Source organism: Ruditapes philippinarum, unplaced genomic scaffold (assembly GCF_026571515.1).
Source record: "Ruditapes philippinarum isolate M1 unplaced genomic scaffold, ASM2657151v2 ctg1767_1_1_1_1, whole genome shotgun sequence".
Lineage (NCBI taxonomy): Eukaryota > Metazoa > Mollusca > Bivalvia > Venerida > Veneridae > Ruditapes > Ruditapes philippinarum.
Window position 1 is genome coordinate 26,706 of NW_026855146.1, and position 144,179 is coordinate 170,884.

The window sequence follows — 144,179 nt, forward strand, 5'->3', positions numbered from 1 at the left end:
CTATGGCAACAAATAGACTGAATTTCAAGATTTCTTATTCTAGTTTTTAAGTTGTTTCACTATAAGTTCTTTATTTCTTAAGATAATTTCTTCAAACTTTAAATATAAGTTGCTCGTCATCAACCACATCATATGTGACAAGGTTTACAACTCTAGGACAAAATTTATCAGAATAACCTCCCTTGAACTTAAAATTTTCATGAAAAAAAATATTGTTTTTTTTTTTAATTACTTCTTTTTTTCTGAATGTATCTACTTCAAACTTCATATAAATGTTTCTTATTATCACTCAACATTTGTGAGAAAGTTCAATACTCTAGCAAGACTATTTCCAGAATTATTCCTCTTGAACTTAGACTTTTTTTCGAGAAATTGGTAATTTTTACTCCAACTTCTTCAATCATGATAGGATTTTCTTCAAACTCCCACATCATAATAATAATTATGACAAGGTTTATAAATCTAGCATCCATATTTCCAGAATAATCTCCTCCTTAAACTTTTTATTTTTCCTATTCGTTCTTTTAACTTTCCTTTACTTCAAATTCAAAATAAACATTCATTATCCATACCTTCATTACTAATTGTTCTGTGTTACACTCACATCATGTATGACATCTTGCATCTTTATTTCAAGAGTTATCTCCTTTTTAAAAATTTTGCTTTTAAAAATGTTATATTTTGATAACAGGGATGTTTAAAAAATAACTTTAGAGTGTCCTTCAGTCCGTCTGTCTGTCTGTACATAAAAACTGTTTCCTGTGATCACTTTAAAAAAAAAACTTTTTCAACAAATTTACTTAAAATAGAAACATAAGTGAATGGCCAATGGCCCTTCAGAATGTTGCTGGGGTTCTAACCGGTAGGGGACTTATGGATTGCTTGCAATACTATGATAATTGCTTCATGTTTGTATTTGAATTGTAGTTGGACATAAAATCTAGCCAATTCAAATGTCAAGATATATCCACAAAAAGGCAACACCCTATAAGTTATAACTCAATACTGCCTTCATGGATTACAACTAGAATTGTTTACCTCGGTAAATTATTAAGTCAAAGTCAAAATATCTTTATTTTTCATCAGTTCACAAAAAGTGACAACATGATACATTTCAAAAATTATGAAACAATTAAATTCGGGTAAAAAATAGGACAAAGTAGGCTAGCAAAGATCGCATTTTAGAAAAGTGAGGATCCTTTCATAAAGAAAAGGAAAAGTTGATTTAAAGTTTCTTCTTTTGTACACAACTTCTGGCTACGAGAAATTGTGAGAAAATTATTATATTCAAATATAACAAATTGATTCAAAAATGATAAAATAAAAAAAACTTATAGGCGGAGAAAAGTTGATTGAAACGAAATTAATGTACACCGAACGATTTTTATTATCATCTCAATTTGTCTTGTTATGTCGATGAAGCGTTACGTAAGGCAACGCTCCTATTTTTATATTTACAGACTAATGCGCGTGTAGTCTGTGACCTATATCCGCGTGACATACCCGGTCTGAACACAAATGAGCCGCGTCACGACAAAACCAACACAATGGGCCCGCGACCAGCATGGACCCAGACCAGCCCCCGCACCCGCGCAGTCCGATCAGGATCCACGCTGCTCGCTAACAGTTTCTCTACTTGTAATAGGGTTTGTAAGCGAACAGCATGGATCCCAACCAGACCGAGCGGACGCGCAGGCCGGTCCGGATCCATGCCGGCCGCAAATAAGGATAACTTTCATAAACGAGCAACCAAACAATAAGGTTCATAGAGATAAATCACAATATATTAAGTCCAAATCTTAACAGCCATTAATCAGACCCCAGCTTCAGTATTAATTCGAAGTACTAGCTGGCATTTAAACACAAACATGTCCAAAGAAAAGCGGCCTGTTGGATAAAGCTTTATCTAGCGTTACGGATATGCTCCATTCGTTTAATCTCCGCAGATAAGAACTCAAACATATAATTGCTAGGTGATCCCTTTTCTTCAAGATTCACCATAATCTTGTTGCTATCCCAACCCCCTCCTAAAACACACTCTCTTTCTTCCCCCAAACATCACGCCATGGCTATCCTCCGAGCTTTAGAATATTCACGGCAATTTTTTATCTGTATTTGTATTTTCATCAGAGTGTTTATTATTATAATTTTGTAACTTGATGAGAATGGTTGAGGCAATATTTTTTTTTTTTGTAATTAATGTGATTAGGTTAAAGTAATAATAATCAATGTCTGTCCAATCATCATAGATTTCTTATTAAAGACTATTTCAATGATTTTTATTGGTATAAAGCGCAACAAGAATATTCCTGAAAATCCTTTTTAAAATGTTTAAATGTTTATCTGTCGAGGAAAATTTCCATACCCCTTAACACTTTTTTTTTCAAGGATAATATTTGGCCTTTTTTATAAATGCAAGTAAAATACATTCAGTACATTTATCTGAAATATGATTTTCATTATAGCATACAGGGAGAGATATCCCAAATATGTGTAGAACATACCATCGCATCTAAAAGGATTTTTAAAAGCCACAACATCCTCTATGAGTTACGGCATAGATAAATTATGAAAGGCGGCCATGTGAGACACAATTCATTGAGCTTGTAGATGGACTAGCCTAAAAATAGCCAACAGTAGATACATCTATCTTATCATGCTAGAGTTCACTAAAACCTTTGACAAGGTCAACCATTTGAAATATTAAAAGAAAGATCAGCAAGGGAGACCTACAATGCTACATGCACTAAACGCAGTCCCCAAACAGGACTATCGATATGGCACCTATAGCACGTCAACGAACAAAGAGACAGGTCCGAGAGCGAAGCCAGGACGGGCGAATCTTTTAATTATCTATTCGAAGAACATGGCGTTCCTGAACAATCTGTGTCTTGAATCATATCATTGCTTATTGGCAGAAGCCAGTGTGTTCTCCTCAGACCATGGAGAGAACAAACGGAAGCCTTCAAGAAGTCCAAAACGGTAAAATTGACTATCATGTTGCTTGCCGCTTTTCATGAAATGGGAACATTGTCATTTTGTGTTTTTTTAGGGATTCTGTTTTTTCTCTATTTTAAAAATGGAATCCGGATCAAAAATTAAGCCCAAAACGATGTCATTGAAAATGTTGCAGGCTTAGTTTGAGCCTGTTTATGGACTGTACTGAAAAGTGCAAGCTGCTGTCCACGCCGTCTCATCGTTTGATGTTATCACTGAGCTTCAGTCTATTTGAACCGGGAAGTTAAAATCTCCATTAATTGTTGTTTTATGTAATTTGTGTACCCACTCCTGTTTTTGTTTTGGTCTCCTGCTGGGCAGTTCGTCGGTTGTTGTTGTTTTTTTTTTTGGCTGGGTTTTGTTGGAGGATGCGTTCATTGAATGCCACACTTCCTGTTGATCTTTTTTTAAAAAAATATTTATACTCATGAGTTAAAGTGACATTATGCCCATCCAAGGGTGTAAATGAGTAAATAGGTGACAGTCAAAATAAGTTTTTATTTTGCCATAGTTCCTTTTAAAATAAAAATTATTTCACAATAACAATAAACAACGCATGGATCAAAACGAATGTTTCGTAAATGACCATTAGAATTTATCTGTAACGTTCAGTTCATAAAAAAGTTGGGCAGTCTTTTTTATATTTTAGGCAGATTTAAATTATATTCAAAACATTTTCCAATATGAACTGTTGGTCTATCACTATTTTAACAGTCAATATTTTGAAATATATAGTCAGTTCAACTCGACTATAAAAATATGAGCATAATGTCACATTGTTTTACATTATCGCATTCAACTTATCTAGAAATGGACATGTCTCAGCCTAATTTTAACATTTTAATATTTTCTTTTATATTCTCTTTTAATTAAACAACTTTATGTATGTAGTACGGACCTAGGGAAAATAACCAATTATGCAGTGCGGTTGCGTTTCCTTATATATGTGAAATGAATGGTTCTAAAGTATGCTTTGTTCTTATTGTGTGTTTAAATGTAAATTTATAATGCCAGAGAGGTCAATGAGGCCATAATATGCATTAATTATGATATAAACTGATGTGTTGTTGCGGCAAACTCCTCACAGCGGTTACGTCACGCTTTGCTACTTTTACTGTAACTGTACTAATCAGGGGAAGTAACCGCTGCAGGGAGTTTGTTGCTGGACTCGGCCCGGTGAATTTTCGTACTATTAGTTCTATAGTAAATCAGTCAAATTTGAGGTTTAATTCTGGATTCCAATGTTCTTGATGAATTATATACTGTCTTCAACTTTAAACATTAACACTATCTAAGTCAAATGATGCCCAAAATATAATAGGTTAGCCATCTACTTTTTTCAGAAATCTTCATTCTGTTGTAACACTGTTTAAATTCACCACTTTAAAAACTCCTGACAGCTGGTGGGTAGTACATCTTTAATCCTTCCACCAACAAATGAGTTCCTGGAGAATACACAAAAAACAACTTTTAAAGTCATCATATAACACACAAAAACTACACACATGCAATAAATACACTTTAATTATGAACAATCTAACTAGAGATGACTTAAATTGGGCCATTTCATAATTTTAAAGAACTACTTTCTAGACTACAATGGGCTGGGTCTAATTCCGTACCGGGTTGAGACCTAAATGAATCCAAAATTTAATTTAAGCCAAACTTTATACTCATTTCCTAGTAATTTAGTGTTATACAAATACAGTCATATAGGTTTGACATGTCTCTAACAAATTACATTAATGCGGTACAATTTCTTAAATATGAACCTTCATGCGAAAAGTCAGGCTCGGCCAATAGAATTTTACGCAAAAATTTATATTACAAATTCTGTCATATCTTTTGATTCTGTAAATGGATTTTCTTTGAATAAAGTTTAATGTTACCGGCTAATGTCATACAGTTACTTCTATGAAAGAATAAGACCTTATTGCTTAAAAATTGTAATAGAAACTCAATTTCTTTAAATGAGAGCATGAAATTTTGGGTTAAAATACAAGTAATCACAATTAAATGTGCTTTTTTCAAATTTTTTTCCTTCAATATTGTAATAAAACTTACTGATTATGATTTTTACCTATATTCCATGGTAAATAAAGTAAAGAACCAACATACACACCCTACATTGTTTGCTTAAGATATCAATAAAGACAAACAGAGGTAATCTTAAGGTTAGCAAAGAGGTTACCATATCACCATGGGCTGTGTCTTCTGACAAAGTAAGATTAGCCAACTCTCACACAAATAAGGCTTTAAAAAGATGACACATACTGTCCCCCACTTTAAATCATTGAGAAGTCTTAATATAGTCAGAATTAGAGAAATTTTCTCCTGAAATACATCAAAATAACTACCAAATATTGCCCGAGCATTGGGAGGCGCTACCGCCAATAGCTGAGGTTTCAAACTAGACATAAGTTATTACCTTCTCAATGTGTCCTGACAAAGCTGTTGCCAAACAGAGCTGAAGGAGTCCTTCCATAGATCTTTACCAGGATAAGGTAAGGTCATATACTCAAACCCAGGCTTTGGCAACTGCATGGTCTGAAAAAATATGCAACACTAGTACATGCTTAAGAAAATTATAAGGGGCATTTATGCTGTAATTCTAATATCTGAAAAAGAAAGAAAATAATGTCTTAATTAATAAATGGCTAGATTTGCTAATTCACACAGGAGAGCTTATATAAATATTGTGTTCTGAAAAATGCATGCCTGCATGAAAATAGCAGTTTAGACATTATAAACCTAACCTAATTTAACTGCTGTAGCAGCTACAACAACAACAACAACAATTATATCAACTGTGTTATTCTAAATGAGCCAATTATCCATAAAATACACTGTTTAATGACTAGAAAATCTTTTATGTGTATATATTACTAGCAAATACATTCTGCAACACAGCAAAACATCAAGTTTCACTACACTGAAAATGCCTATATTTCCAAAATATAAATCACATTTGTCCTGTTCAATTGTTAGTTCTTCTTCATTTAAATACAGGACAATAGTGAATATTTACATACTGATTACTACAGCATCAATCCTTTGCTGAAACATCAAAACATATAATGTGTGGTCCATATGAGCAATAGGCTACTATGGTGCTTGTTCGAATCCCATGGCCGGTGAATCTTGGGCCCCTTAGAGAGCTCTGGAATGAGCTTGCCAATCACTTTTTTTACCAATGTAACCAATCTGAAACCACACACTCCCCAATTCCTTCAATGCATAATTTATCCATAATTTAAGATGCATTTCTCTAAAAATTATCATTTTCTATATAAATCTTATAAAAATAAGCTAGATTTATAGCATATTGCTTAACACAGGGTGCAAAAATAAAATTTATCAATTTATAAACTGCTTTTTACAAAATTTAAATTTCATTTTTTAATTCTAAATTTATTTTTACAGTTTTAATTCAATAAAATGTGGTTAATCTTTCATGCAAAAGCTCTGTACCCTTCTCCCTGCTTACTGACACAGTAGCAGACATCTACATTTGAAGGGGAGATAACAACAACAACATATGTCCCAATTTAAAATGTCAAATTTTAAAATTTGAAATAAAATTTAAAATTTTCAAACCTGTCAGTAATCCTTTATTTTCCTGACTTCTATTCATAAACACAACACTGATGCAAAGTTTCATCCATATCCATCAACCAGTTCCCATTTTTGACATTTCTTATCTTGGACTCGGCCCGGTGAATTTTCGTACTATTAGTTCTATAGTAAATCAGTCAAATTTGAGGTTTAATTCTGGATTCCAATGTTCTTGATGAATTATATACTGTCTTCAACTTTAAACATTAACACTATCTAAGTCAAATGATGCCCAAAATATAATAGGTTAGCCATCTACTTTTTTCAGAAATCTTCATTCTGTTGTAACACTGTTTAAATTCACCACTTTAAAAACTCCTGACAGCTGGTGGGTAGTACATCTTTAATCCTTCCACCAACAAATGAGTTCCTGGAGAATACACAAAAAACAACTTTTAAAGTCATCATATAACACACAAAAACTACACACATGCAATAAATACACTTTAATTATGAACAATCTAACTAGAGATGACTTAAATTGGGCCATTTCATAATTTTAAAGAACTACTTTCTAGACTACAATGGGCTGGGTCTAATTCCGTACCGGGTTGAGACCTAAATGAATCCAAAATTTAAGTTAAGCCAAACTTTATACTCATTTCCTAGTAATTTAGTGTTATACAAATACAGTCATATAGGTTTGACATGTCTCTAACAAATTACATTAATGCGGTACAATTTCTTAAATATGAACCTTCATGCGAAAAGTCAGGCTCGGCCAATAGAATTTTACGCAAAAATTTATATTACAAATTCTGTCATATCTTTTGATTCTGTAAATGGATTTTCTTTGAATAAAGTTTAATGTTACCGGCTAATGTCATACAGTTACTTCTATGAAAGAATAAGACCTTATTGCTTAAAAATTGTAATAGAAACTCAATTTCTTTAAATGAGAGCATGAAATTTTGGGTTAAAATACAAGTAATCACAATTAAATGTGCTTTTTTCAATTTTTTTCCTTCAATATTGTAATAAAACTTACTGATTATGATTTTTACCTATATACCATGGTAAATAAAGTAAAGAACCAACATACACACCCTACATTGTTTGCTTAAGATATCAATAAAGACAAACAGAGGTAATCTTAAGGTTAGCAAAGAGGTTACCATATCACCATGGGCTATGTCTTCTGACAAAGTAAGATTAGCCAACTCTCACACAAATAAGGCTTTAAAAAGATTACACATACTGTCCCCCACTTTAAATCATTGAGAAGTCTTAATATAGTCAGAATTAGAGAAATTTTCTCCTGAAATACATCAAAATAACTACCAAATATTACCCGAGCATTGGGAGGCGCTACCGCCAATAGCTGAAGTTTCAAACTAGACATAAGTTATTACCTTCTCAATGTGTCCTGACAAAGCTGCTGCCAAACAGAGCTGAAGGAGTCCTTCTATAGATCTTGACCAGGATAAGGTAAGGTCATATACTCAAACCCAGGCTTTGGCAACTGCATGGTCTGAAAAAATATGCAACACTAGTACATGCTTAAGAAAATAATATAAGGGGCATTTATGCTGTAATTCTAATATCTGAAAAAGAAAGAAAATAATGTCTTAATTAATAAATGGCTAGTTTTGCTAATTCACACAGGAGAGCTTATATAAATATTGTGTTCTGAAAAATGCATGCCTGCATGAAAATAGCAGTTTAGACATTATAAACCTAACCTAATTTAACTGCTGTAGCAGCTACAACAACAACAACAACAATTATATCAACTGTGTTATTCTAAATGAGCCAATTATCCATAAAATACACTGTTTAATGACTAGAAAATCTTTTATGTGTATATATTACTAGCAAATACATTCTGCAACACAGCAAAACATCAAGTTTCACTACACTGAAAATGCCCATATTTCCAAAATATAAATCACATTTGTCCTGTTCAATTGTTAGTTCTTCTTCATTTAAATACAGGACAATAGTGAATATTTACATACTGATTACTACAGCATCAATCCTTTGCTGAAACATCAAAACATATAATGTGTGGTCCATATGAGCAATAGGCTACTATGGTGCTTGTTCGAATCCCATGGCCGGTGAATCTTGGGCCCCTTAGAGATCTCTGGAATGAGCTTGCTGATCACTTTTTTTACCAATGTAACCAATCTGAAACCACACACTCCCCAATTCCTTCAATGCATAATTTATCCATAATTTAAGATGCATTTCTCTAAAAATTATCATTTTCTATATAAATCTTGTAAAAAATAAGCTAGATTTATAGCATATTGCTAAACACAGGGTGCAAAAATAAAATTTATCAATTTATTAACTGCTTTTTACAAAATTTACATTTCATTTTTTAATTCTAAATTTATTTTTACAGTTTTAATTCAATAAAATGTGGTTAATCTTTCATGCAAAAGCTCTGTAGCCTTCTCCCTGCTTACTGACACAGTAGCAGACATCTACATTTGAAGGGGAGATAACAACAACAACATATGTCCCAATTTAAAATGTCAAATTTTAAAATTTTAAATAAAATCTAAATTTTTCAAACCTGTCAGTAATCCTTTATTTTCCTGACTTCTATTCATAAACACAACACTGATGCAAAGTTTCATCCATATCCATCAACCAGTTCCCATTTTTGACATTTCTTATCTTAAATGAATCCAAAATTTAATTTAAGCCAAACTTTATACTCATTTCCTAGTAATTAAGTGTTATACAAATACAGTCATATAGGTTTGACATGTCTCTAACAAATTACATTAATGAGGTACAATTTCTTAAATATGAACCTTCATGCGAAAAGTCAGGCTCGGCCAATAGAATTTTACGCAAAAATTTATATTACAAATTCTGTCATATCTTTTGATTCTGTAAATGGATTTTCTTTGAATAAAGTTTAATGTTACCGGCTAATGTCATACAGTTACTTCTATGAAAGAATAAGACCTTATTGCTTAAAAATTGTAATAGAAACTCAATTTCTTTAAATGAGAGCATGAAATTTTGGGTTAAAATACAAGTAATCACAATTAAATGTGCTTTTTTCAAATTTTTTTCCTTCAATATTGTAATAAAACTTACTGATTATGATTTTTACCTATATACCATGGTAAATAAAGTAAAGAACCAACATACACACCCTACATTGTTTGCTTAAGATATCAATAAAGACAAACAGAGGTAATCTTAAGGTTAGCAAAGAGGTTACCATATCACCATGGGCTGTGTCTTCTGACAAAGTAAGATTAGCCAACTCTCACACAAATAAGGCTTTAAAAAGATGACACATACTGTCCCCCACTTTAAATCATTGACAAGTCTTAATATAGTCAGAATTAGAGAAATTTTCTCCTGAAATACATCAAAATAACTACCAAATATTGCCCGAGCATTGGGAGGCGCTACCGCCAATAGCTGAGGTTTCAAACTAGACATAAGTTATTACCTTCTCAATGTGTCCTGACAAAGCTGCTGCCAAACAGAGCTGAAGGAGTCCTTCCATAGATCTTTACCAGGATAAGGTAAGGTCATATACTCAAACCCAGGCTTTGGCAACTGCATGGTCTGAAAAAATATGCAACACTAGTACATGCTTAAGAAAATTATAAGGGGCATTTATGCTGTAATTCTAATATCTGAAAAAGAAAGAAAATAATGTCTTAATTAATAAATGGCTAGATTTGCTAATTCACACAGGAGAGTTTATATAAATATTGTGTTCTGAAAAATGCATGCCTGCATGAAAATAGCAGTTTAGACATTATAAACCTAACCTAATTTAACTGCTGTAGCAGCTACAACAACAACAACAACAATTATATCAACTGTGATATTCTAAATGAGCCAATTATCCATAAAATACACTGTTTAATGACTAGAAAATCTTTTATGTGTATATATTACTAGCAAATACATTCTGCAACACAGCAAAACATCAAGTTTCACTACACTGAAAATGCCTATATTTCCAAAATATAAATCACATTTGTCCTGTTCAATTGTTAGTTCTTCTTCATTTAAATACAGGACAATAGTGAATATTTACATACTGATTACTACAGCATCAATCCTTTGCTGAAACATCAAAACATATAATGTGTGGTCCATATGAGCAATAGGCTACTATGGTGCTTGTTCGAATCCCATGGCCGGTGAATCTTGGGCCCCTTAGAGATCTCTGGAATGAGCTTGCCAATCACTTTTTTTACCAATGTAACCAATCTGAAACCACACACTCCCCAATTCCTTCAATGCATAATTTATCCATAATTTAAGATGCATTTCTCTAAAAATTATCATTTTCTATATAAATCTTATAAAAATAAGCTAGATTTATAGCATATTGCTTAACACAGGGTGCAAAAATAAAATTTATCAATTTATAAACTGCTTTTTACAAAATTTAAATTTCATTTTTTAATTCTAAATTTATTTTTACAGTTTTAATTCAATAAAATGTGGTTAATCTTTCATGCAAAAGCTCTGTACCTTTCTCCCTGCTTACTGACACAGTAGCAGACATCTACATTTGAAGGGGAGATAACAACAACAACATATGTCCCAATTTAAAATGTCAAATTTTAAAATTTGAAATAAAATTTAAAATTTTCAAACCTGTCAGTAATCCTTTATTTTCCTGACTTCTATTCATAAACACAACACTGATGCAAAGTTTCATCCATATCCATCAACCAGTTCCCATTTTTGACATTTCTTATCTTAAATGAATCCAAAATTTAAGTTAAGCCAAACTTTATACTCATTTCCTAGTAATTTAGTGTTATACAAATACAGTCATATAGGTTTGACATGTCTCTAACAAATTACATTAATGCGGTACAATTTCTTAAATATGAACCTTCATGCGAAAAGTCAGGCTCGGCCAATAGAATTTTACGCAAAAATTTATATTACAAATTCTGTCATATCTTTTGATTCTGTAAATGGATTTTCTTTGAATAAAGTTTAATGTTACCGGCTAATGTCATATAGTTACTTCTATGAAAGAATAAGACCTTATTGCTTAAAAATTGTAATAGAAACTCAATTTCTTTAAATGAGAGCATGAAATTTTGGGTTAAAATACAAGTAATCACAATTAAATGTGCTTTTTTCAAATTTTTTTCCTTCAATATTGTAATAAAACTTACTGATTATGATTTTTACCTATATTCCATGGTAAATAAAGTAAAGAACCAACATACACACCCTGCATTGTTTGCTTAAGATATCAATAAAGACAAACAGAGGTAATCTTAAGGTTAGCAAAGAGGTTACCATATCACCATGGGCTGTGTCTTCTGACAAAGTAAGATTAGCCAACTCTCACACAAATAAGGCTTTAAAAAGATGACACATACTGTCCCCCACTTTAAATCATTGAGAAGTCTTAATATAGTCAGAATTAGAGAAATTTTCTCCTGAAATACATCAAAATAACTACCAAATATTACCCGAGCATTGGGAGGCGCTACCGCCAATAGCTGAAGTTTCAAACTAGACATAAGTTATTACCTTCTCAATGTGTCCTGACAAAGCTGCTGCCAAACAGAGCTGAAGGAGTCCTTCTATAGATCTTTACCAGGATAAGGTAAGGTCATATACTCAAACCCAGGCTTTGGCAACTGCATGGTCTGAAAAAATATGCAACACTAGTACATGCTTAAGAAAATTATAAGGGGCATTTATTGCTGTAATTCTAATATCTGAAAAAGAAAGAAAATAATGTCTTAATTAATAAATGGCTAGATTTGCTAATTCACACAGGAGAGCTTATATAAATATTGTGTTCTGAAAAATGCATGCCTGCATGAAAATAGCAGTTTAGACATTATAAACCTAACCTAATTTAACTGCTGTAGCAGCTACAACAACAACAACAACAACAATTATATCAACTGTGTTATTCTAAATGAGCCAATTATCCATAAAATACACTGTTTAATGACTAGAAAATCTTTTATGTGTATATATTACTAGCAAATACATTCTGCAACACAGCAAAACATCAAGTTTCACTACACTGAAAATGCCTATATTTCCAAAATATAAATCACATTTGTCCTGTTCAATTGTTAGTTCTTCTTCATTTAAATACAGGACAATAGTGAATATTTACATACTGATTACTACAGCATCAATCCTTTGCTGAAACATCAAAACATATAATGTGTGGTCCATATGAGCAATAGGCTACTATGGTGCTTGTTCGAATCCCATGGCCGGTGAATCTTGGGCCCCTTAGAGATCTCTGGAATGAGCTTGCTGATCACTTTTTTTACCAATGTAACCAATCTGAAACCACACACTCCCCAATTCCTTCAATGCATAATTTATCCATAATTTAAGACTTTGCATTTCTCTAAAAATTATCATTTTCTATATAAATCTTATAAAAATAAGCTAGATTTATAGCATATTGCTTAACACAGGGTGCAAAAATTTAAATTTAAATTTGTGACAAGCTCCATCACCAGAGATCTCCAAAGAGCACCGTCACAATAGATTACGAGCTTTCGACACCTATGTTCTTAACAAGAGATTCAGCGAACAAGCACCTAAGTGCGTCACACTATTGACTTTCATCTATAGAGATGAAAACCACACTATTATACATTGGCGATAGAGATTGCAGTTGCCATGCGCAGGAATGACTGAAAGTAGAGATAATATTCAGTATGCTAAATGAAAACTATTGTCTCTATATATTATTATAAATGAAACATAGAACTCATACAATTGTATACTAGGTGATTCTGTAAATGGAATTTCTTGATATTATGGCATGATTGTATAATTATTACCAGTATCGGCATATGGGTTCATACAAGTATTCTATGAAAGAAATAAGGAACATTATGTTGCTTAATAAATTTGTTAGACGAGAATACTCCAAATGGAATTATTTAATTATAGATTGATGACATTAGATATTCGGTATCAGCGTTAAATAATACTTCAAGTATTAAATTTTATAGCACACATTAACTTGTGTTCTTTGCTTCTTCATAACTTACTGTTTTCCTCTTCTTTCTACAAATTATTGATATGATATCATCTTACTAGATTATTGATTTGTTACCTATTAAGGTTCTATGTTTTCCTAAGTTGTGATAAATCTATACGTAAAGAGATCGGTCTGGGCAAATTATGCGGCCCGGCTATTCTATTAGTGAGCTATACCGGTTGCCTTATCAGATCGATCAAAATAAAGACAAACAAGAGGTTTGAGATCATTTTAAAGTTGTTAACTATAATGATCGAGGTATACATTTCTCTTCGGACATTATTAGTATATATACCTTATAGTGGGGGGCGGTAATCCCATCTTTATGGTTATTGTGTGAGAGTTTTTCCTACTTGTCGGAACACAGCCCAAGGTCGGATAGCATATCATTTTGCTATCCATTAATAATACCAGCTCTGTTTGCATCATCTATGTATCGCTTTAACACACACAAATGTACGAATGATGTAAAAGGTCTTGGTTCTTTTAACCTATAAAAGCCTCCTGATATTAGTGAACTAATATCCATAAAGTCTCGTTACTTAACTCCACTTGAAAGAATAAGTTAATTATAATCAATAAAAGCCAATCGAGATATAGTTACTTTTGAGTGGAATAATACTTTGTTTTAAACCATGAATTACGCGCAATTTTCAATGCTCCCACTTAAATTTAAATCGCGAGTTCTCTGAATAAACTAAACATCATTAAAAAATGAGCACATACTAATATACTAATCCTTATTCTGTAACCCAGTAAGTATACAGCTATTAGCGGGTACGGATTAATTCAGAACTCCTAATTACAAGCAAACCAAAGAGATATACATATAGCAGATGAAGAGTTCAACTAAAGATCATAAGATTTTTACTTTCTCGAATGTGTCTCTGACAAATCTGATGCTGCCCAGACAGAGCTGAGACATTCCTTACTAATATGCATCCTTAATCAAAGAGTTATACGGAATAAGGTCATATACTATCAATACCACAGGCATATTTTAAGCTGCTAAGGTCTGAGAAACAAATGAACACTATGAGCCATTATGAAATTATAGAATATGGTGTTAATGTAAATACATGTATGCCCCCCTATTCAAGCAGAACATGTCTCCAAATAGTCATTGTATAGAAAGCCGTTGAGTTTATTGTGTCTAATTAGATCTTCTTGAAATCCAAGTAGATATCAAACAAATTAACCATAGGGAAATTATAGAAGTAATAGTAATCAATATATTTGGCCCTTGTATAACTTCATAAACACTTTTGACGGACTTTTGATCCCACCTTTGTACACGGCTCAACTCAATAATAGCGTATCTCTCTCGAGCGTAGCCCGAAACAAGATCAATCCACAGAACACACCAGATTTTTGAAGTTCCGTAGGCCTAAGAAGACGATTGTTTAGTAAATTGATTAAGTCATTCATATATCCGAGATAATTACTCTTAACAAGGGCAAAAATGTGGTCCTTGACCTTCCCCCAAAGTTTTGACCCTAAAATCAATTAAGGGGTCATCTTATGCTGAGTACTATAGAGTATGCGCTAATCCATACATAAAAGAAATTGTGAAGTTTACTTAGGCCTAATGGGATTCTCTTAGTGTAGTCAGTGCGTAAAGCCGTTTTATAGTACATACATAGTGGAATTGTGACTCTTGACCCTTGATGACCACCTAAAATACATAGGGTCATCTTGCTGGTTCATTTTACGAGAGCATCGTCATTAGTCCCATTTAGAAGTATCTAGCTCTGAAGCCGTTACTTTGTTATTGATCAGAAACCGTTTTTACTTGAGCTAAGTGTCGATTGTGGTGAAAGCTTGAGACCTTATAGCTGTGGTAACCCAAATCTCCAACTAAGGCAGTCATGATCAGTTGCTTGGTTAACACAAGAGGTGGACCGTATGAAATTTACAACCATGTTTGGTATAGTACTACCTAGGCCTAACAGAACTGAATTGCAAAATTGATTACTTATTGAAATAAAAGTAGAAGATTAGAGCGCGCGCGATAACCTATACTCAAAAGTTCAATGTGACGCTTGTAGCCTGTCTGACCCCTTCACTAAAACTCAAAGGGTCATTCTGCCTGCGGTCATGAGATCCTAGAGAACCTATTCTATCACAAAGATTTGAATTATTCATATGGCCTAAGCGTTTTAGTTAATGATCACAAAAACGTGTTTTGTAACACTAGCGAAAAGGGTTACAATGAGTGACCCTTGAACCATTTGTACGCGCCTCCATATGGAACATGCGGAACCAAAATCAATTATGAGATATCAACCCTGCTCCAGATCTAATTGAGCCCTGAGCATTAATTCCTAATACCATAAACTACACAAGTAATTTTACGGAAAAAGTTCTCATAAGGCGCGAGTGACCGAGGAAGTATCAAAGCTATATAAAGATTGATATAAGAATCGAGGAAAATGGGCAATCTTTGGTTTGTATGGAATATGGATGAAACTTGCATCACGATAGGGTGCAATTTGTTATTGGAAAAAGCCTCATTGCAAAACATAAAGCTTGAATATACTGAAGGCTTTCACTAAAAATCCCCAAATTAAAATCAATTTAGGGTGTCATATCTCTCGAATAATTTACCATAAAATAAAACACCATATTCATAATCTTAAATTTTCTCATAAGGCCTATAGGGGAATCATTACTGTTTTAGTTAGTTGATCGGAAACTGTTTTTTACCCTAAGAGGTCAATGTGACCTTTGACCCTCTTACACCCCAAATATCACATAAGGAGGTCATCTACTAAGATTCATGTAACGCATATCCGATCTCATCCATGTGTCTACCAGATCCTCTGCCTAAGGTGCTTTTTCAATTATTGATCCAAGAAACCGCGTATTTATACGCGTTACAAGGATCCAAATGTGACCTGACCTTCTTTGTACTTCCCTCACAGCTCTAAAAAGATCAATATAGGAGAGGTCATGCCACACTGATGATTGTGCATAAAAACCATAGTCACCATACCAAGTAAATAGAAGTTCCTAGGCCTAAGGGTTTCTTTTGTATTGATATCAGCAAAACTGTTATAAATAATATAAGGTATAACAATGTTACCTTGACCTTTCACAACAACTTGAACCCCAAAATCTAAAAAGCAAGGTTCTACACTACACAAGATCATGACCAATCACTCATATTCGCATAGAATTTAGAAGAGTAATTCCTAGGGCCTCTAAGAGGTTCTGTTAGTTATTAGATCGATACCGTTTTTACTACAAAGTCAATGTGACCTTATTTGACCGCTCTATACCCCAAATCAATAGGTGTCATCTATCTTGATTCATGGGACCCCACATCAGCCATACCCTCATGTTTAAGAGTTCCAGGGCTAAGCGTTCAAATATGGTTGATCTCTTAGATTAAGAAACAGTTTTTTAATTAAAAAGTCAATGTGACCTTGAGAGACCTTTGACCCCTGACGCCCAAAATCTATATATCGGGTAATCACTATCTAGATCATGAACCATTCACCCATACCAAAGTTTGAAGTTCCTTAGCCTTAAAGGATATCCTATTTAAGATATTTAGATATTCTGAACCGTTTTACATACAAAGAGAATTATTCACCTGACCTTTGAGACACACCTTGACCTCCGAATATTAAATATGGGTCATACTATGATCCATAGACCAATTGCACCAAGTGAAAACATGGTGGGATGTCCTATAGCCTTGAATGTTCGTTTAGTGTATTGATTCGCGAAACGCGGTTAATTTATCTCTGTGCAAGGATTCCAAATTTGTGACGCTTGTACACTATGACCACAATGACACCCCAAAATCGAATAGGGGAATTTGCGATCCTCACACTGATCATCCTCTTACCACATAGCCCAATTACCATACCGTTATAATGGACAGTTGCCTAGGCCTTAAGGTTCTTTAAGTTTTGGTATAGAAACCGTTTTTTTGCTTACAAGGTCAATGGTGAACTGCAACCTTTATAAGACCCCCTTGACGCCCAATTACCTCATAAGGAGCGACTACTGATCCCCATGACCAAGTGGCCATACCAAGTTTGGGAAGTTCCTAGGCCTTAAGGTTCCTTATTATTGAATCGGAAACCGTTTTTGCTTTAAGGCTCAATGTGAACCTTGAGCTTTGACCCCTTGACCCAAAATCAATAGGGTCATCAACTGTCATGACTAATCACCATACCGAGAGGTTTGAAGTTCCTAGGCCCGTAAGGTCTTAGTTATGTGACAAGAAACTGTTTTTGCTTTCAGGTCAATGTGACCTTGACCTTGACCCCTTGACTCCAAAATCAATAGGGGTCATCCAATGAGTTCTGACCAATTCACCATCTCAATTTGAAGTTTCCTAGCCTAAAGGGTTGCAATCCGATTTAGGTATATTTGACTCTAACGAAAAACGCAGTCTTCAAATTTGCATTGTCAATGAGGGTCCATGTTAGAACTTGCCTCTCCCACTCTATTGAACCCCAGACACACAATATCATAATATTAGAGGGTTCATCTACTGTGTCATTGATGTTAGCGCAACCAATCGACCAATATACCGATATGTAGTATCATATGTTATAGTATAGATTTCCTAGAGCGATGCCTTGTCATAGGTTAATAATGACAGGACTATACTTATATTATGGTATAATTATTTGTTAGGAAAAATCGAGAGGTATTTTCGAGGAACCGTTTGTTAATTGTCGTGTAAAACACTGATGTTTAATGCTGTGTTGGCATAAAAGTATTTTTGGACTACGTAATAATATTGACCTTTGAACTACTACCCACTTGTAACACACACCAAAGATTCTAATCTATAAGGGTGCTACATCAAATTAGATTCATATTATGGATAATTGGGCTCTTAAAGACACACAAACTTGATAATAACCAATTGTTTTGGAGAATCCTAAGGTTGTATGAAGGCTGCTACATGCGTCCTAAAAATTTAAGAAAGCAGCGTTAATAAATTACTGAAGACTGACTATTTCTTCAATTGCCAGGCAATTGACGATTATATTCTCAGAAAACACAATATTTATATAACTCTCCTGATGCTGAACTCTGGCGAAATTAACACCTATGTTGCAGCTTTCCTAACGTAATTATCGAGACAGGACGGACGACCACGACTAAGATCCAGACAGACTCTTTCTTGACGTATTTCCAGCGAGTATCATTAAGAAAATTAATACGCCCCCTTTTTTTTATTCATTATAATGAAGTAGTCGATTTTGATCAGCTGTAATTTATTTCTACACAATAAAGAAAAAAGAAAGCACAAATTTCACCTAAAAATATCAAGTAAGTATAATACTAATTCTACACCTTACCACAGGTAGAGCTTACTCCATGTTAAAAGAGATATTCATAATAGTGTACTCCTTTCAGGAAAACAATAGTGCATGCCTGCAGTCAAAGAAATAGCCATCTTTGGTAGTACCATTAGGTACACACAATTGCTAGAAGAGTTATAAAATTCTTATATGTCTAACTAGATGACAACACAACAACAACAAGGTTATCGCCCTCCCCAATGCTCGGGCAATATAATGGTAGTTATATAGCTTATTCAGGAAGACTGAGTGTTAATAATACTATATCAGATACTCAAATCCTTGTGACTACTCATTTAAAGATAACTCACTGTTTTATATTCGAATGATTTAACAGTGGGAAGACGTATAGATCGTTCTATCATGTTGTAAAAGCTTATATTTGTATAGTGAGAGTATTTATGCCAAATAATTCATCTCTTCACGAAAAACACTATAGCACCCATGGTGATATGGTACCTCTTTAGCGCACGCAAAACCCTTAATCAAACCGTTCTCACGTTTGTATTTACTGAGATATCCGTGAAGCAAACAATGATAGGTGCCTGTGTAATGATTTGTGTTGCTTTTGACCTCTAATATATACACATGGTATTAAATATGCGTAACGAAAATTTAGTCATTAACCTGTTCAACAATAATTAGTTTAGTTTTATTAAAATATCTTCGTAAGTGAAAAATAGTTAAATTGAAGGAAACAATAGTAGAACACTAATTTTTAATACTATGAGCGTGATATACTTACAGCATTCCAATTGCTCATATTTTGCTGAAACATTAACTCAACGAACCAAAATATTTACATATGGCTCTTCATTTAGAATTACCACACATATTTGGAAGTCAATTTCTAGGGTACTCACTATGGTTTCTAAGTATGTTAACGATATATCTACATTTGAAGGGGAGATAACAACAACAACATATGTCCCAATTTAAAATGTCAAATTTAAAATTTGAAATAAAATTAAAATTTTCAAACCTGTCAGTAATCCTTTATTTTCCTGAATTCTATTCATAAACACAACACTGATGCAAAGTTTCATCCATATCCATCAACCAGTTCCCATTTTTGACATTTCTTATCTTGAATCCAAAATTTAAGTTAAGCCAAACTTTATACTCATTTCCTAGTAATTTAGTGTTATACAAATACAGTCATATAGGTTTGACATGTCTCTAACAAATTACATTAATGCGGTACAATTTCTTAAATATGAACCTTCATGCGAAAAGTCAGGCTCGGCCAATAGAATTTTACGCAAAAATTTATATTACAAATTCTGTCATATCTTTTGATTCTGTAAATGGATTTTCTTTGAATAAAGTTTAATGTTACCGGCTAATGTCATACAGTTACTTCTATGAAAGAATAAGACATTATTGCTTAAAAATTGTAACAGAAACTCAATTTAATTAAATGAGAGCATGAAATTTCGGGTTAAAATACAAGTAATCACAATTAAATGTGCTTTTTTCATAACTTTTTCCTTCAATATTGTAATAAAACTTACTGATTATGATTTTTACCTATATACCATGGTAAATAAAGTAAAGAACCAACATACACACCCTACATTGTTTGCTTAAGATATCACCGGAAAACGGCGTTTAGCTAGGTTTTCGAATCAATCGCAACTACTCGGCCCTTTCCGTCAGTCTTCGGATATGGACCTCGAACACAATAGTATGAATACACAGAACGGATGCGGTATTTCGGTCTAACCTACGCTAAGAAACTAAACATGTAAACAAATAGTAATGTAATGCTGGGAGTTGTTGACAAGTTTATTTCCAATATATGTAGTAAAAGTACACCTTAAAATAAATGAATTCATAGGTACAAAAGCAAACAATACATTATTTATATATTTATTATTATGGTTGTAGAAACCGAAAGTACAAAAAACCAACCTGTTGACATTTAGTCGGATTTGTTTAAAATTGAACATCAGTGTTACAATTTGTTGTGCGACATATTTTCAAGCATTAAGAGTACCGAAACAGACATTACTTTTTTTGGGATGTCAAATATATACATTCATTTTACATTACCTCTGTTTCTGTTTACATCTGAAACCACGTGTCCGAGGTTACTATAGATAATAGCCGAGGCAGTTCCGAATGGTTTTCGAATTCGTGAATTAAGGGGAGATCACTGCGTGGAGATTGATATAATAGTGGTGTTCAACTTACAGCATGCGCATTATAAAATTTGTAATTTCAAGTGCATTTCCTAAATCAAATATATATCATCATTCACTGCGAGGAATGTCTTCAGCAAGTAAAAGACGTAAACGTTTACAAAGGAAAAGTGAAAGGATTGTTTGGGTTGACTTGGAGGTATAAACCGAATGTACATGTATCGCATAAGTACCTAATCTCACACCCAACCTATTCTCAAACCTTTCATTCATGTGCTGTTATTTTTTTACTAGAAGTAACTTTGATGTCCTGAACTTGTGTGCTTAAAAGCTTTGTTTCTGACAGACATGTCTGCTGATGTCAAATGAAAACAGTGCATAGGAACAAATATTAACAAAAAATATTTTATTACTTTGTGTAATTTCATACAAATTGCTATTACCTTTGTAAGTCCTGTAAACACACCATAAGCTATTTGTGAAAATGAATATTATAGACTAAAATATCTTAAAGCAGGTACTTTCATCCTGTAGGGTACTTCATTCGCATGTGATGTCATATAACAATCACTTCATTGGCTAAACTAAACAGTAGAATTTTAGAGATACTTGAAGGGGTTTGAGATTAGGTACTTTATTTTAAGAGGCCATGTTAGTTTTAAAACAGAGGGTTGTGCTTTTCCAAGATGGAAATAGAGCTTTTTTAATAGTTAAATTTCTGTCAAATTTTACAGAAATGTTACACAAAAATTAAATTTTACAGATGTAAAGAATTTTTAGAAAGATATATTTTTATTTACATTAAAAGACTTCTTGAATGCTTAGAGGTTTGAGAACTGGTTAGTCCACGATAACAATCACTGACAATTGGAAGTCAGACTTTTCTCTCCCTTAGCCTATACCAGTTCCTGCCCTGACGTTTCCTCCCTATTTTGGGGGAGAACCGTCTGCATATTTGCAAATAAGCAGACAGTTCCTCCCCATTCTTATTTTTATTATTACATTAGTCATTATTATTAAAGTATTTAGATGATAAATAAATGGGTACTGTACTGGTTTCCTAGCAGTTTCCGTCCCCTAGCAGTTTTCCGGCCATTTTATGATTTTCGTCCAGTACAGTCTATTTTAGTGTACTGTATCCACATTACTTCATCATACAGAGAGACATTTGTTTTCTATGCTAAACAGCATTTAAAATAGTACAACAATTTATTTGTTATGAAGTTTTGCCTGTTATTTAAAGTTACATAAGAGAACTTGTGACTTTCAAAAATAAAACAACACCTGGGGAATTCTAGTTTGAATATCCATGCGCAATAACAAAGACCCCATTTTCACAGTATATAAACGATTTGAACCCCAACTGGATCTTGTGAGAAGATTTCAGTGTCAGCCATTTTCTGCCGCTTAACTTGTTTAATATATTGGTATTTATATTGATACTTATGGACGTTAGGTTAGTAAATCTATATTTATATCGTAGAGGAGAAACTTTATTAAGTGTTTAAGTTATGCAAAATATAAATGTTAGCATTAAAGCTATAAAATAATCAAAACTCACGAACTGCTTTCAGGTGATCGACACTGAACACTAGCAAAAATCTGTCTTATTTCGATGTTTATTTAGTTAAATATTGAATTGTGATATCGAACTACTAAAATAATCAATAATAAACGATAATTTAGTCATCTGCCAAAAATATTACTGTATTTTGAACATTAAATTAAGAGTTTAACCAAGGAGGTCAATTCCGTAAACTGAACGTTACTTGCTGGTGATTGTGAACCCTACTTGTGAGTTTAAAAATTTTATCTGTACCCTGACTTGTGAGTATTTTTAAAGATTAAATGGAGAGAATATTAATTATTTAACGTATTTAATTGTTTATTGACAGGCAAAATGGAATAATTCAGTTGTCTTCATTGCCCCCTTTCTCTTAAAAAAAATATTCGGAAACACTATTGTTCATAATTTGGACATCAGAACAAAAGCTTAAAATAGCAATTTCTCAGCTTGACAACAATAACAGAAACATTAAAATCATACTCAAAAAAACTTTAGAATTATTCCAAAAGAACCGAAAAAATTAAAAAGGACTTTAAAAGCAAATGATATTACAAAAACTGTAAAGATTTCAAGACAAGAAGGACTTGAAAAATAATCTCCAATCAAGAAATGTCAAAAATCAAAACGTCTGTTCAAGATGTTCACACATCGACAAAAGATACTTATTCCACATTCAGGGGAGTGTTTGTTAGTTACACGAAAGCTTCTGTCAAGACCCTTAACTACAAATGATTCATCCAAATCCATCTGAAATACATGTACATATGTATATAGCAATTTATAGAAAGAAACTGTATTTATATATATCTTTTGACTTAAGATACTTAATTATGATAGCCAGTGATAAACTTTTTAAGTTGTGTGAAAAGAAAACTAACAAGTTATCTTAGCCACTGGCAAGACTGTAAACTATTTAAAAATAAGTGTGGAAATAAACTTGCAAGAGAACAATATGCAGGAAACTCCTTAAAATGATTTATTAAGAGAGTATTCATGCATATCAGAAAAAGAAAGTCAAGGCATTTATGAGAATATAAAACTGTGTTTCAAAAAACATATTGAAATCAACGGTAGGTGTAATTTAAAGCTTTCAACATGTGTAATCTGCCAAAAAAATCCTGTGATGATCTTTCGAGGAGGATGGATTGATATGTGACGTTATATACAATGATCACGTCAAAACCAACAACAATGCCGTTGAACTTAATAGTAGAAACGTTTATAGTACTTATGTTATATCTTAGCTTTATATCTTTTCAAAGAAAAATGAATGGTAAATGAAGATAAAATTTGTTGGTTGATCATTCCTGTCAAGAAATAATTTTCTTTCTAATTCGTATTACCAGCTACTTCATGCTGGAAAGTGAAAACATGATGAAGGTCCATTCATGTGCAGTATTGGTTACTTATATAGAGCTAAAAGATGTGTCATGCTCTTGTGACACAATAACTTCATATTCTGCAAACATAGGACAAAAACAATAAAAATCATCAAAAGTGACTCGCAAGTTATGGTTCAGTGAAAACACAAGTAGGGTACAGATCATTAAAATTGTTTTAGCAAGACGGGTGCAGTTATCAGAATGTTTGCCTCTATTATTTACTACGTTTTTATCAATATTCAAAGATATATACACATGTTTCTGTGCGGTAACACGAGGTTAGACAATAAACTTAAGATTCAGATATGAGTTATAGTGAAATAAAACAATTTTAGGCATAAATTTGCTTGTGTAATCGGCGTGTGTTGACATAAACAAAACACGAAGCGAAGAGCACAGCGTTTTATGCGCATAAATTTAAAGAGGCAGCTTATAGATGTATCTATAAGCTAAGAAAAAATATTTCTTAATATGATTCAAATGTTTACATACCGTCACAGATTAAATGCAAGCCGTTTAAAAAAGTTTTATGGGTCACCCCGCCTGTTTGTACGGAACTGATGTTGAGATCTTCTCACAAGATCCGGTTGGGGTTCAAATCGTTTATATACTGTGATTTTAGGTAAATCAATACTTCGGAACATATTTTTGCAGATGACACTGAAAAGGTTGGGAAGTTCTGTTTGTCTGATAAAACCATTTTAACATTGCTTTATGGTACTGAATTATACTCAAAATAAAAAGGTCCGGAAAACTGCTATGAATTTTTGTATAAATGTGAAAAAAGGTGTTACATTTCAGGCCTTTATTCAAATTAAAAAGTAAAATGAAAGTGCAACATTAAACACATGGCAATGCTTGAAGGGTACATTGTACCTAACTTTGTCCTGTCAAAGTTTTGTACCCCTCCGTAGACTGATTAGTCGCCGGTAGAAACCGGCGACTATATTTGTAACAGTTTAATATTATACCTATGGTAGGAGCAGGCATTAAAATCTGGAAATAAAAACACAACAATTACTGAACAATTAAAGACTACAATTGTTTTCAGTAATCTCAAAAATTCAAACATACAATAATCTTGCTCAATGTAATCACGGTAGGGAATCACGTGACTTTTACGGTTACGCGTACAGACAATATGGCGGCCTAAAAACCTCGCTTCACATGTGTTTTTGAGGTAATTCTTTATTATATTCCTTTTACTTACATACGAGACCTGTTGCAGCCTACGCAGAATAAAGAATTGTTGCCGCCTATACCTTAGTTTCCACTCCTGTGCTCATAGATTTTACAAACACTCAAAAATTCAACAGAAATTTTCAATGTGAACAATTATATTTCGGGTAACATTCACGCAAAATTTGTATTTTTTATGAATTTGATTAAACTACGTCGAGTTAGCAATGAGAAAATGTTCATAGAATTTCTTTATTTGAAAATGTAAATATTAGGCATGCTAAATGTTGACTGGTCATTTTCTATTCCAAAACATGAGAGAAAAATGATTTGGGTAACTCCCACGCATACTTTTATTGTTGATAACTCCCACGCAATATTTTATGTGCAGGCAATATCTATGCAGGTTATAGCCTAGATATTGATTGAACAAAATCATGATTGATGCATTTAGCCTTAAACGTTCAAAGAATTTTGAATAATATTAAAAATACCGCCAAAAGGTCCTGGATAGAATAAAGCCCCTATGGATAGCAGAATACATACTCACGTGAATATATTAAATGAAGTTTCGATATAGATGAATTAATCGCAGAAATTAAAATAAAAGTCTCAAATATAAGAAGGAGGTCGATTTCAGTATAAGCACAATTACAGTTGTCATTTTTCATAGTTTGCAGATATGGGCGGTTCCAGTTCGGGTATTGTTTGTGGATAATGTTGGGCAACATTTGTCTTAATGACCACATAAACTGGCTACTCGGCACAGGACTTTGTAAATGTTGTGACAAATCGAAACGTGACAGGTATGGCATTTTATGTTATTCGTTATATTAAGATTTTAAAGACATTCAAGTCATTTTATCACTTAGTCTTTTATGAAACCAACTTTTTTCAAATTAGTGTCTGTATTTAACATTATTATGTTGTGTGTGGTTTTTTTTTAATCTAAAGCATAAAAGAAAACAACCTAAAGTATATTAGAATGGGTCTTTTATTTTACAAACTAGGTAATAAAATCTAAAGGTCTTATGTTTGAATGTCATCTTAATATCAGCAGTAAAACCAGTAACGTTTCCGATTTGCTGGGCTATAAAATGTTTTACCACAACATTTATAAGGTCCTGTGCCGTGTAGACTGTTCATGTGGTCAATATTTGAGACCTATCCGCAAATGAAATGTTTCCCACATTTATCACAAACAATATCCGAGATGGAACCTTCCATATCTGCAAAATATGAAAAATGACAACTGTAATTTTACTAATAAAAACAGAAATACAAAACCTCCTTCTAATATTTTGGACTTTTGTATCAAAACGCGACCTAATTGAATGTTTTGGGTTTGGAAGGCCTTACGCGAAGTTATTGATGTCCTTGGCAATTTATGATTTTACAAGCCATGCCTTTTTGAAATTTATTTATCATATTATTGTAACCTATAAGCAGATGAAGTGTTGTTCGCCCCATATAATTTACGCCCCAAGACGATTCGTCAATTTAGCTGTATTAATTTTATATCTTAGTGATAGTAAAATTAAATGTGAATTAGTTTGAAAAATACATTAAATCCATTGCATTTTCAAAATAAATATTGATTAAACTGTTTGTGGTTAAATAATAAAGTTGAGTGTTAAATTTTAAGTTTAATTGCCGTGAATATATAGGGAATAATAAGTTTATTTTATATTCTAGATCCTGGTCCTGGCTGAAATTTAAAGTATTACAGCTGTAGCTTCTATACCATAAATTTAACATGGAAAGGACTGTTCTTGGGAAAATGCTGACGTAACTGATGGGAGCAGTTTTTCTTACCAATCATAGGTCAGACTTAACCCTTTCCCCCATGAGCATATTGTGAAAAATGGCCATTTTCACTGAAAAGCCTCCTCTTACAAGTTCAAACTGCTATGAAACTATGAAAAATGATTCAATACTAATCAAACTTGGCACAAATGTTGACTGGACCATTGCTTTTGTAACGACATGCTCAGTCTTAAATTTCCTGTTACCATGGCAACGAGGGGTAAAGGGCTAACAAAAAATGATGAAAAACTTTTGAATCACCCAAAATCTAGTTTTTACATGTTAACATGTGGTCTTTTACCTAAATTTGGTGAATAATTGTTGTTTTGTAACATTTATAATTTTTTAAGTTAACCCTTTCACCCATGAGCATATTGTGAAAAATGGCCATTTTCACTGAAAAGCCTCCTCTTTCAAGTTAAATTTCCTGTAACCATGGCAACGAGGGGACATCTCAAAATTGCCAAAAATCACTATTTTGCCTCGATTTTTTCCATCAAAATTTGCTTCAAAGTGCTGCAACTTCTCAAGGGATTGAGATAGAGTCAAAGGCTTTTCAGCGTTGGTTACACCTTACCTTATGATCGACCTGGGGTCATTTAAAGCCTCTCACAAGTCCAAAATTTTCTTTGTGATGAGGGGGACTCCGCCCCCCATCAAACCCCCGAAAAAGAAGGGGGCACATCCCCCTTCTGACAACCCCCTGAAGTATCTTTTGGACAGGGGGCGGCGCCGAAAAAGTGCTCACTTTTTTTAACAACATTTCTCAAACGAAAACATGTGTTTGGGGAAAAATAGGACATTTTCTCACTATTTCAGGCCTAAAAAAAGGGCGGGGGGTCGAAAGTGCGTTGTTTCGCGTATATATGAGGTTAAGGGTTAAATAGCTTCTTTTTAAAAAGTTTTTGTTGTTTTTGTACATAATTTACTGTCAATATGAAACTTCAGCTGTATCTTAATTTCTATATGCTGTTTTATTATGTAAATCTTAGAAGATAAGCATTTTAAGATAAAACAAATCACTAAGTTGATTAATTATATATAATTTGAGATTGACCAAGTCAATTTTTACATGTAACTTCTTATTTTATTTGCAGAAGCAGTAGAAGTATTCAAACACCATCATGACACACTTTAGACATACCAAGAGAGCTCTAGAAGAAGAACTAGTGGTAGATTGGAACAGATTGTAGCTTAATTGTTAAACTAAAAGGACTTCTTAAATCGTTTGAATTTTAGCTACACTTGAACTGTAGTTTTGAAATAAAATAGCTGAAGTATTTAATAGTGTCTTGATTTTTTTGTTAAACTCTGTTACGTACAGTACTTTGCTTTATATTTATATTAAAGTATGTTGAAATGACATTGAAACTTCAACGTTGTGCCAACGTTGAACTTCAACGTTTTTTAAACTTTCAAATTCGAACATAAATCTAACGTTATTTCAACGTTGAAATCTGATCATACTTCAACGTTGTTCACCGTTGATGTGCCTGCTGGGTTACTTCTATCAAGGACCTATTTGCGGTATTTTTAATATTATTCAAAATTCTATGAAAGTTTGATGCTAAATGCATCAATCATGATTTTTTTCAATCAATATCTAGGCTATAACCTGCATAGATATTGCCTGCACATAAAATATTGTGTGGGAGTTATCAACAATAAAAGTATGCGTGGGAGTTACCAAAATTATTTTTCTCTCGTGTAATGGAATAGAAAATGACCTGTCAACATTTAACATGCCTAATATTAACATTTTCAAATAAAGAAAGTCTATGAACATTTTCTCTTTGCTAACTCGACGTAGTTTAATCAAATTCATAAAAAATACAAATTTTGCGTGAATGTTACCCGAAATATAATTGTTTACATTGAAAATTTCTGTTGAATTTTTGAGTGTTTGTAAAATCTATGAGCACAGGGGTGGAAAATAAGGTATAGGCGGCAACAATTCTTTATTCTGCGTAGGCTGCAACAGGTCTCGTATGTAAGTAAAAGGGATATAATAAAGAATTACCTGAAAAACACATGTGAAGCGAGGTTTTTAGGCCGCCATATTGTCTGTACGCGTAACCGTAAAAGTCACGTGATTCCCTACCGTGGTAATGAAATATTCAAATATTGACATCGTAAAAAGCAACATTACAATTTTTATAAATTGAATTAATGACGTATCCCCATGGATAAGTCATTGAATTAAGGGATGTTTTTCCTTTTATTCAAAGTGTTAAGTGTTGCTATTTTATGATAAATAAATCATACATGATATTTGAAATGACACTTTTTTAAATTATCTGGTTGTTTGTACGTTATGAGACCTATTCTATTCTTTTTTATCTTATTTATCATAAACAGCTTCTCCCAGAATCACGTGACTACACGTTGTATGTTATCGTTATAAAATCTATTAATAGTAACAAATGGCTGATAAGAAAATCATACAGGTAACCTGTGAATGGTTTGCAGCTGATAAAAGTGCAAATCAAAGTTATTCCCTGCGGTCTGGAGACCGCAGGGTACTGGTACGCGTTTAACTTTTGAGGCATGGAGGAGCACGTGATCTGTTTTCGGTACATGGAGGAGCATGTGATCTGTAAACTGTACATGATTGGTTAATCGACCTTTTCGAAAACCCAGCTAAATACCGTTTGCCGGTACGTTACGGATTTACCTGTAGAGAATTAGTCCGAATTATACCTAATTGAGAACAAAAAACTATAACGTGATATTTCTAATTTTCTATAATTATTTTACCGTTTAAGGTGGAAAAACTTGAATGATGTGTTTGAAAATTATGAATGTTTCATTAATATCTATCTCAAATTTTACAAACAATAAATTATTTATACTGAAAATCTACAAAATTAAAATATTCGTAGTGTATAGAGATAGAGATATTTTCTGCGTAAACTTGTGTGTTTACTTTATTTATTTTTTGCTCGGAATTATTCATAAAATGGTAGGCCTATTTAATCATTTTCTTAAAAAGAAATAATTGTTTTATGTTCGACCTTCTCCGGTCTTCAACGGTCACCAGTTTCCAAAGACCTTCTTTTATAATGATCGATTATTGTCAAGTATATTCCTGATACAAACGTTTATTTATTCCCCCTCCCCCCAAATAATGTTGAAAATAGTTAAATGAAATATCTTAATATCATTAAAATGTTCACCGCAGGAAACCATTTTACTTGTTTTGTGTATGACAGTAGGGGCCGGAATCGTATTGGATACACAGAGAAAACTAATAAACTATCTTTGTGTTGATAGTTTATCGCACTGGAAGGCAATTAAACGTTAACTATATAGTAACGACAGGAATATTGATTTCAGCTAAATAATTTTTTTTTCGAAAGTGCATAAGAATTTTTTTTTTATGCAGACACCACTTTTATAGTAGAATTGCATTGTTTTATGCAATAATTAAGCATATATATTTTCATAGTCTCTTTGCAAATATTCGATGATCGGTAATAATTTGTCGGTAATGATCGGATTCAGTATGGTACAACGGTATATGTATAAAGTAGAATTACAAGTAGAATTATAATCATATCACTTGCTCTACAGGTGTTAGATTTTAAGTTAGTTTCAAATTGAAGACTGTAGGTTCGATAAAGTGATTTTTTATGTTTTCTTTTATAATACTTTTTGTATTTTGTAAAACTTGACCATTTATCAAAATTATGAAATAAAAAAGTGCTAGAAATAAAACACACGATTTATCAACTTATGTTTCATAAAGTTAAAAGATATAATAAAAATCAATTTATGAAAACTACACACAGGATTTGTCCAAGATTCGAACTTGCTCCAACGAATGTAGGTTACAACTTACCACTAGGCCATTGAGCAATATTTATTGATATAATTATACATGTAATTATACTTACAATGAAATCGTTAACATTAATCATAATAAGTTATGTAAGCTAACGAAACAGCTCCCGAAAATTATTGAGTCTCGGGTAAATATTGCCAAACAGTACTTCCTTATTTAATAATGATAACAGTTTCTTGACAAAATTGCTAAGCAAGTTTGCTTCAAATATGATGTTTTATTATAACATAATATGAATTTATTGCATAAAACTCTTTAACAAAGTTTATAGCAAGAAAGATATAATTGTGGCAAGTACGTGAAAACGTATTTCTGAATAAACATTACTCAACGTATTGTTCTTCTTTTCTTTATACTCGAACCATTAAACTGATATTTTCTTTTATTATGCTCCCCGAAAAATTTCGGGGGAGCATATAGTCGTCGGTTGTCCGTCCGTCCGTCAGTCCGTACGTACGTCCCGAATTCGTGTCCGGACCATAACTTTGTTGTTATTTGAAGTCGGATTTTAAAATTGTTTCACAGAAATGATCACCATATTGAGACGACGTGTCGCGCGCAACATTTGGGTCGCTACCTTGAAGGTCAAGGTCACAGCATGACCTTGCAGCAAAATCGTGTCCGGTCCATAACTTCATTATTTGAAGTTGGATTTTAAAAATATTTCACAGAAATGATCACCATATTGAGACGACGTGTCGCGCGCAACATTTGGGTCGCTACCTTGAAGGTCAAGGTCACAACATGACCTTGCAGCAAAATCGTGTCCGGTCCATAACTTCATTATTTGAAGTCGGATTTTAAAAAAATATTTCACAGAAATGATCACCATATTGAGACGACGTGTCGCGCGCAACATTTGGGTCGCTACCTTGAAGGTCAAGGTCACAGCATGACCTTGCAGCAAAATCGTGTTCAGTCTATAACTTTGTTATTTGAAGTTGGATTTTAAAAAATTTCACAGAAATGATCACCATATTGAGACGACATGTCGCGCGCAACATTTGGGTCGCTACCTTGAAGGTCAAGGTCACAGCATGACCTTGCAGCAAAATCGTGTCCGGTCCATAACTTTGTTATTTGAAGTCGGATTTAAAAAATATTCCACAGAAATGATCACCATATTGAGACGATGTGTCGCGTGCAACATGTTGGTCGCTTCCTTGAAGGTCAAGGTCACAGCAAGACCTTGCAGCAAAATCGTGTCCGGCCCATAACTTCCCTATTTGAAGTTAGATTTAAAAAGTATTTCACAGAAATGATCATCATATTAAGATAACGTGTCATGCACAACATTTAAATCGCTGCCTTGAAGGTCAAGGTCACAGCATGACCTTGCAGCAAAATCGTGTCCGGCCCATAACTTCCTTATTTGAAGTCAGATTTTTAAACTATTTCACAGAAATGATGACCATATTAAAATGGCGTGTCATGCGCAACATTTGGCTCGCTAACTTGAAGGTCAAGGTCACAGCATGACCTTGAAGCAAAATTGTGTCCGGCACATAACTTCATTATTTGAAGTCGGATTTTACAACTATTTCACAGAAATGATCACCACAATGAGACATTGTATCGCGCGCAACATTTGGGTCGCTACCTTGAAGGTCAAGGTCACGGTATGACCTTGCAGCAAAATTGTGTCCGGCCCATAACTTTGTTACTGGAAGTCGGATTTAACAACTATTTCACAGAGATGATCACCATATTGAATCGACGTGTCGCATGCAACATTTAGGTCACTACGTTGAAGGTCAAGGTCACAGCATGACCTTGCAGCAAAATAATGTCAGGCGCATAACTTTGTTATTTGAAATCGGATTTTACAACTATTTCACAAAAATGATCACCATATTTAGACAATGTGTCGTGCACAATATTTGGGTTGTTTTTACACTTTGAACTTTGTCTGTGACATAACTCTGACACAACAAGAGGTATACCTTCCTGTGTCCAAAACCTATTCGGGGAGCATCACCCGGTTCAACCGGCTCTTGTTTATTATGATGATGCAATCATATTTCTATCCGGCGACTTGATGCTTTAGCATCAAAATCTCTACTTGTTTTTATTTTATTTGTTAAAAAGTATGATTTGTGACCGGAAACTGCTAGGAAACCAGTAAGTTTATTATTAATTGATATAAATTGGAGAGAAAAATACTTAAATGAAGTATTTAGATGTTAAATTCAAGTTTCAATTTTGTTAGCATCATCAGCAACAATAAATGAGTACTGTAGCCTAAGTTTATTATAAATTGATATAAATTAGAGAAAAAAATATTTTATTGAAGTATTTAGATGTTTAATAAATTGGTAACTTTTATATAATCAATTGATATAAATTTCATCCTTAGTAACATATAAACTCACTAATGGGCCTCACAGAGAGAAGACGCAGCTATCAGCAGCCAGTGGTCATAACGAGGCATTAGCAGCTACGGTCAAGACGTATAATTGTTCATAATTAAAGTAAAGCCTGTGTATTTTTCACAAGTTTAAATTATTATAGTGTAATTATTTAGGACTAACAAGTGTTTCATTTGTGGATATTAATTAAGCAGTTAAAAAAAAAAAAAAAAGTGTGATAAGAGGTATGTTTCATTTATTTGTATATATTTATTTTAAGTTTATACTTAAAATCGTTTAATTTTTTGTCAAAAAAAAAAACAAAACAAAAAAACCTCGTATATGTTTGATGTCTGAACACCACAGACAATATATACATTTGTAGTTATATATTTTATAACAACAATATTTATTAGCCAATTTTGTCTGAACACTGCTGCCAAATACGAAAAAAAAATATAAAAAAAATGTCTGAACACCACAGGCAAAACAAGATACAGTGTTCGTAATCATGCTTATCCAAACACCATGGAAAAGCAAAAATTGTCTGAACACCACAGACAAAAGACTCATTTGTTCGTAATGAAATCATGCTTATCCAAACACCATGGAAAAGCTAAAACTGTCTGAACACCAAAGACAAAAGACTCATTTGTTCGTAATGAAATCATGCTTATCCAAACACCATGGAAAAGCTAAAACTGTCTGAACACCACAGACAAAAGATACATTTGTTCGTAATTATGCTTATCCAAACACCATGGAAAAGCTAAAACTGTCTGAACACCACAGACAAAAGATACATTTGTTCATAATGAAATCATGCTTATCCAAACACCATGGAAAAGCTAAAACTGTCTGAACACCACAGACAAAAGACTCATTTGTTCGTAATTATGCTTATCCAAACACCATGGAAAAGCTAAAACTGTCTGAACACCACAGACAAAAGATACATTTGTTCGTAATTATGCTTATCCAAACACCATGGAAAAGCTAAAACTGTCTGAACACCACAGACAAAAGATACATTTGTTCGTAATGAAATCATGCTTATCCAAACACCATGGAAAAGCTAAAACTGTCTGAACACCACAGACAAAAGACTCATTTGTTCGTAATGAAATCATGCTTATCCAAACACCATGGAAAAGCTAAAACTGTCTGAACACCACAGACAAAAGACTCATTTGTTCGTAATTATGCTTATCCAAACACCATGGAAAAGCTAAAACTGTCTGAACACCACAGACAAAAGATACATTTGTTCGTAATTATGCTTATCCAAACACCATGGAAAAGCTAAAATGGTCTGAACATTACAGACAAATTATATATTGGTTTGCAATAGGGCGTGTTCATGCAACATGACATACATAATAATAATAATAATAATAATAATAATAAAAAAAAATCAGGCGTCTTGCATATCACAGAGGGACGAATTAATGATTTATGTAGATATCTATTTGACGGCGTTATTTACGCCTGACTGCGATTAAATTCTAATCGTTTATATATGTTTCTTCTTCATTTTATTGCTTAAATGGACTGCTGCTAGAAATGTTTAAAAAACATTTTTCAGGATCATGGCCGACGATCAAGAGGTCGGAAACAACCAGTCCAATATTCCCAATATATTTGAAAAATTCGGGACACTTGCAGGATCTTCTAGTCAGTTAGAAGACATCCAAAATGCAATAAAAGGTTTAACGGATTCTCTGACTGAAATGAGGTCTGACGTAAATTCTTTGAAAAGAACTGCAGTTACCTGCGAAGAAACATCAACTTCGAAACGTTTTTGCACGAGGGATGATTCAGGCTCAGATCACGAAAGCGTGGGAGATTTTTTCACCGAATCTGGGGTCACCCAGGGCATGGCGACCCTGGTACCTCAGCACAAACGGAAACATGCGCTCAATTTACAGGGCAACATGAATTTCAATCTACAGCGACGACGTCAAAATCACAATTACAGAACAAAACAGCAGAAAAAGAATACTTTCCAATCAAGAGCACAGAAAAATTAATATCCGAAGTAAGTAATCATAATATGAAATATTCCTCTACCATTATAAATACTTCACAGAATTTTCGGGCGGGGAAGACCAGAATGGCGTTGAATGAGTGGAGAAAAATAACCAAAGATAAATGGATACTAGAAACTGTAGACGGTTCTCGGGTACAGCTGTCAGCAACTCCTTTTCAGTATAAAATTCCAAAACCATTTAATTTTAAAGAAAACGAAAAACAAGCAATACAGTTTGAAATTACACGGTTTTTAAATCAAGGAATAATAGAACTTGCAGACGAAAACTTGGACGGAGAATACATTTCGAATATATTCACAAGACCAAAATCAGACGGACGGATTAGAATTATTTTGAATTTAAAATCTTTCAATAGCAACTACGTCAGCAAAATACATTTTAAAATGGAAACTTTGGGGTCAGTGACCACAGCAATGAGGAAAAATTGTTATTTCGGCAAGGTCGACATTTCTGATGCTTTTTACACTAACCTATATACGAACGGACAGACGGTATTTTCGTTTCTTTTTCGAAGGTGTAAAATATCAATTTACAGCGCTTGTGATGGGATTTGCAAAAAGCCCTATGATATTCACTAAACTGATGAAGCCAGTTTTTCTCATTTAAGAGCGCGGGGTCATTTAAGTTCAATTTACATCGACGACGCATGTTTGCAAGGTCAGTCATACTCCGCCTGTGCTCGAAATATCAGCGAAACAATTGATTTATTAGACAAGTTAGGATTTACAATTTCAATGGGTAAATCTGTTCCTGGTTCCGTCGAAAAAGATTGTATTTTGGGATTTGTGCTGTTCTCTAAAAACAATGACAATAATATTAACAAAGGAAAAATGTGATGATATCACAGAGCTTTGCAATAACATAATAACATGCCGGCGAATAACAATTCAAAAATTTTCAACTGGTTGCAGCATCACCGGGGGTTATGCATGCTCCGTTATACATAAAACCTTTAGAACTACATAAGGAAAGGGAACTGAAAACAATAAGGGTAATTTTAATAGTTTTTTTTACAATCACACCAGATATTTTGGGAAATTTGCGATGGTGGATCACTCATATACATTCATGTTTCAAAAGTATTACATCGCCTGACCCGAATAACATTATGTTTACTGATTCTTCGGGACATATGTGGGGCGCGTATGATAAAACAGAAAATAGACGAACAAATGGTTTTTGGTCGGCGGAAGAACAAAATCAACATATCAATGTGTTAGAATTAAAAGCGTGTCAAGTTGGGCTATTGTCGCTTTTTAAACACAACATAAATATCTATATAAAAATTTATATGGATAACACTACGAGTGTATCATACATAAATAATTACGGGGGAAGAATAGATTCATTGAATAAAATTGCGCGCGATATCTGGCATTGGTGTATTCAAAGAAACATTTTGTTGTCAGCACATCATGTATCGGGGTCATTGAACCGCACGGCAGACAAACTGAGTCGTACTGGAATTGAAGATTTAGAATGGAGTATATCACCTGAGATGTTCACAGCAATTTGTCGGTCTTTCCCGTCCTTAAATATAGATTTATTTGCATCTCGCTTAAATGCTTAAATAACAAAGTTCCGACGTATGTTTCAAGACAACCTGACCCAAATGCTTTTGCTATAGACGCTTTTTCATTCTCATGGCATGATAATTGTTATTATTGTTTTCCACCTTTCAGTGTAATAGGCAGGGTCCTGCAAAAAGTAGAAATAGATCAAACAGATCTACTGTGTTTAGTAGCACCAATATGGCCTGCACAGACATGGTGGCCGACATTAATACAACTTATTGTTGCACCATGCCTTCTACTTCAGCACCCTCAGGACATCCTTACGTTGTGCCATCGACCGGGAAAGAAACACCCATTAAAAAAGATGAGGCTGGCGCTTTTTCCCTTATCAGGAAAGCGCTTGAAGATAGAGGGATTTCAAATGAAGCTCAGCAGATTATCATTAATTCGTGGCGGAGAACAACCAGGAAACAGTATCAAACATATCTTAAACAATGGTTTCATTTCTGTGAAGGGAAACACGATCCCTTTAAACCCCTTGTAGCAACAGTGATAGCATTTTTGTCTCACCTATATTCAAAAGGGATAACCTACAGTGCGATTGGTATTGCCAGATCAGCAATTTGTGAGTTTGATAAGATAACTTCAAACGTAGATCTCAGCAATAATAACCTGATATCACGGTTCATGAAAGGTGTATTTAACACAAGGCCGGCACTTCCGAGATATAAAGAGATATGGGATGTGCGAACAGTTTTAGATTTTTTATCAAAAACAGAAAATGATACACTATTATTTTTGGCTGGAAAATTAAGCATGTTGTTTTTATTGTTGTCAGCTCAGCGGTGTCAAACACTCCATCTCATTTGTTTGGAAGACATTAATATTTCAGACGAAAGATTGATAATAAACACTTCACATTTATTAAAAACATCGAAACCTGGTCGGCATCAGACACCCTTTTTGTTTGACAGTTTTAAATCAGATAAACGCTTGTGTATTGTCAGCGTCATTAGTGAGTATTTACAGAGAACGAAAGACCTCAGAAATACCAATAAATTACTGATATCAACGGTCAAGCCTCATGGGGCCGTTTCAAAACAAACAATTTGGATTAAGCTAATTATGCACAGAGCTGGGGTGCATAAATCATTCAAACCACATAGTACGCGCGCTGCTGCGTCTTCAATCACACACATGCGTGGAGTCCCGTTACAGACGATAATTGAATCAGCGGGATGGAGCAATGCTAAGACATTCGCTAAATATTATGATAAACCAGTATCAAATACCAATGGAAAATCTATGCAGGCTATCATAGATATTGCTAATTAGAGTGTATAATAATGGGACAAAAAAGAGAGAAAAAAAAAAAAAAAAAAAAAAAAACTGTAGTGATAATAATAATTATAGCTATATTTAATTACTTTCTATATAGTTGTGCATGGCATTTATATTCTGGAAAAATATGAAAACATGTGTTTTTACCGAATTGCAGAATCATAAAGACCTTTATGTCTTGAAATTAAATCGTTGTTCTTCATAATAACATGAAAGATAAATATTTACTATGGCGTTGGATGGCACGTAATGTCCTTTCCAAAATATCGCAAAAAGGACTCTAAAATCTCTGTGGGGCCCATTAGTGAGTTTATATGTAGGATGAAATTAAATGATTAAGCTAGACTTACCTGTAAGGTGAAGGTTAATCATGATTTCATCCACATAAAACTCACTAAGGGCTCACACACCCAACCCGCTACCTCCCCGTTTAAACTGATATTTTTGCGATATTAATCGGCATTACTTACTCTAAAATATGACCACTGGCTGCTGATAGCTGCGTCTTCTCTCTGTGTGAGCCCTTAGTGAGTTTTATGTGGATGAAATCATGATTAACCTTCACCTTACAGGTAAGTCTAGCTTAATCATTTAATTAAATAAGAAAAACTTTTTAACATTGTTTTTAATTATTCAGATTTTTTTAATTAGATGTAATGTATACTTTTTAATGTGTTTAGTCATTGAAAATAATTAATGAAAAATTTACTTGATTAGGATAATCATAAGATATTATTATTATTTTCTTTTTTTAATAAATTAATTTGAAATTTATTAGCAAAAAATGATAATGAATTTTAATTGCTAAATTTCATACTTTTGTATAATGAAAAAAGGAGTTCTATACACACATGTGCTAATTATTAGTTTGCTGTCAGTGATAATTGAGATGTTTATTAATTCATTACTCAAGAATCAAGGTGTTGATTAGATTAAAATAGCTGTGAAAAGGTGTTGATGAATAAGTATTAAGAAGCTAGACCTTACAATAATTACAGGTGTCCAATCACTGGTAGTCAGACTATTCTCTCCCTTACCAGTTCCTCCCCTGACGTTTCCTCCTTGACGGTTCTCTCCCTATTTTGGGGCAGAACCGTCTGCATATTTGCAAATAAGCAGACAGTTCCTCCCCATTCTTATTTTTATTATTACATTATTATTAAAGTATTTAGATGATAAATAAATGGGTAAGTTTATTATTAATTGATATAAATTAGGGAAAAAAAAGAAGATTTTATTGAAGTGTTTAGATGTTAAATAAAATTGGTAACCTTATTATCAATTGATATAAATTAAATTAGAAAAACTTTTTTTAGCATATAAGTTAATTATTCTGATTTTTGTATTTTCTGATTGCAAGATCAGTAAATACATAGCTAACATCCACGGTCTAACACAAATTTTCCTAACAGACCTAACAACGCAAAGTAGTTCTCACTCAGAACTGCTAAAAAAACCAGCAATTTAAAATAAAGAATAATTTTTAATGTATGCATTTAACGAATTACAGTGCATTAAAAAGTTAAGAGTAGTCAATAGAAATATGAGGTTACAATCACAAATTTTGCGGATGAATATCTTTTTTACCCAATAGAAAATGTTCGGCTATTTCCGTAAAGCTTAATCAATGAAATTGCTATTTTTAGCTATGTCGCTTACCGAATACTCCAGAGCGTTACTTTTAGTAACACATAAATGCTGACTGTCCGAGTAGTGGTACATACTCGTATACATGTCAATACTGTTTTTGGCGAGAAAGCATTTATTTCGCTACAAATTTTTTCATCAGTGTTAAACAACAGGTTTATAGTGAAGAAAAATACCTCGAACATTTAGTAAGGGATTACAAACACGGGAAAACGGAAATTCTCAATTTTAGATATTACAAATGTATTTGTTATTATTCAAGCTACATATGTATTACTTCACCGTGGTGCAGAAGAGGTAGCGTGCTCGTTTAGGGTGTGAGAGGCCCAAGGTTCAAATCCTAGTCGAGGCAACTTTTTTTTTTGAAAAGTGTCTTTTTTAAGGAAGTAGCCACGATATGCAAAGGATAAAGTTATGGCTGTCATAAAAATGAAAATGATTTTTTTTGATGCAACTCTAAGTCATGCAAAAAAATTCCCATAATGTATCAAATCTCAAACTGTTATAGACGCAGTCGCTGCGTAAGATTAATTATATCAGTATATAAAAATAAACTTATATAGGAAAATACATACCAGATAGTCAGTATGATTTAGATTGCAAAAAGATCAGAAAATACCACAGAGGATGCAGCCCTTTTTGATTTAAATAAGATGTAATGTATACTTTTTAGTGTGTTTTTCCATTGAAAATAATTAATGAATAATTTACTTGATAAGGATAATCATAAGATATTATTATTATTATTTTAATAAAGAAATATGAAAATTTATAAGCAAAAAATGATTAATGAATTTTAATTGCTAAATTCATACTTTTTTGTATAATGAAAAAAAGGGAAAAAAGGAGTTCAATACACACATGCGTTAAGTTTGCTGTCAGAAGATAATTGATGGTGTTTATTAATTCATTACTCAAAGAATCAAGTTTTTGATTAGATTAAAATAGCTGTGAAAAAGGTATTGATGAATAAGTATTTACAAGCTAGACCTTTAAAAATAATAACAGGTGTCCAATTATTGTCCAATAATCTATATCTCTCACAATGAAGGTGTTTGATAGATTAAAATACCGAAAAAAGGTGTTAAATTTACAAACACTTTTCAGCTGATAAACATAAAACATAAAATGCAGTTTAATATCAAACACATTCTTTTTATTACATGCTTTTCGATGGATTATAGAAATATATCAGTGATTTATAAACTGGTAATTTCACTGTTTGAAACAGTGAAATTATCAAGTTGATAATTTCACTGTTTTGAATTTAAGCCCGTTACGTTGTCTCAGAGAAATACCAGCGTGCACAGTACTGGAAACCAGCTTAATGACGTGACGTCTTAAATGACGTCACATTGTATTAGAATATGGCGCGCTTTTCATTTAGTACTTAGATAAAATGTCTTTTTAAACGTTTCTTAGCATGTAATAAAAAGAAAATTTGTTTAGTTTAGTGTAAGATTGAAATATATTTCACCTCGTGAACACCAAAAGTTCATATTTCACTCGTGGCTGCGCCACTCGTGAAATATACCTTTTGGTGCTCACTCGGTGAAATATATTCCGATCTTACACTGAACTTAACAAATATCCTCTATTTAATAATCTTCATTAAGAAGTATTATTAGATTACAGTAAGTCAAAACTAAATTGATCAGTTATAAAAAAAATGGGGGAGAACTGTCTGCATATTTCAAATTTGGGAGAGAACCGTCAGGGGAGGAAATGGTTAGGGAGAGAACCGTTAGGGGGAGGAACTGGTAAGGGAGAGAATAGTCTGTCATTCCCAATCACTGTCCCTCACAATGAAGGCGTTGATAGGATTAAAATACCGAAAAAAAAGGTGTTAAATTTACAAAACTTTTTTTCAGCTGATAAACATAAAAACATAAAATGCAGTTAATATGAAACACATTCTTTTAATAATCTTCATTAAGAATATTATTAGATTAAGTCAAAAACTAAAATGATAACTTATAGAAAAAATGGGGGAGAACTGTCTGCAGATTTCAAATTTGGGAGAGAACCGTCAGGGGAGGAAATGGTTAGGGAGAGAACCGTCAGTGGGAGGAACTGGTAAGGGAGAGAACAATCTGTCATTCTAACAATTCACGAATTCGAAAACCTAGCTTAACGCCGTTTTCCGGTACTTTCTGTACATAGCTCTGGGGGAATTCACCTAATGGAGTGTTATAGCGAACTCGATGTTTTCGGCCTTTTTTAAATTAAATTGAAATAAAACAGTTATTTCTTTATAAGAAGATAATTAAATATCAATGTATGAATAATTCCATACAGAAAATAAAGTAGATACACAAGTTTACGCAGAAAATAACCTTATTTATTATGAAGATTCCACTCAGTCTGTTTAAATTTTATTGATTTTCATCATAAACAATTTATTTTTTTGAAAAAATTGTAATAGATATTCAAGGAAAATTGATAATTTTCAGACATTAATTTTGTTCACCTTAAACAGTAAAATAATGATAGAAAAATAGAAATATCATGTAACTGTGTTATGTACTTCATTTGGTGTAATTCCCCAGAGCTAAATCCGTAACGTACCGGAAAACGGTGTTTAGCTAGGTTTTTCGAAAAGGTCAATACGCTGTAATGACGATTCGCCTCAATGAACAATTCGCCCCATTTTTATTCTCTGTTTCCTATCGGTAATTCCCGGTCTCTCCCGGTCTATTTTGACGGGGATTTTACTAGAGACCGGCGAATTATATCACACGTTTATTGTCCTGTCTCTCCGGTTTTGGAGTAGATATTTAAGCAGCTCCTATATACTCCATAGAAATATCACTCATGCCTATCAAAAAGTGAAAAATTAGGCATTATGTAGCAATAAAACTTAATGGATGTACATTTGATCCTTTAATATTATATACCATTTGAAAAGTTAAATCTTTTATCTATTGCTGCATGTTAAAATATTGGTAACTTTCCATGCCTTCACTTAGAAAAACATGGCAGAACATACCTACTGAGCCAGTTTTTTTGTCATTATGAATAGTTTTGTAACAAAAATTATTAAGTTGCTCTCTTTTAAAAAATGATGTAACATTAAAATTTATTTAAATGGGAACTGTAAATATTTTTACCGACAGCCATAGACAAATGCATAAGCTTTCAGAAAATGTATTATTTTACTGATTTTGATATCTGGTTATTAAGTTTTTACTTGCTACAAGTTTTAAGTTTAGTAGGCATGCATGATATTTTAACTGGCTAGGAAGTTGCCTATCTTCTGATCGTAACAAATAAATAAGTTGGTTTTTTTCAAAATTGAAAATAGATTTTTAGGGGAAAAATAAATAATTATCTTCCGTCCGTAGCAGTATAGTCTGTGACGTCAGAGCATGGAGTGCCAGACAAAATTATTTTTTGACATTTGAGTAAATATTGCCAATTTATTATTATACAATGCTAAAAATTGATTTAAAATATCAGCAGTTGTAAAAGGAATAATTTTGTATTGTGTATCGAAATTGCTAAACTTGAGTTTGTTGACATTGATTTTCCATGTGTGTAATTAGATTAAATGCAAAAGGCGTTGCATTCCTTGTGTTTATTTATAGTATAGAGGGGTATATTTGCCGTTATTTTTTAATTATTTGCTTATTAATCCCCTACCGGTTTAACCGGAGGGGACTTCAGGTTAACCCTCCGTCCGTCTGTGTCCGTCCGCACTCACAGGAGAGTAATTATGTGGCTAGAGGGACAATAGGTAACTGTTCTTTCTCTTTGATGTCATTCATTCCTTAATGCTTTTATGTGGCTATTTTCTTTTGTGTGGCTAAAAAGAACAATAGAGAGAACAATAGAGTAGCCACATAATTACTGTCCTGTTAGAACTTCCGTCCGTCTGTCCGTCCGTCCACAAAACTGGATCCCGCGATAACGCAAAAAGTACTAAAAATATTTTTATGAAACTTGATATATGGATAGATGGCAGTATGGAGATTATGCACATCTTTTTCTTTTGTCCTATGTTGAAAATTCTGGTTGCTATGGCAACAAATAGTCTGAAAATAAGGCAAATTTAACACATAAACTGGATCCAGTAATAACTCAAAAAGTACTGAAAATATTTTTATGAAACTTGAAATATGGGTAGATGGCAGTCTGGAGATTATGCACATCTGTTTCTTTTCTTCCTATGTTGAAAATTCTGGTTGCTATGGCAACAAATAGTCTGAAAATATGGCAAATTCAACACATAAACTGGATCCAGTGATAACTCAAAAAGTACTGAAAATATTTTTATGAAACTTGAAATATGGGTAGATGGCAGTCTGGAGATTATGGACATCTTTTTCTTTTCTTCCTATGTTGAAAATTCTGGTTGCTATGATGGCAACAAATAGCCTGAATTTCAAGATTTCTGATTTAAATTTTTCAGCTTTTTCACTATAAGTTCTTTATTTCTTAAGGTGTTTACTTCAAACTTTAAATATAAGTTTCTGCTCATCAACCACATCATATGTGACAAGGTTTACAACTCTAGCACAAAAATTATCAGTATTACCTCCCTTTAACTTAGAATTTTTATGGAAAAAAAATGTTGTCTTTTTAGCTCACCTGTCACAAAGTGACAGGGTGAGCTTTTGTGATCGCTTTTCGTCCGGCATCCGGCGTCCGTCCGTAAACTTTTACTTTAAATGACATCTCCTCATAAACAACTAAGCCAATTTCATCCAAACTTCACAGGAATGTTCCTTTGGTGGTCACCTTTAAAAAGTGTTCAAAGAATTTAATTCCATGCAGAACCCTGGTTGCCATGGCAACCGAAAGAAAAAAACTTTAAATATCTTCCTTTAAAAAAACCCAAAGAGCTAGAGCTTAGATATTTGGCATGAAACATCTTGTAGTGAGTGTCTACCAAGTTTGTTCAAATAAAAGCCCTGGGGTCAAAATTGGCCCCGCCCAGGGGGTCATTGATTTTCCCTATATGCATATAGTAAATACTTAAAAAAATCTTCTTTAAAAGAACTCAAAGAGCTAGAGCTAAGATATTTAGCATGAAACATGTTCTATTGGGTTTCTACCAAGTTTGTTCAAATAAAAGCCCTGGGGTCAAAATTGGCCCCGCCCCAGGGGGTCATTGATTTTCCCAATATGCATATAGTAAACTTAAAAAAAATTCTTTTAAAGAACCCAAAGAGCTAGAGCTAAGATATTTAGCATGAAACATGTTCTAATGGGTGTCTACCAAGTTTGTTCAAATAAAAGCCCTAGGGTCAAAATTGGCCCCGCCCCAGGGGGTCATTGATTTTCCCTATATGCATATAGTAAAAATTAAAAAATCTTCTTTAAAAGAACTCAAAGAGCTAGAGCTAAGATTTTTAGCATGAAACATCTTCTAATGAGTGTCTTCCAAGTTTGTTCAAATAAAAGCCCTGGGGTCAAAATTGGCCCCGCCCCAGGGGGTCATTGATTTTCCTTATATGTGTATAGCAAAAAATTAAAAAATCTTCTTTGAAAAAACCCAAATAGCTAGAGTTTAGATATTAAGCATGAAACATCTTCTAGTAAGTGTCTACAAAGTTTATTCAAATTAAAGCCCTGGGGGTCAAAACTGGCCCCGCCCCGGGGTGTCATTGTTTTTTAACTATTTGTGTATAGTAAACTTAAAAAATCTTCTTTTAAAAAACCCAATGAGCTAGAGCCTAGATGTTTAGCATGAAACATCTTCTTATGGGTGGCTACCAAGTTTGTTCAAATAAAAGCCCTTGGGTTAAAATTGGCCCTGTCGGGGGGGGGGGGGGGGGGGAATAATTATTTTTCATTATATGTGTGCAGTAAAAACTTAACATCATGAAACATCTTCTAATGGTGTCTTCCAAGTTTGTTAAAATAAAAGCCCTGGGGGCATATACAGGTGAGCGACCTTGGGGCCATCATGGCCCTCTTGTTTAAATAACTTCTTTATTTCCTAATGTATCTACTTCAAACTTCATATATATGTTTCTTATTATCACTTAACATTTTTGAGCAGGTTAAATACTCTAGCAAGACTATTTCCAGAATTATGTCCCCCTTGAACTAGATTTTTTTCGAGAAATTGGTATTTTTTACTCCAACTTCTTCATTCCTTATAGGATTTACTTTAAAATCCCACATCGTAATAATATGTTTAAGGTTGTATAAACATAATTTCCTTACTAGGCAGGGAAACATAACACATTACTGTGATATAAACAAACTTAGAACTCCAAAGATTTAAGTTCATTTGTGTCATTCATTCACTGGTAAAATTGAATGGCCAATGGCCCATCAGAATGTTGCTGGGGTTCTAACCGGTAGGGGACTTATGGATTGCTTGCAATACTATGATAATTGCTTGTATTTTTCAATTATTGATAGAATGTCAATCTCCAGTGTTATTATACATAAACTTACAATTAAAAAATAACAATTGAATAGCAACTTCAGGGGTTTTTTTTACTATCAAATTGACACCGATAGTCGGCGTCAATCCCCTCAGTAAATAGCCAAGTTTTCCCCCCCCCAAAAAATCTATTTTTCCTTTAAACTGGATCAGATTTAATATTTATATGGTTTAAAATATTAATTTAATATTGATATTAAAATATTAATTGTCTCCATTTTATCCAGGATAACCCACCAATTGTAGTCCAATATAACCAAAAACATTGCAGGAAACTGCAAGTACTGTCTCAACATGGAGGCTGCCATTTTTTTTTTGGCTATATCCTGTACTGAAAGGTACTGTTTCTGGATCAAAATATTGTCATTTTCTTGGTTATTTTTAGTAAAGTATTTTGTATTTCTTATTATGAAAATGAGTTAAAGTATGTCACAGATATACTATTATACCTATACTGGTTGGGGACCACCAAAACCGGACAACCACCAAACCCGGACGGCCCCGAAAATGCTTAATTTAGTATTTTCTTTGTTCAGTGGTTGTCAGTCACTTTTTGTTTTAACAATAAATGCACGTTTCTTCTATAATTTAGTAAATAAATTTAATTCAACCTCCATAAATAGTAATATTTTAATGTCTATTTTAAGAATGTTGCCGTTGAAGTTTGGGCATCAAGAAAGAAATGCCTGATCTCATATACCAGCTATAATCATTTGCAAAGTAAACAATAGAATTTCCAAAACTTCAGCATTTGTTGCTGATATATTGTATATCATGTTAAAACTTAAAAATAAAAACATCCAAGCTTTTATATGAATTAAATCACGCCATGTACATATCTGTTTGGACACATGGTACTATAGTGTAGACAATTTAGGTAATTTGGATACCCTCCTTGACGAGCCTCAGATATAAGTGAAATACAATCAGAAATAAACAAACTAGTTTGTTAGTTAGGAGAAGAACCTAGCTGTACTGTGTCAAATTTTTAGGTCTCTGAGTTGGAAAGTATGAAATCTGTATGGAAAAATGTTCAAAAAGTGTCCGGTTGATGGTCCCCGACCAGTGCTGTATTAAATTTCATACAAAAATGGAAGTATATAAACCATTCACCACCATACATATTAAGATGTTATCCTGCAAAGAATATTTTGCATGATGATAAAGTTTTTAAGGGGAAAAAGATATGGTTGTGACTCTCTACTATGTAGTTTAGTACATAGTATAAATAACGTCATAATTTTCCCCAAATGACTTTTTTCGTATATGTATTCCCCTCCTTACCAGCGTCCAGCCTCTTCCCCTTTTCTTAAACCCCCCCCCCCCCCCCGCTGAACTTACAATTCAAAAATAATATTAGCATTTTTCATTTTTTTATGTCTAAAAAAAACCCAATAAATATGTATAATTGTCCCCCGCCTTTTCGAAGAAAAAAGGGGGATATAGAAATAGGCTCCGTCTGTCCGTCCGTCCGTCCGTCACACTTTCGCGTACGGTCCATAACTTTGTCATAAATGAAAGGAATTTGAAATATCTTGGCACAAATGTTTATTATAATAAGACGATGTGTCATGCGCAACAACCAGACCCCTACCTCCAGGGTCAAGGTCACACTTGCTCATTCAAGGTCAACATTGCCTATTTGAGGGTATATGTCGTGTCCGGTCCATAACTTTCTTATCTATGAAGGGATTTTGTAAATACTTGCCATAATTGTTCACAATAATCAGATGATGTGTCATGCGCAAAAACCAGTCACCTACCTTCAAGGTCAAGGTCACACTTGGAGGTCAAATATTAGTCTGTTACAGGGTATATTTCGTGTCCGGTCCATTACTTTGTCATTTATGAAAGGAATTTGAAATTACTTGGCACAAATGTTTGTTATAATAAGAGGATGTGTCATGCGCAACAACCAGACCCGTACCTTCAGGGTCAAGGTCGTACTTGCTCATTCAAGGTCAACATTGTCTATTTGAGGGTATATGTCGTGTCCGGTCCATAACTTTCTTATCTATGAAGGACTTTTGTAAATACTTGCCATAATTGTTCACAATAATCAGATGATGTGTCATGCGCAAAAACCGGTCACCTACCTCCAAGGTCAAGGTCACACTTGGAGGTCAAATACTTACATAGTCTGTTACAGGGTATATTTTGTGTCCGGTCCATAACTTTTTCATAGATCAAAGGATTTTGAAAATACTTCGCACAAATAGTCACTATAATAAGAGGATGTGTCATGCACAACACCTGCATCCCTACCTTCAAGGTCAAGGTCACACTTAGAGGTCAAAAATTAACATAGTCTGTTATAGGATATATTTTGTGTCGAATCTAGAACTTCTTCATAGTTCAAGGGATTTTGGAATAACTTAGCACAAATAGTCACAATAATAAGCCAATATGTTAGGTACAACACCTGCACCCCTACCTCTTAAGGTCAAGGTCACACTTAGAGGTCAAAGGTTAACAGAGTCTGTTATTTGGTATATTTTTTGTCCCGTCCATTACTTCTTCATAGATTAAGGGATTTTGAAAATACTTTGCACAAATAGTCACAATGATTAGATGATATGTCTGTGTCCCTACCTCCAAGGTCAAGGTCACACTTAGAGGTCAAAGATTTACATAGTCTGTTATAGGGTATATTTTGTGTCCAATCTATAACTTCTTCATAGTTCAAGGGATTTTGAAAATACTTGGCACAAATAGTCTCAATAATAAGACTTTATGTCATGCACAACACCTGCTCCCCTACCTCCAAGGTCAAGGTCACACTTAGAGGTCAAAGCTTAACATGATAAATTTTTAAATTCCATGTTTCATTTTATTTCTTTAACAAATTTATTGTTACATTTGCAGATCTAGCATTGATCATAATTTTGGACTGAATGTCCTGAGATCCATACCTCAATCTTTTGAAATAGCACAATTTTATGCTTCATAGAAAACTCCTGGGGCGGGGGACGTTGGTAACTCTGTTACAAATTCTTGTAACTGAATTAAAACGTACATTTTTTATGGTTTTAATATGTCAAAATCAGCTTTGAAACATTTTATTAATCCCCTTGCGCATAGCGGAAAGAGGATTATAGGAATCAGGGGCGTAGCCAGCTTTTTAGCTCATCTGACCACGAAGTGGTCAAGGTGAGGTATAGTGATGGGGCTATGTCCGTCGTCGTGCGTCGTCAACAGTTGGGTTGTTAACAGTCTAGCAGTCACAGTTTTGATTCATTGTCAAACTTTGTCAGAATATTTGTCTCAATGAAATACAGATCGAGTTCGAAGATTGGTCAGCTCCGGTCAAAAACTAGGTCACAGGAGCAAAAAATAGAAAAAGCTTGTTAACACTCTACTGGCTGCAGTTTTGATCCAAATTTTCTGGAAATTTGTCAGAAAGGTTGTTTTGATGATTTCTAGGTCAAGTTCGAAGATGGGTCATCTCCGGTCAAAAACTAGGTCTCAGGAGCTAAAAATAAAAAAAGCTTGTTAACACTCTAGTGGGTGCAGTTTTGATCCAAATATTCTCGAAATATGTCAGGAAGGTTGTTTTGATGATTTCTAGGTCAAGATCGAAGATGGGTCATCTCCGGTCAAAAACTAGGTCACAGGAGCTAAAAATAGAAAAAGCTTGTTAACACTCTGTGGCTGCAGTTTTGATCCAAATATTCTGGAAATTTGTGAGGAAGGTTGTTTTGATGATTTCTAGGTCAAGTTTGAAGATGGTCATCTCCTGTAAAAAACTAGGTCACAGGAGCTAAAAATAGAAAAAGCTTGTTAACACTCTGTGGCTGCAGTTTTGATCCAAATATTCTGGAAATTTGTGAGGAAGGTTGTTTTGATGATTTCTAGGTCAAGTTCGAAGATAAATCATCTCCGGTCTAAAACTAGGTCACATGAGCTAAAAATAGAAAAAGTTTGTTAACACTCTAGTGGCTGCAGTTTTGATCCAAATATCCTGGAAATTTGTCAGAAAGGTTGTTTTGATGATTTCTATGTCAAGTTCGAAGATGGGTTATCTTCGGTCAAAAACTAGGTCACAGGAGCTAAAAATAGAAAAATCTTTTTAACACTGTAGTGGCTGCAGTTTTGATCCAGATATTCTGGAAATTTGTCAGGAAGGTTGTTTTGATGGTTACTAGATCAAATTCAAAGAATTGGATCATCGCCGGTCAAAAACTAGGTCACTGGAGCTAAAAATAGAAAAAGCTTGTTAACACTCTAGTGGCTGCAGTTTTGATCCAAATTTTCTGGAAATTTGTCAGGAAGGTTGTTTTGATAATTTCTAGGTCAAGTTCGAAGATGGGTTATCTCCGGTCAAAAACTAGGTCACAGGAGCTAAAAATAGAAAAAGCTTGTTAACACTCTACTGGCTGCAGTTTTGATCTAAATATTCTGGAAATTTGTCAGGATTGTTTTGATGATTTCTAGGTCAAGATCGAAGATGGGTCATCTCCTGTCAAAAACTAGGTCACAGGAGCTAAAAATAGAAAAAGCTTGTTAACACTCTAGTGGCTGCAATTTTGATCCAAATATTCTGGAAAGGGCTAGGTTCAGCATGAGTGAAAAATTGCCCTGTGTCAGAAATTCATCAAAATTTCAGTAAAAGTTCATATTTTTGTGCTTAATCAGAAACAAGAACACATTTGGAGATTATTTTATTTATTTGGTTACCATAGCAACCAAGCTAAATTCAGCATTTTTTGCAATTTTGAACATGTTTCGGTCTCATAATATTGTTTTCCTTATTTTAAAATACGCCAACTTATTTTCCTTCCAGCTTTTGTAAGATTGGAGTTGATAATTATAAACACTAAATGAATTCATACACGAAAGATTCCATGGTAATATAAACAATTTTCATATCTTTTGACACTGCAAAACAGCGAAATTTACCGAATTGCTTACATTATTGCAATCTGGACTATTGTTAATTTTATCAAATGAATAAACGGTAAGCTCTTAGTACAATGGTAGATTTTACAATTTTTTTGCACAATAAGGAATGTGAATGTTTTGATGGTCACAATGTTGCTATGGAAACATGAACCAGTTTTAAAGCTTGACATATTTTCGGAGAAAAAATAGAGGTTCTGTATTAAAACAGTCATGGCGGTTTAACCTTGATCATAATTATTTTAATATTTCAGTTTATTGTCTTTCTACTTAGCGATAACAATCTTTGAGACAATACCTTTTAGAAGACTAGACTTAACTTGACCTTCAATTATTAATGACCTTGACCTTCAAGGTCAAATGTCTGAATTTTGCTTACTTTTTTGATGATTTTTGCTATAAGTGGCTATTCCTTTGTTAATTTTGAATTAATTTTGTTAATTTTGAATGAATTGTCTTCTAGCTTGAACAAAACAATCCATTTTCTAGCTTGTTAAGGAGTGAATTGCAAGCTAACTATACAAGACAAGACCTTGACCTTCAATCATAAATGACCTTGATCTTGAAGGTCAAATTATTTAAAATTTCTTTTTTTCTGTATCTGGCTATAACTTTGTTATTTATAAATGGATTAACTTCTATTTTGACATAACATCTTTTGGTCAGGACCTTAATTCATGGATATCAAACTGTAATTGACCTTGACTCATTTATGACCTTGACCCTGAAGGTCAAATTATAGAATTTTCACTACTTATATATAAATATATTGTTATAATTGCCTATAGCTTGGTTATTAATCAAAATAGAATATCTTCATACTTGGACAAGTCCTTCTTAATGGCTGAACTGCCTTGACCTTGAGTTTTCAATGATCTTGATTTATGGAATTATGGTTAAGTTGTCATAATTTTGTTATTTATCTACAGATTTGTATCATACGTGGACAAGACAACCCTTGTGACCAAACGGACATGTTGAATAATTTATATATGACCGTGACCGTCATATGATTGAATTTTTCTTATATTTTCTTAACTTTGTCATTTTATTTATGGAAATCATTCATACTTGAACAAAACAACAAGTATTACTAGACAGATCTACCAAACTTTGAAGAAAAGGAACAACATTTTTTTTTACTTATTTTTCTTTTTAAAGATTTGTTTAAAGCATTTATTTGTCTGCTTTTAGAAAAAGTATAAAAGTCAAGCGTGTCCCCGCTAGCTCTTGTTTCACAGAATACAAGTTTAATGTAAATACTTAAAAATTCACATGGTCACCATGTTTACTGTATTGAACCTTAACAAATTGTGCATTTGATTGTCAGAAGTTTTCACTCTTGGTTTAGGACACATAAATTCAGTTCTATGATTAGAGAAAAAGTGATATATATGTTGAAGAAATTCAAAAGAAAGAGGTTACAACATTTTTGAGAGTAGACAATTTAAGTATACCAGATACATATACTATGTTAACAAGCATTAAATATAAGATACATGTAGATAAATAAACATTTTTTATGTCAACTGGAGGAGCCAATAAATTGTCCAGTAAAATGATATTCATAATACTGCACTTTTTTGCGGTTTTACAATATAAAATAAATATCATCAGAACAATATATAACATAATTATGAATGTATATCAAACCTCATAATTAGAAGTTTTCATACATGTTAAGTATTACTATATTTTCAGAATTTTGGTTTTGTTGTTATTCTATTTAGTTGATACAAATAGATCAGTAAAGGTCAAAGGAACTCAATTCTCATACAAACTCAATCATTAAATCAAACCTTAACCAGGTGCATTGCTAAAACTACAACAATAATGTTTAAAATAATTATAAATAAGAAGAAAAAAAATAAGGACATAATTATGCGGTCTTGATCTTACAACACATAGACATTTATTAATTATGAACCCGTAGTTTCGCTATGAAGGTCAGTATAGTTATTTCATAGAAATAAATTAAATTTAATCACATCTTACTGCAGCCTGTATCTCATGAAATTTAACAATTATTTATTGAAGATTTATATATTGTGTGCATTGACCATATAATCAGTAAGCAATTGACAGGTTAATAAAATCAAACAATACAAATCATGTATTTAATGAGGTATGACAGCTAAATATTCCTACTTTTTAGCTCACCTGTCACAAAGTGACAGGGTGAGCTTTTGTGATCGCTTTTCATCCGTTGTCCGTCCGTCCGGCGTCCGTCTGTAAACTTTTACTTTAAATGACATCACCTCATAAACCACTAAGCCAATTTCATCCAAACTTCACAGGAATGTTCCTTTAGTGGTCACCTTTAAAAAGTGTTCAAAGAATTTAATTCCATGCAGAACTCTGGTTGCCATGGCAACCGAAAGAAAAAACTTTAAATATCTTCTTTTAAAAAATCCTAAGAGCTTGAGCTTAGATATTTGGCATGAAACATCTTCTAATGAATGTCTACCAAGTTTGTTCAAATAAAAGCCCTGGGGTTAAAATTGGCCCCGCCCCAGGGGGTTATTGATTTTCCTATATGCATATAGTAAAAACTTAAAAAATCTTCTTTTAAAGAACCCAAAGAGCTGGAGCTAAGATATTTAGCATTAAACATCTTCTAATGAGTGTCTACCAAGTTTGTTCAAATAAAAGCCCTGGGGTCAAAATTGACCCCGCCCCAGGGGGTCATTGATTTACCCTATATGCATATAGTAAAAACTTAAAAAATCTCTTCTTTTAAAGAACTCAAAGAGCTACAGCTAAGATCTTTAGCATGAAACATGTTATAATGGGTGTCTACCAAGTTTGTTCAAATAAAAGTCCTGGGGTCAAAATTGGCCCTGCCCCGGGGGTCATTGATTTTCCTTATATGTGTATAGCAAAAAACTTAAAAAATCTTCTTTAAAAAAACCCAAATAAGCTAGAGTTTAGATATTAAGCATGAAACATTTTCTAGTGAGTGTCTACAAAGTTTGTTCAAATAAAAGCCCTGGGGTCAAAATTGGCCCGCCCCAGGGGGTCATTGATTTTCCCTAAATGCATACAGTAAAAACTTAAAAAATCTTCTTTTAAAGAACTCAAAGAGCTACAGCTAAGATATTTAGTATGAAACATGTTCTAATGGGTGTCTACCAAGTTTGATCAAATAAAAGCCCTTGGGTCAAAATTGGCCCCGCCCTGGGGTCATTGATTTTCCTTATATGTATATATAGCAAAAACTTAAAAAATCTTCTATGAAAAAAAACCCAAATAGCTGGAGTTTAAATATTAAGCATGAAACATTTTCTAGTGAGTGTCTACAAAGTTTGTTCAAATAAAAGCCCTGGGGTCAAAATTGGCCCGCCCCAGGGGGTCATTGATTTTCCCTAAATGCATATAGTAAAATCTTAAAAAATCTTCTTTTAAAGAACTCAAAGAGCTACAGCTAAGATATTTAGTATGAAACATGTTCTAATGGGTGTCTACCAAGTTTGATCAAATAAAAGCCCTGGGGTCAAAATTGGCCCCGCCCCTGGGGTCATTGATTTTCCTTATATGTATATAGCAAAAACTTAAAAAATCTTCTATGAAAAAAAACCCAAATAGCTGGAGTTTAAATATTAAGCATGAAACATCTTCTAGTGAGTGTCTACAAAGTTTGTTCAAATAAAAGCCCTGGGGTCAAAACTGGCCCCGCCCCGGGGTGTCATTGGTTTTAACTATATGTGTATAGTAAAAACTTAAAAAAACTTCTTTTAAAAAAATCCAATGAGCTAGAGCTTAGATGTTTAGCATGAAACATCTTCTTATGGGCGTCTACCAAGTTTGTTCAAATAAAAGCTCTTGGGTTAGAATTGGCCCTGCCGGGGGTGGGGGGAAGGGGGTGTAGATCATTGTTTTTCATTATATGTGTGTAGTAAAAACATCGTGAAACATCTTCTAATGGGTGTCTTCCAAGTTTGTTCAAGTAAAAGCCCTGGGGTTTAAACTGGTCCCGCTCCGGGTGCCTTTATACAGGTGAGCGACCTCAGGGCCATCATGGCCCTCTTGTTTAGCTCCCCAGAGCCGAAGGCTCAGGGTGTGCTATTAGTATCAAAGGGGGGTGCTCCGGCGCCTTAAAATGTCTTCTCCTACAGAACTAATTGATGGATGATCACCAAACTTTGTTGGTAGCATTGTTTGGTAGTCTTTTATCAAATAGTGAAAAACAGAATCCCTGAAGAAATCCCAACACAGCAAAATTGTAAAATGTTGCAGGCTCGGTTTGATTGAGCCTGTTCATGGATGGTAATGGAAATTGCAAGTTACCGTCCAGGCCGCCTAGCACCGGCTTAAGCAGAATTCAACATGTAATCACTAAAATGGTGAATTTTGAATTTAGAAACATCTGCAGATGTGTTCATTTGGCGGTTATCATGGAACCTTCAATGAGACACAGTAGTGTCATTCCATGAAAAGCCGCGTATGGTCCCCAAGTAAAAGAATGCGTGTGCCCCAAACGAGAAAACAATGGGCGGAACTAAATAAAATGAAATTTTGAAAGGGGATCTGAGGTTATGAAGCCTGCATATCACAGATAAGACGTCAAAAGACAAGGTTAAAAGGCAGGCAACATATCCTAAGGGTGATTATACAGTATTCAAGTAGGAATACTGGAACCACCCAAATTGAAAAAAGCCGAATACAAGAAACTAAAAATACCATGTAAAATGTAAACACAACAATAATGTCGTGCTGAAAGATCTTCAAGGATCGAAAATATAACATCATTGATTAAATGTACGGGGAGACTTTTTACAGCCGCCACACGGCACAAATAACACAGATGTGACAATGAAATAGTGAAAAACAGAATCCAGTTTGCTAATATATTTTCGATTGGCCCCTTTTAGGGGCTGCAAAAACTTAAAAATAGAAATACCTTTAAATGTCTATTTCTACAGAACTAATTGATGGATGATCACCAAACTTTGTCTGTAGCATTCTTGGGTAGTCTTTTATAAAATTTGCTCATATGAATTTGATTGGCCCCTTTGAGGGGCCGCAAAATTAAAAATAGATATACATTTAAACGTCTATTATCTTTTATCAAGTTTGCTCACATCAATTTGATTGGCCCCTTTCAGGGGCCGCTAAAGCTAAAAATAGAAAAACCTTTAAACATCTTCTACTTCAGGACCAATTGATGGATGATCACCAAACTTTGTCTGTAGCATTCTTGGGTACTCTTTTATCAAGTTTGCTTATATTAGTTTGATTAGCCCCTTTTAGGGACCAATAAAGCTAAAAATAGAAAAAAACCTTTAAACATCTTCTCCTACTGAAATAATTGAAAGATGATCACCAAACTTTGTAGCATTCTTAGGTAGTCTTTTATCAAGTTTGCTCATATTAATTTGATTAGCCGTGTTTAAGGTAAAGCTTAAAAGCCCCAGGTCAGGGCATTTCTTCAAATTATTTTTAGCTCGACTATTCGATAAGAATAAGTAGAGCTATTGCAGTCACCCGAGCGTCGGCGTCCGCGTAACCACTTATGTTAAAGTTTTTGTAATAGTTCAAATATTTTCAAAGTCCATTGACATATGGCTTTGAAACTTTGCACACTTGTTCACCATCATGACCCCAACCTGTAAACAGGAGGAGGTAACTCTATCAAGCATTTTGACAGAATTATGCCCCTTTTTCAACTTAGAATTTATGTTAAAGTTTTTGTAATACCTCTAATATTTTCAAAGTCCATTGACATATGGCTTTGAAACTTTGCACACGTGTTCACCATCATGACCCCCACCTGTAGACAGGAGGAGGTAACTGTATTAAGCATTTTGACAGAATTATGCTCCTTTTTCGACTTAGAATTTACGTTAAAGTTTTTTAATAGTTCAAATATTTTCAAAGTCCATTGACATATGGCTTTGAAACTTTGCACACTTGTTCACCATCATGACCCCAACCTGTAGACAGGAGGAAGTAACTGTATCAAGCATTTTGACAGAATTATGCCCCTTTTTCGACTTAGAATTTACGTTAAAGTTTTTGTAATAGTTCAAATATTTTCAAAGTCCATTGACATATGGCTTTGAAACTTTGCACACTTGTTCACCATCATGACACCAACCTGTAGACAGGAGGAGGTAACTGTATCAAGCATTTTCACAGAATTATGCCCCTTTTTCGACTAAGAATTTACGTTAAAGTTTTTTGTAATACCTCAAATATTTTCAAAGTCCATTGACATATGGCTTTGAAACTTTGCATACTTGTTCACCATCATGTCACCAACCTGTAAACAGGAGTAGGTAACTCTATCAAGCATTATTTTTTACTATCAAGCACTTGAATAGTCGAGCATTGCTGTCCTACCGACAACTCTTGTTTTAACATATTCTATGCTCAAATTTAATATTAGAATATATTGACACTGAAAAGCAGTTGTTTCTGGTGAGCGACTCAGGGCCATCATGGCCCTCTTGTTTAGTAAGTAAGTAAGTAAGTAAGTAAGTAAAGTCTTTATTTAATGAGGCTACACATTTGGTTTCCCAATCTTCCATGTGGGCCTCAAAAACATAAATATACATAAAATATACATAATTTACATCATGGTTATACAGTGAAGTTTTCAAAATACATATACACATGAAAACACAAAATATAATAATATATTACTTTATGAAACAATAAATAATTAAAAACACAATTCATATTCAAAATACATGTACAATGCATGAACATACATTACTTTACACTAAATCTATGTAAGATCAAGGTACTTGAGAGAGATTCCAACTGATATAGGATGTTTGAAATTTTCCAACAGTTTCAGGTTTACGTACGGAGAGAGGGATATTATTCCATAGTTTGGGGCCCGAGTAAGTCAGAGATTTTCTAAAAATTTCTTTTTTTGGTTTAGGTATAAATAAATCTGAATTTTTTGCTGACCTGAGGTTACGTTCATGTTTTTGGTGAATAAATTGAAATTTGTTTTTCATGTACTTTGGAAATGAAGCAATTTGTTTAATGATTTATACATAATGACAGCTTTCTTGTATCTTATTCTTTCATCAAATTTTATCCAATTTAATTCATTAAATAATTCAGTAGATGGGGCATCATAACTTTTGTCAAGAATGATTCTTGCAGCTCTTTTCTGAAATTTTATTATATCCATAACCTGTTCATTGCTACAGTTTCCCCAGACTGTACAACAATAATCTAAATGTGGTAAGATATAAGCATTAAAGAACAGTTTTCTTGTATTTACATCAAGGTACTGTTTTATTCTTAGAAGAAGGTACAACTGATTATTGCATTTCTTTAACGTCTTATCTACTTGGGTTTTCCACTTAAGGTTATTGTCAATATGAACACCTAATAACTTTTTAGTTTCAGTAAATTCAATTTCATGTTCTTGCAGGTGTAGTGGTTGTAATTGTTGTTTATTATTATTGGATGTAAATGTTCCTACTATTTTCCTACTTTTGCGCAAAAAATCTTCCTACTTTTTTCCTACTTTCTGGTGTGAGACCACTTGACAGCCTGTTAGAGGTTAAAGGTCTTCAAAGATATTTACTTGGAACTTTACATATGTATTTAGGGTCATAATTGAAGGTCAGATCTCAAGATTCATTACTCTGCCATGTATTTTGACTGAATTATGCTCCCCTTTGTACTAAAAAAATCTCCTTTTCTTGGTTAAGTTTAACATGCAAGTTTTGCAAATTTCTGAAACTATTAAAGATACAAACTTGAAACTTCATATGTATATTTGCGGTAATAAATAATGATCACTGAACAGCACTCATATCTGTGTCATGTATTTAGGCTTATTTATCTTCCCCTTTTTAGCTCACCTGTCACAATTTGAGTGAGCTTTTGTGATCGCTTTTTGTCCGTCGTCTGTCCGTCCGACCGTAACTTTTACTTTAAACGACATCTCCTCATAAACCACTAAGCCAATTTCATCCAAACTTCACAGGAATGTTCCTTTGGTAGTCAACTTTAAAAATTGTTCAAAAAATTTAATTCTAAGCAGAACTCTAGTTGCCATGGCAACCGAAAGAAAAAACTTGAAATATCTTCTTTTAGAAAACCGTAAGATCTAGAGCTTAAATATTTGGCATGACACATCATCAAGACAGTGTCTACCAAGTTTGTTCAAATAAATGCCCTGGGGTCAAAATTGGCCCCGCCCAGGGGGTTATTGATTTTCCTTATTTGTATACAGTAAAAACTTAAAAATCTTCTTTTAAAAAAACCAAATAGCTAGAGCTTAGCTATTAAGCATGAAACATCTTCTAGTGGGTGTCTACCAAGTTTGTTCAAATAAAAGCCCTGGGGTCAAAATTGGCCCCTGGTGACCCCAGGGGGTCATTGTTTTTCCCTTTATGTATATAGTAAAAACTTTAGAGCTAGAGCTAAGATATTTTGCATAAAACATCTTCTAATGGGTGTCTACCATTTTTCTTCAAATTAGGGCCCTGGGGTTAAAATTGGCGGCACCCCAAGATCATTGATTTTCCTTATATGTATATAGTAAAAACTAAAAAAATCTTCTGTTAAAAAACCCAAAGAGCTAGAGTTTAGATATTTAGTATGAATTATCTTCTAGGGAGTGTCTACCAAGTTTGTTCAAATAAAAGCCCTGGGGACAAAATTGGCCCGCCCAGAGGGGGGGGGGGGGCGGTCATTGTTTTTCCCTATATGTCGTATGATAAAAACTTAAAAAGTCTTCTTAGAGCTAGAGCTAAGATATTTATCATGAAACATCTTCAAATTGGTGTCCACCAAGTTTGTTCAAATAAAAGCCCCTGGGTTAAATTTGCTCCGCCTCAATTCTATATACAGGTGAGCGATTTCAGGGCCATCATGGCCCTATTGTTTACTTAGTCTCTTGGCTAATGTTTACATGTAAGTTTTACATATCTCAATAACTATCAAAGATTTTGTTTTGAAACTTCATATATGCATGAAGGGTCATAATTGTATGTCACTGACCAAGTTCCATAACTCTATCTTGCATTTAGGCTGAATTATTTCCCCTTTTCTACTTAGTCACTTGGTTAATGTTTACATGCAAGTTTTACATATCTCATTCATTATGCATTCATAATAATTAAGCAGTGATTTACTTGATAAAACATCTTAATAACAAGCCTTTGTACCTTTTTGGTCAATTTTATGTATTCATAGGTAAGCATTATTATACTCAATGAAATACCCTTGTGACAACTTTTTCGAATAGTTGAGCCTTACTGTCCTCTGACAGGTCTTGTTATTATTGAAAATAGAATGAATGAAATCGGGACCGAACATTTCGTTCGGATAAGAAAGGATTCCGGATTAGAAGGGTTCAGATTAGCAAGGCTCCACTGTATTTGACCTAGGGTCAATTGAAACTATACAAGAATGTTGATCAGCATGTGTAGTTGTGCACCTGGGTATTTTAGTGTGGATTTATTTAGTATTTGTAGAGTGTTATTGTCCATGACTTAGTAAAAATTTGCAATTTTCAACTTGTGTCACATGTAGCTCAAAAAGTATTTGACATTACGGTCATGAAGCTTTACAGGAATGTTGATCAGCATGTTAAGTTGTGCACCTGGGGTTTCGCTTGTGAATTTATATGTTGTGTCAGAGTTATTGCCCTTGACTTAGTGAAAATTTGCAATTTTTATGCTCCCCGAACGGTGAGCATATAGTCGCCACTTTGTCCGTCCGTCCGTCCATCCGCTTTTTCTTGTCCGCAACATTACTTTGAAACAACAAGAGGTATCAACATGAAACTTTGTAGGCAGGTAGATCTCATTGAGAAGGTGTGCAGTGCACAAGAACCGTAACTCTGCCTTGTCTAATTTTTGAATAATTGCCCTTTGTTTATTTTTACACTTTGAACATTGTCCGGAACATAACTCTTAAACTATAAGAGGTATCAACTTGAAACTTTGTAGGTAGATAGATCTCATTGAGTAGGTGTGCAGTGCATAAGAACCGTTACTCTGTCTTGCCTAATTTTGTAGTTATTGCCCTTTGTTTATTTTTTCACTTTGAACTTTGTCCGGGACATAAGTCTAAAACTATTAGAGGTATCAACATGAAACTTTGTAGGTAGATATATCTCATTGGGTATGTTTGCAGTGCACAAGAACAGTAAACTCTGCCTTGCCTAATTTCTAAATTATTGCCCTTTGTTTATTTTTACACTTTGAACTTTTTCCAGGACATAACTCTAAAACTATAAGAGGTATCAACATGAAAATTTGTAGGAAGATAGATCTCATTTAGTAAGTGTGCAGTGCACAAGAACATAACTCTGCCTTGCCGTATTTTTCAATAATTGCCCTTTGTTCATTTGTACACTTTGAACATTGTCTGGGACATAACTCTAAAACTAAAAGAGCTATCAACATGAAACTTTGCAGATAGATAGATCTCATTGAGTAGGTTTGCAGTGCATAAGAACTGTAACTCTGTCTTGCCTAATTTTGGAGTTATTGCCCTTTGTTCATTTTGAACATTGTCCTGGACATTTCTCTAAAATTATAAGAGATTTCAACATGAAACTTTGTAGGTAGATAGGTCTCATTTGGTAGAAGTGCAGTGCTAAAGATTCATAACTCTGCCTTGCCTTATTTTGAAGTTATTGCCCTTTGTTTATTTTTACTTTTTGACTTTTGTCTGGAACATAACTCTAAAAGTATTAGAGATATCATCATGAAACTTTGTAGGTAGATAGATCTCATTGGATAGAACTGCAATGCTAAAGAACCTAAACACAGCCTTGTCTAATTTTGGAGTTTTTGCCCTTTGTTCATTTTTTTATACTTTCCTGTGTCCAAAACCTTCTCGGGGAGCATCACCTGGTACAACCGGTTCTTGTTTTTGGCTGTAACTGGCTGTAACTTTGCTATTATTGAATGTATTGACTTCATATTATAACAGAACATTCTTAAGGACAAGACCTTCATGTTTATCAAACTCAAATTGACCTAGGCTGTTTTATGACCTTGACCTTGAAGGTTTAATTATTGAATTTTGGCAGATTTGTACATTAAATGACCATATATATATGTATACACGTATATTAAGTATTCAGCAAGTTCTCTGGTCCCAATCAGTGAAGAAGACAATAAAAATGTCATCGTTGATTTGTGAGACATGATAACAGAGAACAAACTCTATATATGTGAATGTTGAGTCAGTGTTTCAATGTGTAGTGCAGTTTGTGACTGTATATAAAGCTGTTCTGAAACCATCATTTTCTGTGATGGTGGATGAGCAGTGGCTATGCTTTCATGACTGTTCTGCTAGGCGCTGTGCCGTAATTGGACTGGCATATAGATGTGGTGGTACGTGTGTATATATTCTCTCATTTCTATATATATATATATATATATATATCTTTTTTTTTCCATAATACACATGCAGATATATATGGAAAGGATTCATACTTTGACAAAACTAATGTGACAAGACATTTTAAATTATAAAAAGGAAACGTTAAGATTTTTCAAACGTTTCTTTGTTTGCTTTTAGAAAAGTTAAAAGTTGAGCGTTGCCCTCATCCGGCGGTGTCTCTTGATTTATACTTTCCTGTGTCCAAATCTGTCTCTCGGGGAGCATCAGCCGGTTCAACCGGTTCTTGTTCATTTGTGTCGTGCGTAGCTCAAAATGTATTTAACCTTAGAGTCATGAAATTTAAGAGGAATGTTGGTCAGCATGTGTAGTTGTGCACCTTGGGTTTAGCTTGTGGATTTATCCAGTATTTGTAGAGTTATTGCCCTTGACTTAGTAAAAACTGTTTCATTATGTTATGTTATTTGTTCCTTGAGTGCTTGAGTTAGAATCAACCAATTTTACAGGAATAATGATCATCACTGTGAAGCTATATGCACCTGGGATTTTGCATGTGGATTTTTTTCAGTTTTGTTAGAGTTATTGCCCTTAGTAAAAATTTGCAATTTTCAACATGTTCATGCATAGCTCAAGAAGTATTTGACCTGTAGGCCTGAAAGTTTACAAGAATGTTGGTCAGCATGTGTACTTATCCACCTTGGGATTTGCTTGTTCTTGCCCTTTACTTAGTAAAAGATTTTTAGTTTTCAACACTCATGTGGCACATGTATCCCAAAAAATATTTGACCTAGAGTCATAAGATTGACAAAACAAAGTGGGGGCACCTGTGTCCTATGGACACATTTCTAGTTTTTGAAATTAAATATTTTTCAACTTAAACAAATAACCTTTTCATTATGTCTCACAAAATTTTTGGAGACATATTGTTTTTGCCTTCACCATCTGTCTGTCCTTCCGGTTGTCTGTCCATTCGCATTAAGCTTGTCTGGCCTTCACAGGTCAAACTACTGTTGGGATTTCAATCAAACTTTACAGGAGTGATCAGTACCATCCTTAGTTGTGCACATCACCTCGCTGCACAAAATGGCCTCCAGAGCTAAAAATAGAAAAATCTTGTCCAGCTTTCATATGTCAATCTACTGATGGGATTTCAACTATACTTTACAGGAGTGATCACTACTATCCCTTGTCGTGCACTCCACAGGTCAAACTTTTGGTGGGATTTCAACCAAACTTTATATGTTTTTGTGACAAAAACCCTTCTAGTTGAATAATGAAATTAATAACATCAAATTTGAGTTTTGTTTTTAACCAATAACACAAATTTTGTAGACAAGAAGTGCATGTATGACATTTCAGCTTGGATATTTAGAAAATTATCTTCTTCTTTCAGATGTCTGGATTAGATGTTGATAAAGAACATATCTTAGAAATGGCATGTCTTGTCACAGATGCTGATCTGAATATCATTGCTGAGGTAGGCATCTTTTACTTTGAAACAATATTTATGCTCTCCAAAGGTGAACATATAGTTGCCGCTTTGTCTGTCCATCCGAATGTCCGTCCGCACGACCAAATAGGTATAGGGGGCCATCTAACTGTAAACAGAACAAAAGAGAACAATGGAATTCATTCCGTAACAATAAAATAAGGCGCCATAGCCCTCTATTAAACAAAGAAAATAACAATAGAAATGGCCCTTTATCCCTATTCGGTCCTTCCGCTTTCTTGTCTGGGACATAACTCTGAAACAACAAGAGATATCAACATGAAACTTTGTAGGTAGATAGATCTCATTGGGTAGAAGTGCAGTGCTAAAGAACAATAACTCTGCTTTGCCTAATTTTGGAGTTATTGCCCTTTGTTAATTTTTTCACTTTGAAAATTGTCCAGGACATAGCTCTGAAAGTATAAGAGATATTAACAAGACACTTTGTAATTTGATAGTTATCATTGATTAGATGTGCAGTGCAAAAGAACCATAACTCTGTCTTTCCTTATTTTAGAGTTATTGCCCTTTGTTAATTTTTACACTTTGAACTTTGTCTGGGACATAACTCTGACACTATATGAGATATGAACAAGAAACTTTGTAGGTAGATAGATCTCATTGGGTAGATGAGCAGTGCAAAGAAAACGTTAATTTGCCTTGTCTCATTTTTGGAATTATTGCCGTATGTTCATTTTTATGCCCCCACTATAGGGGGGGCCATGTAGATTTACCCTTGTCCGTCCATCTGTCCGTACGAACCCAGAGGTACTTGTGTGACTTGGAGAACAATGGGTAACAGTAAACTCTCTTTGATCCTATTCATTCCATTTTTACTTGTGTGTCTTTTTTTAAGCCTTGTGTGAAAATGGCCAAAAAGATCACAGGAAAAGTCCCATAAGTACATTTTGTGAGTACATCCGCCTGTCCTTCCCTCCGTTCCCTTTTTATGTCGCACGTAGCTCAAAAAGTAATTGACCTAGAGTCATAAAACCTTACAGGAATGTTGATCAGCATGTGAAGTTGTGCACCTTGGTATTTTCATGTGGAAATATTTAGTACTTTTAGAGTTATTGCCCTTGACTTAGTAAAAATTTGCAATTTTCAACTTGTGTCGCATGTAACTAAAAAAGTATTTGACCTATAGTCATGAAACCTTTCAGGAATGTTGATAAGCATGTGAAGTTGTGCACCTGGGTATTTTCATGTGGAAATATTTAGTATTTTTAGAGTTATTGCCCTTGACTTAGTAAAAATTTGCAATTTTCAACTTGTGTCGCATGTAAATCAAAAAATATTTGACCTAGAGTCATGAAACCTTACAGGAATGTTGATCAGCATGTGTAGTTGTGCACCTGGGTATTTTTGTGTGTATGTATTTAGAATTTTTAGAGTTATTGCCCTTGACTTAGTAAAAATTTGCAATTTTCAACTTGTGTCGCACGTAACTCAAAAAGTATTTGACCTAGAGTCATGAACCTTACAAGAATGTTGCTCAGCATGTGAAGTTGTGCCCCTGGGTATTTTCGTATGTATATTTTTAGCATTTTTAAAGTTATTGCCCTTGACTTTGTAAAAATTTCCAATTTTCAACTTGTGTCGCACGTAACTCAAAAAATTTAACCTATAGTCATGAAACCTTACAGGGTTGTTGATCAGCATGTGTAGTTGTGCACCTGGGTATTTTCGTCTGGATTTATTTAGTAGTTTTAGAGTTATTGCCCTTGAATTAGTAAAAATGTCAAAAATTGGCCCTGCCCGGGGGCAGTGATTCTCATTATGTACACGTAGTAAAAACAGAAAATAAAACAAATGTTTTCTGAATGGGAGAAAGCTATAGCTTAGGCCATCCTTACAAAAATGTTTGTTTGCAGTAACCCGACCCAGAATTTTCAAGGTGGGTAGGTAGGTCGATTTTTTTTTTTTTATTATTGAACTGTACTCCCAAATAAACATGGAATTTCAAAATGCTGGACAATATATGCTTTGATAATCTGGTAACAATTAATAAATTGATAACTGAATTCTAATTTAATAAGACCTACATTTTATTTCTTCTACTAACCTTTAACAGAATGAAAACAAAGCACAAGGCATAATTTTCTGATTCAAAAAAAATTTTTTTTATCCAGACCATGAAAAAAAAATTTGAGTAGGGGCAAATTTTGTGAGTCGGTCGCGTTACTGCAAACAAACATTTTTTTAAGGATGGCCTTAGATATTTGACTTGAAATGTTGTTTGGTGGACCTGTATCAAGATTGTTATTAAACCCTTGGGTCAAAATTATGCCTTGCCCAAGGGGACAGTGACCTACTTTCTTGTACAGCAATGAAATTTTGACCATGTGCAGTTTTAGTTGTAAAATTGAACTTTGACCTAGATTTTGATGATGTGACCTACTTTCTTGTCCTTTGATGTACAGCTATGAAATTTGAACCATGCGATGGCATAGCATTTTTCTCAAATGCAATCTTGTTGACAAATTGAAATAAAATCTCTATACATATCCTATCTATATTTCAAAGTGACTGAGTGACTTATCTGTGTCTAAAAACTAGAATGAAATTCAATACTATCCACATTCAAATCAATACAAAATAAATGAAACTGTAACACATGATAATAACAAGGCTAAGTCTCAAATTTCATTTCAAGAAGCAGATAAACAAACTAGAAACAAAAACTATATACCAAGCAGGTGCTAAGCTTATAAGCAATGAAATGTTAATGTATTTTTTAAATGAAAATAAATACACTTACAACAAACAAAGATCAATCTTCTCATGTTTTGAATACTTGTAACTACAGTACAGTTATTTTTAAAATGAGATAAATTCTGATTGTTTTTAGATGTAAGATAACTGATGTGATAATTTCAGACAGAGGATTTGGTGATACATCAGCCAGATAGTGTACTTGACAATATGGGTGAATGGTGTACAAAACACCATGCAGAGGTTTGTTTTCTGTGTTTGTTTATTATCGGTACTTCAAATCATGAAGATTTAAGTGATTTAAAAAAATATTAACTAATGACATATAGATCTTAATGCCTGACATTATTATGCCCCCGAAGGGAGGCATAATATAATCGCACTGTCTGTCCGTCCATCTGTACAGTAATTATGTGGCTAGAGGGACAATAGGTAACTGTTCTTTCTCTTTGATGTCATTCATTCCGTAGTGCTTTTATGTGGCTATTTTCTTTTGTGTGGCTAAAAAGAATAATAGAGAGAACAATAAGAGTAGCCACATTATTACTGTCCCGTTAGAACGTCTGTCCGTCTGTGAGTCCCCACTTAATTTGTCCAGACTGTAACTTTGTCGTACATTGAGGGATTTTGAAATAACTTGGCACAAATGTTTACCACATCAAGACAATGTCTCGCGTCCAAGAACCACGTCCCTACCTCAAAGGTCAAGGTCACACTATCATTTTGAAGTTTCACATTATCGCAATTAGAGTAAATAGGTACACACATTCGTGTCCGGACTGTAACTTTGTCAAGCATTGAATGATTTGAAAATAACTTGGCATAAATGTCTACAACATTAAGACGATGTGTAGCGTTCAAGAATTACCTCTCTACCTCAAAGGTCAAGGTCACACTATCATTTTGAAGTTTCACATTATCACAATTAGAGGAAATAGGTACACACATTTGTGTCCGGACTGTAACTTTGTCATGCATTGAATGATTTTAAAATAACTAGGCATAAATGTCTACCACATCAAGACGATGTGTCGCGTCCAAGAATTACGTCTCTACCTCAAAGGTCAAGGTCACACTAACATTTTGAAGTTTCACATTATCACAATTAGAATAAATAGGTACACACAATCGTGTCCGGGCTGTAACTTTGTCATGCATCGAAGGAATTTTAGCTCACCTGTCACAAAGGTGAGAGGGTGAGCTTTTGTGATCGCTTTTTGTCCGGCGTCCGTCCGTGCATCGTCCGTCCGGTGTCCGTAAACTTTTACTTTAAATGACATCTCCTCATAAACCACTAAGCCAATTTCGTCCAAACTTCACAGGAATGTTCCTTTGGTGGTCACCTTTGAAAATTGTTCAAAGAATTTACAGTTAAACTTCGTTCGCTCGAATTCGGATCGCTCGAATACCTCCCTTCGCTCGAACTCATCGCCCAGTCCCGGGAAAATTCCTATATAATATATATTGTTCTACCTCGGATCGCTCGAACACCGATCGCTCGAACTCTCGAACCTGATCTCTGGTCCCTTCGGCAGAAATATAGTGAAAATCACACCTTTTCGGTCGAACACAAAAAGACAAGTCGGTATGTCCTAAGTAAATGACAGTCGGCAACACATGTTTTTAACACCTCGTGATCGTGACAAAGGTAATTAAGGTTAATTGATACTAAATAAGAGGTGTTGTAACTGATTTGTTTGTTATGATAATATTGTTGATTTGCCGTTTATGGTAAAGATAAAAATAAAAAAAAACTTGTGAAATAAGTGAAATATGCATGCCAATAAAGAATGACGTTCACCTGGACGGCTTTGATTACAACCGTGGTTCATGTAAAGTGAAACAGTGTTATCTATTTATAGAATGATACTTATATGTGTGTTTATTTTAGTAAATGACTACAAATACATGCTGCTGTAAATGTTTTTAATAAATATTTTATTAATTTTTTTTTTAAAAATTAAATTCATCCCATTAAAAACATATAAATATATTTTGAACATTGTTCAACAAATTTGGTATGATTGCCCAATCGAACTCAACCGATTACAATATACATGAATATAGATCAACACAGCGTACCGTTAATACTTAATTAAAACACTGGGATAATAATTCTGAATATGAAATATTCGACGAACAGATGAACTAACAAACAATTATATTGTTGCATTTATCATTTGACCGATGTAAGATAGGAAAACCTTTAGGCATATGATCAACGTTATAATAGTTCAACCTCGGTTGGCTCGAACTACGATCTCTTGAACAAATTTGCACAGGCCCTCCGAGTTCGAGCGAACGAAGTTCGACTGTAATTCCATGCAGAACTCTAGTTGCCATGGCAACCAAAAGAAAAAACTTTAAATATCTTCTTCTAAAAAACCCAAAGAGCTAAAGCTTAGATATTTGGCATGAAACATCTTCTAGTGAGTGTCTACCAAGTTTGTTCAAATAAAACTTCTTTTAAAGAACCTAAAGAGCTAGAGCTAAGATATTTAGCATGAAACATGTTCTAATGGATGTCTACCAAGTTTGTTCAAATAAAAGCCCTGGGGTCAAAATTGGCCCCGCCCCGGGAGTCATTGATTTCCCCTATATGCATATAGTAAAAACTTAAAAAAACTTCTTTTAAAGAACCTAAAGAGCTAGAGCTAAGATATTTAGCATGAAACATGTTCTAATGGATGTCTACCAAGTTTGTTCAAATAAAAGCCCTGGGGTCAAAATTGGCCCCGCCCCGGGGGTCATTGATTTCCCCTATATGCATAAAGTTAAAACTTAAAAAATCTTTTTTTAAAAAAACCAAATAGCTAATGTTTAGATACTAAGCATGAAACATCTTCTAGTGAGTGTTACCAAGTTTGTTGAAATAAAAGCCCTGGGGTCAAAATTGGCCCACCCCGGGGTCATTCATTTTCCTTATATATGTGTATAACAAAAACTTAAAAAATCTTCTTTGAAAAAACTCAAATAGCTAGAGTTTAGATATTAAGCACGAAGCATTTTCTAGTGAGTGTCTACAAAGTTTGTTCAAATTAAAGCCCTGGGGTCAAAATTAGCCCCGCCCCCGGGGACATTGATTTTCCTTATATGTGTATAGCAAAAACTAAAAAATCTTCTTTGAAAAAACTCGAATAGCTAGAGTTTAGATATTAAGCATGAAACATTTGCTAGTAAGTGTCTACAATGATTGTTCAAATAAAAGCCCTGGGGTCAAAACTGGCCCTGCCCCATGTGTGTCATTGTTTTTAGCTCGACTTTTTTTTTTTTGAAAAAAAAAGTAGAGGTATTGTTATAGTCAGGTCGGCGTTCCCGTTGCCGTTGCCGATGCCGTTGCTGTTGCCGTCCGCAAACTTGTACCTGGATCATAACTTTTTTATTTCTTGGTGTATTGTCTTCATACTTGGCCACAACAACCCTTGGGACAAGACCTTTCAGTAGACCACACTAACCTTGACCTTCATCCATAAATGACCTTGACCTTCAAGGTTAAAAGTCCAATTTTTGCTTGTTCATGCTGTTATTGGCTGTAACTTTGTTATTTTTGAATGGATTGTCTTCAAACTTGAACATAATAATCTTCAAGGATATCCCTTAAAAATAACCAGTCAGACCTTGACCATCACTCATAAATGACCTTGACTTTGAAGGTCAAATTATTGAAATTTTCATTTTTTTGGCTATTATTGGCTGTAACTTTGTTATTTTTGAATGGATTGTCTTGAAACTTGAACATAATAATCTTCAAAGATAACTGTTAAAAATATACCGAAAGATCTTGACCTTCATTCATTAATGACATTGTCTTTGAAGGTCAAATTATTGAAATTTTCATTGTTTTGGCGGCAACTGACTGTAACTTTGCTATTATTGAAGGGATAAACTTCATATTAAAACAGAACATTCTTAAGGACCAGACCTTGTTGTTTATCAAACCCAAATTTGCTTGGGCTCTTTAATGACCTTGACCTTAAAAGGTTATATTACTGAATTTTCTCAGATTTGTGCATTTATTGGTGTGTGTGTGTATATATATATCATGTATAGTATATGCATCATATATTATAAATGTGTGTGTGTGTGTGTGTATGTATATATATATATATATATATATATATATATATATATATATATATATATATATATATATATATATATATATATATATATATATATATATATATATATATACATATATATATATATATATATATATATACATGCATATATATATATATATAAATGTATATATATGTATGTATGTATATATATATATATAAATGTATATATATATGTATGTATGTATATATATATATATATATATCTAAATATATATATATATATATATATATACATGTATATATATATATATATTTTTAGAAATTTATGCTATAATTAGGCTCAAAAGCCTGATCTGAAAAAAATAAGCTTTAGAAAAACTTTTGTACTTGCAATTTTCAGTCTGGGTTAACAGAAGCTGTGAGAAATAGTAAGATATCTTTAAGTGATGCAGAAAAAGAAATGCTTGACTTTATTAGGGAACATACAACAGGGAAAGCACCTTTAGCAGGAAACTCTATACATATGGACAAATTGTTCCTGGCAAAATACATGCCAAAGTTTACAGATTATTTACACTATAGAATGATTGATGTTAGTACAATCAAGGAGTTGTCAAGGTAACTAAAGTTGATGTCTGAACTTTTTAAGTCTAGGGTCAGTGCTGTGTTTTTGTGCCCCCACTTTAGTGGTGAGCATTCAGATTTACCCTTGTCTGTCTGTCCGTGCGTCCGTCCATCCTTTCGTCTGTCCATCCTTCCGTCTGGCTGTTCGTTCTCTTTTGTGTCGCACGTAACTAAAAAAGTATTTGACCTAGAGTCATGAAACTTTACAGGAATGTTAATCAGCATGTGTAGTTGTGCACCTGGGTATTTTCGTCTGGATATTTTTAGTATTTTCAGAGTTATTGCCCTTGACTTAGTAAAATTTTGCACTTTTTCAACTTGTGTCGCATGTAACTCAAAAAGTATTTGACATAGAGTCATGAAACTTTACAGGAATGTTAATCAGCATGAGTAGTTGTGCACCTGGGTATTTTCGTCTGGATATTTTTAGTATTTTCAGAGTAATTGCCCTTGACTTGGTAAAATTTTGCAATGTTCAACTTGTGTTGCATGTTACTCAAAAAGTATTTGACTTAGAGTCATGAAACTTTACAGGAATGTTAATCAGCATGTGTAGTTGTGCACCTGGGTATTTTCGTCTGGATATTTCTTGTATTTTCAGAGTAATTGCCCTTGACTTGGTAAAATTTTGCAATGTTCAACTTGTGCGGCACATTCCTCAAAAAGTATTTGACCTAGAGTCATAAAACTTTACAGGAATGTTAATCAGCATGTGTAGTTGTGCACCTGGGTATTTTCCTCTGGATATTTCTAGTATTTTAGAGTAATTGCCCTTGTCTTAGTAAAATTTTGCAATGTTCAACTTGTGCGGCACATTACTCAAAAAGTATTTGACCTAGAGTCATGAAACTTTACAGGAATGTTAATCAGCATGTGTAATTGTGAACCTAGGTATTTTCGTCTGGATATTTCTAGTATTTTCAGAGTTATTGCCCTTTACTTAGTAAAATTTTACAATTTTCAAATTGTGTCGCACATAACTCAAAAAGTATTTGACCTAGAGTCATGAAACTTTACAGGAATGTTGATCAGCATGTGAAGTTGTGCACCTGTGTATTTTCGTCTGGATATTTTTAGTATTTTTAGAGTTATTGCCCTTGACTTAGTAAAATTTTGCAATTTTCAATTTGTGTCGCATGTAACTCAAAAAGTATTTGACCTAGAGTCATGAAACTTTATAGGGATGTTGATCAGCATGTGTAGTTGTGCACCTGGGTATTTTCGTCTGGATTTAGTTAGCAGTTTTAGGGTTATTGCCCTTGACTTAGTAAAATTTTGCAATTTTCAGCTTGTGTCGCATGTCACTCAAAAAGTATTTGACCTAGAGTCATGAAACTTTACAGGAATAATCAGCATGTGTAGTTGTGCACCTGGTTATTTTTTTTCATGTGGATATTTTTAGTATTTTTGGAGTTATTGCCCTTGACTTATAAGATTTTTGCAATTTTCAACTTGTGTCACATGTAATTCAAAAAGTATTTGACCTAGAGTCATTAAACCTTACGGGAAGGTTGCTCAGCATATTTAGTTTTACACCTGGGGTTTATCTTGTGGATTTATCCAGTATTTGTAGAGTTATTTCTTAGTAAAAACCGTTTCATTATGTTGTTATTTATTCCTTGAGTGCTTGAGTTAGAATCAACAAACTTTACAGGAATAATGATCAACATCACTAAATTACAGGAATAATGGTTCACATCACTGTGAAGCTATGCACCTGGGACTTTGCACGTGGATTTTTTCAGTTTTGTTAGTTATTGCCCTTGACTTACAGTAGTATAAATTTGCAATTTTCAACTTGTTCATGCATAGCTCAAAAGGTATTTCACTTGTAGGCCTGAAAGTTTACAAGAATGTTGGTCATGTGTACTTATGCACCTTGGGGTTTGCTTGTGGATTTATTCAGTATTCGTAATGTTCTTGCCCTTTACTTAGTAAAAGATTTTTAGTTTTCAAACAATATTTGACCTAGAGTCATAAGATTGACAGAACAGTGGCGCCGTGGGGGCACCTGTGTCCTATGGACACATTTCTAGTTAATTTTAATTTTTTTAATTATTCAAGTATTGATTCAAATTAATGCTTAACCTAGATAAAACAAACAAATTGCTTGTCTTTTAGTAGATAATAGTAGATTGTTGATAATGATAGAACATAACAATATTTCAGGACAAAAGAAAATTTTAACATTCAGTTTTATCAATGTGATTATTTTAACCCTTTCGCTGCCAGAGTGTTATTGTTTTATTGATCACCTATTTGCCAGAGGATTTTCTAAGAAATTACTATATTAATAATTAATATAATTATTATTATTTGTTATTAGTATTATAATAATTATATATGTTTCCAAATCTGTGAGTATAATAATAATTATTGTCGATGGTATAATTTTCTTTATATTTATTATTATTTTTAATATTATTATTATTAATTTATTATCATAACTATTATTATTATAGAAACGGCTAAAGCCGTCCATATGGCAAATACGCCGAAAATAACAGGGACGGCATAAGCCGTCCCTATGGCAGTGAAAGGGTTAAGGACTTAAAATTGCTTACTTTAAGTCACTATTTTGTGCATGAAAAAAGGGATATGACTAAAGAAGGTAACTTATGATTATGACATTAATTGCCTCCCTTGATTTTTAAGAATGTGGAATTGTTTATATGTCAACATTTAAATATATCTGCAGGAGATGGTATACCAAAGAATTTTCAAATGCACCAAAGAAACAATTATCACACAGGTAAACCTATTATATAATTGTTCATGATCACTTTGATTATCTCATGTTTAAAAAGTTACTGTTAGCCAAATACCAGAATTGCTTCATGATTAAGCCTTCCTTTTCGGAGGGTTATCTGTAAATTACCTTGCATGGACCTGGTAGCTAGTGTGTGCCTCCTTCAAGTCTAAAGCATGATGGTTGTAGCTATAGATCTTTTCAAGTTTCCTACTACATGTAGTTTTGGAAATGTTTTTAGCTCACCTGTCACAAAGTGACAATGTGAGCTTTTGTGATCACAATTCGCCCGGCGTCCGTCGGTCAATTTTTACTTTAAACGATATCTCCTCATAAACTTCTAAGCCAATTTCATCCAAACTTCACTGGAATGTACCTGTGGTGGTCATTTTTAAAAATTATTCAAAGAATTTAATTCAATGCAGAACTCTGGTTTCCATGGCAACCGAAAGAAAAAACTTAAAAAATCTTTTTTTGAAAAACCCAAAGAGCTAGAGCTTTGATATTTGGCATGAAACATCTTCTAGTAAGTGTCTACCAATTTGTTTAAATAAAAGCCCTGGTGTCGCGAGTAACGTGAGTCATTGTTATATGAGCGGTGCTATCTCGATTGTTTACTTTAAAATCGTGGAACGGTACCGAGGACGGTACTTGTAGAACGCGTTGTTATTCTGGTCACATGACAAGTATTTCCCGCTCCTTTACAGACGGTATATAAGTTATTGCACATTGTTAAACAGACAGAAAGAAAAGTGCTAGAATAAATTGTTAAAGAAAAATTAAATCAATTTGACAATAAAAGGAATTACATTTTACAAAGTATTTTTTCTTTGTTAAACATAAAGTGATATGATAAAATAAATTATGAAAACTGTTTACGTTATTGTTCAATTTGTAGTATGAGTATTGAGATGACTTATAAGTTAATACATTCCTAAAAAATAAAATCTGTCTTCGCGAACCGGATCTACGAATAAACAGATATATGAAATATGATGGATCTTAAAAACTTGGAAATTTAAAAAGAAGCATTTCAAACAGTTTAGATAAGATAAAGAGTAGATAAAAAAAAAAGAGGGCTTAAAAACCTGTTAAAAGTTAAAGTGTCTAAAGTTCTTCCTAAATCTAATGTAGACAAGTTAAAGAAGTGTAAAAGTGGAGAAAAGAAGTTAAATGGAACAGTTTAAAAGTGAAAAGGAAACAAAGTTTAAAGGTAAATTGAGTTCTTAAATATCAACAGAAGGAAAGTTGAAAGCTGGCTTAATTGAAAAGTTTAGAAAAGTTAAAAAAATGTTCGGAATTATAGAGTAAAAAGATGTAAAATGTTTGATTAAAAGTCAAAAGTATGTACAAAGTTATTACAAGAAAAAAAGTGGACAAAAGGTGTTTTAAGTATTAGTAGTGGATTGAAACAAATATAATTAAAATTTCTCTACATTAGAAAATGGCGAGTATACAATATATTAAAGGTGTAAGAACCAGATTCCGAAACATTTCAAAGTTGGAAATACAAAAAGGTGATGGTCTGTTGGACACAGAAATCGATGAGGAATATGATTTAGACAGAATATTTAATGGAAGTGTCAAAATGTTTTGAATAAAGAAAAGGTTGAGAGACAAAGTGAAAAATTAGTGGAATCGATTGATAAAAAAGAAGGCGAGATGATTAAGGAAATTATTGACGAAGATCTAACCTTGTGTGAAAAAGCCTTCGACATGTGTCAAAATTTACAAGTGTTCTCAAAAACGTTGATGCAAAGTAAAGAAAAATTAGAATGTAAAATTGATCAAAAGGATTACACTAGGGTCAGTGCTGTGTTTTTAATTACACCCTAGTGGAGGTTCAAAAGAACATTCAACAGTTACTTGAAGCTCAGATGAGACAACATGAAAAAGAAAAATGAAAAGAAAACGAGAAAATGTCATCAGTTAAACTTCCAAAGATAGATATGATCTGTTTTAATGGTGACAAAACAAGATGGACAGAGTTTTGGGACAGCTTCAAAAATGCTGTACATAATAACAAGTACATATCAATTGTTGAAAAGTTTAACTGTCTGAAGGGAAAACTAGTTGGCGAAGCAAAATCTGCAGTGACAGGGTTGGCATTAACTAGTGACAATTACATAATGGCGGTGGATATCTTGAGACAGAGATTTGGTAATACACTTGAAATTATTGATTTGCATTACAGTCAGCTTATAAACATTTCAAACGCTACAAGTAAAGTAAATTGTTTAAGTTGTTTGCTTGATGGTGTTGATTAACATATAAGGAGTTTGGAAGTTTTAGAAGAGAATGTAAACCAGGACTTAATAGTATCTATAGTAAAATCAAAGTTGCCTGAAGATGTGCTAGTACAGTTGGAAATACAAAATGGAACTGATAAAAGATGGACGGTATGTACCTTAATGGAAAAATTGTATGCTTACATTGTAGCATGTGAAAGAGCCCTAACAGGAGCTTCTAAACATAGAGATTTTACATCTTCAAAAACATTCAAATCACTGGAGCGTGAGTGAAATACATACAAGACAATATGTGAAAGAAAAGATCGCATAAAAAAGCAGTTGTTTTAGGTGTCTAAAGGAAGGACATTTATCTTTAGATTGTAAATCAAACAAGAAGTTAGTTTGTTTCATTTTACGCCTTTTCCCAACAGTATTTCAGTCATATAGGCGCAAACAAGAAGTGTGTGTACTGTGACAAAATAAACGCCCACCATTGCAGTTTGTGTCCAAAGAGGTTCACTGTCCAACGGACAATTTCAAATATGTCAACGATGTTATATCTGATAAAGCAGCAGTATCAGATACAATGACAAACTCATTTGATGTAAGATATGATAATGGACTGATGTCAATGAACGAAATGGTTCTTATGCAAACTGCCCTAACAAAAATAAAAAACCCAGGTGAAAGAACTGATACAGAAGTACGTGTATTACTTGATTCTGGATCGCACCACAGCTATATATCAGAAAAATTAGCTCATAAGTTATGCTTAAAAGGGGAAGGTGAACAAGAAATCCATGTCGTGACTTTCAGGAATACAAAAGCAAAAACAATTAAAACAAAATATGTAAAGTTTGATGTGAGGCTAAATAATGGTTAATATGTGCAAATCACTAGTTCCTTTAATTAGTGGTTAATTACAGAGGAAACCAACATCAGATCTGTATTCAGATAAAGTGAATGGTATTCTATCAACTGTACAATTGGCGGACACCATGCCAAAAGAAAGTGAATCTTCATCAATTGAGTTCTTGATTGGAAACGACTACTACCTAGACTTTGTAAATGGTGAAAAATTAGAACTTCAAAATGGACTTTATTTGCTTTCGTCTAAGTTTGGATGGATACTAAGTGGTAGAATAAAGGACACATACGATGATTCAAATGACAATCATTTGCTCATTCTAACATATGGCAGTAAACAGAACAGTTCAAATGCATTTACTACTGTAGATAATGTACTATCACCAAAGACAGAACTAGAAGACTTTTGAAACATTGAAACTATTGGAATTGTAGATATAGAGTCACAAAAAGAAGACGATCTAGTCAGGGAAGACTTTACTAGAACGCTTAAGTATGAAAACGGCAGATACCAAGTCACTTGACTTGTCACTATGAAAAACAATCCAGACATACTAACGAAGTATCATAATGTGATTCAAGACATACATGCCATATTTCCAGACACCCAGATAGGGGGATTTGGCTTTAAAAAGCAGGGGATTTGACCAAAAATAGGGGGATTTTGGTTCAAGCGGGTGTAAATCACTCGTAATCATAAATATGCACAAAACATTGTTATTTTCACACTTTATTTCATTATAAATAATTTTCTGTTAACTGCAAAATAAATTCAACAAATGAGAATGTCATTCATGGCATATAATTTTCTGTTAAGTGAAAAATAAATTCAAAAGAACATAATCCACTTGCATATTATATCTTTTACTCAAAACTGTCATTGTCCACTACTTTTCACTAATTTAATTGATTAGCACTTTTCAGTTTATCCACATAGATCTAGATGTCTTTCAATTCGAACAGTTCTTACTCTTTCTTACTGATTCAACTGATGGTATAATTATATTCCACACAGCTGTGGTGTTCGTTAAACTTGACACTTATCAAACTATGGATCGTTTCAGTTGAAAGTTTATGTCTTGAGTCAGTTTGGATTTTTCTAAGGATACTGAAACATCGTTCAAGGTCAGCATTTGAATGGGGAATTGTCAAACAAGCCAAGGCAACACCACCTAGCACACTGAACTGCTTCTGGGCTCTTCCAGGAAGAGTTCTGTTTCTCATTTTTACCCAGAATGACAGTAGGGATGCCTCTGTTACCTCCTCCATTGTTTCAACATCTGGTACTTTTGAAACGATAGCCTCACGATAAGGGGGGAGTGACTCTATTGGTGTTACATTGTACTCTTCTGCTTCTTCTTGAAGCTTACCAATGTCTATGTCAGGAAGGACCCTCTTCCCTAGCTGCACCACTGAAGTAAACAAATAAAGTATGTCAAGCACATTTGTATATATTTATTGCCTTTTTTTAATCATTTCATTTAAATAAATAATGAAACAAGAATTGTTAACTTAAATTCATCTTGAATAGAGTATTCTAAAAAGACTATACTTTTTTCAAACTGGCTAAATATATAAATAAATATTGTTTTATTTACCAGCTTCAGGGGATGCCTTGTCTCTAGTCTCTGGATTAAGTAAGGACAAGGTCTTTAGTATGTCATCTTTGAAAGGGAATTTTTTCACTAGAGAAGATGTCAGAGTAATGTAGAATAGACGCACATGCTGATAAAATTTTGCTATGGTTTCTTGGGGTATGGTGTCCTCATTGTCCTTGATGTACTCTCGTGTCCTTAAACCTATGGCAATGTTGTCATTGGGATGTTGCACCTCTTCAGTTTCGAAAGAAATGGTAGTAACGTCCCTGGCTGCTATGATAGTCTGCGAGGTAACAAACTTTCCTAGAAGCTTCCTCATAAGACGTTGCATCTCTGTGTGAAGGTGACCAACCATAGGAGCTCCAGCCTGCAAGCCAGAAACATTATATTAACATATTTAAATGCATTAAGTACAGTCCTCAAACAATTAACAATGCTTGTAAATAAATTTCAATGTGAATTTTGAATTTTTACAGGTCAGGCCCATGATAAAAATTAATTATAGTTTAAAAAATTGTATTTTTAAAAAGATTGTCCCTTTAACATATCTACAATTTAATATTTCTTTATTGATTGTTTACTATACCTGGAATGCTGTATTGAAGTCTGTCATCAGGGGAATGATATGATCTAGATAGGAGAAGATCAGCCATGTCAGGGGGTCTGTCAGGCTATCGGCAATGCGTTTTACCCTGCCAGGTTTCTCATTGTCCTCGTGGGGTTGGAAGTAGCTACAGAGGGCTGGCCATTGCTGTAGTACCCTCTTTACACACTTCTCAAGGCTAAGCCAGCGGGTGGCACAGTGTTTGACTATCTTCATTGGCTCTGTGTCAGTGAATTCTTGGAACTCTTTATAGATCTTCTTCCGCTTGGCACTGAAAAAAACATTATGAAACATGCTCAGTCAATGAATGCATTAGCAGATAACAAGAGATATTAATTAGCTCTATGAGGTTTTTACAAGTAAAAAAATATTGAAATTACATTAAGTATAATGATATATACATCTAATTTTTTTTTATCCCCCGCCGAAAAATTTCGGCGGAGGATATAGAAATAGTCTCCGTCCGTCCGTCCGACCTTCCGTCCTTCCGTCCGTCCGTCCTTCCGTCCGACATTTTTGTCCGGAGCATATCTCTAAAAGTATTTGAGTTATCAACTTGAAACTTCATAGGTGGATAGACCTCATTGAGGAGGAGTGCAGTGCACAAGAATGATAACTCTACCTTGCATGATTTTTGAGTTATTGCCCTTTGTTATTTTTCAAAATTGATTTTTGTCCAGAGCATAACTCCAAAAGCCTATGAGATATTAACATGAAACTTCATAGGTGCATAGATCTCACTCAGGAGGTGTGCAGTGCACAAGAATGATAACTCTACCTTTTATAATTTTTGAGTTATTGCCCTTTGTTCTTTTTCATACTTAATTTTTCAATTCAATTTTTTTCTCAAAAAGTATTTGAGGTATCAACTTGAAACTTCATAGGTGGATAGATTTTACTGAGGAGGGATGCAGCACACAAGAATGATAACCTACCCTGCATTATTTTTCAGTAATTGCCCTTTGTTATTTTCAGCCTTTAGTATTCACATAGGTTTCAAATCTGTAATCACTATAGCCATCAGTTTTCATTACCAAAAGACCTGTTAAAATGGAATTATTCCGCTCTACTACATATACATTCTTCCAATGAGCAAACACATTCGGCGGGGGATGGCCATGTTGACATGGCTCTTGTTTAATTCTGTTTCTGAATAAAGCAAAATAAAATAAATTTTTGTGTTCCTTTTAAAATGACTTTAATGATGTTAACTAACCTATGGTGAAAGTGGAAGAAGATGTCTATGAGTATCTCTTCTACAGCTACTGGAAGAGTCTTTGCGGCTGCCTAGACACACAGGTTAGCTAGATGGCAAACACAGCCCACATTAATGATGTCAGGATTCTTCTCACGGATTTTGGTCAGAAGACTTTTGTTGTTCCCAATCATCACATTACAGTTGTCACTACCAAACCCAACGCAATTAGACCAAGGAATACCTCTGTCTCTGTAAAACAAATCGATATTTCATAATAAGTTGCATTACATGATGTAAGTAGCATCAAGGCTTTGTGCTTTTATAGCATGTGCATTTAAAAATTTACACTTAAAATATTAAAAAATATTTAAAATTAAACAGAAATAAAAGCTTTAAAACTTACCTAAATACTGTGTCAATAGCATTGAACAGGTTCTCTGCTGTCCCAATGTTACATACAGGCATGGCAAGGAATTTTGTTTTAACACACTGAATTTGTGGGTCAAATATTTTCAGAAGAATTGCTAGGAACTTGTTTGTTGTCTCTTTGGTCACAATGCTTTCATCTACCATAATGAAAATTTCCCATTTTTACATAAATGGCTCACATGATCATCTAGTTCTGGGCCCATAACACAATTTACTATATTAGTACATTTCGTCCGCTTGGAAGCATATTTCTTAGCTATATCAGAATCCGGAAACATTTTTTTACTCAAGTCACTGAAATGATCACATACTGAAAATGGTAAGTTGTGTTCAACCACAAACTTAGCAAACCTCAACTCGGCTCTACTGACGGCATCCTGAGGTTGAGATACTTTAAACATGGAATTCACTTTCTTATTAAAAACAGTCGATCCAATGTTCATTTTGTGTTTTTCTGTATTGGCATGTTTTAATATGTCCGTCTTCCCAGTGTGTCCCACATTTATGTCTAATTGGCAGGAACTACAATACACATGGTGAACACCTTTTTTACTTGAAGTGACCCATGGAAATTCTGTTTTCCAGTTACTTTGATACTTGGCAAGATTCTTTTTTCTTTTAGTGTCCGACTTAAGGTCGGGAGAACACGCACGTTTAATGATTAAAATGCGAATGAAGATTAACGAGTCATTTTGTCTTTTAAAAGAAAAAATAACACCGTAATTTTGCATGTTAAAAGAAAAATTAACACCGTAATTATGCATGTTTTCACGCATTTCAATATTGTCTAAAATCCTTCTTATTTAATAAGATCGCACCTTAGCACATAAAATAAATATATCAAACGCTCTGCGCCGAAAACAATTAAAAGATCAAAACCAATTTAATCCACTGTGACAAACATGCCACTTAAAAACACAGAATAATGACATATACACGGCCTGTAATTAGACACCTGTTGTATACACACTTTGTCGAGTTAATTGCAGTAGATACGACGTCGCTGCAGACGATAAGCTGTAAACACGCTTATACTGGAGGTGTTGTGTACATTGATGTGTAATCGGTAATTTAATCAGTAAAATTGATGATTTTTTTTTCTTTTTAAAAATCGGGGGATTTTGGTCCCACGGCGGGGGGTCGGGGGTTTGCTTAAAAAATCGGGGTTTTTTTTTCCCCGGCGGGGATATGGCATGTATGTTCAAGATCAACTCAAGAAAGGTATAATAGATGAAGTCAAACCAAATAAATCAAAAGGTACTGTGCATTACCTAGTTCACCATGATATCATTACACCACAAAAAACAACAACCAAACTTCGGGTAGTATATGATGCATCGGCAAAGACTTCAAAAGAAAATAACAGTTTGAACGACTGCTTGTGTCGTGGTCCTGTTATGGTTCATGACTTATGTGGAATATTGTTGAGATTTCGAAAACATCCGATCGCAATTGTAGCCGCCATAGAGAGGGCGTTCCTTCAAATAGAACTACAAAGAGATCAACGAGATGTTACAAGGTTCTTATGGTTAAAAGATGTCGGGAAGATGTACGCTATGTGTAGGCGGGAACAACAACGACGTATTGACGACGGGAATCAAGATGATGTCAACGTATATATCAACGTCACTACCGCTTTACTTGTATATTATTGAGATATTAAAAAGATAGAAACAAGACACAACGCGAAGCTTATATATCTATACCCCACATTTTGGTGTCGTGACGAACTTGTGAGAAATTACAGACAAACATGGATCTTAATAAGCTGAAAAAGAAGAGAGCCGCTCAGAAAGCCGTTATTTCCAGACATTTGCAGAAGTTAGAAGATTCTACTGATGATTGCGTTCAGTTCCAGATGATATTTCATAATTTACAGTCTAAAGTTGCAGCACTTGAAGAGCTTAATGAGAACATTATTACTCTAACCGAGGAGGAGGATTTCGAAGTTGAGATGGTCGAAACAGAAGATTGCATGCTAGATTTAAAGATTCAAATCCGAAACATGGAAGCAGAACAGAGACAACCCTCCGGTAATGTTATACCACCCCCGCTGCTCAATCCCGTAGATCCACCGCTAGATGAGCCGCCTATGAATAACAGTGCCAACATCGCATATCATTCTGAGAACACTTCCGGTAACACGACCAACAGTACTTCCGATGGACATGTAAGTGACATTTCTATACATAACGGACAGTATTCTCAATTTCACAAACTTCCAAAACTTACGCTACCTATATTTACCGGCAACATTTTAGAATGGCAGACATTTTGGGATTCGTTTGAGTCAAGTGTACACAATAACGTATCTTTATCTGACGTACAGAAGTTCACATATCTGAGATCTTTACTCCACGACGATGCAGCTGGAGTGATTCAGGGATTTCCGTTAACGCATTCAAACTATACACAAGCAGTTGCGTTACTGAGAGAACGTTTCGGACAGGAACACCAGATTATAACCGCTTACATGCAGTGTTTATTAGATTTACCCCGTCCTTACTCTGACATTAATAGTTTACGAAATTTTCAAGAGAAAATGGAGTCATATATTAGAGGATTGCAATCCCTTGGTCAAGGTCAAGACTCTTACGGTAATTTACTTGTCCCTGTGGTATTAGAGAAATTTTCTGCTGAAATCAAACGCAACATGACTCGTGACCATGGAAACAGTAACTGGCAACTTGTGGAACTACGACAAGCATTGAAAAAGGAGATCGCTATTCTGGAGTCAGGTCAATCTTTACATACAGGTGAAGTTCATAACGCTGCCGCTTCATTCCTTAAGGGGATCCGATTTCATCCGAATGGGTCACGCAAACAGCAGACGACAAATGAAAAGAGAGCAGAACGTCCAAGATGTCCTTTTTGCGGCGACCATCACTTAGCAAATGACTGTATCAATGCCGTTTTTGTCAGCGAAAACACCACACTAGCATCTGTGACAGTAATTCCCAGCCATTAACCCCACATAGTAATTTGAATGCTACAGCCCCAAGTTACACTCCATGTTTAAGAGATCAAGCTACTTCCGGTTCCAAAATCATTTCCGGTTCCAGTGATCAGTCCGCAATACTACATTCTACTACACATTCTAGACCTAAAGTTTTATTGAAAACCACTGTTGCGAAAGTAACATCTGGAGTTGCATCTGGTAACCTTTGTACAGATGTTAACATTTTATTTGACGAAGGGGCACAGAGGTCATTTGTAACAAAGGAACTTGCAGAAAAACTTGAATTAAGAAGAACTGGAACAGAAGTCGTAGAGCTTGCAGCATTTGGTTCATCTTCAAAGAAAGTAAGTCATATTGATACCGCAACAGTATATTTATTAACTGATACAAAAGAAAAGATAGCTATAGATGTCCTGATTGTCCCAACTATTTCCGTCCCCTTAAGAAACGTGCAACAAGCCACAACAGCACTTCCGTATCTTCGTGGGCTTAAACTTGCGCATCCGGTTACAGATGACGACACTTTCAATATATCACTTCTGATTGGTGCAGATAAGTACTGGGATATTGTCAGTAATAGAGTGATCCGTGGTAATGGTCCCACAGCTGTCCAGTCCAAGATAGGATACTTGCTTTCCGGTCCTCTTCCGGTTTCTTCTACTGATACCGCTACAGACTGTATATTAAATGTATTAATATCTAAGCCAGATACACATGACCTAGAACGTTTCTGGAAGTTAGAGTCTCTAGGTATTCAGCCTGAAAAAGAAGATGAAACTACCTCTGACTACCTGGCAACATATCAGGAAAAATGCATTGAATTCAAAGACATTGAATTCAAAGACGGACGTTATTCAGCACAGTTACCATGGAAACGTGACCATCCGGTGTTACCTGACAATTATAACATTGTTCTTAAAAGAACGGAAAATACAATCTGACGCCTACGACAAGATACTAACATGTTACAGAAGTATGGCCAAATTATTTCAGAACAAGAAAATCGAGGCTTTATCAAGAGAGTTACAGACGACAATATAGATAAAAGAGTTCACTACATCCCACATCACGGTGTGAAAAAAGATTCAGTCACCACCCCAATCCGAATAGTATATGATTGTAGTTGCCGCCAGAATAAAGATTCCCCTAGTCTGAACGATTGTTTAGAATCAACGCCCCCGGAATTAAATGACTTAACCAATATACTTATGAGATTTCGCTTACACAGATTTTCTGTCTCGACAAGACATTGAGAAGGCATTCCTGCACGTGCAACTTGACGAAAGAGATCGTGACGTCACCCGGTTCCTGTGGTTAAGTGATAGTACCAATCCAGATAGTAACTTGGTAACTTACAGGTTCAAATCTATACTCTTTGGAGCTACATGTTCACCGTTTATCCTACAAGCTACACTTATGAAGCACCTTGATAACAACAACAACAAATGGGTGAGTGAAATACTGAAAAAAGATTTATATGTAGACAACGTTATCTCTAGTTTTCCGGATGAAAGCACGGTTATTAAATATTATCACGATACAAGAGACCTGATGTCATCTGCTGGCTTTAATCTGCGTTCCTGGAATTCAAACAGCTGTCATTTGCGCGCGCTTTCCAAAGCAGACGACATACATGATTCAGACGAAATTACGAAGATTCTAGGCATGAGATGGGACGCTATTAATGACCAGATATTTTTGAACCAGAGATCTATAAATAGGCTCAATCCGATGACAAAACGCACCATACTCCAAGAAACGGCGAAATTGTATGATCCTCTTGGATTCTTCAGCCCAATAACGATAAGAGCTAAGCTCCTACTACAAGTCATATGGAAAGAAAATTACGAATGGGACGCACCACTTCCGGAAGCCATACAGACACAGTGGCAGAATATAGCAGAAGATATCAATGGTACAATTACGAACAAATTTCAAAGATACTACTTTGATAAAGCAGACATAAAAATCACTTCCGGTAATGTAGGGAACCAGACAGAACTAGCAGATGATACAACTTCCCTTCATGTATTTTGCGATGCAAGTCTACAAGCCTATGGATCAGTGGCATACATCGTCAAAGGCAATCAGTCTACATTGGTCATGTCGAAAACTCGTGTTTCACCACTTAAGCAATTGACACTACCGAAACTCGAACTTATGGCTGCGGTTATTGGAGCCCGTCTTACAAACCATGTGTTTAAGTCTATACCAGCACATTCAGTCTACCTATGGTCTGACAGCCAAATAGTTCTTCATTGGTTAGCAACTAATCGGAAGTTGAAGACATTTATACAGAACAGGGTCATGGAGATTCACGAAATTACAGAGAACCGGAAGTGGAGGTATTGTCCAACAGACCAGAATCCGGCCGACCTATTAACAAGAGGTTTGTCAGCCAAGGAATACCAGAAAAGCAGCTTGTGGAATAACGGACCAAAATGGCTTCCTGACATTAATAGTTGGCCTAGCTGGCAAGCAAATGACAATGCCATTTTGTTCACAACAACCGAAAATGAAGAAGATGATTTAAACCATGAAAGGTGTTCGAACCTTACACAGCCCTCTCAAGGAATTCACCAACTCATTGATGTTGAGAAATTCAGTCGCTATAAGAAGCTACTCAGAGTGACTGCCTATGTGAAACGTTTTATCCATAATTGTCGCACAAGAAACAGAGCCAGAAGAATGTCAAGACTCGAACCTTTAACCGTTCAAGAGTTACAAGAGGCTGAACGACTGTGGCTACATAACACCCAGTTCTTGAAGTATCAGGCTGAGATCAATAATCTGAAATCAAATGGTAAACGACTTACTCTAGTGAAACATTTACGACTTTTCCTGGATGAAGATGGATTTCTACGATGTGGCGGGAGAATCCACAATGCACCAGTAACAGAATTCACCAGATTTCCATACTTACTTCCCGCAAAACATCCTTTCACAAGGTTACTAGTTTTAGACGCACATGAGAACCAACTTCACGCAGGCGCAAGTGCATTGATCACACATTTACGACAGAGATACTGGATACCATCTATCCGTCAGTATATCCGGAAATGCGTTCAATGTCGAATGGAAACCATATACAGCACCAGATCCACCACCTCTACCAAAGATTAGAGTACAAGATACATCTCCATTTACAGTCACCAAGGTTGATTTCTCGGGAGCACTGTATGTACGCAACAATCCTAGAATTGAGCATAAGGCTTATATTTGTCTATTTACGTGCGCTTCAACAAGAGCTGTCCATCTCGAGCTGGTACCAGATTTATCAGAAGAAACCTTCATCCAAGCGTTTAGAAGATTTACAAGGCGAAAATCCCTACCCCATATAATGATATCAGACAACGCAACAACATTCAACGCAGCAGAAAATACCATTCAACAACTCATGAGATCAACGGCTATTAATGACGCTCTACACAGCCATGGTACTGAATGGAGATTCATACCTAAGCGAGCACCATGGTTTGGCGGTTGGTGGGAGCGACTTATTGGACTAACAAAAACCACCATCAAGAAAGTTTTAGGTCGTTCATTTATTAGTTACGAGAGCCTCCAGACAATAGTTACAGAGATTGAGGGTATAATGAACGACAGACCGCTCACTTTCGTCACTTCCGATATAGGAGACCCGGACCCATTAACTGCGGCGCACCTGCTTTATGGACGTCGTATTACATCCCTTCCATATGATGGCAATACACCAGAACCACAGAATGTTACAATGTCTGACGTAACAAGGGCAAGAATGCAGGCACAACTTATCAGTCATTATCGTTTACGATGGCGTCACGAATATCTTACGTCACTGCGTCAGTACCACAAAACAACAGGAAACAACACTCAGAAAGTTCAGGTTGGCGATGTTGTACAGATTTATGATGAATCATCAAGAACGCAGTGGAAACTAGGCGTAATCCAGCAGTTAATTTACGGTAATGATGGCCCCACACGAGCAGCAATTTTACGCACGAGTAATGGACTTGTCACTTCGAGACCTATTGTGAAACTGTACCCATTAGAAATCATTTCTACATCGTAATCATTTCGTGGCCGGGAGAATGTCAAGAAGACGTACGCTATGTGTAGGCAGGAACAACAACGACGTATTGACGGCGGGAATCAAGATGACGTCAATGTATACAGTGTAACTTCTGAATTCCGGAACTTCTAAAATCCGGAAACTTCTGAAATCCGAACAAATTTCAGAGTCCCGAAATGTCTCCTTCTGTTTTCTATGTAATCAAAACCTCTGAATTACGGAACTTCTAAATTCTGAATTCCGAACGATTTTCTGGTAAAATTTGGATTATATCAATTAAAATTTACTTCCAAAATCCGGAAATTTAAAAAGGTGTGAAGGGAATATTATATTTGTAATTGTAAAACCTTCAAAATGTCAGTATCTTCCAATTAACAGTACCCATTTATCTTGACACTTATTAGAATTGCAACATGTCAAGCATATCAAACACTTGTTTAAAGTGTGAAAATTAAGAAATTGAGAAAAATAATGTGATGAAATGAAAAAATACAGGTCAATAGCAGGTACTACATGTATATGAAATATACTAAAGGATAAATTGTGATAATTAACATTATGCTATTGTATCAGCAAATTCAGTTATATGATCATGAAATTAAAAGTATTAAAAGTCCTATAATAGTGCTATTTTGTTAATTTAATCAGCTTTATATTTTTCATCATGTCTTACTATAAAACAGTTGATGTATAATAATTGTACTTTGTTCAGATAATTCCGAACTTCTGAATTCCGGAAACTTCCAAATTCCGAACTTCTTGGCTAGTCCCGCAGGTGTTCGGTTTTCAGAAGTTACACTGTATATCAACGTCACTACCGCTTTACTTGTATATTATTGAGATATTAAAAAGATAGAAACAAGACACAACGCGAAGCTTATATATCTATACCCCACAAAAGATATTGACAATCCAATGAATAACTCATGTAACATACAAGAGTAACGATTTTGCCAGGTACCGTTTGGAGTAGTGTCAAGTCCTTTTCTTCTTGATGCAACAATAGAACATCATCTTGACACTTTTCATAATGAAATATCAAAAAAAAAAAAAATATTATATGGATAATATGATAACAGGTGCAAAAGACATAGCAGAATATAAAGATGCAAAAACTATATTCAATGCTGGATCTATGAATCTTGGAGCTTCAAATAATGACGAGGTCAATTCACTATTTTCTCCTGAAGACCATGCAGAAGTGAAATCAATGAAAGTGCTAGGGCTTGAATGGTACTTGGACAGTGATACTCTTTCATATCGTTCGTCAAAAAGCTCTGTCATAGTCTTCATGCTACCAAAGGGGAAATTCTAAAATACATTGCATCCATTTTCGATCCACTAGGCTTGATAAGTCCTGTTATCCTTGATGCTAAATATTTTCTGCAAGAACTGTGGAATAAACACCTAGACTGGGATGATGCCCTTAGTGATGATGATCTAAGGAATGAATCTCATTAGAAAAACAACTGATGAATGTGGAACATGTCTGTATACCAAGATCTATATCTGCAAACTGTTCAAAACTAGTTGAATATCGCATTGTATGTTTCTGCGATGCATCACAAAAAGCGTACGCTGTTGCAGTATACTTACATCAACGGTCAGAAGATACAACAAAAGTAGATCTCATCTTTTCAAAAACACGTTTAGCACCTTTGAAAAAGCTCTCAATTACAAGACTAGAACTCTTAGCTCTTGTTATAGGTTTACGATGTTTACAGTTTGTTAAGAGTCATCTTCATTTACCAATACTTGATTCATCCATATGGACTGATTCGCAATGTGTTCTACATTGGTTACATACAAAAAGCAATTATCAGTATTTGTTAATAACCAGGTTAATGAAATAAAGAAGATATCAGAAAATGTTACAATATCCAATGTTCCATCTAAAGACAATCCAGCAGATATTGCATCTCATGGCACACTTTGCCAAAATCTTATGAATAACAAACTTTGGTGGGAAGGACCAGACTGGCTGAGAAATGAGCCAGGTGAATGGCCTCAATTTAAAGTTCGGCATAATAGCAAAGAAGATAACAGTTTTGAATCTGAGATAAGTAAATTAAGGAAACCAAGTGAGATTAGTTAATGGTACAACCATCTCGGGGCACAAATACAATTGAAAACACTAGTTCAGATGAAAACACTGGTCCATTCACAATAAACAGCCAACTGTTCTCTTCACTTACAAAACTTCTTAGAGTTACTGCTCTTGTGCTTAGATTTGTGAGAAAACTACAAAAGCAAAATACAACAAGGTATATCACATATGACGAGTCTGAAAACATGTGGATAAGACATATTCAAAGATTATATTACAAGACATATTTGACGCCATTTCTAGTGGTAAGCCAAACAATATTCAACAACAGCTTGGAATTTACATTGATACATACGGGATCCTACTTGAAAATGCTGACATAAGTGAAAGTGCACGTTGTTCGATTCTTCTTCCAAAATATGACTAGTATACACGTCTCATTGTAGCTAAAACTCATACAGAAATTCTTCATAGTGGTGTTTCACAAACGTTGTCTATAGTGCGAAATCGCTTTTGGATTCCGCATGGTTGTGCTATTGTTAAATTAGTGTAAAATTTATGTATGATCTGCCGCCGATTTGAAGGTGGCCCATACAAGATGCCACCGTTTTGCTCATATCCAAAATCCGGTGTGACCGAAGGTATTCCATTTTCTAGAATTGGAATAGATTACATGGGTCCTTTATAAACAAAGACAAATAAAAAAAGTGAAAAGAAAGTTTGGATTTGCCTGTTCACATGTCTTTTGACGAGAGCAATTCATCTAGAAATTGTTTGTGACATGACAACAGCTGAATACTCCTGTGTTTCAGAAGATTATTGTAGCACAAAGAGGTTCTCCTACCCTTATTATCAGTGACAATGCCTTACAGTTCCATACAGCAGATAAAATACTTGATCATCTTTGGAATAAAATTCCTAAAAATGCTGAAATAATGAGTTATGTTTCAAATGCTGGAATGAAATGGGTGTTTAACATAGAGTTGTCTCCCTGGATGGGTGGTTTTTACGAAAGGCTAGTTGCTTTAGTAAAAAGGTCATTAAAGAAAGCCATTGGTAGAAAAATGTTATCAATAGTGCAGTTACAAACTCTTATTAAAGAGATAGAAGCAGTTATAAATTCAAATCCTTTAGTCATACATGCCATAAATTTTAGAGTCATTTCCGGGACACTTTTCATTTGGATTTGGGGCATTGATCAGCAAACATTTTTTTAAATTTACATAGTGGCATACAACCTATATTACCGGTATTTACAACTTGCAAATTTAATGACACCATAAACAAAAGACAGAATGTCAATAATTATTAACCATAAACAAAAGACAGAATGTCAATAATTATACCCCCACAATCGAAGTTTTGGGGGGGTATATAGGGGCAGCTTGTCGGTCATTTGGTCGGTCCACATCATGGTTTCCGGACGATAACTAGAGTTAGGAATGAGATATTGTAATCAAACTTGGTATATAGCAAGCTTACATGAAAACCGCGTAGGTATTGCATCTGGACCCCCTGGGGTCAAGGTCACCGTTACTAAAAATAGAAAAATGGTTTCCGGACAATAACTAAAGTTAGGAATGAGATATTGTAATCAAATGTGGTGTTTAGCAAAGAAACATGAAGACCGCGCTTGGTATTGCACTTTGATCCCCTGGGGTCAAGGTCATGGTTACTCAAAATAGAAAAATGGTTTCCGGACAATTACTAGGGTTATGAATGAGATATTGTAATCAAACTTGGTGTATAGCAAGCTTATATCAAGATCCTGGTTGGGACTGCAATAAATTGAAATAATTCTTTGTACACAGTGCTGTTGATACTTTATTTACTGTAGGTTGAGTTCAAATTTTTCTTCAGACCACTAATTTTTCAAAAGTCAAAGTTGCTGGTGGGGGTATTAATCACCTTCAGTGATACGTCTAGTTATTAACAGTTTTTCTATCTTTTTAAGTATTTAGGCATGGTAAATTCAATCAGTCACAGAATAGAATAAAGCTATGTTAACTAAGGACAATTAGCCAAGTCGTTTACCTGAAACTATCACTAAATCTTGTAGATTTCATCACTTCATATTTAGCGGTAATTTTCACGGTGTTTGACCACTAATAATTGCCTGCAGGCGGATTAAATTTATACTGGCCAGTTGTTAATTACAGTGTATGACACCTTCGCCCAGGAAGCCAAAGGGGGTAAACAATTAATCTTTTAATTGATCAAAATTATTGCCGATAATTGTTTGTTGGAAGGGGCACATAGATATACCAATCAAAGGATTAGCGTCACCATTGGAATGCTGTAAGGGGATAATCGTTCGTTATTAGCGTTCTACGACCAGTTTATTAAAACTTGACAATAAAATTATATAAAAATGTAAAATTTCTTGCTTCAAAGTAGATTATTTAAAAAAAAAATTTTACCATGACATAAATCATGTCTGGGACAGACACCCCTTATTTCCGGGACTTTCCCGGACATCCGGGATGTTATGGCATGTATGCCTTTAGTTTATGTTAGAGATGACCTGCATTCTAATATCCCTATCACTCCCGTATAATCCGAAAATTGGAATTCCTGAATTAGAAATCGACAGTGATGAAGATTGTATTCCAATTGAAAGCACAAAAGATAATTTACTTAAACTATGGGAAAAGGGGCAAAGCTTATTCAGGATATATTTTGGAAAACTTGGAAAGACGAATAATTACTAAGTCTCCGAGAAAGATACCAAAACATGTTAAAAATCACCGGGTCAAATGCAGTTTAAGCCTAAAGTTGGAGATAAAATCTTACTAAAAGATGATACTTCAAGAGGAAATTGGAAGTTTGGTAAAATAACACAATTAATTAAAAGTAGAGATGGTGAATGTCGGTCAGCTAAAGTTTTAATTTCATCTGGAAACGAACTAGGACGGCTGTTAAATTTGCTTTACCCATTAGAAGTTTCGGGAGAAGTACAACAATCAAGAGTTTAAAGATGAAACTTCAGGACGTTGTAAAAATACAATTGTTTCTCGTCAAAGACCAGCAGCGATAAAAGCAAAATGTAAAATCAAACAGTTTGTGAGTGATAACAATAAATAAATAGACATAGCACTAAATAAATAGCTAAAAATGAAAAGTTGGCTAAAAGGAATTCAAAAGTATAAATATTAAATTAAATAAAATCAAAATCTCTTATTAAATTCATTCAATAAATAACATTTAAGTATGTAAACATGTTTTTCATGTAGTGCGATTCAATGACCCTTTTCAAAAGAGGTCATACGCATATTCATTGGATTAGGCTTCAATTGCCATGAAAAAATCATGCAACGGTGACATTGTTTGTAAAACTTGATAATTGACTGCTGACCATTCATGCGCAAATTCTGTGCAACTGTACCATAAATTGGGCTTGGGGATTTAATAAGTGCCAATGCAATTCCACGAAAATCACGTGCAACGGTGTACTAACATTATAAAATCTCTTTTCATTCCATATTTACTTCATTAGATTTTAATTATTTACTGAGAAAAAATCTTTTTCAAGATGTACTATTGTAAATTTAAATTCTGTCGACGCTTTTACAGCAATTATAAATCCTTACAACGACATGTTAAAGAAATTCATTCTCCGGAAAACAAAATATACACGTGCATTATAACTGGGTGCAAAGTTAAACTTAAAAGAAGACACTACCTCATAAAACATTTAGAAAAGGTACATCAAATAACAAAGAAATTGACATACAATATCAACACAGAAATTATAGAAAATAACATCACAACTGAAACAAAACCAGCTAGATCACCCTATCTTCCGATAACAGAAGACATATCAGATGTTGAAGAAAATACAACTACATGTACTGCCAATATATTTGCAAATGCAATGGAAGTAATCAACACAAATGAAAATATGGATTTCAACAATAATGAAATTTTTATGCAAGAAAGATAAGTGCTGAAGAATTAGAGTTAGATATTCAGGAAAAATATCAGTATGACAATTGTGATTACACATTTCTTTCGTACAAAGTCAAAGATACAATGAGGATATTGGATACAGATAATGGTTATGTCCCTTGCAAAATTGCCGCGTTTTATTTGTACACATGTGAAAAATAATTTAAAACTTGTTGGACTTAAATCACCATGGGAATTAGCATTCAGCAGTGGAGATTACGCATTGGATGTTTCTGTGAGCCTAAGAAGTCAATTTATCGTATTAATGTGTTCACAGTGCAGGTAGGACCAAAATGGAAATTAACATTTCGTGTAACCACGTGCATGCTTGTGTTGTTGATTATTTCTGGAGATATTGAAAGCAATCCGGGACCTCCAAAACATATGAAGCCAGATGACACACGTAAACTGATTTCGGACAAAGCCCAGAAAGTGATTAGTAAAGACAGTCAGAACAAAGTACCCCACCCACATGGAGCAGACCAGAGCGGGACCTTGGGGTCACAGGGGGTTACTACTCGTCAGATGTCAATATCGTCTTCATAACATTTTCTAGTCAAAACCAGCAATCTACGTCTCCGTCACCTGTCCAATACCGTCCAGGGTCTCGGAACTCTACAGGACGTGGAGGTCAAGGTCACTGTGACCATCAAGGTCTTACACCTCTGTCAACTCGGTTAACTACAAACAGCAATGCATCTACAGATATTCAAGGTACAGATATGTATGACTTTCTGAAAACTATAAAAAGTGATTTAACTACCCAGAATAATAATGTTTCTTCCGATATTAATAAACTAAATGCTAAGTAAGATTATTAACTGTTTTAACCTCAGTGAATGAGCTTAAGACTGATTACGAATCATTAAAACAGGAAAATATTTCATTAAAACATCAAATGTGTGATGTGAGAAATAAATTAGACCAGTATGAGAATAAGTCTAGAAGGAATAATATACATTTTAATGGTATCAAAGGAAAGATTGATGAACAGTGGTCTGTTACTGAAGATAAACTTCGAAATTTTCTGAGAAATGAGTTAAATTTTGGAAACCAAGCAGAGGAGATCGATATTGACCAAGCCCACAGGATTAAGTGACAGCAATACATGTACAATAATTGCCCGTTTTGTTCAGTTTAAAGACTGTCAGTTGATTTTCAAGAGGGCTACACAATTATTTAAACCTGGCCAGCGCAATCAGTATTCTGTACAGCAAGATTATTCAGATCGTGAAAGGCGTCATCGAAAATTCCTTGGAGAACGCACAATAAGTGAGTGAAATAATGGACATTACGCATCTGTTAGGTTTAACAAGCTTATAGTAGACGATTGTATATACAAATATGATGACCTCACTGATGAAATTGTATTGGTTGGCAAAAGATCAAGAACACCTGAATCACCACGTGGTCGTGAGAACTACCTCTCGAGCAACATTCAGCGATTGGCTGATTCTCAACATGGGAACCGTATTCATGACAGTGGAACGACACATAAAAATCCTCAGCCAATGGATGAAGACACGGGAATATCCGAAGATGACGTCGAGTCGTATTTATTTTCAGAATAGGAATTAGGCCAAGATCCTGATAACAATGACAATAAACATTTATTCAATTTTTTATAATGGAACATTTGTGCTTTAAGAAAACACACAAATAATTGTAAAATTATTATTTTTTTGAGTAAATTTGATATTATACATATGTGCGAAACATGGGGTAAAGAATATGGGGAATTTGATAATTTTCTAAAGTCATATATTCATTTTGATTTTATTAGAAATATAAAACCATATGCTATAAGAAATAGTGGTGGTATAAGTGTATTTGTTAAAAGTAGTTTGAGTAAATTAATTCTATACAGCGTATTTGTGATCACTTTGAAAATTGTATTGTCTTTTTTTGCAAATTATCAAACTACTTTCAATGTGATGATACTATTATGTATTTAACTTGTATATCACCTGAAGGGTCTTGTTTCTATGATAATATTGATGTTAATACATGTATGGCATAGATACATTGTATGAGCACTTAGATATTATAAACTATGATTATCCGCAATCAATGTTATATATTGCAGGAGACATGAATTCTAGATGTAAAGATTTTTTGGATTACATACCAAATAATACACTAGATTATATTTTTCATAATATTGAATATGATTGTAGCAATTTTGATATTCCTCGGAAAAATAAGGATATATATCGAGGTAATAATTTTGGAAAATCATTAGTAAATATGTGTTGTATTTTTGATGTACACATTTTAAATGGTCGTTTTTCTGGTGATAGAAATGGAGAATTTACATGTTTTTCTAATGATGGTGCATTGAGTGTTGTGGATTACATGATTGCATCTACAGGGCTGTTTACATATATTAAGGATTTCAAGGTTTTAAATAGGGATGAATCAGATCATTTTCCTATTTCATGTGTTGAGTTAAACACTAAATATAATATTCAGTCTAAAAATGAATATAATTCTTATCATAATCTACAGAATTTTAGATGGTGTAATTCTTTAACAGATACGTTTATTAGTAAGTTAAAATCTTTGTTGATCGAAAATAAAGCCTGTATCGAAAGCTCTATTGCTGATAACGTAAATTTGGTGATAGACTGGTTAACTTTGATTTATCAGAACGCTGGTGAGTGTATGTTACGAACTTTTAGAAAGGTATCTTCTCAACCACCATGGTGGGATGAGAAATGTGATTACCTGAAATCTGTGAATTTTAAAGCTCTTAGGAAATTCTGATCATCAAATCTAGAGCTTGACTTGAGAGCATATAAGGACAAACGTAATGATTTTAAAAATTATTGCAATTTAAGATTGTATGAGTATCAGAGAATTAATTGGCAAGATTTAATAGATGCAAGTGATAATGCTACCTTGTTTTGGAAAATTCTAAAACGGCATAAACCAGTGTCAACAATTGATAATAGTATAAATACAGAAAAATGGTTTTCTTAGTTTCATAGTTTATTATTTAATGAGAACATAACTACTGTAAATCCCAATTTAGGTAACGAACATATTCATGCAGACATTACAGCCAATTCTTTAAATCAGATGTTTACATTAGAAGAAATTCTTTTGTCTATATCAAAACTTTCTAATAACAAAAGTCGTGGTTTTGATGGAATCCCGGCTGAGTTTTACAAATACTCAATGGACGACGTTGCTCCAACTTCGTTAATATTGTCCAATAAAATTTTACAAACTGGTATATTTTCCCAGTCATGGGGTAAAAGTGCTATTACCCCTATACACAAATCTGATCCTAAAAATATTCCTGGTAATTATCGAGGTATTTCAATTACAAATACCATGTATAAAATATTTGCAGGTGTTATTAATAAACGATTGTATGAATGGACTGAAAGATATAACAAAATTGATGAGTCACAAGCTGGTTTTTGTAGAGGATATTCAGCGGTTGATAATATATTATGTCTTCAGGCAATGATTCAAAAATATCATTCTAAAAAGGGTGGTAGCTTTTATTGCCTTAATGTTGATTTCCGTGAAACATTTGATAAAATTAACCATTCTAAGCTGTTTGAAGCTCTAGAAAGGAAAGGTTTACATGATAATTTCTTAAGAATATTAAAATCTATGTATGCATGTTTAGAATCTTGTGTCAAATTATCAAATGGAACTACAGGTTACTTCCCTTGTAATATTGGAACCTGGCAAGGAGATAAAACAAGTTCTACAATTTTTTCATTATTTATTTACGAATTATCCCTCATGTTGAGACAAAATTGTCATACCGGTATTTTTATAACAAATGAAATCCCTGATATACTATGTCTTTTGTTTACAGACGATGTTGCTAATTGTGCCGAAACGGCTTCAAAGTTACAATAGCAAATAAATGTTGTTGAACAATTTTGTAATAATACTGGTATGTAAGTTAATCTTGATAAGACTGAAATTATTGTTTTTCGTAATGGTGGTCCCCTTAGAAGGTATGAAAAATTGGTTTATGGAGACTACGCTATAAACACCACTTCATTATATAAGTACATGGGATTATTATTTACTCCAAAATTGTCTTGGAATAAGGCACACGAAAAATTAGCTTGTCAAGTTCAAAGAGCACTTAATGCTATACGCCATTTTCAGAAACCATTTGGTTATTTTCCAATTAAGGATTTTTTCAAGATTTTTGACACCTGTATCAAACCAATTTTATGTTACGGTTCCCAAGTATGGGGATATCAATATAGTTCCAAAATTGAATCTTTACATAATCAATTTTGTAGAAAACTTTTATATGTACGTCAAACTACAAATACATGTATGGTGTTAGGGGAATGTGGACGTCTGTCTTTATGCATTACATAATTATAACACAAATGCCTTCTCACAGATACCCAAAACAATGCTACTTAAAATTATGCTCTTGACAATACTGGAAGAAATTGCTGGGCAACAAATGTTAAATTACTTTTATTCCAATACGGATTTGGATATGCATGGATATCACAAACTGTTGGTGATTGTAAATTGTTTATTAAAATGTTTAGAAACAGATTGATAGATTGTTCTACTCAGAACTGGCATGATAATATATATAACTCAAGTCGTTGTCATCATTATAATCATTTTAAGAGTTTACTTAATGTTGAACGATATTTGTCCATTGATATGCCTTTAAAACATAAAATTGCATTAACAAAGTTTAGATGTTCAAATCATAAATTATACATAGAGATAGGCAGACATTTAGATATTTCATACAATGATCGTTTATGTACTTTTTGCTTAGAAAGGAACAAAAGGTGTATAGACTGTGAATATCATGCATTTTTCCATTGTTGTAAATATACCGATATTAGAAATTTATATCTATTTAACTGGTATAATTCTGGAACTAGTGTGGACAACTTTTATAATTGTTATCAACTTGTAATGATGAAACTCTGCGAAAATTATCTACATATATTTATTATCTTATGGAATTATATGTATTAAAAGTTAATAGACAATGTCATAGATACTGCTATTATATTGAAATTTATAGACAATTTCATAATTACTGCTATTATATTGATGTTGAATAGACAATGTCATAGGTCTTGCTATTATATTGAAGTTAGTAGACAATGTTCTAAATATAGGATGTTGAATGAGTGTAAGTTCAATGCTAAATTTATTGCACAAGTTGAATAAAATTATATTATGCTAGCCAGAGTCTGGCGAGCATGATATTGTTTTGTTCAATGAGTTTCAGTGAATTCAGTATTGAACTTAGAGGAATTTTATTTATCACATACCCAAAATGAAGTCCGTTTAAAGTTGGAGGGGTTGTTTTTTGTACTCGTGTAACGCTAGCACATAGCCAGTCTTTACACTATGTTTATATGACGGTAATGATGTCACGTCGAAATTTATGCACGGTCTTGCGGTGCCTTTTTTGCGGAGTCGCAAAGTTGGCACGGGTGTGTGATAAATACTGCTATTATATTGTTAGTAGACAATGTCATTAATACTGCTATCATATTGAAGCTAATAGACAATGTCATAAATACTGCTTTATGTTCAGGTTGATATACAATGTCATGAATACTGTTATTTTATTGATGTTAATGGACAATGTCATACATACTGCTCTTATATTGAAGTTAATAGATTATGTCATAAATACTGCTATTGTGTTGAAGTTAGTAGATAATGTCATAAATACTGCTTTACATTGAAATTAATAGACAGTGTCATAAATACTGCTATTGTCATAAATACTGCTATTGTATTGAAGTTAATAGACAATGTCATAAATACTGCTATTGTATTGAAGTTAATGTCAATGTCATAAATACTGCTATTATGTTTGGGTTGATGGACAGTGTTATAAACACTGCTACTATAGTGAAATTGATAGACAATGTCGTAGATACTGCTATTATGTTGAAATTCATGTCATAAATACTGATATATTGACATAACCTGATTCAAATGCTATTGTATTATTTGTTATATATTTTGGGCCGGAGGCCTTTAATTATGAAATAAAAGAGTTGAATTGTGTTGTGCTACCTGATAACAGCATTTTTATTGGACTAAGTGTCAAGATTTCAGTTAGTACCATCTGGATTGCAGGACTACTTTAATATTGCAACCGAAAGTCATTCAGATGATGGAGTTACAATTGTACTTTATGAAATTTCAATACACATCTGGAATTTTTATAAATATAATTATGTTCATTAATTTAGTTTATTTCTTTTTGTGGTGGGAATGTCGCGAATAACGTGAGTCATTGTTATATGAGTGGTGCTATCTCGATTGTTTACTTTAAAATCGTAGAACGGTACTTGTAGAACGCGTTGTTATTCTGGTCACATGACAAGTATTTCCCGCTCCTTTTCAGACTGTATATAAGCTATCGCACATTGTTAAACAGACAGAACGAAACGAAAAGTGCTAGAATAAACTGTTATAGAAAAATTAAATCAATTTTAAAAACAGTGACAATAAAAGGAATTACATTTTACAAAGTATTTTTTCTTGGTTATACATAAAGTGATATGATAAATAAAATTATGAAAACTGTTTACTATGTTCTTCATAACTTTTTGACTTTGTGAAGATTTTAAAAAACTTGGCACAATTAATCACAATCATGAGACTATGTGCTTATGATATGCATGACACAACATCAAGGTCATGGTTGGCAGAAGGTCAAGAAGTACACATACATGTTCACTGCGAAAGGGGATTTAGCTGTCCTTCCGACTGCTTTGTATGTATATAGGGGAAAAAATCTTCTTTTAAAAAAACCAAAGAGCTTGAGAACATTTTCTTGTGAGTTTCTACCAAGTTTTTTCAAATAAAAGCCCAGGGGTCAAAATTAGCCCCACCCGATGCGGTCATTGATTTTCGTAATATGTACACATCTTTTGGAACTGTTGTTTTCCCTAAGCAATAGCAACCAGTAATGTTTTTACATATGCACTATTTCAGATACAAATATGAACTTTGTGATATCAGTTTAAAATTTATATTTCATATTTGCCTTTGTTTAAAGTTTACAATATTACCTGTTCCTTGTCATGAAGAGATTCTATATTCAGATGAGCGATTTCAGGGCCATCATGGCCCACTTGTTTGTAATGTCAATCCATTCCCAGTGGAGCACCCTATAGAGAAATGACAGAACTGATAGGTGTAAATAAAGGCTTTTTAAACAGTAAAATTATACTAAACACATATCACTAAATGTTGATACTTTGATTATACTCTTGAAATGCTTGTCCAGAAGTTTGTATTAAATTAATTTAATGTCATAATAATTTCATCTGACTTTATCATTAGATTTTTTATATTAAAAACACTTTTTCTTTTTGCAGAGCTTTAGATGACATTAAAGAAAGTATAGAAGAACTAAAATATTATAGAATGAATGTGTTTAAACCAGTTGTGGACAGCGATGAAGTTAGTTCAGGCGAAGAGACTGGGGAAAGTTCTTCTGAGGAAAAGAAGTCAAAAATAGCATAGTTTATTCTGTATGATAGGTTGTGGATCACTAATTGTTTCAGGACAGGAAGTTAGTTTATGTATAACTTACTACACTGTTAAACGTCTAATGTTCAAACCGGAAAGAAAGAGGAAAATATTCAACTAATAGTGTAACATTGTAAATAAGAAGAAATTTCTTTGCCAGTTATAACTTCAATTGGTTAAAAAGAATGAAGGACTTTGTAGTTTGATTAAGAAAAGGAACTAAGTGTTGATAGTTCTTCATATATTTGATCATCTGGAAGGGAGACTATTGTCTGTCAGTCTGTCTTGAAATATGAATCTCTTGAGGTCAAAGAAACATTAATTTAAGCTCAGTTGTTGAAACTTTGTGTATGAATATATAACAATATGGAGAAATTTGACATTATGTAATTGATTTTATTATGCCCCCGCCATAAAATGGCTTGGGCATATAGTGTTACCCTGTTCTGTCCTGTCATCATCAGTTTCCGTTCATTATCTTAGTAATGTTTGTACACATTCAACTCAAATTTGGCATATGGATATGTCAAAGGAATGCGCAGGTCAAGTTTGTATTTGGTCATGGTTTGATGAGTTTTGGCAGAGTTATGCCCCTTTCTCTTTGAAAATAATATGAAATTTTCAGTTTCTGTTCATTATTGCCCAAACGGTATTACACATTTAACTAAAATTTGACAGAAGGATTTGTTAAAGGGATGCACAGATGAAGTTCGAATTTGGTTATGGTTCGATGATTTTTGGAAGAGTTATGCCCTTTTCACTTTGAAAATAATATGAAATTTTCAGTTTCCGTTCATTATCTCCCCAACAGTATTACACATTCAACTCCAATTTGACATATGGATACGTCAAATGAATGCGCAGGTCAAGTTCAAATTTTGTCATGGTTTGATGATTATTTTGCAGAGAAATGCCCCTTTAAGTTTGAAAAAAAAAAGGAAATGACGGAAGGACAGAATGACAAACAGGGTAACACTATATGCCCCAGCCATTTTATTATGCCCCGAAAGGGAGGCATATTAAAATTGCACCGTCTGTATGTTCGTCTGTCTGTCCGTCCGCACTACCGATAGGGATAGGGGGCCATCTAACTGTAAACAGAACAAAGGAGAACAGTAGAATTCATTCCGTAACAACAGAATAAGGGGCCATGGCCCTCTATTAAACAAAAGAAAATGACAATAGAAATGGCCCTTTATCCCTATTTGGTCGGATGTCCGTCTGTCTGTCCGTACAAACCCAGAGGTACTTGTGTGACTTGGAGAACAATGGGTAAAGGTACATTTCCTTTGATCTTATTCATTCCGTTTTTACTTGTGTGTCTTTTTTTAGGCCTTGTGTAACTAAAAATGGCTGAAAAGATCAAAGGAAAAGTCACACAAGTACCATTTAGTAAGTACGTCCGTCTGTGTGTCCCCACTTCTTTCGTGTCCGGCTTGTAACTTTGTCATACATTGAGGGATTTTTTGAGGGATTTTGAAATAACTTGGCATAAATGACTACCACATCAAGAAGATGCTTCGCGTCCAAGAATTTCGTCCCTACCTCAAAGGTCAAGGTCACACAATTACATTTTAAAGTTTCACTTTATCACAATAAGAGTTTATAGGTACACACATTTGTGTCCGGATTGTAACTTTGTCATGCATGGAAGGATTTAAGAATAACTTGGCATTAATGTCTACCACATCAAGACGATGTGTCTCATCCAATAATCACGTACCTACCTCTAAGGTCAAGGTCACACTGCCATTTTGAAGTTCACTTTATCACAATTAGAGTTTATAGGTACACACATTTGTGTCCGGACTGTAACTTTGTCATGCATCGAAGGATTTTAAAATAACTAGTCATAAATGTCTACCACATCAAGACGACATGTCGTGACTAAGACCCATGTCCCTACCTTTAAGGTAAAGGTCACACTTCTAGTTTGAATGTACTCATTCTCTCGAGAAGAGTTTGAAGATACCCATTCATGTCCGTACTGTAACTTTGTCATGCATGAAAGGATTTTAAAATAACTTGGCACAAATGTCTACCACATCAAGACAATGTGTCACAGCTTAGGCTTATGTCCGTCTGTCCATGTGTCCCCACTTACACAACAGACTGTTAAACTTTGTCATGCATTGAGGGATTTTGAAATAACTTAGCACAAATGTCTATCTCTTAACAGCATTCTATCGCTTCCAGGAACAACGTCCCTTCTTCAAAGGTCAAGGTCACACTTATATTTTGAAGGTTCATGCTCTCACAGGTACAATTATACAAAGAACAATATTAAGCAATTAGTTACTTTAATTCTCTTTTCTTTTCATAATACCTGCATGCTTAAGAAACCTTTTTGGGGGCATTCGTTACTTAGGTGACAGGTCTTGTTACACATTCAACTCAAATTTGGCATAATTTTATGGATACGTCAAAGGAATGGGCAGGTAAAGTTCATTATCTCCCCAACAGTTGTACATATTCAACTCAAATTTAAGATATCGATATGTCATAAGAATACACTGGTCAAGTTCGAATTTGGTAATGGTTTGATGATAGCTGACAGAGTTATCCCTCTTTAACTTTGAAAAAGATCAGAAATTTTTAGTTTCTGTTCATTATCTCCACAATGGTTGTACACATTCAACTCAAATTTGACATATAGATTAAGATACATCTTAGGAATAAGCGGTTCAAGTTTGAATTTGGTCATGGTTCAATGATTTTGGACAAAGTTATCTCTCTTGAGTGTTGGAAAAAATTTTGAATTTTCAGTTTCAGCACTCATACTTTTGAGGAAATGTATGTAGTCATTATTTTGGTACAAATATGAAATATGCAATTTACAAAAGGTTAACACTGAATGGTTTCAGTGCCTTGAACTTTGTATAAAAATGGTGTGTGTTAACAGTGAATAGTTTTCTGGATTTTGAACTTAAAATGAAAAAAAGTTTGTGCAAACAAATTTGGAACTAAATATTATAACATCTGTAATTTAGGCTGCATGCGGGGGCATCTCTTGTTCTCTAGCACACATTTCTTGTTCTTTCTAAGATAATAAAAAAAATTGTCTAAATAAGGCGTTAACATGAACATGTAGGTAATTTACAAAATAATATATTCCTGTTGATGAAAATAATAGTGACAATTGGTGCTGAATCTAAGTGAAATTTTCATAACAGTAGAACAAAATGTGTTATATACCAAAATGGCCGCAAATGCATCTTATATCAGGAAATGGTGGCATATTTTTTCTTTATGTGGTGTGGGCTGAGAAATCCAAGATGGCATCCAAGATGGCCGCCACTGTGAATTTGTTTATTGAAGGAAATTTTATAAGTCATGTGCAGTTTTCTTATCTACAAATATATCAATTAATGATTGCATGTTTATTACTTCTATGATCAAGTACTTTTAATTAACATATTAAAGTAATCAATTCAAAGTCAAGGTCATTTCAAGGTCATTTGCAAAAAATCTTGCTAAAAAGTTATTTTAATTAGATATTTTTTTTTTTTTAAAGTTAAAATTATTAACAACTTAACATTAAACCCTGAGACATAGATGTTATCTATGTTTCTGATCAAACCAGATGTTAAAGTGATAACTAAAGTGTACAGCATTCAACAATACCAAAATAATTTGCCTACAAGTGATTTAGATTCCAAAATTTAACATCAATCAAGGTCACTTCCACTATTTTTGTATGTCCTGAAAGTGAATGTCAAATGTGGAAATTTTATATATAATTTATTATCAAAATTTTGTATGGACATACTTATTTAAAAATAAAACATAAAACTAATATAGCATAAATAATATTAAAAACCAAGCCTTGTCAAGGCAAAGGTCATAAAGGTCAAGGTCATTTGAAGAAAATGATAGTTCACAAAATCAATATACTGATACTTAAAACATTTCTTAAAGTAGCAAAATAAGTAGCAAGAAAAAAAATTCCCATTGGACAGTGCAGTATTTATTTTCATTTCCAAGGGTGTAAACATTGTTTAAAATATTATGTTATTTTGCAAATTGATCATAAACTGCCAACCAGCTTGTCTGTACTTCAGTATTTTGATTTGCAATTTGAACATATTTTCATTAGTTTTTGTTTAAGTTTTTTTTCAGTGTAAATTATGATTACTTATTAGATTTCTAAATTTAGCAAACATTAAAATGTTTTATGAAATTTTTATTGTATATTTTATTTGTTTGACTCTTGAAATCTAATAAGTGATTAAATGAAGAAAACATTGCTGTAATACAAACGTTTTTAGTCTTGTTTATGGGTATTATACATTTTCCCACAAATTATATATATTTGGTCAATTCAAATGTATTTGTTTACAATGCTGAAAAACTACATTGTAAAAAAACATTTTCCTGGTACATTGTCTATTTTTAGCATTTCAGGTATAGCATTTACATGTATATACTTGTAGTTAAACAAGTTGCTGATGGGATATATATGGGAGAATATAGCCTGAATGAGAAAAATATTATCCAAGGCACTAGGCCAAGGGTTATGTTTATGTCAGCATCTTTTATATTCTCCCATATATCCAGTCAGCAACTTTTACATACAATGAATTTGTTAATGACAACGACCCAGCATTTATAGACTGTTTTCAAAGAAGTATGCATGAGAAAAGGGCGTACATGATGGCGTCAGACGTTCAACGGCTATACTTATAGTAATTCAAATAAAAAGTCATTATAGTGTGTAACTTTCAAACTATTTATTTAGTGATAACATTTGAATCTATAAATATACCATACTAATGGGATAATTAAATATATGCACACATGTAGGTAACTACCTAACCTGTAGAAATCTAGAATCATATACAAAGTATTTTCGAGAAATTTAATTTTGTATATATTATTTTTAGCTTGACTATTCTAAGAATATGGAGAGCTATTGTAGTCGCCCTGACTTCGGCGTCCGCATGGCGTCTGCATTGGTTAAAGTTTTTTGTAAAGTCAAATATCTCAATTATTGCTTGAGATATTCAATTTAAACTTGCAATACTTATTTATAGTAACAATGTACATCAGATTGACAAGTTGGATAACTCTGCCTACAATATTTACAGAATTATGCCCCTTTTTAACTTAAAAATTTTGGTTAAAGTTTTTTGTAAAGTCAAATATCTCAATTATTGCTTGAGATATTCAATTTAAACTTACAATACTTATTTATAGTAACAATTTATAGTACATCAGATTGACAAGTTGGATAACTCTGCCTACAATATTTACAGAATTATGCCCCTTTTTATCCCCCGCCGAAAAGGCGGCGGGGGATATAGAAATAGTCTCTGTCCGTCCGTCCGTTAAAAACAGGAGAGTAATAATGTGGCTACTCTTTTGTTCTCTCTATTGTTCTTTTTAGCCACACAAAAGAAAATAGCCACATAAAAGCATTACGGAAGGAATGACATCAAAGAGAAAACCTCTAGCCACATAATTACTGTCCTGTGAGTGCGGCTGACCTTCCGTCCGTCCTTCGTCCGTCTGACATTTTTGTCCGGAGCATATCTCTAAAAGTATTTGAGTAATCAACTTGAAACTTCATAGGTGGATAGACCTCATTGAGGAGGAGTGCAGTGCACAAGAATGATAACTCTACCCTGCATAATTTTTGAGTTATTGCCCTTTGTTATTTTTCAAAATTAATTTTTGTCCAGAGCATAACTCAAAAAGCCTTTTAGATATCAAAATGAAACTTCATAGGTGCATAGATCTCACTCAGGAGGAGTGCAGTGCACAAGAATGATAACTCTACCTTTCATAATTTTAGAGTTATTGCCCTTTGTTATTTTTCATACCTAATTTTTCACCCGAGTGGAGCATAACTCAAAAGTGTTTGAGATGTCAACATGAAATGTCATAGGTGGATAGATTTTTTTGAGGAGGAATGCTGTGCACAAGAATGATAACTCTTCCCTGTAAAATTTTTGAGTTATTGCCCTTTGTTCTTTTTCATACTATTTTGTCCGGAGCTTATCTCAAAAAGTATTTGAGGTATCAACTTGAAACTTCATAGGTGGATGGATCTCATTGAGGAAGAGTGCAATGCACAAGAATGATAACTCTACCCTGCATAATTGTTTAGTTATTGCCCTTTTTTTATTTTTCAAAATTAATTTTGTCCAGAGCATAACTCAAAAGGCCTTTGAGATATCATTATGAAACTTCATAGGTGCATAGATCTAACTCAGGAGGTGTGCAGTGCACAAGAATGATAACTCTACCTTTTATAATTTTTGAGTTATTGCCCTTTGTTATTTTTCATACTTAATTTTTCAATTCAATTTTTTTCTCAATAAGTATTTGAGGTATCAACTTGAAACTTCATAGGTGGATAGATTTTACTGAGGAGGGATGCAGCACACAAGAATGATAACCTACCCTGCATTATTTTTCAGTTATTGCCCTTTGTTATTTTCAGCCATCAGTATTCACATAGGTTTCAAATCTGTAATCACTATAGCCATCAGTTTTCATTACCAAAAGACCTCTTAAAATGGAATTATTCTGCTGTACTACATATACATTCTTCTAATGAGCAAACACATTCGGCGGGGGATGGCCATGTTGACATGGCTCTTGTTAACTTAGAAATTTTGGTTAAAGTTTTTTGTAAAGTCAAATATCTCAATTATTGCTAGAGATCAATTGAAATTTACAATACTTTTTTTATAGTAACAATGTACATCAGTTTGCAAAGTTACATAACTCTGCCTGCAATATTTGCAGAATTATTTGCCCCTTTGAAACTTAGAAATTTTGGTTAAAGGTTAAAGGGGGGCTTCCGTGGCTGAGTGGTTAAGGTCGTTGACTTCAAACCACTTGCCCCTCTACTGTGGTTTGAATTACGACAGGGACTTTGGATTCTTTTATGTGAGGAAGCTATCCAGCTAGCTTACGGAATGTCGGTGGTTCTACTCAGGTGCCCGTTCCTGCCTGAAAAAATGCACTGAGGGGCACCTGAGGTCTTCCTCCACCAGTAAAGCTGGAACGTCGCCAAATGACCTATACTGTGTCGGTGTGACGTAAAACCCAAATAAAAAAAATAAATAAATAAATAAAATAAAGGTGAAATGTCTTCAAAAATATTTACTTGAAACTTTACACTTATGGTTATAATTGAAGGTCACATCTCAAGATTCATTACTCTGCCATGTATTTTGACTGAATTATGCTCCCTTTTGTACTAAAAAAAATCTCCTTTTCTTGGTTAAGTTTAACCTGCAAGTTTTGCATATCTCTGAAACTATTAAAGATACAAACTTGAAACTTCATATGTATATATCTGTGTCATGTATTTAGGCTGATTTATCTCCCCCCTTTTTATATGCCCGACAGAATTTCGGACATATTATGTTATACCCCCTGGCGTCCGTCTGTCTGTCCGTCAGTTAGCAATTTGGTTTCCGGAGCATAACTTAAGTTCCATTTGGCCCACAGTTTTCAAACTTCATAGAATGATTGCCCATATTGGGTAGAAGACCCCTATTGATTTAGGGGTCACAAGGTCAAAGGTCAAGGTCACTATTACTGTAAAACTGAAAATGGTTTCCGCAGCATAACTTAAGTTCCATTTGGTCCACTGTATTCAAACTTCATAGGATGATTGTCCATATTGGGTAGAAGACCCCTATTGATTCTCGGGTCACAAGGTCAAAGGTCACGGTCACTATTAGCTTAATACTGAAAATGGTTTCCGGAGCATAACTTAAGTTCCATTTGGCCCACAGTATTCAAACTTCATAGGATGATTTTCCATATTGGGTAGAAGTCCCCTATTGATTTTGGGGTCACAAAGTCAAAGGTCAAGGTCACTATTACCCTAAAACTGAAAATGGTTTCCGCAGCATAACTTAAGTTCCATTTGGTCCACAGTATTCAAACTTCATAGGATGATTGTCCATATTGGGTAGAAGACCCCTATTGATTTTGGGTTCACAAGGTCAAAGATCAAGGTTACTATTAGCTTAATACTGAAAATGGTTTCCGGAGCATAACTTAAGTTCATTTGGCCGACAGTTTTCAAACTTCATAGGATGATTGTCCATATTGGGTAGAAGACCCCTATTGATTTTGGGGTCACAAGGTCACAGTCACTATTAGCTTAATACTGAAAATGGTTTACGGAGCATAACTTAAGTTCCATTTGGCCCACAGTATTCAAACTTCATAGGATGTTTGTCCATATTGGGTAGAAGACCCCTATTGATTTAGGGTTCATAAGGTCAAAGATCAAGGTTACTATCACCTTTAAACTGGAAACAGTTTTTGCTCAATAATTCAAGCATTAATCAACCTACAGCTAAAGTACTTTCGGGCATATAATGCCCCGCCTAGCGGTGCTCTTGTTTTCTTAGTCTCTTGGTTAATGTTTACATGTAAGTTTTACATGTCTCAATAACTATCAGAGATTTTGATTTGAAACTTCATATATGCATGAAGGGTCATAATTGTATGTCACTGACAAAGTTCCATATCTCTATCTTGCATTTAGGCTGATTTATCTCCCCTTTTCTACTTAGTCTCTTGGTTAATGTTTACATGCAAGTTTTACATATCTCAATAACTATTAAAGATATTTATTTAAAACTTCACATATGCATTTAGGGTCATAATTGTAGGTCACTGACCAAGATCCATAACTCTATCTTGCATTTAGGCTGATTTTTCTCCCCTTTTTCAACTTAGAAATTCATGGTAAAGTTTTGCTTGTAAGCTGTTATCTCCATAACTACTGAAGGGTTTGTGCCTTTTTTGGGACAATTTTATGCATTCATAAGAATAAAGCAGTGATTTACTTGATAAAACATCTTAATAACAAGCCTTTGTACCTTTTCCATCAATTTTTTGTATTCATAGGTAAGCATTATTATACTCAATAAAACACCCTTGTGATAACTTTTTCTAATAGTCAAGCCTTATTGTCCTCCGACAGTTCTTGTTTGATAAAGGAATGCTATTTTTATGAAATAATTAATTTGGAAAATCTGAGTATGATAATACTTCTTATATCCAAAGCAGGGCTATCATTTTTGTGTCGCCTTCAAAAGACGACATATAGGGGTTACTTTTGTCGGCGGCGGCGTTGGCGTCCCCTTATTAGCTTGTCCGGAGCATAAGTCAGTCATTATATTTTCACCAAATTTTGTATGTAGCATTCTTGGATAGTCTTTTATCAAATTTGCTCATATTAATTTGATTAGCACCTTTTAGGGGCCGCTGAAGCTAAATATAGAAATACCTTTAGACGTCTCCTGCAGAACTAATTGATAGATGTTCACCAAATTTTGTCTGTACTGGGGTCAACACAGCTAAAAATAGAAAAACCTTTAAACATCTTCTTCTACAGAACTAATAAATGGATGATCACTCAACTTTGTCTGTAGCATTCTTAGGTAGTCTTTTATCAAGTTTCCTCATATTAATTTGATTGGCCCCTTTTAGGGGCCGCTAAAGCTAAAAATAGAAATACCTTAAAATGTCTATTTCTACAGAGTTAATTGATGGATGATCACCAAACTTTGTCTGTAGCATTTGTAGGTAGTCTTTTAAACAAGTTTGCTCATATTACATGTACTTTGATTGGCCCCTTTTAGGGGTCTCTAGAGCTAAAAATAGAAAAAACCTTTAGACAACTCCTACAGAACTAATTGATGGATGATCACCAAAGTTTGTCTGTAGCATTCTTGGGTAGTCTTTTATCAAGTTTGCTCATATTAATTTGATTGGCACCTTTTAGGGGCCGCTGAAGCTAAATATAGAAATACCTTTAGACGTCTCCTGCAAAACTAATTTATAGATGCTCACCAAATTTTGTCTGTAGCATTCTTAGGTAGTCTTGTATCAAATTTGCTCATATTAATTTGATTGGCCCCTTTTAGAGGCCAACAGAGCTAAAAATAGAAATACCTTTAAAGTATCTACGGAACTAATAAATGGATGATCACCAAATTTTGTTTGTAGCATTCTTAGGTAGACTAAGGTAGTCCTTTATCAAGTTTGCTCATATTAATTTGATTGGCCCCTTTTAGGGGCCGCTAAAGCTAATAATAGAAATACCTTTAAAGTCTCCTTCTTCAGAACTAATGCATGGATAATCACCAAATTTTGTTTGTAGCATTCTTAGGTAGTCCTTTATCAAGTTTGCTCATATTAATTGATTTGCCCCTTTTAGGGGCCACTAAAGCTAAAAATAGAAAAACCTTTGAACATCATTCTCCTACTGAAATAATTGATGGCTGATCACCAAACCTTGTCACTAATCTTAGGTAGTCTTTTATCAAGTTTCCCTCACCGCTGTTGGTTTCTATCATGTGAGGAAGCTATCCAGCTAGCTTACAAGAACGTCGATGGTTCTACTCAGGTGCACGTTCGTGCGAAATAATGCACGGAAGGGCACCAGTGTGGTCTTCCTCCACCAGTAAAACTGGAACGGAGGGATATGATCTATACTGCGTAGATGTGACATAAAACCCAAAACAAACAAATTATCAAGTTTACTCATATTAATTTGATTGGCCCTGTTTAAGCTAAAGCTAAAAATAAATGCCCCAGGTCATGGCATTTCTTCAAATTATTGTTTAAAGATATTCTATGATTAAATTTACTATTAGAAAATATTGACAATGGATAATTTTCAACACTGAAAAGCAGTTGTTTCTGGTGAGCGACTCAGGGCCATCATGGCCCACTTGTTTATAAAAATTGTTCCGAAAAATATTAGAAGATGTGTGGATTTGTGGGGAGTTTAAAAAATGCATACTATCTTGATAAATTGTATTGATATGAGCCGCGTCATGATAAAACCAACATAATGCGTTTGCGAGCAGCATGGATCCAGACCAGCCTGCGCATCCGCGCAGTCTGATCAGGATCCATGCTGTTCGCTTACAAACCCTATTACAAGTAAAGAAACTGATAGCGAACATCAGACTGCGCGGATGCGCAGGCTGGTCTGGATCCATGCTGGTCGCAAAGCCACTATGTTGGTTTTGTCGTGACACGGCTCAATTTTATTATGTTCACTAACTAGGGGAGATAGTGTATAAGTGCTGGATAGCTCAGTGGGTAAAGTCACGGTATGGTATTTTTTCAAGGTAAAGTAAAACAATTAAACTTGAAAATTTCAGTCTAGACTGTGATACCTGAAAATAGTGTGTAAGAAAGGTGGAAGTCAGATAACTTCATGTTAGTGAAAAGGTTGGAAAATGTGTAAAAATATCTGCTTTTTGCTACTATGGTAACAAAAATGAACATAACCTTGCTGTAAACGATTTATTATATGACAAGTTACTCAATAATTTGAAAAGAGATTCATGTGTATCTTTGTTAATATGTCGACCATAAATGTGTTGGTTTTTATGCCACATGTACATACACTGTATAGTAAAAACTTAAAATACCTTCTTGTCTGAAGGTACAAGGCTTAGAGGTTTGATATTTGGTATGTTATATCATCTATAGGTACTCTACCAAAGTTGTTCAAATTTTCCCTCTAGTGTCAAAATCAGCCCCGCCCCGGGGGTCATAGGTTTTCCTTATATGTATAAAGTAAAAACTTAAAAAAAATTTCTTCTCTAAATTGACAAATGCTAGAGGTTAGATATTTTGCATGAAACATTGTGTAGTGAACCTCTAGCAAGATTGTTTAAATTATAGCCCTGGGGTCAAAATTGGCCCCGCCCCGGGGGTCATTGATTTTCACTTTGTACATATTATTGTAGTAAAAATCAAAAAATCATATTGTCTGAAGGTACAAGGCTTAGAGCTTTAATAATTGTTATATGATATCATCTACGAGGGCTGTTCAACAAATACGCGGAAAAGTGCTGCCATATTTTTAATATTCATAGGAAATTGACGTTCTCGATCATTGTCACAGCGACGTGATTTGACGTTACGTTGGGACGTCCACTGCGTTTGTCGTCATGGATGCTTTGTTGGCCGCCTAGAAATCGGGCATACCATTTGTACATTGCTGTTTTCTTCATCGCCTGATCACCATATGCTTTTTGTAATCTTAACATTGTTTCTTTCTTTGAAAGCCCGTTCAAAACACAAAATTTTATTGAAGATGGTTGTTCCGATGCCATTTTAACGCATACGCACTAAACAATATGGCCGCTTAACGACTAAATGATGTCACACACTAACATGACGTCATGTGCGTAACGCCAACATATTGCACGTAAATTATGCAAAATTTGGTGAAAATCGCAAGGTAAACGTTAAAATGCGACGTCATTATTAACCAGTGACTATTTGTAAAAATGAACAAAAGTGGGCCGGTAATCGCTACATGTGGTTACCATAACGACCGTTAGTTAACATATGATTCATGCCAGAACGGCAATATTTGCTGTATATTTTCAAAACATATGTTTGTCTCTATTACTGTATAATTTTTATTCAGCTAACTTGGAAAATAAGGAAATAGTGACATTTTTCCACGTATTTATTGAACAGCCCTCGTATAGGTACTCTACCAAAGTTGTTCAAATTTGCCTCTTGTGTCAAAATTAGCCCCGCCCCGGGGGTCATAGGTTTTCCTTATATGTATATAGTAAAAACTTAAAAAATCATCTTCTCAAAATTGACAATGGCTAGTGGTTAGATATTTTGCATGAAATATTTTGTATTGAACCTCTAGCAAGATTGTACAAATTATAGCCCTGGGGTCAAAATTGGCCCCAACCCGGGGGTCATTGATTTTCACTATGTACATATAGTAAAAAATTAAAAAATCTACTTGTCTGAGGTACAAGGCTTAGAGCTTTGATATTTGGTATATAATATCATCTATGGGTCCTCTACTAAATTTTTTTTATAATTCCCCTAGTGTTAAAATTGCCCTGCCCCAGAGGCGATTGTTTTTCTTATATTTATAAAGTAAAAACTTGAAAAATCTTCTCTGAATTGACAAAGGCTAGAGGTTAAATATTTGGCATGAAACTTTGCGAAGTGAACCACTACCAAGATTGTTCAAATTATAGCCCTGGGGTCAAAATTTGCCCCGCCCCAGGGGTCATTGATTTTTACTATGAACATGAAGTAAAAAATAAAAAAAATAATTCTTGTCTGAAGGTACAAGACAAAGAGCTTTGATGTTTGCTATGTAATATCATCTATAGGTCCTGTACCAAATTTGCTCAAATTTTTCCCCTGGTGTCAAAATTGGCCCTGCCCAGGGGCATTGATTCTCGTTATGTACACATATTAAAAACAGAAACTAAAACAAATGTTTTCTGAATTGGAGAAAGCTACAGCTTAGATATTTGATGTGAAATGTTGTTTGGTGGACCTGTATCAATATTGTTTTGAATTAAACCCTTGAGTCAAAATTTTGCCTTGCCCAAGGGGACAGTGACCTACTTTCTTGTTCTTTGATGTACAGCAATGAAAATTTTGACCATGTGCACAGTTTTAATTGTAAAATTGAACTTTGATATCAGGTGACCTAGATTTTGATGATGTGACCTACTTTCTTGTCCTTTGATGTACAGCTATGAAATTTGAACCATGTGCACAGATTAAGATGTAAAGTGAACTTTGATATCAGCTGATCTAGATTTTGACAAAAAGTCTTACTGTGTTGTCCTTTGATGTAGTCATGAAATTTAGGATGTGTGAAATATGACCTTCACCACCAAATTCACTAGACACAACTGCATTGATATATTCCTACTCTGATCTTTTATTTGAATAACAATAGATTTAACCACTAATCTGATAATAAGAATTAGATATGTCAGGGATCTATGCATTATCACGGGGGAGGAAGTGTTACACGAAAGATGGAGTTCTTATGATAACTTGTTTGGAGTTCTTATGATAACTGTCACGGAGTTCCTGGAAAACGTTACGGATTTCTGTGGAAAACTTTTCTATATACTTGGAGAACTCGCGTAAAAAATGTTTTTTTTTTAACTTTAAATGGGGAGTTTGAGGTGCTAAATGAAACTTTGATAATTAAGCTTGCCCTACATATTGTATTTTGTTTCAGAAAAAATCGTTAAGGCCATATTTTGTCGCCTTTTAAAAAAAATCTGGTAGTTTTGAGAAAAATTACCAAATTACTTGCTAATTCGTACATATTGACCTTTTCATTTGTGATCTTCTTCGTTGCTATACTTAATTACCTAATAATTATGGAGAGATGCAAACATTAAGCCCGGGCTAATAAATTTATACCCGACTTTTCAAATGTTACGGAGTTCTTGCGATAACTCAAAATATGTCCTGGAGTTCTTATGATAACTTTTGTTTCTTCCAGTGTGTTTTGTGCTTAATCACGGCACGTTTAAGCGTATTTTTATTAGTCAATAAGTGTGTAAATCATTATGAAGCATATATAGTACGCTTATCATTTGCAAAATAATTTGGTTATATAACGTTGGTTTTGATCGTGTTTTCAGTTCAAGAGATATTTTTCTTACCTCCGTTTCTTGTGGGTTTTTTTGTGTTTGTTTTGGTCCTTGTGTGTGTGTGTGTGTGTGTGTGTGTGTTTTATTTTATTGGAATGACTGTAAACATACTTGATGTAGAGCATTTACTTACAGGATAAAAATACGCTTTGAATTTAATACTCAAGCATGATTTCGTCATATATGCATTATTCCTGGCAGTTTTAGAGAACATTAAGTAACTATGCTATCAGTATGCATGTAAATGGTTATCAGCAAAATAGTAGGTAGTATGCACTACCCTTATCTAAATTTAATGAGGTGGGTGTCGTCTTTATGTATTTAACGGGTATTTCAATTTCTAAAAGGTATCAGTTTTTGTCATAGAAACGTATAAAGTTCTATGACAATGATATGACGATAGAAAGTAAGTCTTTAATAAGATATGTGAGTCACCGTAAGGTTCATGCCGTTTATCGACCTTGTTCCTTTCTCTATTAAATCCAATGTAGCATCACATGACGTATAGCAATTTCCATATTTCGGAAAATTACTGCATACATTTTTCTTATCAAAGTTGGAGTCCTAGTGGAAATTTTGCAACAACTTTTGCTGTAATTGATTACAAAAATATATTGTCGAACTTCTTTCGCTCGAACACGTAGGGCACGTGCAAATCTGTCGAAGAGATCGGTAGTAATCGGTTGATTTTTATTCATAAAAAGATCATACATTTCGGGTGCATGGGTGTGAAGGATATCCCGGTTATATACGTTACATGGTATATAATGATACAATTTACTTAGCCGCTTCTTGAGGGAAGCCCAACTACTTATTGTCTGCTTTAGAAAGGCGGTTGCTTAAAACAAGTTATCTGAGAAAAAAGTGTAAGTTTTAAATATTTTTTCCTTGGCGGTTTAAGCCATGTTACTACTGAATACAGGTGACCGCTGATTCAGGTTTTCCTGAAGAATTTTGTTTGTTTGTTTGTTTCATTTTACGCCTTTTCCCAACAGTATTTCAGTCATATGGGCGGGTAGTTTCCATCGTTCCTGGAGAGTTACACCAGTACTAGACTACCTTCCTCCGTGCTAAACTACCAAAGCATCTCCCGGGGATCGAACCCACGCCAGAGAGGTAACTGGATTAGAAGTCATCGACTCAAACCCCTCGACCACGGAGGCGGTCGTTCCTGAAAGATATAACTTAGCACCTGTTTATCCTATGTAGACTGTACACCAAAGCAGTTTCATGTCTTCTCCAGATATATTCATTGATCGTGTTTTAATTTTGCCACATGGCCTCAATGTTGCATTTGCGGAAACTTATGACATAAAACTTTTGTTGACGAACAGTATACACAGAAACATTTAGTGCATTCGTTGGGTTTTATAATGTCAATATGATTTCGCACAAATTTAATTAGGAGCTAAAACACGATCAAAACCAACGTTATATAACCAAATTTTTGTGCAAATGATAAGCGTACTATGCTTCATAATGATTTACACACTTATTGACTAATAAAATACGCTTAAACGTGCCGTAATTAAGCACAAGAAACACACTTGCAGTAACAAAAGTTATCATAAGAACTCCAGGACATATTTTGAGTTATCACAAGAACTCCGTAACATTTGAAAAATCGGGTATACAATTATTAGCCCGGGCTTTATGTTTGCAACTCTCTACTATAATTAGGTGATTATGTATAGCAACGAAGAAGATCACAAATGAAAAAGTCAATATGTACGAATTAGCAAGTAATTTGGAAATTTTTCTCAAAACTACCAGATTTTTTTAAACGGCGACGAAATATGGACTAAAATATTTTTTTCGGAAACATAATACAATATGTAGGGCAAGCTTAATTATCTAAGTTTAATTTAGCACCTCAAACTCCCCATTTAAAGTCAAAAATAACCATTTTTTTCGCGAGTTCTCTAAGTATATAGAAAAGTTTTCCACAGAAATCCGTAACGTTTTCCAGGAACTCCGTGACAGTTATCATAAGAACTCCATCCTTCGTGTAACACTTCCTCCCCCGTGATTATGACAACCTTTAATTGTATAGAAACAAAAAAAATCTGTTCCTACACTACTATTTAGTGTTGTATTAATGCGCTGGCATAGCATTTTCCACAAATGCAATCTTGTTATACCCCCAAAAACGAAGTTTGGGGGGGTATATAGGAGTCACCCGGTGGTCGGTCGGTCGGTCGGGCGGTCTGGACTTTGATTTTTTTTCCACCTAAAATTTTTTTCCACCTAAACAATATAATTTTTTTTTCAGCTGAATTTTTTAAGGATTAGAAAATGATTTTCAATATCTATGTTTTTTAGATTGATTATCTCATGGTTTCCGAACTAAATTGACAATTTTATGAGTGTGATATTTTATTTGATATGTTTTCATACATCTTTCATTTGAAAATTGTCTTTTCAGGTACTGCCAGGCTCATCAAAAGCTACAGACACAAGTTCCTCAACAAGTGGAAGACAATGGAAAAGAATTAAATCTAAGATATGAAATAGAAAATAGTAAAAAGAATGAACATAATCCATTTATGTGGATTGTATATGTATTGCTCAGTGAATTTGTGTAAATTTTAACATATCATTTTAATTACATCTGAAGATAAATAAAGCACTTGAGTATGTATCTGAGCCTTTTTTTAGCTTTGTAATTCACCAAATTGCAAGAGCTTCCGGGGGCCTCCGGCCCCCTGGTCCCCCCGCCAGGGCGTTGCCCTGGACCCACCGGGGGCCCTAGCGGCCCCCTGGCCCCCAACTTTTCAGTTCAGTATTTTCAGTTTCTGTTACTTTTACCCCTGAATATAACTACATACAATGGTCAAGCACATTGAGAGGAAGTGCAGTGCGTAAGAAACATAACTCTATCTTGACTAATTACAGAGTTATTGCCCTTTGTTACTTTTCCTTGTCCGTGGCACAACTTGAAAACTACTGGTTGGAATTCAAAACAACTTCATACAATTGACAAACACAATAAGGGGAAGTGCAGTGCACAAGAACCATAACTCTATCTAAAGTAATTACAGAGTTATTGCCCTTTGTTGCTTTTCCATTGCCTTCTTTTTTTGTCCGGACCATAACTTGAAGACTAATGGTTGGAATTCAATATAACTTTATACAATGGACAATCACATTGAGAGGAAGTGCAGTGCACAAGAACCAAAACTCTGTCTAAAGTAATAACAGAGTTATTGTTCTTTGTTACTTTTCCATTGCTTTCTTTTGTCCGAACCATAACTTGAAGACTAATTGTTGCAATTCATTATAACTTCATACAATGGTCAAGCACATTGAGAGGAAGTGCAGTGCATAAGAACCATAACTCCATCTTGACTTATTACAGAGTTATTGCCCTTTGTTACTTTTCCATTGCTTTCTTTTGTCCGGACCATAACTTGAAGACTTATTGTTGGAATTCATTATAACTTCATACAATGGTCAAGCACATTGAGAGAAAGTGCAGTGCATAAGAACCATAACTCCATCTTGTCTAATTACAGAGTTACTGCCCTTTGTTACTTTTCCTTGTCCAGAGCAGGACTTGAAAACTACTGGTTGGAATTCAAAACAACTTTATACAATGGTCAAGCACAATAAGGGGAAGTGCAGTGCACAAGAACCATAACTCCATCTTGACTAATTACAGAGTTATTGCCCTTTGTTACTTTTCCTTGTCCAGAGCATAATTTGAAAACTACTGTTTGGAATTCAGTACAACTTTATACAGTTGTCAAGGACATTAAAAGGAAGTGCAGTGCACAAGAGCCATAACTCCATTTTGACAAAATACAGAGTTACTGCCCTTTGATACTTTTCCTTGTCCGGAGCATAACTTAAAACATACTGGTTGGAATTCAAAACAACTTCATACAATGGTCAAGCACAATAAGAGGAAGTGCAGTGCACAAGAACTATAACTCTATCTTCAGTATTTATAGAGTTTTTGCCCTTTGTTCTTTTTCTTTGTCTTTCTGGACTTATTACAGAGTAATTCAATTAAACTTCATCAATGGCCAACCGCATTGAAAGGAAATGCAACATACATGAACCACAATTATCTTTAATTGCCCTCAACCATAACTCTATGTTTCAATTCTATTACAAGGTATTCTGTTACTAGTAACATCCTCATTTCCAAAGCAGACTTGTGGGGGTATTAATCACATTTAGTGATAGTTCTAGTTTTAATTTGATATAATGCAGACATTTTTATATATTAATGGACTATAAATGTGTGTAAGTAGATCCTGTAAGGTATTTGGTGCAGTACCAGTCACATTAAGTTTTGTGAATGATGTAGGTTAAACAAATGTAATAACATTTGTCTTATTTTGCTTATTTTTGTGCTCATTGTTCTACACTTACAAAAGGGAAGTGAGCGGAACGTTACGATACCGAAATCAACTTGATTTGGTAAAGTTACCGAAATCAACTTTTCATTACCGAAATCAACTTATAAAAGCACAATTAAGCGTTTTATTATATTTTTTTCATTATAATTTATTACAATAGGTTTAGTTTGACTTCATGCAAAAAATCAGTTCAAAATAATTTATAATTATGAAATTACAAACAAAAATCCAAATATCAAGATTACTTCCCTGATTTGTCACAACCGAAATATATGTTACCATACCAAAATCGTTGCCGTTCCCGTCCGCAAACTTGTACCGGGATCATAACTTTTTTATTTCTGGGTGTATTGTCTTCATACTTGGCCACAACAACCCTTGCGACAAGACCTTTCAGTAGACCACACTAACCTTGACCTTCATCCATAAATGACCTTGACCTTCAAGGTTAAAAGTCCAATTTTTGCTTGTTCATGCTGTTATTGGCTGTAACTTTGTTATTTTTGAATGGATTGTCTTCAAACTTGAATTTAAGAAGTGTATGTAAAAAGGTATTTGAGTGAGTTTTAAACTTTGAATTCATATCGCATATTTTCAATGTTTTAATTTTCTCTTTAGTCAGATATCATAGAATCCTATCATTTCTTTCATGTTTCTTAATAATTAACCCAATCAAAGTACAAGATTAAAAAAAATCTGTGTTAGAAGTTATCCGCTTAATTTAGATTAAATTAGACTTAAGTTAAAGAGCATACACGTGCTCGGACAATGAAGTGCTAGTTGACATTACATACTCGTTAACCGCAATCCTTTAATATGCAACGGCGCATGGAAACTTTAAAGTATCCAAACAACATAATTAGACATAATTAGTTTAATCTGTTACATTGTTATTGATGCGTTCCTGTATATAAAATGTATGCTGTTTTGCAATTTTTTGATGTCCCAGATACGTTATAATGTATTAATAACTGCATATTCTACTTACTGAAAAAGTTGTTAAATCATGAATTTATGTTGATCGATTTAAAAATCATTTTTCATATCTGTAAACAGCATAAATTTCTGGAATGACTGATATATATTTATATGATGGAAAAAATTGAACACTTTATACTGACAAATTTCAATTTTGTAAGTAAGTAAGTAATTGCATTTTATAGTCTAAGTTTCATGCTTACGCACGTTCACCGACTTTACAGCTATTACCCCTGGTCATCGGGCTACTGGTATCTATCTATCAATCTCCCTGGGGAGTCTTTTATTACTCCGCTTAGTGCAGCCGACACATTGGCGCAACGGAATTATACCACCCTCGCAGGTACCCATTTACACCTGGGTGAAGTGAAGCAATCGCAGGTAAATTTCTTGCTCGAGGATATTAGCCGTGCCCCTGGTGGGGTTCGAACCCGGGACCTCTCGATCCCTAAGCGCGCGTCCTACCACTGGACTACTGCTCCTATTGTAATGTTGTACCATATGATATCTATTATACATGGGCGAATATGTTCTGTTCTTTTGATTCTATTTAATTTCAATGAAATTTACAAAATATTTATAGGGGAAAATGAAATGCCGGGGGAAGCGGGTGAAGCGGTACATGTTCTGAGTGTAGGACAAAAGCCCCCCCCCCCCCCCCCAGTACAGCAAACAAAAGCCCCCCTAAGGTTTATAGACCAGACTGATAACTATCTTTTATCACACGCTGAATTATATACGAATTACACAATAAATCAAATTAGAACTTTTGTACCTTTAAATTTAAATCTTAATGTAAATTATCTTTTAAAACAATTGCATTTGACTTGTTCAATACATCAAGTTCTGGAATTAAACTGACGAGATTCTCAATAACAATGTTTCATGGACTGGGGGGGCTTTTGTCCTACCTGTATTTTTGATGGGGGGGGGGGGCTTTTGTCCTATGTGTAAATTTCATGGGGGGGGGGGGCTTTTGTCCACCTTGTTATTTTTAGATGGGGGAGGGGGCTTTCGTCCGGGGGGGCTTTTGTCCGTATCCCACATGTTGTGTATTACTGTATTAAGTAAGGTGTGAAATTATTGAGACAGGATGTACAGTTGACAGATATACAATGTATGTTAAAAATAAAATATTATAATGAACCATCGGTTTATTTCATAATAAACATTAAAAAAAACAACTAAAACATATATTGACTAAAATATAAAAATGATGTTATAATAAAGGTTAGAACAAAAATTCTTACTTCGTAATGTTTCTTTGTTCATTAATATTGTACCGTGTTAACTGAATATATACCACTTTTCAGTTGCAACTGAACATTCTCATCAATGCAGTCGGGTTTTCTTTAATTCAAAAAAACATAAATTATCTTAAATAAACACTATATATGTATTATATATGTATTATATATACATGATAATGCTTAACACTAGAACAAAGGGAAGTAACTCTAATTACATTTTTGTTAATAACATCATTAAAACAAAATATTTTCACTAGATTTTTTAACTGAAAGTCTATTTCACTAATTTTCATCAAGAAATGAAGAAATAATAGCAATATTTTAACAAGGCTAGTTTTAACGAGTTGATTTCGGTAATGAAAAGTTGATTGCGGTAACTTTACTGAAATCAAGTTGATTTCGGTATCGTAACGTACTCGGAAGTGAGATAAATGTAATCATTATATGCTGTGTTAATCTTTCCCCTTATATAAGCGTGTTTCGACGGCTTTTTGCCACCCCCTTTTTGAGGCCTCAAACAGTAAGAAAAATGCCCTATTTAGACCACCCTCAACACTGTTTTTCGTTTGAGAAATGTTGTTAAAAAAAGTGACCACTTTTTCTGCGCCGTCCCCCATCCAAATGTTATATCAGGGGGTTGCCAGAAGGGGGATGTGAGCTTTTGTGATCGCTTTTCGTCCGGTGTTTGTCCGGCCGTCCGTCCATCGTCCGTCCGTTAACTTTTGCTTCAAATGACATCTCCTCATAAACCACTAAGCCAATTTCATCCAAACTTCACAGGAATGTTCCTTTGGTGGTCACCTTTAAAAACTGTTCAAAGAATTTAATTCCATGCAGAACTCTGGTTGCCATGGCAACCAAAAGAAAAAACTTTAAATATCTTCTTTTAAAGAACCCAAAGAGCTAGAGCTTAGATATTTGGCATGAAACATCTTCTAATGAGTGTCTACCAAGTTTGTTCAAATAAAAGCCCTGGGGTCAAAATTGGCCCCGCCCCAGGGGGTCATTGATTTTCCCTATATGCATATAGTAAAAACTTCAAAAATCTTCTTTTAAAGAACCCAAAGAGCTAGAGCTAAGATATTTAGCATGAAACATCTTCTAGTGAGTGTCTACAAAGTTTGTTCAAATTAAAGCCCTGGGGTCAAAATTGGCCCCGTCCCGGGGGTCATTGATTTCCTTATATGTGTATAGCAAAAACTTAAAAAATCTTCTTTGAAAAAACCCAAATAGTAGAGTTAGATATTAAGCATGAAACATCTTCTAATAAGTGTCTACAAAGTTTATTCAAATAAAAGCCCTTGGGTCAAAACTGGCCCCGCCCCAGGGGTGTCATTGTTTTTAACTATATGTGTATAGTAAAAACTTAAAAAATCTTCTTTTAAAAAACCCAATGAGCTAGTCTCAGCTTAGATGTTTAGCATGAAACATCTTCTTATGGGTGTCTACCAAGTTTGTTCAAATAAAAGCCCTTGGGTTAAAATTAACTCTGCCGGGGAGGGGGTGGGGAGAAGGTCATTGTTTTTCCTTATAATGTATAGCAAAAACTTAACATCATGAAACATCTTCTAATGGGTGTCTTAATTCCAAGTTTGTTCAAATAAAAGCCCTGGGGTTTAAACTGGCCCCGCTTCGGGGGCCTATATACAGGTGAGCGACTTCAGGGCCATCATTTAACTTATGACAAAAAATTTATTATTTAATGCATTTATTGGTCAGCAATAAGTAATGTTCAAGATTTTTAGTTTTTATCCATCATCTCACAATCTGCACAGAATCTCCTACTTCTAAGGTCAGCTTACAAACAAATAACCTTCAAGTGGAACTTTTTACAGTATTTCAAAATTCTTTATGTTATAAGATGAAAATAGAGAAGTTACCACAGATTGACCTGACCGACAGTGGTTTAAAATGCCTAGCAAATATCACACCCTGAAAATTATTTCCAGCATGGTCATTTTCTTAAGAAAAATTGGAGGCTTTAGTTGTGATTTTAATTCAAATAAATCAACTTACAATTATATATTAATACATAAATGAGTTTTGTTAATTACATAGAAAATGAGATTTAAGAATTCAACTACCCCAGCTATACAGAACTTTCTTGGGAAATTTATTGTGAAACTTATATATAAAATGGAGCATAATAGATGTGTTAAACTTCATTATTCAATTTGAAAAAAATGGAGGGAAATAAGCAGCCAATTGTAACAGATAAATGGTAAGTTATAATTGAATTACAGTTCTTAATATTTTTAATTTTTCATAAAATTATGAATTCTGTAAGCTCAGTATTCTGAAAAGATTTTAGATAAATTTCCCGGTAACCTGTTTTAAAATATGGAGGGAAAATGAAATCATTCTTAATTTTTCTAAATTAACTATACATTTTGATCATTCCATTTTAGACAAAAAACCTGAAGTCTTAAAATGTAATAAAAATGATGACATGATTGATATTTGTTTTTTTTTCTACTTCCAAAATTTAGGTTGAAGCCAAATATTTCAGTAACATGTGACAAGAGGATGAAGAAGAAGAAAATGGTGTAGTTGGAACAAAATAATACAATAGAGGAAATATTACTGGTAATTTTTTCATTTTCTATCAAAATTAGTTTCAGTTTTAATTATTAAAAGTAATTATTCCTGCAAATTTTATGGAATTAATGACTTCATGAAGTCAGTACATATATGTTTATAATGCTGTAGCTTCTTTAAAATAATTTCATCAATCATTAAATTTTGTTCTTTTGATGTTTTGATTTCAATTAATGAAATATTATACCTTTAAAACTACACTGTATGGACATATTTCTCTATATTTAGGTGTTACATTTTTAACCAGGTTTTCAACGAAAACCGGGTTATTGTAATGCTGAAGTCGGCGGGCGGGCGGGCGTCAACTTTTGGTTTCCGCTCAATAACTTTAGTTTGCTTTGGCCTATTGACACCAAACTTGGTGTGTAGGTAGCTTATATCAAGAGGCAGCTTGGGATTGCTACCCAGGTGTCTGTGATCAAGGTCACTGTTACTAAAAATAGAAATTCAGTTTCCGCTCAATAACTTGAGTTTGCTTTGGCCTATTGACACCAAACTTGGTGTATGGATAGCTTATATCAAGAGGCAGCTTGGGATTGCTACCCAGGTGTCTGTGATCAAGGTCAAGGTCACTGTTACTAAAAATAGAAATTCAGTTTCCGCTCAATAACTTAATTTGCTTTGGCCTATTGACACCAAACTTGGTGTATGGATAGCTTATATCAAGAGGCAGCTTGGGATAGCTACCCAGGTGCCTGTGATCAAGGTCAAGGTCACTGTTACTAAAAATAGAAATTCAAGTTCCGCTCAATAACTTGAGATTGCTTTGGCCTATTGACACTAAACTTGGTGTATGGATAGGTTATATCAAGAGGCAGCTTGGGATAGCTACCCAGGTGTCTGTGATCAAGGTCAAGGTCACTGTTACTAAAAATAGAAATTCAGGTTCCGCTCAATAACTTGAGTTTGCTTTGGTCTATTGACACCAAACTTGATGAATGGGTAGCTTATATCAAGAGGCAGCTTGGGATTGCTACCCAGGTGTCTGTGATCAAGGTTAATGCATTTAGTTTTCATGTTATAACTTGAGTTTGCTTTGACCTTTTGACACCGAACTTGCTGAGTGGTAGCTTTGGATTGCCACTTAGATATCTGGGAGCAAGGTCAAGGTAATTTGCTTACAATAGAATTTTCAGTATCTACTCAATAACTTCAGTGCACTTTGACCTATTGTTTGCTGTCACATCAAAACTTGGTCGTTGAAAACCTGGTTTTCGTCGCATTGCGGCGCTTCTTGTCTTTTAGATTAATATATAAATTGAAAGTTGTCTATGGCATATTCTACTAATGCTTTCATATGTTTACAGATTGTGTAGTCCAGATACTATAGTGTGGAATTATGTAATACAGTGTGCAGCTATCTGGTGGAAATATCAAACAAGAATGATTTTTGAAATGTATTTAATTGTATGAAAATCAAATACAGATAAGTGAAAAAAAATCTCAATTAATATTTTGTCAAATATCAAAAAGAACAGGAATCTGGGCGGATTTTAATTTCAGGGTGGGATTTGCAAAATTTTGGGGCGGGATAATAACAGGAGAAAAAAAGTCTGGCCTGACTTTTTTAATAGAAATCAGGGTGAATTATGGCTCATTTAAATATTTCAAATTAATCCCACCCTGAAATTGCTCTTAATTTAACGAGAAGTAAATCTATTTTTAGAAATCTATGTGAGTGAAAATTCTGCCCTGGATTTCCATTTCAGGGTGGTATTTTTTCTGGCTCATTTAAATATTTCGTTGAATCCACCCTGATTTATACTAAAAAATCTAAAAATAGACTTCTGTCTTCTCTATAGTCAACTGAATTCAACTGAATAGTAAAAAAAAACTGGCTGGGAATAAATTTCTGATCCCATGTCAAATCAGGGTGTAGTCAGGGTAGGCATTTTCGTACAGGAATTTTTCATAGTTTCATAGCAGTTTGAACTTGTTACAGGAGGCTTTTAAAAACGGCCATTTTTCGCAATATGCTCATGGGGTAAAAGGTTAATTGGTATTTTACTAAAGTAATTTCACTCAATCAGGATTATAAAGTTATGAATATTGATTAATCCCGATTATGCCAGTAATGTGTTGATATACATGTATAATGCTACATGAATATTCATGCCTTTGTCATCTAACATTTGAGAAAATGTATGTTCTGCTTGAATTTCGGTTTCGGATATTCCATTTCAATATATGATAATTTTACAATTATAATGTCTCCCAAAAATTTTGGGAGACATATTGTTTTTGCCTTCGCCGTCTGTCTATCCGTCCGTCCATTGTCTGTCCATCCGCATTAAGGTTGTCCGCCCTTCACAGGTCAAACTACTGGTGGGATTTCAACCAAACTTTACAGGAGTGATCAGTACCATCCCTAGTTGTGCAATTTGAGCTATAGTCTCACTTACATCCCGGCAGAGCCCCGGTAGACGTCTGGGAATAACCGGAGTACATCCGTAACTCTGCCGGCAACGTCCGGGATGATCCTGGAACATCCGGCATTCGACCCCAGATGGAATAAAATATTTAATATCACCGGGGTGGTCCGGGATGATCCGGGAAGGTATAGCTTTGCCGGCTTCATCCTTAGCTCTGCCGGGAACAACCGGGGTTATACCGGGGAAGCACCGTAGCTCTGCCGGCACAAACTGGGGATGATCCGGGGTATGATATAGCCGGTAGAGCTACGGTAGAGCCCCGGTATATGCCGGCTCTTCCGGCGTCATCCGGGAACGACCGGGGAAGCACCGGCATGAACCGTAGCTTCACCTAGGCTCTGCCTGGATGATCCGGAGCGCATAGTTAGTTGGGAACTACCGTAGTGCTGCCGGGGTAAGTGTGACTGCAACAATAATTTCACACCGGATCGTCCCGGATCATCACGTTCGGCTTTGCTGCATAAAATGGCTGCCAGAGCTAAAAATAGAAAAATCTTGTCCGGCCTTCACAGGTCAAACTACTGGTGGGATTTCAACCAAACTTTACAGGAGTGATCAGTACCATCCCTAGTTGTGCACATCACCGGCACGTTCTGCTTTGCTGCACAAAATGGCCGCCAGAGCTAAAAATAGAAAAATCTTGTCCGGCCTTCACAGGTCAAACTACTGGTGGGATTTCAACCAAACTTTACAGGAGTGATCAGTACCATCCCTAGTTGTGCACATCACGGGCACGTTCTGCTTTGCTGCATAAAATGGCCGTCAGAGCTAAAAATAGAAAATCTTGTCCGGCCTTCACAGGTCAAACTACTGGAGGGATTTCAACCAAATTTTACAGGAGTGATCAAAGCACATCGTCCGGCGTCCGTCTGTAAACTTTCACTACAAACGACATCTCCTCATAAACGGCTAAGCCAATTTCATCCAAACTTCACAGGAATGTTCCTTTGGTAGTCAACTTTAAAAATTGTTCAAAATATTTAATTCCAAGCAGAACTCTGGTTGCCATGGTAACCAAAAGAAAAAACTTAAAATAACTTGTTTTAGAAAACAGAAAGAGCTAGAGCTTAAATATTACGCATGAAACATCATCTAGTCAGTGTCTACCAAGTTTGTTCAAATAAATGCCCTGGGGTGAAAATTGGCCCGGCCCCGTGTGGTTATTGATTGTCCTTATATATGTATATAGTAAAAACTTAAGAAATCTTCTTTTAAAAAGCCCAAATAGCTAGAGTTTAGATATGAAGCATGAAACATCTTCTAGTGGGTGTCTACCAAGTTTGTTCAAATAAAAGCCCTGGGGTCAAAATTGGCCTAGCCCCAGGGGGTCATTGTTTTTCCCTTTATGTATATAGTAAAAACTTTAAAAATGCCCCACCTCAAAATGACAAGCGTCCCGGAAATGAGTCTAAAAAATATGGCGTGTATGGCTAAAAATAGATTATTCTTGTACAGCCTTCACAGGTCAAACTTTACTGGTGGGATTTCAACCAAACTTTACAGAAGTGATCAGTACCATCTCTAGTTGTGCATGTCATCAGCATGTTCCGCTTTGCTGCACAAAATGGCCGTCAGAGCTATAAATAGAAAAATCTTGTCAGGCTATCTTGTCAGGCTTGTACTGGTGGGATTTCAATGAAACTTCACATAAATGACCATAGTTACATAGTTTTGGGAGACATATGTTTTTGTGACAAAAACCATTCTAGTTGTAAAATAAAGCTATTCAAATATTTTACACTTAAGTCATTAACAGTATTGTCGATTCAAATATGATCGAGAATGGGAAATCCTCAATACAAAAGTACAAAGGGGTGGCAGGAAAAAGTCAAATACGAAAATGAACTACAAGGAAAACAGTTGAATCACATGTTATCTGGTCCGTTAGTGTAGTGGTTTGTGTACTTGTTTTGCATGCGGAAGGTCTTAAGTTCAAATCCCATTTGGGTAATTCTTTTTTCTAGTGTTAATACTTTTATAAAGTCTCTTTAGTGTTTCTTTTTAGCTCACCTGAGCACGAAGTGCTCAAAGGTGAGCTTTTGTCATCACTCTGCGTCCGTCGTGCGTCGTGCGTCCTTCAAAAAATGGCGTCAAACTTTTCAAACAACATCTCCTCCTAAACCACATGGCCAATTGCAACCAAACTTTACAGAAATGATCCTTAGGTGGACCCCTTTCAAAGTTGTTCAAAAATTTAAATTCCATTAAAAACTCTGGTTGCCATGGCAACCAATAAGAAAAACTTAAAAAATCTTCTTCTAAAAAACCCTAAGAGCTAGAGCATAGATATTTGGCATGAAACATCTTCTAATGAGTGCCTACCAAGTTTGTTCAAATCAAAGCCCTGGGGTCAAAATTGGCCCCGCCCCAGGGGGTCATTGATTTTCCCTATATGCATATAGTAAAAACTTAAAAAATCTTCTTTTAAAGAACTCAAAGAGCTAGAGCTAAGATATTTGGCATGAAACATCTTCTAATGGGTGTCTACCAAGTTTGTTCAAATAAAAGCCCTGGGGTCAAAATTGGCCCCGCCGCAGGGGGTCATTGATTTTCCTTATATGTGTATAGCAAAAACTTAAAAAATCTTCTTTAAAAAAACCCAAATAGCTGGAATTTAGCTATTAAGCATGAAACATCTTCTAGTGAGTGTCTACAAAGTTTGTTCAAATAAAAGCCCTGGGTCAAAATTGGCCCCGCCCCAGGGGGTCATTGATTTTCCTTATATGTGTATAGCAAAAACATAAAAATCTTCTTTGAAAAAACCCAAATAGCTGGTGTTTAGATATTAAGCATGAAACATGTTCTAATGGGTGTCTACCAAGTTTGTTCAAATAAAAGCCCTGAGGTCAAAATTGGCCCGCCCCGGTGGTCATTGATTTTCCTTATATGTGTATAGCAAAAACTGAAAAAACCCAAATAGCTGGAGTTTAGATATTAAGCATGAAACATCTTCTAGTGAATGTCTACAAAGTTTGTTCAAATAAACTGGCCCCGCCCCAGCGGTGTCATTGTTTTTAACTATATGTGTATAGTAAAAACTTAAAAAATCTTCTTTTAAAAAACCCAATGAGCTAGAGCTTAGATGTTTAGCATGAAACATCTTCTTATTGGTGTCTACCAAGTTTGTTCAAATAAAAAACCCTGGATTAAAATTGGCCCTGACGGGGGGGGGGGGGGGGTAGATCATTGTTTTTCATTATATGTGTGTAGTAAAAACTTAACATTGTGAAACATCTTCAAATGGGTGTCTTCTAAGTTTGTTCAAATAAAAACCCTGGGGTTTAAAGTGCCTTTATACAGGTGAGCGACCTCAGGGCCATCATGGCCTTCTTGTTTACATATATTTTCCACGATTTTATTTACGAGAATGTTACAACACATATATAATAAGATAAATTCAATTCAAATTTTTCAGCAATTTAAGCAATGTCTTCGCCCTCTGTGGCACTCTCAGTCGCGCTAGCGCTGTCAGTCGTACTCGCTACATTGAAAACAATATATCATCAAAAAAAAATGGAAATACTGGGATTTGAACCCGCACAAGTATGGTTGAGAGATCAACGGTCTAACACTATACACTACAGCGTCTCAATACAAAGGCTTTGCTCAATAAGTATTGCAATACTTTTCTTGAATACTTGACTTACCTTTTTATTTGTTTGGGTCGTCAGACCAAACAAATAATGGTAGCGAAATTTCAGAGTCTAATGCTGTTAATTGCAAATGCCGAAAGTAGTCCACTTTTTTGAAGCGGTTTTTCCCTTTATATGTACACTAACGATGAAAAATTCAGGGGAGATCACTGCGTAAAAATGGTCAAAGGCAGGCGCATTAATTTTCAGGCAAAATAATTCACAAATGGTCGAAGATTTCTAATATTGTTTTATTGTATTTTCTGATCGAAAATAAGTAAATACAAAGCGGACATTCAATCTCTGACACAGAAGTTTCACGACAAACCTAACAACAAGTAGTTCTCAAAACAGCTTAAAACTAGCGATTTAAAAGAAAGAAATATTTTTATTTTGTTACAAGTATCCAACAAATTACAACGCATTCAAAGTTTAAGAATAGCGTTGGCTTATAGAATTGTCAATAAATGCACAATCACAAATTACGCGGATGAATATGATTTTATCAATGAAAATACTATTTTTAGCGATGTCGATTACCGAATACTACACAAACCGAGTAGTGGAATATATAGATTCTAGCGATGTCGATTACCGAATACTTCACAAAGAAATCTGACTGCCGAGTAGTGGAATATATAGATTCTACATGTCGGACTGTTTTGGCGAGAAGATTTTCGCTAAATTATTTACTTCAATTTTAAACAACAGGTTTATCGTGAACAAAATACCTCGAAATTAATAAGGATTACAAACCCGAAATGCAATGGAAGTTCTAAATTTAGAATGGCTTGATTTTATTCAGGCATGGTACGTACAACTTCTCCGTGGTGCAGGGGTAACGCGCTCGCTTAGTGAGTGAGAGGTCTGGAGTTCAAATCCCAGTCGAGGAAACTTTTTTCTTTTAAATTCTTTTTTAAGTGTCTTTGTTAAGGAAGTAGCCATGATATGCAAGGATAAAGTGTGGCTGTCATAAAAAATGAACATAAATGATTTTTTGATGCAACTCTAGTTATACAAAATTCCATATGTATCAAACTCTGGTGCCTTGCAAGATGAATTATAGTACATAACTAGAAATGTGTCCATAGGACACGGGTGCCCCCACCGCGCCACTGTTCTGTCAATCTTTTTACTTAGTCAAGGGAAATAACTACAAATATTTGATAAATCCACAAGCGAAACCCCAGGTGCAAATCCAAAATATGCTGAGCAACCTGCCCATAAGGTTTAATGACTATGTCAAATCCAAGTTGAAAATTGCAAAAATTTTCTAAGTGAAGGGCAATAACTCTAAAAATACTAAATAAATCCAGACGAAAATACCTGGTGCACAACTGCACATGCTGATCAATATTTCTGTAAAGTTACATGACTAGGTCAAATACTTTTTGAGTTACATGTTGAAAATTGCCAAATTTTACTAAGTCAAGGGCGATAACTCTGAAAATACTAAAAATATCCACATGAAAATACCCAGGTGCACAACTACATATGCTGATCAACATTCCTGTAAAGTTTCATGACTAGGTAAAATTCTTTTCGAGTTACGTGCGACACAAGTTGAAAATTGCAAATTTTACTAAGTCAAGCGCAATAACTCTGAAAATACTTAATATATCCAGACGAAAATACCCAGGTGCACAACTACACATGCTGATCAACATTCCTGTAAAGTTTCATGACTCTAGGTCAAAAACTTTTTGAGTTACATGCGACACAAGTTGAAAATTGCAAAATTTTACTCAGTCAAGGGCAATAACTCTGAAAATACTAAAAATATCCAGATGAAAATACCCAGGTGCACAACTACACATGCTGATCAACATTCCTGTAAAGTTTCATGACTCTAGGTCAAATACTTTTTGAGTTACATGCGACACAAAAGTGAACGGACGGAAGGACGGACGGACGGACAAGGGTAAATCTAAATGCCCGCCACTAATGTGGGGGCACAAAAATAAACTTATACAGGAAAATACATACAGATATACAGCACGATTTAGATTGCAAAGATCAGAAAATACCACAGAGCTTGAGCCGTTTGATTCTTTATAAATATACATGCTTATAGTAAGCTCCAGGATTATTTACATCTGTGTTAAACAACAGTTAAAGTCGTTACAAGTCCTAATTTAGAATAATATGGTTTTCTTCAGGCCGTTCACATATAAATTCACCGTGGCTGAAGGGTTTTCGCGCTCGCTTAGGAAGCGAGAGGTCTGGAGTTCAAATCCCAGTAAAGGCAACTCATTTTTTCCCAAATTGTTTAAGTCAAATAAACATTGGATTGAATATCAGTGCAATTAGTCTTATAGCCAATTTACAACAATTAAAACGCTTGAAAGCATTGGTGGCACTATACATATAATCTCACAACCTGTACCTTTCTTACATTCTGAGACCCAAACAAATTCAGCGCCTTCTGTGCTTTGATTTGAAGTGCATCGGTCCATACAATATTTACAACGGTTCCGAAATAAATAAACTTCAACAGTACTAATAAACACAATGTTGACATTTACAATAAACAAACATATACATGTATCTTCATATGACACCAGTACTCCTTAGACTCGAAAAATGATTTGAAAGTGCTTAAATGTCTAACTATACAAAGCTATTTATGTAAGTCTTACCCAAACTATCTTAAGTAAAGGTTAGGAATAAGAATCTGTTCCATTGAAGAAGAAGAAAAGAAGTTTTTGTTTACAACAAAACGATCCATTTTGGAAAATCGTTGCTACCACATATACATTTTTTTTGTAAGTTGATATTCCCTATTGAGATTATATAACAATATCCGACAACAAAATATATAACTTAAGATCTAGGTCACGGAAAGATATTGTATTATGGACAAGACCTGAAACAAATTATATTAAAGACACATTTTCTTATTATGGCATGAACATATGGAACAATATACCTTTAAATATTCGTAATGTTAATAACCTTAAATGTTTTAAAGAAAAGTACAAAGCATATCTTGATGTTCATATGAATGAATGAGTGAGTGAATGAATGAATGAATAAATATATGAACGAACGAACAAATGATGCAATATACATATATGTTTAAACAAAAATTGTTGAGTGCCTGTCGAAAGTATATGAGTTGTACTATTCTAAAAATTACATATTATACATTCATTTTTCTACCTATGCATGTCCTGTTGTTGTTGTTGTTGTTGTTTTCTTTTTCAGAAGGCCACTTTGGAAATAAGATATATATGATTGTTATTGTATGTTCTTAATGTGTAACCTTCTTTAAATAAAGATATTATTTATTATTATTATGCTGCCGATGCTCCCTTCATTAACATGTAATAATTTTCTTTCATTAATTACATTTTCACCCGATTTAAGGTGTACATAAACACATGTACACATGTATGATGTTATTTTAGTATCAGGTTGAAACACTGCTCTGAATTCACCGTCTTTCTTCATTAGGCAAGGACATATTTCAGTTAGAAATGTTGTCTGACCCGATATCAGTGTTTAAGCTAGAAAAAATATCACTGCATTTCATCAATATGTTTTGCATACAAATTGCGCTAACTGAAGGATCTCCCAGACAAAAGTCATGCATATTGATTGTCCTTAATGAGGTCGCTATTGTCATCCTATCATAGTACCGAAAATGCTACCGAAAAGGAAGTTTCATCTTGATGAAACAAGGGCAATTTGTAAAGTGTTTTCAACGGCTATGGTCAAGATTTGTAGAAAGCAAGTATCTTACTGCACGAACAGTTTGGGGCATATAGCTAATTTCTAACTGTAACACTTACACTCCCACAGCATATTTATAATCACAGGTGTTTACCAGGGAAACACTAGACTTGTGTGATACTATAATGTATTTATTAGATTTATTCAGATACACTAGATTTTGTTAAATAATGACTGGTCAACTATACAGTTTACTGCAGTATACGTAACAACCTAACAACCGGGAGTAAACTCTCGTATGTAACATTACAACAGCGTGAATATTTATCATATAGATAGGGAAAGTTACAAAAAGGTTTTCCCTGTTGCGCTTTTAATTAAGTCAATGTCACTGTCTTATTTTACAAAACATTTGCAAACTGACTCATTGATGATTGATTTATTGTATGGAAGAAAATGAAGATATTCAAATAAAATATATGTATTAAACTTTAGTTTTGTCTATTTTCTGTACGAAATCTGCTGTGGTCATAGTATTATTTTTACAATAGGTTTGCTCTTAAATTTGGTTTGCAAATCATGGTTATGCAAAAAGAAGCAAACGCTTGTTTTGGTTGAGTCTATTATATTTTGTTTAGGGGGTTAGTTGTCATACACAAATTTACAAGTTGTATGCATTTATTACTTTGAAATGATTTTTATTATCTTTAATGCTTCTGGGATTGTTTAATAAAATTATTTGTATTAATAAAAATTGTTATATGTCCGATTAAAGGCATAATTTTAATGAAAATGAAATCAGTTCACACCTTTCATGTGCATTGATCACGTGTTGGTTTCAGCCAATGAAAATCATCAACATAGTCGGGCAGAGAAAAAGTTTGCAAATAGTAAATTGATATTCTTTATGTAGCAAACAAACTTTGAATTGCAAGTGTTAGTTTTAGACTACATGTATATTTTCGGCAGAAGAAACTGTCCGAGTAAGGGCCAGGCATTTTCGTATCGTAAGATGGCTGCCGTTACAGTATCACGTGATTATCCCAAGCACCACCACGACTTAGCACGGGAATTATAAATATAGCTAACCTAGGCGCGTAGTATAGGATAGGAAATACCTTTATTTGTAATTAATATTTACAAAACCGTATCTTCATGGTTTTATTGGATCAATTGATAACACATTTATAACGTTTTTTGTAAATAAATAATCATGTCTCAAATCTGTGCACAATTTTAATATATTTTGATAGTGAATATTTATAGTGAAAGATGTGTAATTTTGTGTTTATGTTTTAGACCTGTAAACTTGTCGTGGATGGTTGTTTTTTATATTTTGATTTCCTTGAAATCATTTTTTCTCATCTTAAGGCAGGCAACTTTAATAGATCTATTATGATTACATTTATTACATTCCATGTAAATGTTTAAAAATGTAAAATATCTGATGATATGTTATTTTACATTACACCTTTCATGCAGCAAGCATAAAAAGTCTTCACAGAAGTTAGTATGCAATCGTTCTTATACTACATACGAATGTGTATAATATTTTTTTTGTTTATGTAGGGATTAACTATAAAGCAGACGTGAAATCTGCAAGTTGAGACATACCAAATCCGTGCAATATCAAACGTCTACGATATAGATTACATATTAAAATCCCAAAACTATTTGTGGCGCTTCAGATTTCTTTGTAAAATGTTACTTGAATAAACAAAGTTATTTGAATTTGAAAATATTATAAAAATGGTGTATAATGTTATGATTTTAGATTTTGCATTTATTCGGTTAAAATAATTAGCTCGACTATCCAAAGAAAATGAGAGTTATTGTTCTCAAACAGCCGTCGGACGTAACACTATCTCCAAATCTGGAAAGGGAATAGATTGAAACTTTACGCATTTATTAGAGAGCATAATTTAGGAGGACAGTTTTCAAGGTCCATAATTTCGACATAGTTATGGCCCGTTTTCAACTTAAAAAGTTCTACATTATCCAGACTCTTGTTTAACTATCAAGCACTGAGAATAATCGAGCCTGCTGTCCTACGTAAGGATCTTGATTATAATCGAATAGAATGTTTGTGGCAACGTTATATCCTTCAGCATTTATAAAGAAAGCCACACCTCCAACTATAATCTTTCAAACTGAATGGGCACTAAATGTAGGTCCTCTTTAGTGGTCGGTGGTGTGTCTTATATGCTCTCAGAGCGGTCACAACTTTTCAGATCTTTTTAGCTCACCTGTCACAAAGTGACATGGTGAGCTTTTGTGATCGCTTTTCGTCCGGCGTCCCGCCCTCCGTAAACTTTTACTTTAAACGACATCTCCTCATAAACGGCTAAGCCAATGTCATCAAACCTTCACAGGAATGTTCCTTTGGTAGTGAACTTTAAAAATTGTTCAAAGAATTTAATTCTATGCAGAACTCTGGTTGCCATGGCAACCAAGAGAAAAAAACCTAAAAAAAATCTTCTTTAAAAAAACGAAAGAGCTAAAGCTTAAATATTTGGCATGAAGCATCATCTATTCAGAGTCTACCAAGGTTGTTCAAATAATAGCCCTGGGGTTAATATTGGCCCCGCCCTGGGGGGAGTCATTGATTTTCCTTATTTGTAAATAGTAAAAACTTAAAAATCTTCTTTTAAAAAATTCAAATAGCTAGAGCTTAGATTTTTGGCATGAAACATCTTTTAGTGGGTGTCTACCAAGTTTGTTCAAATAAAAGCCCTAGGGTCAAAATTTGCCCTGCCCCAGGGGGTCATTGTTTTCCCTATATGATATTGTGTTTATAGTAAAAACTTCAAAAATCTTTTTTTTTTTTAAAAAACCCAAAGAGCTAGAGCTAAGATATTTAGCATGAAACATCTTCTAATGGGTGTCTACAAAGTTTGTACAAATAAAATCCCTTGGGTCAAAATTGGACAGACCCGGGAGGGGGGGGGTCATTTTTTCCCTATATGTGTATATTAAAAACTTAAAAAATCTTCTTTTAAAAACCCAAAGAGCTAGAGCTAAGATATTTATCATGAAACATCTTCTAATGGTTTTTTTCCAAAATTGTTTAAATAAAAGCCCTTGAGTTAAAATTGGCCCTACCCCAGGGGCCTATATGCAGGTGAGCGATTTCAGGGCCATCATGGCCCTCTTGTTATACTTACTTCGAGTATAGTGAATGATAAGTTACTTCTGTTTGTATTTTCTGATCGCAGACCAGGAAAAACAATGCTGACATTCAATCTCAGGAACAGCGCTTTCCAACAATCCTAACAACAAAAAGTAGTTCTCAAAACAGCTTAAAACTATCGATGTAAAAGAAAGAAATATTTTTATTTTGGTACAAGTATCCAGCGAATTATAATGCATTCAAAGTTTAAAAGTAGCTTTGACTTATAGAATTGTCAATAAATGCACAATGGATGATTATTATTTTAATCAATGAAAATTGCTCGGCTATTTCTGTAAAGCTTCGGATTATTGTGATCGGTATTAAACGCCACCTAAATGAACATTTGTTATTTAGACTTTCTGAAAAATAAAGTAAGGATGTTGACTCTAGGACAGGGACGAATTTAGGGCAATCGATAATCGATTTCTACCATAAGTAACGGTCTTATAATTTAATCCACGTAAACAAAGCGCTATTTTTAGCTACATTTCAGCGCGTATTATATAAAAAATCAAAGCACAGAAGGCGCTGAATTTGTTTGGGTTTCGGTGAAGGTTGTGAGATTATTTGTATAGTGCCAGCAATGCTGTTTCCAGTGTTATAACTGTAGTAAATTGGCTATAAGGCTAATTGCAACACTGATATTCAATTCAATGTTTATTTGGCTTAAACAATTTAAAATAAATAAAAAAAAAAAAAACAACATGAGTTGCCTTAACTGGGATTTGAACCCCAGACCTCTCGCTTCCTAAACGAGCGTGTAACCCCTGGACCACGGGGAAGTTATAAGAAAACAGCCTGAAGCAAACCACATTATTCTAAATTAGGGTTTGTAATCCTTATTAATTTCGAGATATTTTGTTCACGGTAAACCTGTTGTTTAACACTGATGTAAATAATCATGGAGCTTAATATAAGCATGTATATCTGTGAAATAAGGTCACCGGAGCTAAAAATAGAAAAACCTTGTTAACACTCAAGCGGTCATATTTTTGCCTCAATCATCATTAAACTTGGTCAGGATGCTTGTCTAGGTGATAGCTCGGATGAGTTCGAACATGGGTCATCTCGGATTAAAAGCTAGGTCACAAGAGCTAAAAATATAAAAACCTTATTAACACTCTAGAGGTCACAATTTTGCCTCAATCATCATCAAACTTTGTCAGGATGTTTGTCTAGGTGATAGCTCGGATGAGTTCGAACATGGGTCATCTCTGGTGAAAAAGTAGGTCACCGGAGCTAAAAATAGAAAAACCTTGTTAACACTAGCGGTCACATTTTTGCCTCAATCATCATCAAACTTGGTCAGGATGCTTGTTAAGGTGATAGCTTGGATGAGTTCGAACATGGGTCATCTCAGATGAAAAACTAGATCACAGGAGCTAAAAATAGAAAAATCTTGTTAACACTTTAGCGGTCACATTTTTGACACAAGTGTCATCAAACTTGATCAGGATGCTTGTCTAGGTACTTGCTCGGATGAGTTCGAACATGGGTCATCTCGGATAAAAAACTAGGTCACAGGAGCTAAAAATAGAAAAACCTTGTTAACACTCTAGTGGTCACAATTTTGTCATCAAACTTGGTCAGGAAACTTGTCTAGGTCATTGCTGGGATTAAATCGAACATGGGTCATCTCGGATGAAAAAGTAGGTCACAGGAGCTAAAAATAGAAAAATCTTGTTAACACTCTAGTGGTCACATTTTTTACTCAATTGTCATCAAACTTGGTCAGGTTGCTTGTCTAGGTAATTGCTCGGATGAGTTCGAACATGTGTCATCTCGGATAAAAAAACTAGGTCACATAAGCTAGAAATAGAAAAAAACCTTGTTAACACTCTAGTTGTCACTTTTTTGACTCAATTATCTTCAATCTTGGTCAGGATGCTTGTCTAGGTAATTGCTCGGATGAGTTCGAACATGGGTCATCTCGGAAGAAAAACTAGGTCACAGGAGCTAAAAATAGAAAAACCTTGTTAACACTCTAGTGGTCACATTTTTGACTCAATTGTCATCAAACTTGGTCAGGTTGCTTGTCTAGGTAATTGCTCGGATGAGTTCGAACATGTGTCATCTCTAGGTCACAGGAGCTAAAAATATCCTTGATATTGGTCTAAAAGTTTGTTTTGATGATTTCTAGGTCAAGTTCGAACATGGGTCATCTCGGATGAAGAATTAGGTCTCACCGCCCAAATATAGAAAAAACTTGTTAACACTCTAGTGGTCACATTTTATACTCAACTATCATCAAACTTGATCAGGATGCTTGTCTAGGTAATTGCTCGGATGATTTCGAACATGGGTAATCTCGGATGAAAAACTAGGTCACCGGAGCTAAAAATAGAAAAACCTTGTTAACACTAGTGGCTACTGTTTTGATTCAAGTATCCTGGAAATTGGTCTGAAAGTTTGTTTTGATGATTTTTAGGTCAAGTTCACATGTATGGGTCACCTTGGGGGGTCAAAAACTAGGTCACACTGCTCAAATATGGATAATCTTTGTTAACACTCTAGTAGTCACATTTTTGACTCACTTGTCATGAAACTTGGTCAGAATGCTTGTCTAGGTAATTGTTCGGATGAATTCGATGGGTCAGGTGAGCGATCTAGGACCATCTTGGCCCTCTTGTTAAATGTATACTATTAATTGTATTTTTTATAACAGTAAACAGTAAATCTATTTCAAAAATAGGGTCAGATTTCTGTAGACTTATTTACATTTTCCCGTATAGGCAATTGCTACTAATTGCACGCATGCAGTGTACTTTAGAAGCCGTAAAGGGAGCGTACATCGCAACTTCAGTCTCTTCTTTCTTACTACTAAGCTCAATAAACAAAATTTGAAAACTCAAATACTTAAAGGATATTTTTTTTGACGCGACGGGACAGTTATTTTTCGAGATCTTATATCATTTGATGTAGGTCTATAACAAATACATGTGGTAAATCGCTCCTTTTTCCAGAAAAAACAAGAAACATGGCAATGCCATGAAACCAGGTTTTCAATTATCACCATTGTAGATATTTTCCAGGGCACTTGAAGACAAAGCTAGTCTGTGAAAGTTTGAACAAAATCCCTTGAGAAATGTAGAAGGAGTTGCGCAACAGAAGAAATTGTTCACTACATACAATTTAAGGAAAAAAACACAAAGGGCCATAATTAGGTAAAAAAATTATCTAATCACAAAACCCAAACAATATGCATCAGGGCACTTGATGACAAAGCTTCTGTGAAAGTTTGAACAAAATCCGTTGAGAAATGTTGGAGGAGTTGTGCACAGAAAAAATTGTTCACTATATATTCTATATAAGGATAAAAAACAAAGAGCCATAATTAGGTCAAATATTATCCAACAATATGCGCAAGGGCATTTGATGACAAAGCTTCTGTGAAAATTTGGTCAAAATCAGTTGAGAAATTTAGGAGGAGTTGCACACAGAAGAAATTGTTCACTATATATTCTATATAAAGAAAAAAACAAAGGGCCATAATTAGGTCAAATATTACCCAATCACAAAACCCCGCACAGAAGATAGTGTTTACGCCCATCCGCCCGCCCGCCGACATACCTCAATCTAATAACCAGTTTTTTCCTTCGGAAAACCTGGTTAAAAAATTGTTTTTCATCGTGCAAAATCACATACAGGGTGAAAAGTGTTTAAAAACGCTTTTGAAATTTTTTTCAATTTCATTTTTAATATGCTTTATTATCTTTTTCATATTTTTCAGCTGTAATTAAGTGTCCAAAGTTATCAATGTAAGATTTTCAAATCTTATGTTTTAGGCTTTTGAACCTCATTGTAGTTACATGTATTGTAATATAATTATAGTGGAGTATTATGATAAATAGCATGTCGACCTCATGTTCATTTAATTCATTGACCAAAGACTCTCACATTGAATTATACACTTTTCCTATACGTTTCCTCGTTAAAGTTTAATATATTAGGGGTAAAAACTTGCACATATAGATCTATATTTCATTATACTGTTGGATGTATTAAGATGATATTATACACTAAATATTTCTTGAACTGGCCATACCGAGTAGTTATTAACCGAGCCAAGCATTTCAATAAAGCTAATCAATTGTATTGAGCAATGTAAAAATGAGTTATCCATTAGTACATATTTCCCATCCCGCTAAAATGATAACTATCAAATAATTCCTCGACAGGCATATGGACTAACTGCTTAAAGTTCATGTGTTTCTATTTTTAGAATATTGGGAAACTAAGTTAACTTGTATACAGAATATATGTCAGTGGGAACTCTGCAATAAACAAGTCGTGTGTATTTACATATCGTTTAAAACATTTCATAACAATGATGATTCCAAACGGGAAGTAAACGCCATTCATATAATGGGAATGAGGAAAAAAAATTAACTGTTGTCTATATTGTTTTGCAGACGAAATATTTTTCAACATCCCGAGATGAAGTTACTTATTTCTTCATGTTTAATGATTTGGAATATTGTTTGTAAGTATATTTTGGTCATTTTCAGAACCGTTTTTATAAAGAATATAATAAAAAAGAATATATTATTATTTATTATTATGTTATTTAAAGAAGCCGCACCCATCATGTGGATGGTGTAACGTCGGTTATTCATGCCATTTTGACCCGGCTAAAGTTGAACCAGTCTGTAGAGCAGATAATGATTATGTTTGTTGCTTCACAGAGGTTAAATTTATTGTGAAGTCTTTTTGAAGAAATTATACTGCTGTTATAAAGACAGAGGATCGCTTTTCAGAGAATATTTGACCGATGGAAAGAGAAAATAATATACGCATATGGCATTTGTTACAATTGGCATTTGCTAATATACCATTATTGCGAGGTTGAGACTGAGGAGGCTCTTAAAAAAGTTTTATTAAAATGATAGAGCTCGGAAGTTAAATTGAACCGAGCACCTCTTTAAAGCTGTGATACCACGTGATGTCTTTATCCATGGACGTTTGATAGAGAAACGTTCTAACACACAGGCTTAAAGGATTTAGGTGTACAACACTAACAAGTAGAGATTTTGATGCTAAAGCATCAAGTCGCCGGATAGAAATTTGATTGTATTATCATAAATAAAAGAAATCAGTTTAATGGTTCGAGTATAAAGAAAAGAGGAACAATAAGTTGAGTAATGTTTATTCATAAACACGTTTTAATGTACTTGCCACAATTATATCTTTCTTGCTATAAACTTTGTAAAAGAGTTTTATACAATAAATTTATCTTATGTTATAATAAAACATCATATTTGAACAAACTTGCTTAGCAATTTTGTCAAGAAACTGTTATCATTATTAAATAAGCAAGTATTGTTTGGCAATATTTACCCGAGACTCAATAATTTTCGGGAGCAGTTTCGTTAGCTTACATAACTTATCATGATTAATGTTAACGATTTTATTGTAAGTATAATTACATGTATAATTATATCAATTAATACTGCTCGATGGCCTAGTGGAAAGTATGACGAAGTTGTAACCTACATGTAGTAGGCGCAAGTTCGAATCTTGGACAAATCCTGTGTGTAGTTTTCATAAATTGATTTTTATTATATCTTTTTAACGTTGATAAATCGTGTGTTTCATTTCTAGCACTCTTTTTATTTCATAATTTTGATAAAAGGTCAAGTTTTGCAAAATACAAAAAGTATTATAAAAGAAAACATAAAAAATCACTTTATCGAACCTACAGTCTTCAATTTGAAACTAACTTAAAATCTAACACCTTGTCATCGAGGCTTGTAAAGCAAGTGATATGATTATAATTCTACTTGTAAATATACCGTTGTACCATACATTTGAACTCCGTATGGTTTACTTCAGAATCCGATAATATTACCGATCCTCGAATATTTGCAAAGTGACTATGAAAATATATATGCTTAATTATTGCATAAAACAATGCAATTCTACTGTAAAAGTGGTGTTTGCATAAAAAAATTATTCTTATGCATTATCGAAAAAATATATTATTTAGCTGAAATTAATATTTCTGTCGTTACATACGATATAGTCAACGTTTAATTGCCTTTCAATGCGATAAACTATCAACACAAAGATAATTTATTAGTTTTCACTGTGTATCCAATACGATCCGGCCCCTACTGTCATACCGAGATTTTTCAAACAAAATTACTTTGAT

At 34.2% G+C, this 144,179-nt stretch overlaps 4 protein-coding genes and 2 long non-coding RNA genes across 15 annotated transcripts in view; 4 read left to right on the plus strand and 2 right to left on the minus strand.

Annotated features, from left to right (window-relative positions):
- Positions 1-4,318: 4,318 nt before the first annotated feature.
- LOC132742266 (uncharacterized) lies at positions 4,319-20,276 on the minus strand. 8 transcript variants are annotated; one of them, XR_009627415.1, is made up of 10 exons: positions 19,913-20,276; positions 12,106-12,224; positions 11,206-11,309; positions 10,037-10,155; positions 9,137-9,240; positions 7,965-8,083; positions 6,595-6,982; positions 6,030-6,201; positions 5,426-5,544; positions 4,319-4,442 (listed from the first exon to the last, which is right to left on the minus strand). It is a non-coding gene; the product is annotated as an uncharacterized LOC132742266 (long non-coding RNA). The 8 variants fall into 8 exon arrangements; XR_009627412.1 differs by having other exon boundaries at positions 6,030-6,225; XR_009627410.1 differs by lacking the exon at positions 6,030-6,201 and adding an exon at positions 10,641-10,836 and having other exon boundaries at positions 19,913-20,275.
- Positions 20,277-20,747: 471 nt separating this feature from the next.
- LOC132742271 (probable oligoribonuclease) lies at positions 20,748-112,813 on the plus strand. 2 transcript variants are annotated; one of them, XM_060730627.1, is made up of 6 exons: positions 20,748-20,770; positions 63,777-63,860; positions 66,753-66,830; positions 71,052-71,269; positions 73,974-74,027; positions 101,324-112,813. In XM_060730627.1, the coding sequence occupies exons 2-6, from the start codon at positions 63,777-63,779 to the stop codon at positions 101,469-101,471; spliced, it is 582 nt and encodes a 193-aa protein (XP_060586610.1). In that variant the 5' UTR covers positions 20,748-20,770; the 3' UTR covers positions 101,472-112,813. The 2 variants fall into 2 exon arrangements, with proteins under 2 accessions (XP_060586610.1, XP_060586609.1); XM_060730626.1 differs by lacking the exon at positions 20,748-20,770 and adding an exon at positions 21,075-21,273.
- Positions 25,543-28,707, plus strand: LOC132742267 (uncharacterized). The gene is made up of 3 exons (XR_009627417.1): positions 25,543-26,008; positions 26,898-27,026; positions 28,106-28,707. It is a non-coding gene; the product is annotated as an uncharacterized LOC132742267 (long non-coding RNA).
- Positions 28,941-38,701, plus strand: LOC132742268 (uncharacterized). The gene is made up of 2 exons (XM_060730623.1): positions 28,941-35,238; positions 36,934-38,701. Exon 2 carries the CDS (start codon positions 37,003-37,005, stop codon positions 38,098-38,100), a length of 1,098 nt encoding a protein of 365 aa, XP_060586606.1. The 5' UTR covers positions 28,941-35,238; positions 36,934-37,002; the 3' UTR covers positions 38,101-38,701.
- On the minus strand, positions 77,206-81,041 carry LOC132742270 (uncharacterized). 2 transcript variants are annotated; one of them, XM_060730625.1, is made up of 4 exons: positions 80,541-81,041; positions 79,307-79,595; positions 78,721-79,087; positions 77,207-78,534 (listed from the first exon to the last, which is right to left on the minus strand). In XM_060730625.1, exons 2-4 carry the CDS (start codon positions 79,538-79,540, stop codon positions 78,107-78,109), a joined length of 1,029 nt encoding a protein of 342 aa, XP_060586608.1. In that variant the 5' UTR covers positions 79,541-79,595; positions 80,541-81,041; the 3' UTR covers positions 77,207-78,106. The 2 variants fall into 2 exon arrangements, with proteins under 2 accessions (XP_060586607.1, XP_060586608.1); XM_060730624.1 differs by lacking the exon at positions 80,541-81,041 and having other exon boundaries at positions 77,206-78,534; positions 79,307-79,871.
- Positions 112,814-142,267: 29,454 nt separating the features above from the next.
- Positions 142,268-144,179, plus strand: part of LOC132742272 (protein CEPU-1-like) — a 74,116-nt gene continuing 72,204 nt past the window's right edge. The window contains exon 1 of the mRNA XM_060730629.1: positions 142,268-142,511. Coding sequence (XP_060586612.1) covers positions 142,466-142,511 — 46 coding nt within the window. The 5' untranslated portion in view covers positions 142,268-142,465. The remainder of the gene's footprint in view (positions 142,512-144,179) is intronic.

Coding starts and splice junctions, on each gene's coding strand:
- LOC132742268 (XM_060730623.1), top strand. CDS start 37,003: ATGGCCTGCACAGACATGGTGGCCGACATTAATACAACTTATTGTTGC.
- LOC132742271 (XM_060730626.1), top strand. CDS start 21,130: ATGCGCATTATAAAATTTGTAATTTCAAGTGCATTTCCTAAATCAAAT. Junction 71,270..73,973: donor ACAATCAAGGAGTTGTCAAG/GTAACTAAAGTT, acceptor ATATATCTGCAG/GAGATGGTATACCAAAGAAT. Junction 74,028..101,323: donor AAGAAACAATTATCACACAG/GTAAACCTATTA, acceptor TTCTTTTTGCAG/AGCTTTAGATGACATTAAAG.
- LOC132742270 (XM_060730624.1), bottom strand. CDS start 79,618: ATGTTTCATAATGTTTTTTTCAGTGCCAAGCGGAAGAAGATCTATAAA. Junction 79,088..79,306: donor ACTTCAATACAGCATTCCAG/GTATAGTAAACA, acceptor TCTGGCTTGCAG/GCTGGAGCTCCTATGGTTGG. Junction 78,535..78,720: donor CAAGGCATCCCCTGAAGCTG/GTAAATAAAACA, acceptor TGTTTACTTCAG/TGGTGCAGCTAGGGAAGAGG.